At 38.4% G+C, this 144,179-nt stretch overlaps 1 protein-coding gene and 1 pseudogene across 8 annotated transcripts; one reads left to right on the plus strand and one right to left on the minus strand.

The window, feature by feature from the left end:
- Nucleotides 1-5,460: 5,460 nt before the first annotated feature.
- Nucleotides 5,461-6,410, plus strand: LOC124513766 (tyrosine-protein kinase Fer-like; annotated as a pseudogene).
- On the minus strand, nt 5,961-116,344 carry THOC2 (THO complex subunit 2). 8 transcript variants are annotated; one of them, XM_047081911.1, is made up of 39 exons: nt 116,251-116,342; nt 101,302-101,360; nt 96,199-96,290; nt 93,058-93,109; nt 89,002-89,072; nt 88,010-88,131; nt 87,318-87,451; nt 76,944-77,110; nt 66,116-66,208; nt 63,064-63,219; nt 62,297-62,469; nt 60,873-61,068; nt 49,380-49,421; nt 48,811-48,941; nt 48,612-48,713; nt 40,513-40,597; nt 39,819-39,912; nt 39,321-39,401; nt 37,633-37,729; nt 35,343-35,460; nt 34,674-34,853; nt 33,488-33,652; nt 29,049-29,324; nt 27,882-28,023; nt 27,269-27,426; nt 26,224-26,352; nt 25,715-25,846; nt 25,438-25,622; nt 24,766-24,944; nt 24,396-24,498; nt 23,057-23,487; nt 22,791-22,849; nt 21,083-21,118; nt 16,100-16,237; nt 15,688-15,757; nt 15,448-15,605; nt 13,174-13,250; nt 12,649-12,694; nt 5,961-6,092 (listed from the first exon to the last, which is right to left on the minus strand). In XM_047081911.1, the coding sequence occupies exons 1-38, from the start codon at nt 116,319-116,321 to the stop codon at nt 12,667-12,669; spliced, it is 4,782 nt and encodes a 1,593-aa protein (XP_046937867.1). In that variant the 5' UTR covers nt 116,322-116,342; the 3' UTR covers nt 5,961-6,092; nt 12,649-12,666. The 8 variants fall into 8 exon arrangements, with proteins under 8 accessions (XP_046937867.1, XP_046937862.1, XP_046937866.1 ...); XM_047081906.1 differs by having other exon boundaries at nt 21,083-21,214; nt 40,501-40,597; XM_047081910.1 differs by lacking the exon at nt 5,961-6,092 and having other exon boundaries at nt 12,692-12,720; nt 13,139-13,250; nt 23,057-23,484.
- Nucleotides 116,345-144,179: the final 27,835 nt, after the last annotated feature.

The raw sequence follows: 144,179 nt of genomic DNA on the forward strand, positions 1-144,179 counted from the left end.
CCCCCACTCCCTCAAACCTTTTAAGTAAATGAATAAATAAATAAATACAACAAAATCTGTATGCAACTGGCATGAATTAGCATCTCTTACGCAGCTCCTCTTTTTTATTTTCAACTCTAGACCCAATAAAATCTCTTTGGTCCCGACAGTGTCTCTAGAGATGTTACTTCAATTTAAAACAAATTAAACATTTAAACCATACTTCTGAAAAGTGGTAAGATAGAATATGAAGTGGCTGTAATATCATAAACTCCGTTCTACCTAAAAGGTAGCCTTAGAGATCAGTATTCATAAAAAAAAAAAAAAAAAAAAAATCAAAGGCCAGGCACGGCTTTTAAACTAAGGAGATCTTGTTTACGTTTCTTGTATCATGGAAACCAAACAATGGTCACATGAGTTTTCTGATCTTTGCAAACATGCTTATAAAAAGTAAGGCCATCACAAATCCCTGTTTAGAAAACCTGTCCTGAATATTTGAAAATGTTTTCCTGGACTGAACCAAATCATCAGAGACCTGGGTGCCTGGACCACGTATTTTGGGGTCATTGTAGAAATATCCTTACTAGAATGAGTTGAGGTGTTGGCCATCAGCTAACATTCAGGGCCCTTACAAGATATATCCCCTTGTTTTGTTTACCGAAGACCGCGCGTGCTCTTCATGAGAATGCGAAGGAGAAGTCTCAGGCTTCATTGTCAGAAAACGTTCTTCTCCATGACTGGTGTTTTATTTAATGGACACTGTAATTCTTGTAACTGACACATCACCTTCTGTGTGTGGCCTTCCAGGTTTCTCAGAACTGATTCAGGCCTAGGTGTACATGACATTTTGGGGTGTTAGCTTCATTTTAGGTATTCACCTCACCCAGAAATCAAATTTTCTCCTTTACTTTTTAAATACTGGACTGTTTTTTTTTTCATAAATCATTTCCAGAACATGGTGGGGTAGAAATAAAACAATTACACAATTGTTGGAAAAAAATAAGGCTGCTAGGATTTCCACCCATATTTGGCTAAGTTGCTTCCAGGAAATAGAGAATGGCCCTACACCATGGGCCTGTGACTTTCCAACAATAAATTGTTAATCACTTATACATTGTTTGACAAGGCAAGGGAAGATATTCCAACTTTTGCACCTACTGTTTAAGACGAGGTGGATGGAGGACTGTCTTCCAACTTCCCACCCACTCGAGAGAGACAGGTTCAGGGTTATCTGTATGTGTTTATGTAGTTGAGAGTTCTTTGGATCAAGACCCAGAAAAACAGACTTGCCACCTTAAAATCCATCTTTTTGAGAACCGAGTGAAAGCTATAGACCAAGAAAAATGCACATACCATAAACTTGCACTCAATTTCTGGAGGGGGCAGGGTCCACAGATCTCCTCCAGGTCCATTTATGAGCCTAAAGGTACAAACTCCCTTCTAAAAGATGGCAAGATTAGGGGCGCCTGAGTGGCTCAGTCGGTTAAGCGTCCAACTTCGGCTCAGGTCATGATCTCACAGTTCGTGGGCTGGAGCCCTACGTCGGGCTCTGTGCTGACAGCTCAGAGCTTGGAGCCTGCTTCGGATTCCGTTTCTGTCTCTCTCTCTCCCCCCCACTCCCCCGCTCACACTCTCTCTCCTAAAAATAAACATAAAAAAAAATTAAAGAAAAAAAAAAAAAGATGGCAAGCTTAGACACCAGCCACTACAGTTCAGAGCCTAGGTCCTGAGAGGAATCCTGCATGTTACATGATTTTCATTTAAAAGGTTCCAAGATGGGTAGGGGGTTAGGGATTACTCCCACTCATATTACTTAGTAATAAAATATTCATACCGGGGGAACTGCCTCAAAATATCCTGCTTTGCACCTCTTCATTCCACACGGTCCCTCTAAATAGAGAGCAATAAGCCCTGCCTCACCCAGGTTCCTATTTCCTCAGAGGTCCTCCCCCCACCTAACATCAAATATTTCTTTGGCCGCATTGAATAGAATGGAAGGCATGTGAGGGTAAGCAGGCACTTTGTTGTGCTCAAGGCTGTACCTCTACTGCCTAAGAGGCACTGAACTCTTTTTAAAATAAATCTTCTATAGGAGGCTCTATAGCAGGTTTTTGTAAATGAAATTCTACTAGAACTCAGTCGTGTTTATCCATTTACATATCACCTATCATTTGCATATAGCTGCTTCATGCTATAGTGGCACAGCTGAGGAGTTCCAACAGGGTATACATAGCCTGTAGAGTCTCAAGCATTCACTCTGGCCCTTTACATAAATAGTTTGCTGACCTCCAATAGCATTCATTTGGCCCTTGTTTCTCAAGCTACCATAGGTACAGGAGTTACGTCTTAATAGTCCTTTGTACCTAGAACACAGTAGATGCTTAAAAATAGCTATCACTACACAAATACAGATTTCCTACTTCCAACATAAACCATTTTGGCCCAGCTAAATCCAAAGTTAGTATTTTCTACCCTCAATGTATTTCTAGCAAGGATACAACCAAAGCTCACCTGTATTCAATAATATGGGGGATAAGGAGAAGAGATACTGATGCCAAGTACTGATCCAAACTCACAATCCTGTATTTAAAATGTGAATGCAACATAACTGGGAAGCCCCCCTCCTCCCCGGTAGGTTTCAGACCAATGATTTTGAGGTTAACCACAGTTATTTTCTCAATGTCAAAATCATCTTAACAATGTAGAGTTTCTTTTTATGCCAGGCTCATTATGGGTGCTCAACAGTCACTGAATGGATCATTCTCCCATAATTATTGTGGCCATCAATTTTTGCAAATTACAATTACCTGAAAAGGGACATCAAGATTTGTATCCCTTTGCCAATTCTAAAATATGCTCAGCATTTCTCAATCCTTTAAAAAATTATAGCCTTGTCATTCTCTAAAAATTAATTTGCACAGGTATCACTGGTTCCAAAGAAATAGAGTAAATGGATAATTCTAGGCATGGTTTCAGCCCACTGTTTACCCGCCCCGGTGCAGAGGTGAGCAAATAAGATTTTTTCATATTATTAGGTGAGATATCATTTCAAAACACTGTAGACCACAGACTAGGACAGAAATGAAAAGAGAGAGCTGGGAACCCTACTGAATTATCTTTGCTAAGTTATTGTGAATAAGCAACAATATACACAATGATATACAATCATTTGAGAAAACTATTGTTTATTTAGAAAAAAGGTTACACTGGTAGAATTCAGTAGATAAAAAAATTTTCTTTTAAAAATGTCACTGTGAAACTTTTCCAGACGAAAGTTCAGCAATACAAAGCTCCTGTAGCTGTAGAATTAAAACACAATTAAGTTTTTGATTTTTACCCCCCAGATTTGTCTAACATAATTACAAGAAAAAATGGCAAGGGACAAGTGAGTGCTAGTACCTTTTTCTTTTTGAAACAGGTTTTAATGTCATACACGTACTATATAAAATGATTCTTAAGCACTGCATAAGACACTGCTCCCACTTTGTTTTTAGGGACTAATATTAAAAACAGGCCAAAAAATAAATTAAAACTTGAGTTTTAAAATGAGGTAAATTCAAAATGGTTCAATAATTGTTTATTTTCAGTTTCAAGCAATAAAAAGGAAGCATCTCAGATCGAAAAAAAACAAAAACAAAAACAAAAATCAAACAAAAACCAAAACAACTAAACCCAGGCAATATTTATAGTTAGCCTAAAGTGAAATTCTGTACACAAGTAACCTTATTTGCTTGTCGGGAACTGTATGCAGCACATTGTGCTAAAAATATGGAACAGTTAACACTTTCAGCCATTTACTGAAAATAAACATGTAGAAAACTAAGCAACAAGTTAAATACAGTAATGCACAACTCAACAATTTTTAAGTTTTCGGCATGGAGCAATAAAGCAGATAACTAAATAACTTAAGAAGATGCAAATGGGCCCTCTTGATTCATAATTCTTGGCAATCTACTCAGGAAAATAAATTTCTGGTCACAGCTGAACCATTTCATTCCAATCTCACCTGAAAGAAACAAAGTGATTATATTGATAGATAAGGAAGGAAGAAAAGAAGGCAGGCGACAGGGAGAAAGGGAAGGAGGGGAGGAACAGGTGGAAAGGAGGGGGAGAAGGAGGGAAGGAGAGAAAAAGGAAGCAAGAAGGGAAGGAGGAAAGGAAGGAAAGAGGAGGAAAGGAGGAAAACAAGAAGGAAGGAAAGAAGGAAGACTTAAGAAATAAAGAAAAGCCAATGAGCTCTGTCAATAACCAAGGCTTGAATTAAGTCTCTAGATAAGAATGAAATATTTGTGTATTTCTCATTGCCCACTCTCCGAAACCATTAAAGATAGGTACAGTGTGAGGGCTTAAAAAAAAAAACAAAAAAACAAACAAACAAACAAACAAAAAAAAAAACCACTGAACATTCTGTGAGGGAGGGAGGATAAAATGAAATAGAAACAAGTAAAATACTCCACAGGGGCAAGCAACAGCTTGTCAAAAGGAAACAGAACACACGGCAATGAAAAGGAACCGATTTTACATGACCAACAAAAAAAAAGAGAAAAATGACATCACATTTTTCACAAGGACACGATTTTAATAGTGACTTATATTAAGATGCAATGTCTGCTAAATTATAAAAATTGCTTTAAAAATATATTGACTTAATTATACTCATTTCCTTTCCTTTATGTACTGACATTTTCAAATACTGCATATTGAAATAAATTCAAAACATGATCATTACAACATGTGGCAAATAACTTCATATCTGCCTAACATTATTCTCAAATTTTAAACTAATGCTTAAAGCATTAAACTTTATTGACGAAAATACTACATTCACATATTTCATAAAACCAGAGCTAGAAGGGCCTTGGAAAGTAATCACACTTGCATGAAATGCTGACAAATAATTTACACATCATTTCTATACAGCATTCTGTTCACACCATGTATAACCTTGACATTACCAATTATAGTTGTGGATACACTAATGTTGAACTTACAATTTTAATACTTAAAAATCATTGTTCCTGTCCATCACGGATGAATGGATAAACAAAATGTGGTACACATTCATACAATGGAGTATTATTCAGTTATAAAAAGAAATGAAGTTCTGATACATGCTACAACATGAATGAATCTTGAAAACATGATGCTAAGTAAAAGAAGCCAGACACAAAAGGCCACACATCGCATGATTCCATTTTTATGAAATGTCCAAAACAGGCAAATCCATACAGACAGAAAGTACATTAGTTGTTTCCAGGGGCTGGGGGGAGGGGAGAACCAACCGGGAGTGACTACTAACGGGTATGGGGCCTCTTTTGGGGGTGATGGAAATGTTCCAGAATTAGTGGCGATGGCTACAACATAGTGAATATGCTAAAAACCATCTTAAAATGGCAAATTTTAGGTCATATAAATTTTATCTCAATTTTTCAAATTGAAAAAAAAAAAGTGTTGCAATAAAGAGATTATCATGGTATCGGGATGGCCATAACTAGAATAAGAAATGAGGGTCTCAGTCATGATGATGTCACAGTAGGAGAATTACTGGGCAAGGGAACTTTTGCTGACATATATTTAAGGGCACATTAAAGGATAAAACTGCTGTTGCCATTAAAACATGTAAAGATGATCTTTCCTGGGAACTGAAATTAAAATTTTCACAAGATGCCAAAATCCTCAAGCAATATAATCATCCTGATATTGTCAAACTTATAGGAGTTTGCACACAAATACAGCCTATCTATGTCATTAAGGAATTGGTTCCAGGAGGCGACTTCCTCTCCCTTCTGAGAAAGAAGGATGAACTAAAACAGTTAGTGAAATTTTCATTAGATGCTGCTTCTGGATGGCGAATTTCGAGTAAAAATTGTATACACAGGGACCTTGCTGCAAGAAACTGCCTGGAGGTGAAAATAATGTTCTGAAAATCAGTGACTTTGGAATGTCTCGTCAAGAGGATGGTGGTGTGTATTCATCTTCTGACTTAAAGCAGATTCCCATTAAATGGACAGCACCAGAAGCTCTTAATTATGGGAGATATCGTTCTGAGAGTGACGCATGGAGCTTGGGCATCCTCCTCTGGGAGACCTTCAGCTTAGGGGTCTGTCCATACCCTGGAATGACAAATCAGCAAGCACAAGAGCAAGTGGAAAGAAGATACTGGATGTCAGTCTCTCAGCAATGTCCAGAGCGTATTTATAAAACAATGCTGAAGTGCTGGGATTACAAACTTGAAAACCACCCCAAGTTCAGTGAACTTCAGAAAGAACTGCCATCAAGAAGAAAGTCATATAGTGATGAAACAGTGCCAAACTCAGCCTTTAGGACTCTATCTTCCGGCAGAGTAATATTTTCTTCTTATTACCCATGCGTTTATACCACATTACCCAGAACATTCTCCTAAGATTATTTTTTGATTTACTATTTTTTTAAACATGTGCCACTTTAACAATTGTAAACAAGAAAGCACAGACTCTAAATGCAAGAGATAACACAGATCTTTTTCACACTTAGGACGGTGGAGGTTTCTCACAGAGTTTCTACTTCGGGCTTCGGTCCGGTCGTCTGTCCCCCACCCTAGACATCTCTGCTCTATCGGTGCTACAAACTGCACTGGTAATACCATGTTTGCAGAAAGACAAGATTACATCTGTAAACATCACTTTCTACTGGGTATTATCTGGACAGGACATCCTGAGGTTTTTTTCTTTCCTCCCCCCAACACCCCCATTAATAGGCCCTGATGTATTAGTAAGGTTGCAATCTCCCTGATGCTCCAGCATACCCTCCCCTCCTTTGTCAGGGTGTCAGAAAACCATGCATGGAATGCCCTCAAAGAACACCCTCTCAGAGCTGAGGCAGCCAACTTTAAATAATGTTACTTTATAGAGAGTTGTGACAGCAAGAAGCAAGTTTGAAAAGTAGGGTGGTCTGGAGAAAAGTACAGCTAGACTGGTGATCAAAGTAGAGAAGAGAGGCAAACATAAATTCAGCCTTCTTACCAGAGGTATGTCTTTATGCACACGCGCGCGCGCGCACACACACACACACACACACACACACACACACACACTCTCTCTCTCTCTCTCTCTCTCTCTCTCTCTCTAAGATCAGATTCACCAAAAAGGTCCTAAAGAAATGTTTCAATAGTACATAGATTCTTCATAAAAGAGCCCTCTTAATGGCAACAAAAATTTTTTTAGAGAAACTATAAAATATGAGCCCACAAAATAGATTGTTTCTGGTTAAGTGTCTTCACCTCAAAGGAGGCATCTGAGAGTTTAGTTACCTTCATTTTCACGAGTTTCTGAAACGGTCAGGATTTCGTGATCCTACTTCTCTCTCTCCCTCTCCCTCCCTCCCTCCCTCCCTCCATCTCTCTCTCTCTCTCTCTCTCTCTCTCTCACACGCACGCACGTGCACGCAGAAGAAAGGCATGTATGGATGAGGCTGACAGAAAGTCAAATGAACATTTATGAGGAAGAAAGAAGATACAGGAGAAAGACAGCGACAACCATCCTAATGCCACTTTACTCCTTTCATTTGTCCTTACACTGCTACCTAGGAATTCTTATCACAATAAACACACTTCCCAAGATGTTTCATGTAGAGAAATGTAACACAGAATTAAACTGGGATTCTGATGAACTGAATCTTAGCACACCCAGGGGTGCCTCTTAGGATAATGGCACGTGTAAGGGACAGTCACACTCAGAGGTAAATGTGGCATGGGAGCCCTCTTCTAAGTGCTCATGCCTATGTCCCGATAGAAACAGCACAGCACCTAGTCAACATTTGGTCTACCTTAAATGGAAAAAAGGAAAAGAGAAAATTCCTCCTATTCTGCCCAATTGTTTGGTACGTACGAATAGCAGTATAAAGAATGCACACCCATTAAAGAGTATAAGTGATGGTAACGAAGAGAAAAATAGTCGGTGTCTATCATTTCAATCTCCTAACAAACTTTCTAACACATTTAATGATTACTACATACAGACCCAAATAAAAGCATGTAAACCCGCCCTCAAAAAATGTGTTGCAGTATACAAAGAAAACTTCTTTTAAACAGGGTACTATCAAATACTGTAAGTAAAGTGAACCACCTTTTGAGGGCAATAAAAAGTCAATGCTCTTTCTCATCAATCCCAAAGAGGTATACGTAATACTTCCGTCCATAGCTCTCCATGTGAAGTTAACAGAGTATCTGAAACATAGCAGGTAATAAAGAAAAATACCTCGTTGTTTGATTAGAATGAAAGGATGAAGTCACTGCCTTCAACAAGATCAGAATCGAAGGAGGGGGATAAGTAACATACTCGTACATTACACAGGAATCTGTGGCTAGGACTCTAGGCAAACTGACATGCCCACATGTAAGCAATGGGAAACTGAAAAAGAAACTTAACCGCACACTCCCCACTCCAACACATATTACAAGTATCTAGGACTGTGCCTCACCGTGGCAACATGTTCCTAAAATGAGCGATCTCTGAGCACTTAGGAAGTCAATTTCCAAGTATGGACTAAAGAAAAAAGGCTGAGAACAGGAATTGCGAAATCAATGGGTTTACAGAGGCTAATACGTAATGGAAACAAATGAAGTCAACTGGGTGGGGACTGATTGAGGTAAACTATTTAAAAAAAAAAAAAAAAAAGACCCACTCTCTATATAAGGGGCGGGGGAGGTAGCCAGCACCTAGGCAGGTCTAGCAGGACACAATGTTGCCAAATATTCCAATTCTTCGAGAAAAGCGGATATTCGGATTTTGTCAACTCTTCTGATTTTTAAAGGAAATCAATTAAAACAATGTTAAATATTGTGTGAGGCCAAGAAAATACACTAACAAGCCAGATTCTGCCCTGGGGCTAAGAATGTGCAACCCTGGGTTTAAAGGATAAAACAGGTTACAAGGAGGATACTGGAGGTGAGAGAAGAACCGGAGACTGATCGGGCCTGGATGGAGTGGGGGATCACAACTGGAGCGTTAGGACACTACAAATGCAGATGGACAGGGTAGCGCTTCACTGCTCATGTTCTCTGAAATCAAAAATTAAAGTCCAAGAAGACTGAGCTTCTCAGAGTCTGGGAGCAAGCCTCAGCACAGCGTCTGGCTCACAAAGGACTCTTAAAAGTTAGCTAACCTTGACACTCATGAACTGAGGACCACACATATCAAATAAATACTGAGAAGCTAAAGGATTGTTGTAAGAGACAAATTTTAATAGGCAGGAATTCTTAGAGATTAAACCACGGGGAATAGTTAAAGGCAAAGCAGCTAGTAGTGTTCAAAAGACTAAATCAAGGAGATAAGATAAATTTGGACAAAAACGTTAGTAATAACAAGTAACAGAAGATTCAGAGAACAAGGAAAAAGGATTTTACCAATAAAAATTATGAGATAGGAAAAGATTACAGAAGACTTTGGAAGGAATTTAATCTGGGTCACATTTATGTATTTTATTCTCTCTAATCTTATCTCTTATCTCACTTTATTTTTTCTCAAATCAGGGTGATACTTACAAATCAATGTCATTTCCCTATCCATCCTACTCAAAAAAAAAGTCCTAGAAACCAACAATGAATCTTGCAATTAATAACATTAAAAAAAAGAAATTTTTTTTTAACATTTATTTTTGAGAGACAGATCGTGAGCGGGGGAGGGGCAGAGAGAGAGGGAAACACAGAATCCGAAGCAGGCTCCAGACTCTGAGCCTTCAGCACAGAGCCCGACGCTGGGCTCGGACGCTGGGCTCGAACTCGAGATCATGACCTGAGCTGAAATCGGACGCTCAACCGACTGAGCCACCTAGGCGCCCCAACAATTAACAACATCTTTCACAGGGTGCCCGGGGGGGTTCAGCCGGTTAAGCATCCAACTCTTGATTTCAGCTCAGGTCATGATCTCAGGGTTTGTGGGTTTGAGCCCCACACTGGGCTCCGTGCTTGGGATTCTCTCTCTCCCTCTCTCTCTCTGCCCCTCCCCCACTCACACTGTGACTCTGTCTCTCTCCCTCTCCCTCTCTCAAAATAAATAAGTAGACTTTAAAAAATAACATCTCTGAATCATGGAAATGCGACACGTGTCGCAGTTCTCTTTTCTGTAGAACATTAAATAAATAAAAAAGGAAGCAGGGAGCAGGGAGCAGCAGATTTAAAGTAGCCTAAAGGTAAATGGTGCCAATCAGAAATGATGAAACTTCTAAAAGAAAAAGAAGAACAGAAAGACTTGACCAATTCTAGAATGTATCCAAATAGGAAGAGGCATCCAGGGGGGCGCCTGGTTGGCTCAGTTGCAAGACAGTGGGACTCGTGATTTCGGGGTTGTGAGTTCCAGCCCCACGTGAGGTATAAAGATCACTTAAATAAATAAAACTTAAAAAAAAAAAAAAAAAAGAGGCAGCCAGAACAGCCAGAAGAAGGAAAAAATCAACCAGAGCTTCACAAAATTCAGAATCTACCCACGGAGAAAGTATAGGACACAGTTGTCAAGAAGAAATTGAACAGGATGAACATCAAGCCAAATGTATCGTAAAAGGATATCTGAATTGAGAAGCTTTGTTACAAGACCACCGACCTAACATCTAACACCCAAGCCAATCTTTCATGCCTTTGGTCCTGAAAGAGTATAGAGAGAGGTAAAGTACAAATCCATGGCCCATGTGAGTAAGAACTCAAAGAAGTCTGCAGTAAAACTTTCACGTGCCAAAGAATAATATTTAGGTACTGAGTAAAGAGAGAGATGTATAGAATCACGGTGAAAGTGGTCAGTCACAATGGCTGACTCATTCCTAATGAAGATCTAAGTGGCAGGTTTTTTCCTTCTCTTTAATAAGGAGACCAGGTGAGGGGCGCCTGGGTGGCTCAGTCGGTTAAGCGTCCGACTCCGGCTCAGGTCATGATCTCACAGTTCGTGAGTTCGAGCCCCACGTCGGGCTCTGCGCTGACAGCTCGGAGACTGGAGTCTGCTTCAGATTCTGGTCTCCCTCTCTCTCTCTGCCCCTCCCCAACTTGCACTCTGTCTCTGTGTCTGTCTCTTTCTCTCTCAAAAATAAATAAAATATTTTAAAAAAATGAGACCAGGTGAAAGCAAGCAGTTTTAAAAAGCAAGGGGTGCCTGGGTGGCTCAGTCGGTTGAGCGTCCGACTTCGGCTCAGGTCATGATCTCGCAGTTCGTGGGTTCGAGCCCTATGTCAGGCTCTGTGCTTACAGCTCTGAGCCTGGAGCCTGCTTCGGATTCTCTGTCTACCTCTCTCTCTGCCCCTCCCCCACTCGCACTCTCTCTCTCAAAAATAAACATGAAAAAAAAGTTTTTTAAAAAGCAAAACGTCAAAAGAAAGAGTAAAGTGAAGAGTAAACAAAGAAGAAAGATTAAGAGTTTATAGTTCACTAGGGAAAACAGCTAGTTGTTGGGGGAGAGGATGACTTGAACTGAGGAATGGGCAATCTTCCTAAAGATTTTAAAGAAAGTCTATTAAATTCTCAACGTTCTCTCCTAACTCTCATTTACCCCATTCTACTACATAGATAACAAGCAGACAATAACAAAGCTGGAAAGGCACACCACCCATCAGGACATTACCCATCTGGCAAACTCAAGTCCCCACCCTGCGGCCAAAATAAATAGGACAAAACCCATTCCCTAAAACTCATACCCTAATACAGAATGGGTTTTCCTACATTTCTGACTCTTAATTTAACTGTGAACAGCCTTGGTTCTCTCTCTGGTTTCATAAAAGCAGCAGCAAATGTTAGGGGGAGGGTCTAGATAGGAAGCATACATTAGGAAGTGACCGCTAATAGGGAAGCAAGAAAAGGAGCTACCACAAAGTCAAGACCTTCAAATACAGTCATCTCAAGCCATTAAACGTAGAGGGCAAAGCAGCCTACGTATCCCAATAATCCTAAGGCATCACCGAACAACAGCTATTCAGATGATCCGAGTGCTCAAAAAAGACTGTATTAGGTTCTGAACACTCTTTTCACTAAGACAGAGTGAACTACTGTCCACATACCATTTATTTAAGATGGTTAAACACTTTTTAAATCTCATATAAGGCATAATTACCTTGAAAACAAAGTTGCATATTTTAAATTCCAGAACTAAAAGCACAGACGGTATTTTCTGGCCTTGCAAAAACATGGGCTGTGGTAGAAAATGAGGCACAGAAACCTAGAAATTTCTGGATAACACGTACGCATGAAAAGGCAAAAAGGAAAACAGAACACTAAAGGGCAAGGAAACCTAGGCTCTGAATATTGGCTCTGCCAGCGAGGATCTCTGTCAGCCTCTCCAGCTTAACCTCTCAGAGTCTCCATTTCTTCACCTGTAAAGTGCAGATGCCAGCACCACCTACAAGGCTATAGGTACTTAAAAAAGGTAAATAATTATCCAGAGAAGACGGGAATGAGTGCTGAAGAGAAAGCCAGATGTTCTTAAATATATCTTGGTGCGAAGAAAAAAAACAGTGTGGCTAATCAGCAAGCTTAAGATGAAAACAGTTTAAAAATAACTGTGAATCTTATTTTACATCTATACCCAAAGACCTGGTCATTACAGTTAGGTGCAAACTTCTAGTTGTAGCCTGCAAAACGTATCTAGTTTCCTCAGCATGATCAGACCTCATTTTATATCTCTCCCTTTAAACGAAAGGAGGTGAGAGAACACTCACCTTGATTGAAAGTCTTCATTATCTGTGCTTGTCCGAGGACTTATGAGTAGATGACAAATTAAGGGAAAACAACTTTGAAAAAACAAAACAAGAAAGGAATGGTGTCTCAACTTTTAGTGCAATCAATCCTTCAGCTCGCGGTGCTACTCGCCTCTGACTAGCCTGGTAGCCTCAACCTCTACCAGCCCTGCTCATCTGCTTCATCATCTTGCCCTTCTATTCCCCGCGCCCCAGCCCAAAGGACTCTCTGTTCCCTTTCTTCCTCTTGGTGGCAATACAGCCAGAGAGAATCTTGGTGGCGTAAAACAACCTCAGTCACCACAGAAGTTAAAAAGAAAACATACCAAGTCTCCCCCTTCCACATTTCATATACTTGAGAGGGTTAACTGAAGAGACTACTAAAAGGCTAGTTAAGCCCTTCAACTTTATTCAGACCACATACTACAAGGGTACAATTCTAAACATGACCAGTATCAAAGCTTTCCATTACACTGATTAAATATGCCAATAAGATGAAAAGGATATTGTTTCTTCTCTTCCTTTCCTCCTGAACTGTCCCGTTTCTCTTTCTTTTCTATCTTTTCTTTATCATGCCTGGACTCCTATAAGGAATGGTGGAATTAGTTGGGGAAGCGAAAACCAAATATAAAAATCAGCTCAAAATCCCTTTTTATCACCCACCAGTCACATATTTTTCTTCAAAAACTTATTTAATGATGCCAAAAGCACAAGCAACAATAGAAAAAAATTGGACTTTATCAAAAATAAAAACTTTCATGCATCAAAGAACACTATCAAGAAAGTGAAATACAATGTACAGAATGGGAGGAAATATTTTTGCCAGCCATACAGCTCATAAGGGTCTAGTATCCAGACTATATAAAGAAGTCTTACAACTGAGCAACAAAAAGACAATCCAATTTAAAAGTGGCCACAGCATCTGAAGAGATTTCTCCAAAGAAGGTATATGAATGGCCAACAAGCACATGAAAAGACGCTCAATATCATTCGTCATTAAGAAAACGTGAAATCAAAACCATGATGAGATACCACTTCACACCCACTAGGATGGCTAGAATTTTTAAAAAAAATGTAATTAAAAATAAAAATTAAAAAAACAGAAAATAACAAGTCTTGGCAATGACGTAGAGAAACTGGCACCCTCGTACATTGCTGGCAGGAACATAAACTGTCCAGCCACTGTGGAAAATGGTTTGTCAGTTCCTCAAAACGTTAAACATGGCATTACCATAAAACCCAGAAATTCCACTCCTGGGTATACAGACAAGAGACCTGAAAACAGGTCTTCAGACAAACACTTCAGAGCAGCACACAAACATTCATAGCAGCACTATTCACAACAGCCAAAGGGAACAACAAAAAAGTCCATCGACTGACAAATGGATGAACAAATGTGGTATATTCGTACAGTGGAATATTATTTAGCCATAAAAAGAAATGAAGCACCGGTACATGCTACGCCATGGAAGAATCTCAAAAATATTGTGCTAAGTGAAACAGGTCAGACGCAAAAGGCCACATTATTATACAATTCCATTTATATGAAATATCCCAAACTGGTGAGCCCATAGAGAGAGAAAGCAGATTGGTAGTTGGCAGGTGCTAAAAGGAGAGGGAAATTGGGAATGACTGCTCAATGGGCATGGCGTTTCTCTTTGGAGTGATAAACACATTTTGGAACTGGCTACATTGATTGCATAATACCGTAAATATACTCAATACCATTGAATTGTACATTTTAAAATGATTATTTTTATGTTATGTGAATTTTACCTCAACTAAAAAAGTACTTATTTAAAAGGAGAAGCCTCACTTTTAAAGCATATAGAGACTTTAAAACAATCACCCATAATTTTCCAAAACTGCTTTTAAGAACTATGACTACAGGGGCGCCTGGGTGGCTCAGTCGGTTTAAACATCTGACTTCGGCTCAGGTCAAGATCTCACAGTTTGTGAGTTTGAGCCCTCCATCAGGCTCTGTGCTGGCGGTGCAGAGCCTGCTTGGGATTCTCTCCCCCACCCTCACCCCCACCCCGACCCTCCCCAGTTGCGCGCACGTGCACGCTCTCTCTCAAAATAAGCAAACTTTAAAAAAATATTAAACAAAAGATAAAAAAGAACTATGACTATATATAGCATAATAATGCTTTCGAAACACTTTACACCTTAATAATGACTTGCCTACTTTATGGCAGATGCAGAAAATGTATTCTGAATATCATCCATGAGTATCTAAGAGAATGCACACTATACTTAGTTTGAAAATCAAATACGAATCGCTTCTCGGCCTTTTGGCTAAGATCAAGTGAAAATCAAATACGAGTTGCATACACATTAAGTCTATTAGGAGAAAATGTTACAAAAATGTTTAAAAATCACAATTAATAAAGACTTTATGAGAGTGTTACTCATCAGGGAGAATACATGTGACCGTATTTGAACCTCATGAATGTAAAGAAACTAAAATCACTGTTGGTGGAGTGGGGAGGGAAGAAAACAAAAAGGAAAAGCTAAAAGTCAATGAACAGAAGTAGGTGGGAGTGGAATGAAGGAAAAGGAAACTTCACTGATAAACTAATTCTACTCTCCCAGTAATTTGTTTGGGACCGTACTGGCTCGAATTTGCCAGATGAACTGCCCTCCCCCAATGCCTCCTCTTCCCACCCTCAAATAATTAACAAGAGATTATCAGATTACCAAAAAACTCCGTATGTGCTAATATTCAGAGAGTCAAACTTTTAAGAAAAAGCGTTCTGTCCCTTTGTTTTCCCAATTTACCTTTTTGCCACCGGAGGAGATTTTATCCATCTTTTCAGATTTAAACGAATCACCGCCTTTTTCTTTGCCTGAAGATTTTGACTTATTTTTTTCCTTGTCTTTCTCATTTGGATAAGGAGACTCACATGGACTTTCACTTTTGTGTTTTGAAACCCCCACTAAAATTACAAAAGAGAATCATGAAAGCCTTTTCCAATTCAGTTTGATGATTGCTTCAAACGTATTAATAAATCTACCTACTTGTTCCATTTTCCTCTTTTCGCCTCTTGGCTAAGTCCGGTGGCACTTCACGGTCATTGTTTGAATGATCCTAGAACCAAGAAGTGTGAACTACATTGATCAAGAGGTTATGTTTTTGTTTTAAAATATTACTTTTACACAAGGGCACAGCTAACTAGCACCGGAGAGTATTGCCAATAGTGTCCCACACTTGGCAAAATGACATGAGAGACAGGCAGAGCTGGCAGGGATTATTAGGCTGAAGATCCGTATTACCGTAGAAGATTCAAACACACTTTCGGGTGAAAATATCAGTTTAAACACTAAATTAACAGTCTGCCAGGCAAGAAACTAGTACTTCAAAAAAGACAACAAACACACCACCATACAGGATATAAGGGCTTTCCAAACTAGTTTTTAAAAAATTACAAACCCTTTTCCGTTCTTTCCTGTCCTTTTCATCTTTTTTCTCTCTTTCTCTGGATCTTTCCCTCGACTTGTCCAAATCTTTCTTGTCCATTTCTCTCTCCTTACTCTTGGACAGTGGTGGAGGAGTATGATTAAGGTAGAGCTGTTAAATTAAGGCAATATTACTAAAGATTATTAGTTTTCCAGTATCGGCATAACCTGCTTGACTGTTTACTTAATGAAAGACAACTGGTAGTTAGACCCAAAGTCAAAACTGGTCAGCTGTCTGGATTACAAGAGGTGAAATAAAAGAACATGGCACAAATTATGCAAAGACTTCAATTCTTGGCCTTACAAAATTATTCATTTAAACTCAATCAGTTCATTCCTGCCTTAACTGAGACTCATTAGTAAATCTACAAGCGACAGTTCCTTTTATAGCTCTGTTGTGAAGATCTATAACCACTACCTCTACAGGAGTCCGTATGTGAAAGTGTCTGGGCTTTCTCTACTGTTAAGAAAAAAATACAAACCTCCACACAATCATGGAAATTTTAAACAGTTTTGCCATCCACTTAGGAGGCAACCAATGACAGCAAGCAAAAGTATAAAAACCTAGCCAGGACTTGACTAATAAGTCTTTTCTGCCTCTACATGGATACCATGTAAACACTACCCTAAATTATTTTTATAAATGTAAAGGCTGCATACTCCTTACTTCTTAAAGCACTCCAATTTCTACCAAATAATCACAACTGACTGGGAAATTTGTCTTACTGGTTCTAATGGCTCAGAAAACCATTTGGCCAGCTGAGGATGATAAAACAACTCCCAAGACTGAAAAACGATGAATTCTTTCTCTGCCAAAAAGGCCCACAGGCAATAAACAGCCAAAGATCAAAACTACACTACCTAAATAATTAAGAGATAATCTTAATAACTTATGCAAGTTGTAAATATGGAAATCTCGTATAATTCACTAGTATAACCTAGTGAATATGGAAATCTAGAAAACATTAAGGAAGTAATCAGATTCCTATCCTTACAGCATTTTTAACTGTGCTATTAGCTTATGTTCAATTTAAGACATTACAAGTCTTAGGCAGCAGTGTACAAAATATAACTCATTACAATAACTACGCAATCCTAGATATACCTTAGGAATGAAAAGAATAGTGAGTCAAAAGTCAAATAGTTTTACATGAGGAAATCTTTTGGTATTCAAAGGAATACATGAAAAAAAGACAACCATCCATTTGAAAATTAAAGAAACACTTATTTAACACCACCAAATATTTTCAATTCAGTTGGTCAGAAATACTGCCATAGGAATGCAGAAGTAGATTCTTTAAAATGTCAGTGTTTAAAAGTTGATGATCAACTGAAATAGACAAAATGTTTATTAATAACAAAGAGTAAGAGAATGAAAAACAGTCATAAAAGTGCTTGTCCGAAAGGTGCTCTTGCTGGGTTAATGCCCTAAGCAACACTTCAAGATTTTCTAATTGTGAGGTTTATTCATATCTTAAGTTAATATTACGTATGAAACTGATAAGACAAAAGAAATAATATATTCCTGCAATACTCAAAGATTTCTCTAAGGGAAGTATTCATTCTCCTGATAAAAGTAAAAAAAAAAGCGGGGGTGGGGGGGGAAGTGTGATTACAAATAAGTACACACAAGCACACCCATGCACACACACACACCCCCTCCAAAGGAATAAAGTTTTTAATTGTGCCTAATTGAATTCTGTATTGCAGGGAACTGAAAAACCAATACATTCTTAGTTTAGGAACATACCTAACCCTATTCCTTCTTCCTACCCTTCTAAGAATAGTTCTGATCACAATATTCTCTTTTCCACAATAACAGGCAGTCTCTCGTTGCCTGTGGAATAAAATGCATACTCCTTAGCTCAGGTATTTCCAAGCTCTTCGCAATCTTTGCACAATTATATCCTGCTACGGGCAAACTCAATACACTCTATGCTGTGGCTACCAGTGGCTCCCTAACTCCCTGTCCATCCCAGCAGTTCTCTTGACCACAATGGCTGCTCACTTTGATCTTAATCTCTTAAAATCCTACTAACCTTCACAGACAGCTCAAAAGCCATCAGCACTTCAATCATCCCTCAACTCTGCAACTCACTTGGTGGTGATCTCTTGATTATTCTGTATCAACGTTTTTTGTGACAAGTATTCCCTATTAATTTCATGTCACTTATTTTTGCCCATAACAGTTTCCAGTATGGTAGGGGAGCTCATTAATGTGTCTTTTTCACTTTTACATACTTCCTAATGCCTTGTGCACACCAAGTACTCAATACTTGTTTGCCAAACAAAATTAATGATTTGTTAAATTGATCTGCAGATAGCACTGTTGGACTGTGCTTTTGATTTGCTTTTATTCTTGACATTGGGATCAATGGGTCCAAAAAACAATAGGACTGATTTTCACAATCTGTTAACACTGCCACACTGACTTTATTAAGGCTACCGTATATAAAGATGGCCTCGCTTCTAGGCTTCCATTTGATTATAAATCCTTGCTTTAAGATGAACAAAATTAAAACCTGAATTCTGTTTTGAGGATGGTTACTGCTGCCCTCCTAAATTATAGAGAAGCTTGGGTAAAGGAGGATGCTGCTTTTCACACTTTCTTCATCAAATACAGCTGCTAGGATTGCTAGGTGAAAACACAAGTGACCAAACTGGAAGTATGCCAATTGGAAATTGGGGGTGGAAGGTAGACAGACAGAAAAGATTTGGATATTAAGCTAGATTTTTCTCCCTTTAATCCACCTGAAAAGTCAAATCCATGTATTACTTTTACCATGGATTAGAAAGCAAAAATAGAAAGTAACTTAAAAAAAAAAAAAAAAAAAGAGGATCCCAGGGACAAAGCATAACTAAAAAATTAAACTAACACACAGAAACAATTTTATATGTACGGGTGACAACACGAAAGAAAGAGACACACATCGCTCAAATCCTTGAAAAAGGAAAAGCTACCCAGAAACGGTGAGTTTATATAGATGGTCAATTTTAGAGATCAAAGTCCGGTAAAGTTGTTTTTCTAAGACATTCATATGCTACTGTACCTTCCTAGACATATAAGAAAAATGCAACATCAACTACTGTGCAGACCAGTTAACCTTTGAATGCTTTACCAAAGTCCAAAAGCATAAGAGTTCATTTCAAATATTTATTGAACACCTAATCACATCACCAAGTTACCATACCAAACACTAAGGATCTGAAAAGTGGTATGAGTCACCTGATTTTTTATAAGTGCATTCAGATGCCATTTTCAAAAATTTTTGGTTGAATGTGGAATAACTCTACTGAATTTTAAATACCCAGAAAATCACTATCTTTTTCTGAAGGGGGATAGGGAGATTGACTTGTAGTAGTATAATTTTAAAAACAAGGCAAACACATTAACAGAATTAGGAACTCCTTTCAACTACTGTTGAAACGGGTGCTAAGAATCAAGGGACCATACATTTTTGTGTGTGTGTGCCATTTTTTTCATTGTAGTAGGAATACTTGAAGATCATCTTAATTTTAGTCCAAGTTTTGGTATGACTAACAAGTTACACGCCACTAGGAAAGGATCAAGAACTTTTTTAGTCTCTTATTTGTCAAAAAGACACTACCCTCCTGTTCTGTCTACCTCACAGCACTGTTATGAACATGAAATGAGATAACATGTTTATCTCACATGTTTTATTTTCAAAAGGCTTCTGCAAATGTAAGGAACCATCATTTTCATCGTTGATTAGAAAATCCAGTTAACTATCACAGCAGGTTTCAAACTGCTTTAAAGTATGTTTCAGGAAATAAATACTCACAAGGTAACACTGTTAACCAATGAATTTAAAATAGCCGACACCAAGCCACTGATGGTTAAGACTGATATACACAATCCCAAACTGGTTATGAAAACCAACTATATTGCAATACAATTTAGCCAATAAAAAGTTTTACCTTAAAAGCAAGCATTCACAGTACAGCTAATACTCTTTTGATTGATACAGTATACTCTAAAAACAATGCTACAGTTTCAGCACAAAGGCACACTGGCTAACCTGAACTATTAAAAAATGTGTGCTTATTTGCCCAATATCCACAGACATTTCATTATAAAGGTATATATCTAAAAGCAGTTAGTAATGTCAACTGGCTTTGTTTCAAAATTTCGTTTTGTGTTGGCCCACCAGTAAGAAATAATACTTAGCAGGTATTAAGAGGAGGCAAAGTGGAAAATCAAAGTGAAAGAGGGTACAAATATTATAATAAGTAGACAAAATAACATGAACAATGGACAATTCAACTACAATAATGAAATGAACTCTGCAGTAAGATACACAAACTACACATTATTTTTAGTAGAAGAATACTCAAGAAAGTAGAGTAATAGGCAAGAATTAATACTGACATGTAATTACACGCAACCATCAAGTTGAGTATTCCCCTCCAAGAGAATGATTAGTTTACATTAACCATATTTCTTGATATTACGCTACAACTACCAAAAGGGTAGCTCGGCAGAGGCAATATAGAATTTTATGGATTGGAATGGGCTCGGTTTTTAGAACAGTTACATGAATGCATCAAATTTCTCTTCTGGTCTTTTGGGTTGTCCTAAAACGTCAGAAAACAACCTGACAGATTTGTTTTGAGAAATTAAGTAAGCCTACTCCCCAAAACAAACCAACAACCCCTTCCCCAAACCTTAAACGTATTTCCAGATCTTGAAACATAAAAGAATGCATAACACAGCAAGCAGAGAGATATTATGGAAGTGTTGCCACATTACGCGCATTTGGTAACAATCTCATTAAAAAGGACCGTTGTCATCCATTGTTTCAGTTTGTGGTAGTTATTTTTAAAGCTTATTCTACTAGCTTACTGAATTTACTAGAGCGAAGGTATCTACTAAATAAATGAAGTAAAGAATTTTTTTTTGTTTTACTTAGGCATGATGATTTTAAAAGACTCAAACCTTTGCTGAAGACTCCTTGAGTTCGATGAGACTGTCCTGTAGAAAATGAATGGAGATGACAGGTGAGCTGGCATAGTTCTCAGAACCCAGAGGAACTTTGGGAAGTATGGCTGTAACCTGGAAATAAACCAGCTACTTCTTGTGAGGATAAATCTCATGATGTCAATTATAATATGAATATCAACAATAAAAAACAAAAGCAAAACCATGTAATGGAACTGTAATGTTAAAAAAATAACTAAATTATATGTACTCAATGTAATAACAAATAAAAATCTTTATCTGCTCATAATTTAAAAATAAATGTCAATGCCACATTTTTCATAACACTGTACTTAAGTTATAGGTAATGTTAAGTTAAGAGGCTTAAGAAAACAAAACATTTTTTTTCCCTCCATAGAAAGTCTAAAATAGTGGAGGTCACTGTGGAAGAACGTTAGCTTACGTTTTCATAGTTTTTCTTTACTTGGGAGGTTTCAAATTTTACTTTACTTATGACTCTACTATAAATACACGCATTTTTAAACCTAGCCCCAAAAATTCAGTGGCATTATATTAACAAGAAAACAACATGTATTGTCTAAAAGAGTAATCACTTTTTTGCAAAGTGCCTCTGGTGGTGAATCTCATGCCTCCCACAAAAAAAGCACTTAAGAAAAAAGAGAGAGAGAGAAAGAAAGAAGGAAAGAAAGAAAGAAAAGGAAAGAATAAAAGCAAGGAGAAAAGAAAAGGAAAGAATAAAAGAAAGGAGAAAAGAAAAGAAAAGGAGGAAAGAAAGAAGGAAAGAAGGAAAGACAGAAAGACAGAAAGAAAGAAAGAAAGAAAGAGAAAGAAAGAAATCAATTACGGTATTCCACCACAGTGCTCTTGATGAAGAATTAGTTAACTTACAGTTTTAAAAGTTCAACGTACTGCAAATTCAAAGATTCCATGAAATTAGATGACTTTAGAATTAAAATTAAATATGGAGCAAGGAATGGCTACCCTGAGTCTTCAAGAAGGCTACACCCACGATTTTGTGCTGCAGTTGAATGCCTGGGGTTTCTCTTTGCTGGGTGGTAGGATTGGATGCCACATCTGCTTTTATCGTAACGCAAGGTTCAACTTGTTGGGAACCCAATGGGTATAAACAAACCTCCAAGGGAAGATACAACAGAAGCTGCATGCTCACTGAATATACACAACTACAGGAGAACTGATCACCAAGGAGACTTTAAAATGGAACTCCTTTCAAGACTCCTTCTTAGAAGGCACACATCGGTATGATGCTCATCAAGAAGCTTGATGAATTCAGAGGTATCTTGTTTATCCTGTATCATCCAGGAAGTCTTCACTGCTATATATTCTTCAATATTTATGCTGAAAAATAGGCTTCATTCTGCCGAAAAGATTCATTTGCTTGTAGCTACCATTGCGCTCCAAAAATGACTGCTTAAAGCAGTGAGGCACTTCTGGGTAAAATTTCTCTTGCACTTTGAAACACTACAAAATTAGTGCTAGGTCCTTGAAGTTTTAATATTTTTATAATAAAAATACTCAATAGGAAAAAATATCAGTCCACCAATATGTAAAAAATTCATTTTCTAATGCAATATAAAACCTCCAGTGGCTCCAGTGAATACTTGGCACAAGACTTGAAGGAAGTCAGGACACGTATTCCAACCAGGTGAGCCTAACATGGACGCTGCCTTCCTCAGGCTATACTAACCTTTACTGTTGAGGAATGCGATGGAGAAGGGTGGGTATCAATTTTGCGGCGTTTTTGTTCTGTTAGCACAAAAAGAAAAATGGTCACAGTAAGATTTCTACTTTTTTTCCAACCACTTAAGAAAAATCACCAACTTTTAAGGTCATCAAGTATTAGTTCTCCCGAGTAAAGTCCCTAGATAACTTGCCAGAACAAGAAAACAAGAACCAACTATTACACATTAACAAGAACCAGAAGTAAACAAATATAAACAAAGGCAAACTTGCCCCTTTCAGGCTCTGCAACATCTGATCGGGGAACAGGTGACTTCAAGGACCCAGAAACTGGTGTTTTTTCTCCTCCTTTAGCATTTTCCTTTGATTTCATTTCCTTTGCTATATCTCTTTCTCTGGATGGCTCCTTCTCTCTTTCCTTTTCTTGAGTCGATTTTGATTCTATGCTGGGGACAGTGGTTTTGAATTTCTCATCTTTAGCTTTTTCTTCCTTCTTGAATTTTTCTTTCTCTTTGTCAGACTTAGGTGTTCTTTCCTTCGTCTCTCTTGCTTTTTCATCTTTATTTGGCCGCTCTTCCTTCGGTTTTTCTTTACCATCTTTACCAAGTACCCTGGCCTCTGGAGTAGTAGCTGGAGTCTTTTCTTTTTTCTCTTTTTCTTTCTCTTTCCCTTTTTCTTTGTCATTTTCTTTAACAGCTTTGCTGCTTAAGAATAAAAACATGAAATTTTAAGACAGTCAAGAAACACACTCCATGTTATATAAATCATGAAGGGTTTCCTATGGACTTCAAAAATAACAGAACTAAGAGTAGCCCTTTGAAAACTAAGCGACTTTAAGACAAATAAAAAGGAAGTACTTCTTTATCCAATAAATAATAAATGACCAAATTCATGAACAGCATATTAAAAAGAATGATTAAACTGATGGCAGGCCCTTTTCTGTATATGTTCATAACCTCTGAGGATTACAAGGTTAGCCAAAACTTATCCCACAAACCAACCAAGGGTGCTACTATCAGGAACTGGATTACTTGGCTGGATGGATCCCTGGTCTAAATCAGTGTAGGCTTCTTTTATGTTAATTATCCTTACCCAGAATGCCCATAGCAAGTACTCAATCCTAAAAGGTTTTTCTTTTAATTTTTTTTAATGTTTATTTATTGGGGGGGGGGGGTGGGGAGGGAGAGAGCACAAGCGGGGGAAAGGCAGAGCGAGAGAGACACAGAATCCAAAGCAGGCTCCAGGCTCTGAGCTGTCAGCACAGAGCCTGATGCAGGGCTCAAACTCACGAACTACGAGATCATGACCTGAGCTGAAGTCAGACTCTTACAGACTGAGCCACCCAGGCATCCCAATACTAAAATGTTTTTTTTTAACTTCACTACCTACCTTCACCTGCGTAACTCAGCAGGGGAAACAATGTCAGTCTTGGCATTATAGAAAACATATGGAGGATGGTTACGCACATCATCAAATTAGGGGTACTCAAAAAATTCAAAAGTCCAACATAAATGACTTTCATAGTATTCAACTACCACCCTCTTTCATTCATGGCTAATGAGATTAATCATGTAAGAATTCAGAACTGTGACATACAGCACAGCATTCCTACCTGTTAGAGCCACTGTTTCCATTGCTTGAATTCCCTTTTGGTGTGGCACTAGAAGCTTTATTAACAGCTTTCACACCACACTGAGATCTCTCCCTTGATTTATCTGAAAAAAAGGTAAGGTTTTATTTGACAAGTCCCTAATTGTAAATAAAGTACAATTTCATAGCAAAATGATTAGAGATGAATTCTAATTCATTCTTTCTAAAGAAACAAAGGGCTAATTACTTCTTGATAGTCTTGATAGTTACATACTCCTACCTAGGGAATAAAAAATAATACTAAGCCAGCATTTTACTTGTCACGTGATATAAAACACCTTAGTTTGTTCAAACGAAATGTATCACTTATAAACTTCTACAAATAAGCATACCAGTCTCCTCAGTACTGCTTTCGTCCGATTTGGATGCACTTCCTATCGACGAAGAAGAAGGCCCACCACCAGGCCCATTTTGTACACTGGCAACTGCATTCCTCGGAGGGGGGTCTTTGTGATGAAACTCATTTTCAGGTATCATGTATGACTTTCTACTTTTCAACTGCCCAGAGTAGCTGAAAGTCGCACAAAGTGTTTAAATATACAAATACAAATCAAAAAGTACAAACATGGAGTTTAAAAGAATAAAATTAGCAAATGATTCACCCTACTTGGTGCCAGAGAATAAAAAATATTAATTTTCAGTAAGTTCCTGAAGGTCTTTAGAGAGAGCCCCAGATGCTTTCTTAAAAATAAAAATGTAAACTGATCCTCAAACTGTCTTTTTTTCACTATTGAAGATCCAAATATCAACTGATGATAAAATTACATTTCCTCCAAACCAAGACATACTATATATGACTTTTGAAATTATCATCCAGTATAGACCGGAAGCTGATAATCAGAAGTGACAACTCTCACCAGCCTGTGGGAACATGATCGCATAATCTCCCATAATCTCCTGAAGTAAGGCAGAAGATAAACTTCAACACTGTAAAACATTTTAAAGTCTTCAGAATCCTTCTGTCATCTAGTCTCATAAATCACATTAAAGTATAATTGTGTTACCCCATAGCCAATGCATATAGATCTGGCCTCTTCTCTTTTTCTTCTTGGCAGATTTTATGCACTCTTCTTTCCAAAGCCTGACCCAGATTCAAAACTTTTGGGTACCAAGGAAGTATTTTTGTTAGCACAATCAAAATATTCCTGATGTGAGTATATTCGCCTGTTTCAAGGCAATGTACCGATGCCTACAACAAACATTTTAAGACCTATTATTATAAAAATATTAAGTATAAAGAGAAAAAAACCACCTTCAAGAAACACAATTTTTTTTTTTTACCTTGGTTAGTTTGTAATGCCATTTATGCACAACATGTCGAAAGTTTTCATAGTCTAATTGATCAGCTTTATTTCCACCATCAAATCCAGTTGCTCGTAATATAGTAAGGAATCCTGGATAATTTCCACATTCCTTAAAAACAAACAAAACAAAAAAACAAAAAAACAAAAAAACAAAAAAAAACAGGCTGTTAAAGAAAAATTCTGCCCCCAAAATAGCAGGAACTGAAAACTTAAGAGGACTAGTTTAATGATTCCATGCAAAAACAAGATCTGAATGATAGGTAGTTTTCACAGAAATGTTAAGCTTATTTGATAGTATTAATTTGGCATGTCAGTTCGAGATATGGCTTTTTTAAACAGCACTTTTTAATAATGAATGAATTATGCTTAAATTTTAAAAACTGTTTTACAACTCAATCTTAAACTCACAAAACTGAACAACCTAAAGATTACTGCGAGTGGTTGTTATACACACGGGTAAAATGTTAGGGTGTTTATTAGCCATACCTTTTCATATGTGGCGCGATCACTGTGCCACCTGGTCACAGTCTCTAACATGCAGCAAAGAAATCGCCCATATCGACTAGCTTCATTTTCAGTACAGCTTGCAACTGTGTAAATTATATCAGAGAAAACCTACAGGAAAAATGTTTGAAAAATAAAAACAAATCAATGTCAAAATTAGTCCAAAATGTTAAACGGTTGTGTTACAGCAAATCATAATAAACTAAACAGGTTAGTTTATATATCTTCCCCTTTTATATTCACAATTCCAGAAACCTTTAAAGATTTTGGCTTTTGTGAGGAAATGGCACATTCATAAAGCAACAGCAACAACAAACTTTTATTTTAAAAAGCTGATGTACAATGACAGAGGAAAAAACTGTAATTATTATTACAACATAACTTCTTCAACAAAGACTTAGCCATAGATATTACTGGGGTTAAGGGGACAGTAAGCAGAGGCGAGGTTCATAGAAACTAGAAAAAGGCAGCTGACATGCTGTGACATAGGTTACATTTTTAAACCATAAATGCAGTAATTTATTAAGAAAAAAGCCAGATGCAAAATTACATAAATGTGACCATACTGAAAAGCATCCCTGCTTTTATGTGTGTGCAAAGGTGTAAGCCGTTTTGTTGTTTTTTGAGGGGGTAAAGGTTAAGAATGAAGAAGAGAGTTCTACCTATTATTGACAAACATATAAACCCATATTATGAGTTAATAGATTAACTAGGGGTGCTTATTACGTGTCAGGCACTATTCAAAGAGCTTGTGTGTAGCGACTCATTTAATCCTCACAATAATGTTCTGAAGCAAGTACTATTACCCCATTCTACAGTAAGAAAACTGAGGCACAGAGAGGTTAAAAAAAACTTGCCAAAGATCATATAGCTAGAAAGTAGCAGAGCTAGGATTCAAGTTCAGGCACTTGGCTCTTGAGTTCATGCTTTTAACCACACACACAATAAATACCTCTATAGCTTATCATGTTTAGCTATCTTTGTGTGAGACTTTTTTTTTTTAAAGGTTGCAATAAAAGGAACTTACTCGATCATAGCAAAGAAGTGTGGAAAAATTTGGAGTTTTCTGTTGATGTACCAATTCAACAAAACGAGCACAGTAAACAGCATCAATTGCTGAAAAAATACATCGAGGAAATATACACAGCTGTAGAAATTTTGTGATGGTCTCATTTTTGGTAGATTCTAAAAATAAGGGAAGAATATATTAAGTGGTAAACTTCTTCCTCAAGTGCCTCAAGGCCACTAAACATGACAACATATTAATTTTAGTGTAGAGAATGCTATAAAAAACCACAAACTCTATAGTTTGTAACCAAAAGGTCATGCCTGGGATAAGACTTTCATTTTCACTCTGTGGACATTTTTCTATCTATAATTTCTCCAGAAATATGATTTCATCCAGAAAGGTTGAAGGATAAGCTGCCAATATTGTAGTTTATAATTACTTTCACCAGCAAACTAAATCAGTTCCTTCAGCGAACATGTGAGGTCGACTCTGCATTAATGAATCACCCAAGAACAGGATAGTGAACACTGAGTTGAAATACAAACATAATACACTTCAACACCTCTGAAGTCATAGAGGTTTGCTCTTGTAGTTTAGCAGGAGCAGGAATTTAACAAGTCCAACCACTCACTTGCTAAAAGCCAGTTGTCCTTCTCCAGTTTCAGTCTCTGTAGAACTCGCTGTACATGTTCCATCTGTTTCTTTTCTTCTTCAAGAAGCTTGTCCTGAAGGGCAGTACAACGCTCCTTCTCCTTTTTCTTTTTATTTGGAGGCTACAATGTAGAAGTTAGATACTTTTCTAACTAGAGGAACATTACCTCCCTCTCTTTGAATTAAAAAATTCAAAAAGAGATAAATGCTGACACTTCATATTCATTACTTCACAGGGGTATCGAGGAGTCCACCTGAGTGTGCTTTCACCACCATTCACCAAATCCAAACTCTCGTCTTCCCATCAAAACAGGCTACCTTTCCAGCACTGGTACTTCTAGTCTGCGGCATGGAGTCATCTTTGACTCTTCCTTCTTCACTCCAGCATCCCAAATGCTTATAAAGTCTCGTGCATTCCCACTACCTCAGTACTTCACAATGAATTGCCCAAAATGCCACCTACCTGGTCTCCAGCCTAACACCAGCCCCTTCCCCCTAACAAATGCATCCTTCATACCACTGTCAAGAGTGCTTTTTCTAAAGTACCATTTTTACCATTATCACTTCCCTGCTGAGGAATCTAATACAGCCCTCCTTTTTATTAGTCTTCTTTCCTAACTTCCACTGCTCTACATAATCTGGCCCCATCCTAACCATTCAAATTGATCACTAAGCCCATTCACTAGAATAAAAGTGGTCTCTTTAAACCTTAAATTACTTCACACCTTTGCTGGAGCTCTCAAGTGGCCAATCTGCCTCCCTATTTCCAAACCTAATCCATCTTCAAAGCCTACCCAGCTTAAGACTCACCTCTTTCACAAAGCCTTCTGCTAAAGAGTTCTCCTTTTGGGAACTCCTACTGCTCTTGTAATTGGGAGTCACACAGATCATTTTAAGTTGCTAACATAGTCTTCGGTTAAAAAAAAAAAAAAAAGCAAACTCATAATACCTTTTGTGTGATCATAACCTCCATGTATTCACCAAGCCCCTGCCCCTTCCCACTGAGAGGTCACCACTAACTCACTTAGAAAATATTATATAGCAGTAAGTTCGTAGCTTTAAGGAACTGGAGTTAATACAAAGTATGGGTAATGTTGAATTAATACCATGAAATTATTGTACCTGAGCTACTAGAACAAAAACCTACCATTTCCTGATTGTCATCAATTGCTTTCATCTGGACTTTAAGTTTATTGACTTCCCGTTCATAGCTGGTGTGTGGAACTGCAAGGTCATACATTGTCAATGACCAGAATGTGGCATAGAATTGAGGGCTGATGTCATCCCAGACTTTGGAAACATGTAAGGAGACCACTGCTTCATGGACAGGAGCCATCACCATTTCACACGATGTAATGTACTTGTGAACTTTATGTTGCTGTTTACTTCCTTTTTCTGATTTTTTAAGTTCATCATACTTTGACTGGAGATAAAATGTAAAAACAAACACAACACAATTTATAGCATTGACTTTCAAGTATAAAAACCTATGTTCCCTTCTCAAGAATCAGAAGATGACCAGTCAAAACATTCTGATTTCTTACCAACATTTATTTTAAGATAAATCATCCCTGGAAGCTGTTCCAATCTTGTGTGCTCACTAGGAGCTTTTCAGCAGATTCTTATTAAACCTGACCTGTTAAGTAAGTAGCGTATGTGTGCCCACTCCACCATCCATGATCACCCACCCTACTCTCTCTTACTACTATATCAAAGACTGAACATGTAGGTTTTCCATTCCTGCTTTTAAGATCTTCAAGGGAACCAAGTAAATGGTCCTAACACCAGTAAAGAGGCAGAATGGAACTAGTAATAGCTAACCAGCACAGAATGTTTTATCACTACACATAGCCCCTACTGGCCGTTACAATTTGTCAATTAAGAATCTCGATCAACATTAAGAAAGAGTATGAGAAAGTTACTATAAGACTGCCAAGTAGGGTGCCTAAGTGTTCAGGTTTGGCAGTGAACGAGGGGATTCCCAGGATGCAAGAGTACCGTGCCAAAACTGGCAGTCCCAAGCAAACCAGGACGAGCTGGTCGCCTTGCTGGTAAGCTAAATAAGACTTTCTATGAAGGGATATGGTAGATTAGAGTTTAAAGCATGTGGGAACTGGCTCTGCAGCTTTTTTTAGGCCTGACTGGTTTATCCTAATTTTGGAGGAAGGTCAGAGGAAGGCCATACTCTTAACGGTAGGAGGAAAAGAAGCCGTTAGTACAACGGGAGGAACTACATATCAGTTCATAGGGTATAATACCAAAGGTCAAAAAAATAATAATAAGAAGAAGAATACAAAGTGTTGTTACTACTGTCTCCTATCCTTCGGTCTCTTTAGGATGAAAATTTTGTTGGGATGAGGCATCATCCCTGAAGATGAACCTAAAAGGAGATCTAAAACTCACTTCTTCTTTATGTTAAATAAAGAAGCATTTAAATCATCACAGTTTGTGCTGAACAGGGAACCCAGAACCAGAAGGTCAGACATCAAAGGCTCCACTTCCAGGGCTGGACTGTGGATGGTAAGAGGCTCGGCTCCTTACAGTCCCGCTGTCTTCCTTCCGGAGTGCCTCTCTACCCCAGGCTAACCGGACGGAAGACATACCAAGTACTTGGTTCCAGAGGGTAACTTAAGCAGCATCTTACAATTATGAGAATTACAATCAGAGAATCTTACAATTATTCTATAGGTGGAAGATTTACCTCCTGTTACCCCATTTTAGAGAACTACACAGGTGACAAAATTACAAAGAATATTACTTTTGAGAGAGAAGTCTCAATTACATCATAGACCCGAGAGAATAGCCAGGATAAGGAAGGGTCTTTCACCTCTGAGGTCAGGTCCTGTTGATGGTAACTAATATGAACCTATGTGAGGCGGAATGACATCTGCTGAGGTTCTAACAAAACGTAGGATAATCAGTGCTAAAACTATCTGTACAAGATAGCTTGGCTACCTGATTTGGGCAAGATCTAGAACATGAACTGGGGGAAAGCCTTTCTTTCATAACTGTGTTGCAAGGTGCGTCTCAACAATTAAAACTGAAAATTAAGTTATAGGCATGAGGGGGCAATGATGTGGTATGACAGCCCCCGTCTCCCCAGTCGTCTGGTTCTGAATATCACTACTATTGCTAGGCACCCACCTAGTCCCTATCTAGTTAAAAAGAAAAAAAAAAAAAAAGGCTTGATGAGAAAAGACAGCTGTACTTCATATTTAACTAGGATGAAGATTTCCTCATCTGAAGTCAGTATAACTCCCTCTTCAAGCTTACACCTTCAGTCAAATAAAGAGGCATAACAGCTCTACATCTCAAGTCACTTGGGGCACTAAATCCATGACTAGAACTGATATCCACAGTTATTGCTATACTTCTAACGACTGTTCAAAAAGCTCCTGTTGGCCCAGTAACCTGAACAGTGTTTGGTCGGCTAAATCACTCCCGTGAGGGCCCAATGGTAGTCCATTTACGGAAGGGACCCGGCAGTCCCCCAACATTCACACCCTCTCCTCGAAGTTTCTTCAAGAGAGGTCCTCACCCAAGAAGCAAAAGCAAGGCTCCTCTAGGGAAATCTGGATGTCCATCTAGCGCAACCAAGGTTTCCAAAGAACTCCCTTTCCAATGTGGTCTGTCAGTAACAGACTTATCCCTGACTTGTCTGTATAGTCACCTCTACGTGGCCCTTTGTTTTCTTCTGCAACCCTGACGGGGAAATGACATTTCTCAGTTTAGAATTTGTATCTCTTAAATGACAAAGACCTAATATTTTACACAGGCTACAGAAGAGGTAGCTATTGGTAGGAATGACCTGCTCCATTTTCTGACCTGGAAAAGTTCAGCCAACCTCAGGCAACCAGGTGTTCCTGTTTGCTAGGGTTCAATATCGCTGATTAGTGTGTTCACTTCTCAGTATAGCACAGGGCAGGTCAGAATTCCTGAGATGAAGCAATTCTCCCACCTCAGTCCTTCAAGAAATCAGGTCCCCTGGTGCATAGCTGAGACTGACCTACTGAGGGATGGGGCGACAACACAAGACACAACTATGCAAAAAGAGCATACAATTTCCTGGATTGAGAGATTCTAAAGGGAAAAAAGAGGCCTAATCCTACCCCTTGTCCCCCTTTCCCTTCAGAGAAGATAGCAGAAATAGCAACAGTATTGTTGCATAATGCTGAAAGTGATAATTAAATCAATTAACAGTTGTTAGAGGGAAGTGTGACACTACACCAGTTGATATGTAAACACTAACAGCTGATGGTTGATTAAATGATCAATTAGACCCCAAATTTCTCAGCGTCTTTTCTCCACACCTATACTACACAATTCTGTGTTTCTACTGGGAACAAAGAAGGATCCTAGTTTAAAAGAAAGGACAGAGATCTTCCCCAAAATCTGGAGTGAAAAGCCTTACCCAGTACAGACAACAACAAATAAACAGAAGGGCCAGAATTCAAGCCTACGCAAAGATGAAGAATACACTGGGGCTCCAGTCAGAGTGGAGAAGTACCACGGTTTCCAAACAGAGGGCTGACCATGGTCCGAAGGGAAAGGAAAAGCCCATTCCCCTTCCAGGTCACTGCTTTGCAGGCAAGAGTCCAGGTGGCAGAGAGAGAAAAGGAGGGAGGGCAGTGTCCTCTTCCCCCAACATCCTTACAGTCGCTAGTGGGATACTCTGCTTGGGAAGGCTCTGGCTTGCTTTTGTCGTTTTTTCTTTTTAGGCGTCTCATTTAGGGGGGAGAGAAAGAAAACAAGAACCATGAATGTCCCTTTTGAGAAGTTACACAACACAGACTACAAGAGTTTTTAGAGTGTTTGGGGTGGTTAAGTCTTTCTGTTAGTCTCTTTATTTCTCTCAAGGCAGTACGAACAGCAAGTCAACTATCTGACGGGGATATTGTCAACTGAAGAAATAGTACCCTCTGTATTCCGTGGGAGTATTCCGCAGAATGACATTACCATATCTTCCTGCATCAGAATCAACCAGTGCTTATTAAAAAACAAAAACAAAACAAATTCCCAGGTACTATGCAAGTCACTAAATTAGAATCTGGGGACACAGGACGAGTTTCTAGGATGCTTCATTGGTGACGCTCATCTACACTAATGTTTGAGCACTATAGTTAGCTCTAAAGAGCCCATACGACATCAACCTGGACAACTGGGGGTACAGTAACAGTAAAATTATAGCACCAGTGAGACTTACATTTAGAGGGAGCATTGTCATCGTACACCTCTCAGAGATGAACGTTAACAAAAGAATAATTCTCCAACGGGCACCCGAGTGGCTCAGTTGGGTTGAGCATCTGACTCTTGGATTTGGCTCAGGTCATAATCTCATGGTTTATAGGATCGAGCCCAGCACTGGGCTCTGTGCTGACAGTGTGGAGCCTGTTTGGGATTTTCTCTCACCTCTCTCTCTGCCCCTCCCCGCTTTGTACTCAGTCTCTGTCTCTCTCAAAAGAAATAAACTTAAAAAAATGTCTCCAAGAGACATGTAATCTAGATCTATTTCAAACTAAAACACATTTATAGTTAAGAACTACTTTGGAATCATTCTTGAATGGCAGCAAAGACACTTACACTTACCGAAATGTGGTGTGCATACATTGGCCTAGACAGGAAAAATGCTGCATCATGGGGTGTATGAAATTCGTTACAGAGCACATCAATTGAAGGCACTCGCTTTATATAATCTTCTGTGCTTAGATTAGATGCTAAAAACCCACCAAACTGTACCAGGGTATCATGACACTAAATTTAAAAAATAAGACAAAAAACACAAATGTGCTACCACTTTACAAAACCGACATAAACATTTTCCAAAATGATTACAATAGGTCATTTTAACAATATTTTGATTAACAATAAAGAATTCAAATTTTACAACTTAGAAGAACTTTAAAGACCATCTATAAACATCATCATGTAATCATATTACCACAAAAGATACCAAGGCCCTGAAAAGTTCATCAACCTAAGGCTTTAATGTTCAACCAGGTCTCAAGTTCCAAGCTATTATTTCGTCACTTTTAGTAGAATATACTTCCCCTACATCACATAAAACAACAGTTTTACGTATACAGAATTTCCTTGCCCTTAAAAGAGGAAAACTTCATTTATAAAATATATGTGATCTCTTTTTTCCCTTGTAATACAGTTGGTGGTAAACACATCTTGTAGGCTAATCACAGGTTTTGGTGCCTAATATTTACAGAAATATTTTATAAACATCACATCTACTTTGTTCTGACAGAATTTCCAGATTTCCAGAGATCAGGAAAAGATATGAGAGCAAATAACTCGAAGTTAACTACTTAAATTGAAAATCTTATACATATGATTACGTTTCCTAGAGCCTTCTCTTAAATACCATAATTTGCACAGAAATACCCCCTAGTTCAAAAATGCCTATTTTACATTAGAGCTGTTTCACACTCATATGATGTGCAAATGACATTTTAAAAATTATATCGCATTCTGGGGCGTCTGGGTGGCTCAGTCAGTTATGCATCTGACTCTTGATTTTGGCTCAGGTCATGATCTCACAGTTCCCGAGACTGAGCCCTGCGTTGGGCTCTGTGCTGACAGCACAGAGCCTGCTTAGGGTTCTCTCTCCCTCTCTCTTTGCCTCTCCCCTGCGCATGCTCTCTCTCAAAATAAACATTTAAAAACAAAAAATAAATAAATAAATGAAAATTATACCACATTCCATATTTTCCACTATCAGGATGAAAAAGAAATCCACACAAGCACAAAAGCCACTTTAACTTGCCTGATCATAGAGTTTTCCCACAAGTTTCAAATGTTTCTCTCCACCTTCCTGGAAGATTACCCCATTCCTCTGCTGAGCCATAAGCAAACAGAGAGGAAGAGCAAGATCATGGTCCAATAGTGCATCTTTTAATCTCTGGGAGGATTTTTTAGTGTTTCTGATCTGGCCAAAATAACCACCCTGCACAAGAGAAGACATAAATTTACCAGCGCATAGTACATAACACATGCTATCTGATTTGAAAAAGACACAGAAGAGGATCAGTTACAATCCTGAAGATTAAAAACTTATTCTACATTCCTTTCCTCTCTTCACAAATTTATTTTAGTGACACAATTGCTGATTACAGTCACTAGTTTCAAGATTCAACAACAGAGTGATGATGTTCAGATTAACACCAGTTAGGATATCAAGGACCACAGAACACTTGGTATTTACTTCCCTTACAGATGCACTGCTGTCTTTTATACTTTGTTTCAGCTGTTTGAAAGGGCTTAAATAACTAGTATATCACAGTTTTCAAAAGGGAGATGAGGACAGCCATGAGAGGAGGGTTATGCATGGCTTTGACATTTGGCTTCATGTACTTACGTGTTGTTTGGATTCGTTAGTATGAGCATGCATCTATTTTGAACTTAAAAAGTCCATAAAAAAACTAGCAACTCTCACCTCCGCTTTTAGTTGCTCTCCACCAGTCATGGCCTCTAGTTGCTCCATCGTCATTTCCTCTGTTATTTCTATTCCTGCCATTTTTTGTACCACTTCTTTCAATATAAGCAGGTCAAAACTATTTAGAAAAAATAAGAAACAGTCTAGAGTTGAAACTTCAAACATAAAAGTTACAATATATTATAATTAACATGCTGAGAATCCCTAAATTGCTTGTATGTAAATATGGAGCGGAAAGGGGCTAATGTGGTTTTTAAGGAAAAACTGCATTCTGGAACTATACTGAACAATATTTGAGACATGTAATATATTTACTTTAACATTTTCTTGGGAATAATTTCAAACGTACAGACAGTACGTAAAGATAAAAAATAGTACAAAGCACTGCCATATACCCTTTACCCTGACTTCACCTATTAACATTTGGACTCCTGTTCTCTTTATCGTTTGTGTTTTCTCTCCCTCCCTCTACACACACACACACACACAATTTTTTCAAACCATTTGAGAGTAACTTATTTAGTAAGTAACATCACTTTTAAGGGCACATTTTACCCCTAAAATTCCTAAGAATGTATTTCCAAGAATATAATTATTCTCTTACATAACCACAGCATAGTTATCAACTTTAGTAAATCTAACACTGATTCAATACTTTAATCTATAGTTCATCTTTTATTTTTTATCACTTGGCCCAAAAGCCCTTCATAGCATTTTTAAATGTTTTTTATTTATTTTTTAATTCAAGTATAATTAACATACAGTTTATGTCAGTTTTACTCATACAGTGATTCAACAGTGCTATACATTACTCAGTGCTCATCATGGTAAGTGTACTCTTAATCCCCTTCACTTCTTCACAGCATTTTTTTATCCTCCAGTACAAGGTGGCCAATATATATATTTGATGGTATAGAGCCATCTCTCTAAACAATCACACACACTTGGAAGGAATGGAGGGAGTGAGGGATAGGAGAAAGAAAAAAAAGGAAGGGAACGAAGTTCCAAGTTGCAGTGTATGAGCCTAAGATGACAGCCTTAAAAACATTTGTTATTGTGCCAATAGTTACTCATTTTAATTCTCAAAGCTTAGGACTATCAATGGAAATAACAACATATGACTTTCAAGATCCTCTTTAATTAGTTAAGTAATGAAGATTAAGTGGAAACCTTCTTTTCTACAAAACAAATACAGACGTGTTCCCAAATGTAAAGCTAGACATACGCAAGACACAAGTTAAAAATAGATAAAAGGCAGTGTTTGAAGATTCTTATTGAGTGCTTACTCTCTCAACTTGTCTTGCCTTCCCTAAACATAGGTTTTGAAAACAAGAGAGCCCTCCATGCAAATTAGTATGCAACAAGTACCAACGAAATATTTTAATTTTTCTTTAAACTATCTTTTAATTAAAAACTATATTCACAGTACAGAAAACTGAGCTATAGACTTAAAAATAACATTACATTCTCCTGGCCCATAGACACAGAAGAGTAAAATGTATAGGAATGGTGGACAGATGCGCAGAGTGCGATGTGCTGATAAAATCCTAAAATCTAATTATTTTTTTCAGTGTTCTCTAATCCAAAATAAGAATCTGTCAAGAATTACTTAGGTAATACTTGTGTGGAAGAGCAGATAGCTTTAAAACTTTTGTTTGCTTTCTACCAGAAAGTTTTCAGGAACAATTTCCAGTTCTTCGAGTCTAGTCCGTCTACTGCTGAGGAGGTTTAAGATACACACTAATTCCAACTCTAAGCAGTGATATGGGTCCAGAATAAAACAATAAAATTCAGTATTTATAAAGAAAAGAGAACGTTATCCAAAAGGTATGCAAGCTGTACGTAATCTCTGAAGTCCATATTTTTTTAAAAAATTGTTTCAAAAATACTATATACACCCTCAAAATAAACATGTTCCTACCATATGCTTAATGTAAAGTTCAATTACTGTCCAGCAGCATAATCAATAATGTAATATGTCTTGTCATAAGAAGATTTACAATATACCATATTAACTAACCACTTATTCAAGAGCCTAATAGGTAGTCAAAATGAATTGTCTTTTTAATGAATTATATATATGGCCAAATATTACATTTGTGTAAAAAAGTATTTATGTATGAAATTACAATTTCTTTTAATTAAAGAATTCCATATATATAAGTGAGCAACTATTCTACTTAAGCCTACAACCAACAGTTTTTCAGGATAATAGCAATCTCAATATCCCAATACCACCAGAAGTACTCTAATTACTGAATTTCATTTACATATAATTTGCTATGAATACCTTTTGCCTGCCTTTAGCTGATTAGCCACATATTGAAGAAGACCAGCAAGATCAATTGGATATTTACGAAAAACTGCACCACAGAAACTAGCCAGACCTATATGAAATAAAAAAATAGGGCTTTTAAAAAACAGTTCATAAAACAAAAAACAAAAACAAAAACAAAAAAAAAAACACAATATTAAGCGCCATTTCTCAACTAACTCAATCTCTAAAACAAAATGAGCTAGGAATACTTGTATTGCTGATGCCATTGAATGGAGTTTTAGAATTAATAACAGCTAATATTTCTTGAGCATACATATGTGAAGCACTGTACTAAGTACTTTAATGTTAATTATCTCATTTAATTTTTGCAATAATCATCTCAGGTTGTTATCAACCGATCAATAAGGAACATGTCACATAGTTGGTATGAGGTAGCACAATGATTCAAACCTATATGACCTGATTCCAGAGCCTGTTGGGCCACAACAATTAATCAGGCCACAACAAAATCTTGCAGATCACTCAGTAAATTTGAATGATCAACAAAACACCTGCCTCTCAAATGTTTGAGTCACACACAAAAAATCTCTTTTTATCTAGAAACATGCTACTAGTTGTGGAGAGGCAAGCAAACAGGTAAAGCATTGCCAGACCAAGAAGCAAACAAACGACCAATTTTTACCAATAGTCCTTATCACATCATGAGTAAGGAGAAAACCCCAGTCAAGACAAGAAGAGGAGATCCCAGTAAAAATCAAGTGATCTGTAGCCTTTTCAACAATTATTTGCTGAGCATCTAAAGGATAATGGACAAAACACAAGTCCTGCCCTCAAGGAGCTTACAGTCTAATGAGGGATACAGAAAAGTGAACTGACATAACTATGATGAATAAAAGGTTCCATGGGAATACAGAAACAGAGCACCTAATTCTGACCTTTGGGTAGGAACATTAATAGGGAAAGCCTTCTGAAGAAAAGTGACCTCTAAGCTGAAATCTAATGAATAAGTAGAAGACGTGGTGGAGGAAATGAGGCTGCAACATGGAAGGGTATTCCAAGTAGAGGCAATAACACGTGCAAAAAAGGCCATGGAAAGTACAAGTTCAGTATTAATGGAACCTAGAACATTGGGGAGGGGCAAAAGATGAGGCTAATACACTGAGTAAGGACTTGATTCCAAAAGAACTTACTTACATGACTTAATCCAGATTTCAGACTTTAAAGGGCAATGGGGAGCTACTACAAGATTCAGCTATCAAATGTGATAGGTTGAAAGAAAAGGGAACTCACTGCTAGAAATCAAAAGCATAAGAAATTAAAAAAAAAAAAGTAGTGTTTTTTGTTAACAAACAAGTTTTTGTTCTTTTAAGATGACTGAAACGTCAGGATAGAGAGAAAAGACAATAGTTCCTTTAAGATTAATTCCACTGAAATAATAGAAGGGAATTTTCATCTCCCCAGTAATGCTTGCACAAATTCTATCATAGCCAATACTGGACTCTTGAGTTGGAAAATGAATAAGTACTATATGAACTTCCTTACGCAGCCAAAGACTTGGACATCCAGCTTGAGAACAAGCCAAGTGGCTAAGTATTCTCAGCACCTCTTGACAAACAGGCTCTTAGCATGGGTAATAGAATATATAACATGGCAATTGCAACAGATGGAAATTTCATCCTTGGAAAAATAAAAATACTTACTCTGAAGCCAGCTTGAGATGGTTGTGTCGTCATGTTTCATTCTCTCCTTTTCCGGATTAGCTAAAGCTTCAATGATACAATCTTTCATACATTAAGGAAAAATTTTAGGTCACTACAATCTCTAATAAAGACCCTTAAAACAACAAAATACCACATCTTGGAAAACAATTGTTAGCTTCAAGTTATTATAAATCATTGAAAATTACACTCCATGTAGTACCAACTTTTCTTCTTTAGCCACTTTTCCATCTTTCAGCAAGCAAGACAGATTTCACCTGTATCACGATGTTTAGTAAACATAACATTGTTCTCTCCCTATATACAACATAGACACGTATACACAAACTCCTGGCTGGCCAACCTTCAGATCAGCCACCTGAATCAACCTCATATGGCTACTAATGGAACTTACAATGAAAAAAAACAGTGAAACTAAAATGTTCACCATTAAGGTCTATGAAATGTGAAATCTATGTGTTAGTTCACTTGAAAGGATACAGGCCAAAACATCATAATTCAATGAAGTCAGGTATTTCAATGAATCTACTACAGGTGTTATTAAGTTATCATACTTCTGTATTTGTGATAAGATCTGGAAGATAAGAGCAAAGAATAGATGGCATTGACTCATCAAAAGAGGCGTTCTGTGCTAAATTATGGCTATATTTTTTAAGAAACCATGCTTAAAATTAAAGTAGCTTCTATTTTGTATTTATATAAGATCTATTCTGTTTCTTTAGAAAATATTTTCATAAGCTACATTTTCCAATTAGGAAATAATTCCAGGAATAACTTGAATTTCGGAATGATAAATGCCAAATGTCTTTTAGAAATCTCTTTCTAAATATGAAAGTGCTATGCTTGAATGAAATGCTATTCAAATGTTTCTAACAACTAAAATCATATATAATGCATCTCTTTATTAATATTTCTCTAAATCAACATATGGTAAATAAGACAGTATTAGATTATTTATAACAGTAGCATTGTTATATATTACCAAAAAATTAGATCAATGTGTTAAATATATTCTATGCTGTTTTGGTTTTAGATTATATGATGTCTCATTTGCTAAAGATTTTTTCCCCTAAAACTACTATTTTTAAAACTTCATCATTCCATTTCCACTTGTCCTGATTTAAAGATAACAAAAAGAAATATCCCTTAAAGCAATATTAACCTCAAAACATACATAATCAAACAAAATGGTTGGATTGCTGTGGCTCAATTTCCCAATTTGTCTTCCAGAAGGCTTCACATTTTCCTTGGTTAGACGCCTACAAGAGGAGAAAAAGGTGGCACGGATCATCTTAATTAAGTCATTTCCCTCACAATGTTGACAGCTTTGTTGTATCATAAAAACAAAAACAAAAGAAAAAACAGGTATTTCCCAAGTATCTAAAATGGATCTATGTAAACAACCAAATTCTTCATATACTTTACTGTAGGCCTTAGGCTATTTTGATTAGGCATTCTACCAAAGGATATTAAGATTTTATATTGATGCTTAACATTTGTAATATACACATTTCCATTTTACAGTAAGTCTAATAAGCAAAAACTCCTAATGTACTCTACAAGCACATAAAACTCTTGTAGCAAATCAGAATTATTTTAGATTTAGATGGGCTCATTTATCAGCTTAGGGATTAAAATACAAAATTTAGTGTAATGCAATGAAATACCTCATACCATCTGTCTCAGTTACCCTAATAGAGTAATAGCTAATGCCACATTCCTTGATATAGGAAGTTCTCTGGTTTTCATGTAAATAATTTTTGAAAGGAAACCATTTCTGAAAAATCAATTCTACTCCTTTTCTTCCTCTTTAATTCTTCCTCTGCTCAGTATTCTTTTACTAACATTCTGGAAAACTTACATCTATGAAATGCTTACAGCTCAAAATTATTACACAGCATCTTAAATTCTTCTGACATTACATAATACATCTACAAACTTAAAGGGGCACCTGGTGGCTCAGTGGTTAGGCAGCTGACTCTTGATTTCGGCTCAGGTCATGATCTCACGGTCCTGGGATCAAGCCCCATGTTGGGCCGTGTGCTGAGTGTGAAGCCTGCTTTGGATTCTCTCTCTCCTCTCTCTCTCTCTCTCTCTCTCTCTCTCTCTCTCTCTCTGCCCCCTCCCCTGTTTGTGCTCTCTCTCCTTTCTCTCTCTCAAAATAAATAAATAAACTTTAAAAACAAATCTAGGAACTTAAAAAGCTGACAACTGAAAGCTTTCTAGAATGAAAATACAGTATGATGAAGCAAATAATGAATTCAGTTGATAGTTCAAAGAATGGAACAATTCTGGAAGTAACAAACTTAATTAAGAAGTTTCTTATGACAAAACTGACCCATCAATCAAAATTATTTCATCATCAACTGCTTCCCTTTCCCATTCTCCATGGCCCAGTTTCCCTTTTCCCCCACAGAAGAGAGATCTGTCAAGTTTTAAACTTTGGCTATACTCTGCTCCACCTTCAAACTTACTACCACCTGTCCTTACTTCTGAGCCTACTATTTCAAGTGGTCATCCTACTGCCAAAGCAAACCCTTCTTCTCTATACTTTTTATCCCATTCCCTTCTGCCTCCACCCTGGAGAGAAAAAAAATAAAAATAAAAATAAAAATAAAAATAAAAATAAAAGGAATAGATTCTTGATTTTGTCTCCCCCTCAAGCTACCACGCATGGCGTCTGGCATATGGAACACAATCAGTGAGCATTTGTGGAATGAATTACTGAATGCCTTACAGCAAATTCATTTTTTAAACAGTAATCAAAATTTGTGAAATTCTGCAAGTAATAAATTAATATATTCCCTTCCCAACATACAAACTTCAATCAATACCAAAATCATATTGTTCAAGCCCGGTGAAATAGTTACAACTAACAAATACAACAAAAACCCAAGTACATTAAAAATTCTACACATATCCTTCTGTGATAAATATTTTTATTAATTAATTCATTCTTATTAATGTCTTCTATGACAGGCAAAGAGCTAAGCACTAGGAATACAAAGATGAATAATAGCTCCTGCTCTCAAGCTTAGTCCAGCTGGGGAGACAGAGTCAACCTATTTTTTACATTTTACATTCTCTAACAAGTACAGCAAATTACAGAACAGTACTAATTATATGCTATCAATAGTACAAAAAGGGAGAACAGTATCTTTGTATTCACCTGTATACACATAAAAATATCTGGAAGAATAAATGAGAAAGTAAACAGTGGCTCCTTTTTTCCTTTAGGAGGACTGAGTGGATGGGGGGTAGGGTGTGAGACTTCTTACTATCTACCTTTTTGTGTTTATTGAAATTTAAACAATGTGCATGTATAAACTATTCAGAAGATTAGATAATTATATAAAAGGCAAATAATCCTAGCAATGTATCTCAGTGGTATGATAGCATCACATGCGTATGGGACAATGGTGGTGCAAATAAAGAACAGTCGATTGTGCTTGGCAGTATGTGCTACGGAAGGCTTCGTGAGATGGTTAACACTGGAGCCCACCCTCCAAGGATGAGGTCACCAGTTAGGGAGGAAAAAGAGGTAAGGGAAAACCTGTACCAACAAAAGAAACGAAAAACATATGCAAAGATAAAGAGGACCACAGCACACTGAGGGAAACTTAACTGGACTCAGTATGGTTGGAGGTAGAATTGGCAGGGAAAGAGGTTGGCAATGGGGAGGGACAGATCACAAAAGATGTCTCACATCACCACACCATAAAGGTTGACACATCGTAATCTGCAGGCAATGGTTAGTCACCAAGGGATCTTGAAGAAACAATAAATACAAGGCACCATAATACTCCAGATAAAAGAAATGAGTTATAGTGGCAGTACAGAGTGGAAGAGACAGATTCAAGAGATTTGGTAAGATCTAATATACAGTTGACCCTTGAACAACATGGAGATTAGGGGCAATAACCCCCAACTGTTGAAAATCTGTGTATAATTTTTAACTCCCCCAAACCTTAACTACGAATAATAGCCTACTGTTGACCAGAAGCCTTACCAATATAACATAAAGAGCCGATTAACACATATTCTGTGTATTACACACTGTATTCTTACAATAAACTAAAGAAAACGCTATTAAGAAAATCGTAAGGGAAACAATTACAGTACTGTATTGTATTTATCAATACTGTTAAGTTTACATCATCTATTTACAAGGTGAACAGTCTGTCAGTACCTACATCAGTATTATCTTATATGATATAAAACACTGTAGATGTAGGTACTAACACTAGACATCAAAAATGAAAAGATAATGTGGAAAAGAAATTCATATTCATTCACAGGTATAATGATTCATACACTGATAATGAAACAGCAGCAATATGATTGGTTTTATGACAGCCTAGTATAATCGATACAATTGCTTCATGGTAGCCTAGCCTATAGACTAATGAATGAATCGTTATAAAATTTTAATGGCATATAGCATTACACTCATATTCATAATACAGTATTGGAAACACTGTTACATTTATTTAGAAAACCACTTACCTGTGATGATAGGCTGATAAGCAGTTTGTCCAATTACAAGAGAAAGGCATACTACAGTAATGACAATTCTTTGAAAGCAAAGTTGTAAACCAGTAAGAAAACGAACACATTATTAATGTTGTTAAATATCATTCACCGAATGCCTACGTAAGGACAGCCTATCCACTTCCATACAAGTCTTGCACACAATGTCCTACATGACGAGGACAGAAAAACATCTCTTCTAGTTCTTCCCACAGGGTTAGATTTTCATACAGAGACACACACAAACACAACAGGTAAGTTTCTTAACTGTATCACAGGATGATTATTAGTGGAAATGGATCATCATGAAGTCTTCATTCTCGCTGCCTTCGCACTGAGTAGGCCGAAGAGGAGGAGTAAGAGGAATGGTTGCCGCTCTTGCTGTCTCAGGGATGGCAGGGTGGAAGAGGCGGAGGAGGTGGAAGGGAGGCAGCTGAGGCAGGCACACTCAGTGTTACTTTATGGAAGTACATGGTAATTTGCCTGACTTTTTTGCTTTTCCACTTTAAAAATGTTTCAATGTGATACCCATTCTTCTCCCACTATTTGCTTTAGGTTCAGTGCCCATATCATAGAAGGGTCCATGTCATAAGAGAAGTCAGAAGCAGTCTTGAATAATCAGAACCTTCTGCCAGACTGTCTAAGGTCAATCTGTTTTCTGTCACTGCTTCTTCTACATCTTTTTCTTCATCTTGCATTCATTCAGAAGCACTCACCTCCATCAAGTCATCTGCTATGTGGTGTCTAATAGCTCTTGAATTTCTGAAAAATCCAGATCTTGAAACCATTTACTCCCAACCTTTTTTGCCATATCCACAATCTCTTTCATGATTTCCTTGACTGGTTCTGTCATAAATCCTGTGAAGTCATATACAACATCTGGACACAGTTCCCCCCCTCCCCCATCAGAATTCATTATTTTGGACTTGATAGCTTTTACAGCTTTTCTGCAACAATCATGGCATCTTCAATGGTGTAATTAATTCTTCCAGAATTTCATAATGTTCTATTGGGGTTCTCTTTCATAGTGTTCACAATCCTTTCCATAAAGTACTGTGTGTAATGAGTCTTAAAGGCCCTTATGACCCCCTGATTTAGAGGCTGAACTAGAGACACTGTGTTTGAGGGCAAGTAGACCATTTTGGCACCTCTGGTGTTGAATTCATGGGGTTCTGGGTGGCCAAGGGCACTGTCCAATATTAAAAGACCTTTAAATTTTTTTATTATTATTTATTTTTGAGAGAGAGAGAGAATGAGAGAGAGAGAGAGAGAGAGAGAGAACGAGAACTAACAGGGGAGGGGCAGAGAGAGAGGGAGACACAGAATCTGAAGCAGGCCCCAGGCTCTGCACTGACAGCAGAGAGCCGGATGCAGGGCTTGAAACCATGAACTATGAGATCATGACCCAAGCCGAAGTCAGACGCCCAACCAACTGAGCCATCCAGGCACCCCTGTTAAAAGAACTTTAAAAGTCAGTCTTACTGCAAGGTATTTCCCAACTTCTGGGACAAAGCCCTGATCAATTGAATCAACTGAACCAGTTGATCTGAATCAATTGATTGATTCAACCAATCAACTGAAAAGATTGGATTGATTCAATCCAGAAAAAGAGGCTGTTGTCCAGGCCTTCTTGTTGTACAACCAAAAGACTGGCACTTGATGTTTATCTTTTCCCTTCGAGGCTCAAGTGCTAGCAGCTTTATAGATAAGGGCACTCTAGATCATAAACCTAACTGCATTTGCACAAAACAGTAGAGTTAGCCTATCACTTCCTGCCTTGAATCCTGGTACTTGCGCCTCTTCCTTAAGGTCTTTTGTGGCTTTATTTTCCAGAATAGGGTAACTTTTGTCTGCATTAAAAACCTGTTCAGGGGTCGCCTGGGTGGTTCAGTCAGTTAAGCATCCAACTTCAGCTCAGGTCATGATCTCGTGGTTTGTGAGTTCAAGCCCCGCATTGGGCTCTGTGTTGACAGTTCAGAGCCTGGAGCCTACTTTGGATTCTGTGTCTCCCTCTATCTCTGCCTCTCCCTTGCTCATGCTCGCTCGCTCTCTCTCAAAGATAAACAAACATTAAAAAGTTAAAAAAAAAAAAACCTGTTTAGGCAGATATCCCTTCTCCATGATTTTTTTTTTTTTTTAGTTTAACTTTATTTATTTTTTGAGAGAGAACTAGAGAGCAAATGGGGAAGGGGCAGAGGGAAAGGGAGGATCCACGCTGTCAGCACAGAGCCCCATGTGGGGCTCAAACTCACGGACAATGATATCATGACCTGAGCCGAAGTCAAGAGTCAGATGCTTAACTGACTGAGCCACCCAGGTGTCCCTCAGTGATTTTCTTAAAGGCGTCTGGGAACTTATCTACTTTCTGCCTCTTGGTCAGCAGAAACCACTTCTCCTGTTATCTTGACATTTTTTTAAGCCAAACATCTCTAAAATTATCAAACCATCCTTTGCTGGCAATAAATTCTCCAGCTTCAGATCCTTCACTTTCCTATATCACAAAATGACTTGGCATTTTCTCAAATATTAGAGTCTATACATATTTCTTCCTTATGGTAATCCTGCACCCATAAAAACAGCTGCATTTTCAATACAAGATCAAAAAATATTTCACAAAAAGTACAAATTTTTCACATCTGCTCATATAGCTGTAGCAATGGCTTCATGAATTACCCCCCCCCCACCCCGCCGCACCTTTTTTTTTAAACAACGATCCTTAGGGGTGCCTGGGTGGCTCAGTCAGTTAAGCATTTGACTTCGGCTCAGTCATGATCTCATAGTTTGTGGGTTCGAGCCCCACATCGGGCCCTGTGCTGACAGCTCAGAGTCTGGAGCCTGCTTCAGATTCTGTGTCTCCCTCTCTGTCTGCCCCTCCCCTGCTCCTCACACTCGGTCTCTCCCTCTCTCTCTTTCTCTCTCTCTCAGAAATGAATAAACATTTAAAAAAAATTTTTTTAAACAGTCCTTAGGCTGGATTCATTTATCTTGAAATGGCGGGTACCTGAGCCACAGACCTCAATCTATGGTACACATTAAGCAATTTTTTCTTGTAATGTCATGACTCTGCTCCACTTGGGAGCACTTCTGGCAGCACTAGAGGCAATTCATATGGGTCCCAGGCTGTTATGTAAGGGTTATGATATTGCAATAAGCACGAAAAATACATAAGAACCATGAGACATCACTTTTTATGGCAATAACGCAATTTACTGGAGAGAGAAACTGCTCAGAAATGATTAGCACCACACAGTGTTTTAAGCGGGTACTCACAACACTTGAGCTCACTGCATAGCAACAGGAGGTGGCTACGAAATTATTACAATGGTACACTAGGTACTATAGTTAGTTTTATGCAGTTATGACTTAATACTAAATCTTTACATTCGTTTACATGTCTCTTAACTACAAATGGCACCATGTATGGTCTGTTAAGTATACATATAAGTTTTGATAAATTTTAACTTTTTATAATAGATTTGTGTATATTCTATGGTAGCAAATGATAAAAGACTAGTATCTACTAGTCATATTTTATGCATTAAAGACATACCTTTTTCTTAACTTTTTCAATATTTCTACGTTATGTGATTTGTAAGTTGTTCCAAATCTCCAAAAAATTTTCCAATATATTTACTGAAAAAACAATCCACATATAAGTGAACCTGCATAGTTCAAACCGATGTTGTTCAAGGGTCAACTGTATTATTAAATAATCCCTATAAAGCATATAGTGCAGGGCCTCACACACAAATATTAATGGCTCCATAAACATTAGCTTAGCTGCTGTTGTTAAGCTAGAAACTCTACTTGGGGAAATCTTAAGACTGAACTCTTTTGGAAGGACCAATTCTAGTATCTCCTTCCATGCCTTCCCCAACTTTCCAAGGGTGAAATAATTCACTCTCTTCTCTATCTTCTCAAAGAACATTATACATACTATATAACAGCAACTATTAGATCTGATTGTGATTGTGCACACACTTGTTTCCCCAGCAGACTGTAGCCAGGGACGATATCACTGGGCACAAACACTATCATTGCATACTGTTGGATCTAGTTAAACTAGAGAGTGAACTATTTTAAATCAGAATAACCATACCACTGCACAAACATAAAAGAAACGACAATCAATAGCCTTGCTGAAAACACTTGCAATATAGCAGTGTATTTAGTATACAAACCAACTCTAATCTGAAGTATATGATGTTGATGATTAAATTTCAGTTTACCAAGGTAAAATAACATCACTCTTATGTTTTTAATGACATGAAAATAAAGCACCCAAATGAAAAAAATAAAAACTTTCAAAAGTTGACTCAAGGAGATAGTTCTGCATAATTCCATTAGATCTTCCAAAAAAGAAAAATCTTCATTATAGTAACTTCTGGCAGAGGAAATTTCAAGAACTTTGATCACCTTGTACAAGTCATTAAATGTCTTACGCAAATTGGGCAAAAGCCATAGTAAGCTGTCCTTTAAAAAAAGACTCATCATTAAAGAGGATTATTGGATTTTACAGCTATGCAAACATGACAACTATAAAAACTTAGTAGTCAAAATGAGCTAAAAAAAAAACACAAAAACTGATAGTTATTCTATCTGCAGTATATCATAAACTATGCCATTAGCACATACTCCTGGGCTTCCTCAGAATTGAGACTCAGACATAAGTTGGTTAAAAGAAAGTAAATTAGACTCAGATATACATTAGATTAATATGAAGAAAAATAAATTAAAACTTACTTCATGATATATTTGGCTCTGTCTATTGTTTGGGCCTTAACTTTTACTAAAAGTGGGTGACTATTATAAGTTTCATTCTTCCACTGGCCATACAGACGATACCTTAAAAAACAATGAAATGAAGAATTAGGAAAAGTTAAACACTCAGAGGCTAATGCACTAGAATAGTAGTGAAAAATATAAAAATTTATATATTTACCTATGCTGATAGGGAAATGTTTTAAACATTCCCCATAGTTCCTCAGACATACAAGCATTGCAGTCCATCAAAGAAAGAGATGGAAGTAGTACCTGGTCAGTAATGCTAAGTAAACAGCTAAGGATAACTTCCTACGAAGAAGGGAGGAAAAATTATTTCAGTAAAAGGTCCATATTAATCCCCCCCAAAAGAAAAAACAAGTTTATGCCAGCCTTGGAAAAACTTTCATTCCTTCCTCTCATAAAACACACCTAATTCCCCACACTATCACTGTCCTTTTCACAATGGATATTTGTGTTTCTCCATCTAAGAAAGCAATGAGGTGAGGTAAGGAAAGGGGCAGCAAGAGAAGGAGGGACTCATTAATCCCTCTTCCCTTCTCAACATGGTAATCTTCCAAAACAGGAACTGTCAATCTTAAACGATAACTGTATGATATTCCAAAAGCTCTATCCAGCATGTAGAGTACAAAATATTCACATAGGTGATTAAAGTCTGACCACAGTAAAATTTACAGTATGCTATACATAGACAAATATCAGACACATTGGATTTTTCTTGTCTCTTACCGTTTTCTCTTTATCTTCTTGTTTGCTTCCATCAGACTGAAACTAAAATTAAAAATAACTATAAATAAAATGCAAAAAGGTTAAGATTATGATGTCACAATTTAGCTTCTAATGTGAAAAAATTAACTTGTACATGATTGTGAATTATTTCCTTACTTTTTAAACAAATGTAGATTTTAAATATAGCCAGCGTTACCAATTAACATTTAAAAATTTCACCTATATTTCTAACTTCCAAATTATTTTGTAACATTCATGAATTTTAAATGTCAATTTCATAGCCAATTCTTTTCTCAACCTCATTATCAAAAACCAAAGCATCCTAAAACTGATCTAAGTATTTATTGTAAGATTGTATCCAGCACAACTCAGTTTATAATGCATTTGCATTTTTCCATCCAGAAGTTCTGGTTTTCTGCTACAGAATTAGTAAAATCTAAGACTAAAACATTAACAACAACAAAAAATTTAACCCAAAGCAATTTAAACTATGTTTCAATTCACCATTACTTAAACTCTCAATGAGAAATAAGCCCAAAATATTAATAACAAAGACAAAACCATTGCCTAAGTTGGACAGAATGAAAAAACCTGGGTCATTTTGTATCAATGATTTGCAGGTGGACCACTGAAGTGTCATGTTTGATGCTGATGCTGTCCATTCATTCAAAACGAAATAGTGAGTAATACCTGTGTGTGTATAAGCAGCTGGACAGTTGGGAGGACCATGCAAAGGCCAAAAGGACAACTGAAGCACTGATAATCAAGGACAATCTAGATTTCTGGGAAGGATTTAACTCAATACCAAGTGAGGGAAGAGGAAAAGCTAACAGGCAGCTAACAAGCTTATTATTTTCTTGGCAGAAACGGGTGTTTTGTGCATCTACGTTTTCATACTTGAGTAATTTAATGGGTATCACTACAGAGAAGCCTAACTTCTGTGCAACATTTTCACTTAAGACTAATTCCAGGAGACTGCCATGTCACCTTGAAGGGAAAACATACACAATCCTTTTTTTTAATCAACAGTTTAAAAAGATATGGTTCCCTTTCACAGAAACAAATGTTAAGTCAATGTATTTCCTGGTCAGCAAATAAGGATCAGGTTATGAAGGAGTGGCCTGACAGAAAACAAAGTAATAGCTGCTTAGGTTTTGTTGGTGGACTGGGGGTGGGTAATTCTGGTGGCATATTAGGTGTATAGTGGGAGGCAGAAATAAGGGTATGTCATAACTGGAAGAACTAGGTGGGGATAAAAGCTACTCCTTTTCTAGTATACTATGATTCTAATAAAGCTACATGTAGTTTCCTCCATAGAAATAAAAAATTTTCTTACAGTATTACTAAACTGTCCTAATTCCCTTACTATTTAAATTTCTAATGTCTATGTCAATTCTGTAGATTGCATAACCAGGAAAATTTGACAAAGACAAAAAAAAATGGAAAGCACAATGTAACTATCGAGAAGAGCACTGAGAAAGATTTCTATCAAAGGCTAACTACAACAAAGATGAACAAAAAAAAAATCAAAAGGTACATGCAAGTAAAAGTAATTTCCTTTTGTTTGGTAAGAATGTAAACACACATTAGACTCCCCTGATGCTTTTTCTTTTAGTTTAATTTGCTGTTTAATTCAGTGTAAATAAAAACTCTCCATTCCCACAGTACAACACTAGAGTTTTATTGAATGGCCAGCCCAGGAAGAAATGGGAGGAAGAAAGGGGGGGTGGACAGAAGACATCCACTTCATTCATTCATTTACTATGAGCCAGACACCAGGAATTCAAAGATGAACAGAGTTCCTATCTTTGAGAAACTGACAAAGACAGTTCCTATCTTTGACAATCTCTTGAAGATCAAAAGTAAGGCTTGCCAATGTACTATTAGGAGCTGAATTTTTAAGTCTGAATAAAATCAAGCACTCATAATTATGCCGAGACAAACTATCAGCTATAAATGGCCCCAAGCAGGTTCCATTCTTGCCCTATGAAGAGGGAGCAGATGACAGGACTGCATAACAAAACTGGGCACAAAAAGAATGTAGGTCCACCAAGAGGGGGCTTCTGGAGAGTAAAGAAAGAAAGCTTGGGAAAACATTGTAGATTTAATTAGATAAATTACTTTTATTACTAACGACCTGTTTTTAGTACCTCTAACCTGTGAATATTTGAAATGCTACTTTAGACTATATTTAAGGAGGAAAAAAGTAAAATACTGAAGATTGTGACTAGATTTCAACCTGAAGCTACATCTAAGTAAATTATGACCCTATTTTCACCTTCCTTATTTTTCTCATTCTTATTAACTACCATTTATTGAGTACTATGTGCCATACACTAGGCTAAGAACTTCACATTTGTGTCTTAAAACTATCGGGAAAATCATTTTGCTAGAAAGGATCCAAATAAGACCCATGAAAATAACTTAGAAATAGGAAAATATAACCTATAGGTTAAAAGTTACAGGAACACGGGTTTACTGAGCCTGGAGAAGAGAGAACTGAATTGCCTTTCAATGTTTTGGTTCAGAGCTTTGTTTTTATTTTTTGATCAGAAACTCTTAAATCGTTATAAAATGCTTAGAAATAATCAGTAATATTGATACTACATAATTTCTGAAAACAGAGATACTAAAGGAAAAACTTCTATCTTCCAACACACTTCATTTTTAATCAATCTAAATCTGTACTAAGACTGCAAATCTGTACCAAAGAATTAATAATATGGTCACCTATACACAGAATGACCACATGTGCTCGTTCTTTTTACCCCAGCATAAGTAACGGCACAACCTTTCTATCCCGTGTGTCCTGGTTTAAACAATAAAGCACATGGTCGCCCTACCTACCACATGCGTAGCATTCAAACTGCAGTAAATGGACTTGTGGGAGTGGTTTAAACATGAAAATATAGCAAACAAAATGCTAAATAGCTATACTTGGTTCCATAAAATTTGCCCCCAAAAGTAATTACTTTGGCTAAAATGCTGATTATGACATGAAACTGTGCTGTTTTACACAAGCATAGTTCTAACAAGCTATGTGTAAAAATGGGTATTTTCAGTGCACTTAATGAATATGAGTATGTGATTTATTTAAATGAATTCTCTTTATAAATGGAGTTCATAACAGAAGTCTTTTGTAAAACAAAAAATTGCCTTGTAAATCTATCTTTAGGGAAAATTAAGGTTTTCATATTGAATTTATTTAAAGGAATATGCCCCCATGTTTTAGTTTCTATTTCCCCAAAAGCAGACTCTATTCAAAGTGCTGCCATAGTTTATTTGGGAAGTAATCCTAGGAACTCCCAGTGGGAAACTATTCCTGTGGTTTAATGGGAGCTTAATCCCACTGGGGACTTAGAGGGTCTGTGTAGAAATACATCTTAGGATTATCCCATCTCAAGGCATGATACTTATACACCAATTCCTATCATTTCACTGGTTGAGAGCTAGGGAGAGGAAATGAGGTGAGTTAGTTCTCCAGCAATTCTAGGACACCATTTTCTATACTGCTTACACAGGCTCCCAGGGCCAGAAAAGCCCTCATACAAAAGACCTGCAGGTGTCAGCAGTTGAAAATTGGGCTGGTATACACCAAAATGTTAAGGACCTGGCGTAAGAGCCAAAGGATTACAGACAGAATCAAATGGCATCCGCAGAGACAAATGGCCAAACCTCTAAGAGATGAGAGTTTTTCACAAATGTTTTTTATGTTTATACACTTTGAATTTTTTTTCTGAAACTAAACACTGAAGTTCAATTTCAGAAAACAGTCTTTGAGAGGAGGCACGGGGGTTGTTGACTCAATTGCTTACAATGTGCATTTGATACACACTAAAAATTCCATCTTCAGGGCGCCTGGGTGGCACAGTCGGTTAAGCGTCCGACTTCAGCCAGGTCACGATCTCGCGGTCCGTGAGTTCGAGCCCCGCGTCGGGCTCTGGGCTGATGGCTCAGAGCCTGGAGCCTGTTTCCGATTCTGTGTGTCTCCCTCTCTCTCTGCCCCTCCCCCGTTCATGCTCTGTCTCTCTCTGTCCCAAAAATAAATAAATAAATAAAACGTTTAAAAAAAAAATTCCATCTTCTTTCTCGTATAAAATATACTGTTAAAATTATACTGTTTGTACATAGTCTACATTTGCCTATTAATAGACTTAATATCTGCCTAGCCTTGTATGTTTATATGTCTCTCGTAAGTAAAAAGCACAGCTAATGGCAAAAATTAAGACCTTATTTGTAATTTATTACCTTAAGTATGATTCTACATCTTGATTAGAACTGTCACATTAAGATACCCAGTAATAGTGAAGGTGACCTTAGTTCAAACCAATTAGTACATGTGACAATATAAGGACAAATATAAACATCCTAACAGTTCTTCCTTGCTCAGCCTCATTAAATAGCAAGGATGTTGTAGATTCAATTTGGTCTCCCAAATGCAGAGTTCATTTGCTTTATATAAGGCTTATAACAGCAAAAGTACACAGAAGAGCTTAACAGACGGTGCCAACGATAGCAGTGTCTCTTCGACAGTAAGAATTATAATGCAAGGTTCTGTCTTAAAAATATTTGTTTAAATATTTTATTTTTTAAGTAATCTCTACACCCAACGTGGGGCTTGAACTCATCACCCCAAGATCAACAGTTGCATGTTCTACCAACTGAGCCAGCCAGGCACCCCTGTCTTAAAAATATCCTTACAATATTTGTATCCACTTAAAGTTGGAAACTGACATGTCCATATACCCTTGACTACTCCACTCCCAAAACCCCAGCAATAAAAATTTCATTTGATGAAAATTTCTGTTACTAATTTATAAATTTCCACAATGGGGGTGGGGGGGTGACATCTGATTACCACCACAATGTAAAGAAGCCAAAGGCATTCCTATATAAAATCAAATCTGCTCTTGTGGGAAATGACGTTGGTACTTTAAAGTAGTACCTATTATTTAAAGATGGAAATAAGGTATATTAACACTGTATTTTTTTATATTTTCTTATTTATTTTGAGAGAGAGGGGAAGGGAGAGAGAAAGAGAGCATGCATGAACACAGGGGAGGGGCACAGAGAGAAAGAGAGAGAGAATCCCAAGCAGGCTCCGTGCTGTCAGCCCAGAGCCCAATGGAACCTGACGTGGGGCTCAATCCCACGAACTGTGAGATCATGACCTGAGCCAAAATCAAGATTCAGATGCTTAGCCAACTGAGTCACCCAGTATATTACCACTTTAAAACAAATCATCAAAAGCTAGTGTAGTGACAACTTATAAAAGTAAGTTACAACTTTACTATGTTCTAAGGAATTCATGACAACATTTTTTAACTCTAAATTTGAATACTTAATTAACGTCAGTATCTAATTAGTGTTTAGATCTCATTTGATTCTCATTGCAACCCCAGGAATAGATACGGCAAATTATTACCACTCATCTTTGGCTTTAAAAAAATGACCAGTTTAAGGTCACATAACTAACAAGTAGCTAACAGATCATTCTGATGAAACCTGTTAACATAACAGTCAATGCGTAATGCCTTAATTAATTTGTTTGGGGGACAGCCCTAAATAAAGATACTTTGTGGGCAAGTTAGGTTCTAAAGTCAATACGTACAACGAAAACTACATATACTTACAATTACCCTTAAAATCTCTTAAATTATCTGTAATGTACACAGACACATTATCTTTCATTCAAGTCCAACACAAGACTGTTTTTCCTCTGTAGTGTTAGAAGAAATCACTACAAAATGAACATGGGATGGGAAGATGAAATCACGTGAACATGAAATGAAGTAATTGGCTTGTATTTAGGGGCCATGTCACATGAAAACCCATTACTTTAAAAAATAGATTCCCACTGAATGTGGCAAGAGACCTGAGCAACTGAACCAAACAGAGAGAAAACAAAAATTCTCCAATTCACCCTTACTCCTAGATATACACACCGAGTATTTTGATGGAACAAGTCTGGCCACATTCGCATGATGAAGTACAAGTATGGTATAATTCCACTGTACTTGTACCTTCATCCAAAAGGAATATTAATTTTGGGCTCTAACCTACACTGCCAGGGTAGATCTTCAATTTTGAGAAGCAAAACAAAAAACATCAACACAAAATTCTAAAGTAACTAGTTCCTAGAGTTTTGGAATCAATGGTCTAAGGTAGATTCTGTTCCTAGAAACCCAAATTTTTATTATTAAAAATTTCAAGTTTACATAAAAGTTGAATGGATAGCACACTATCAATAAACACCTATATGCCTACTTTGTAGACTGCCCCCCCTTTTTTTGACTGACCACAAAAAAAATAGCAGACATGACATCGCATCTCAAAATAATTCAGTATGCATCTCCTAAAAAGGACATTCTTCCACGTACCACAGTATCATTACCCAGCTATTCCTAATATCATCTAATGCCCAGTCTAAGAATATTCTGACCCTCTCTGACTCTAGGTTTCTCTAAACTTCATCTGTGAATCAATTTAAAGCACTTCGGCTTTTACCAAAGGCCAACATAAGAAACAATGTATAAAGAGCCTGGCCAGACAAATGAATCAAGATGACAGAGTGAAGCATAAACACAGAATTTCTCTCCCCTAATCCCTAATGCAATGAACAAGGTATGTCTTGGTTTTTTTTTTTTTTAAGTTTATTTATTTATTTTGAGGGAGAGAGAAAGAGAACACAAGCAGGGAAGGGGCAGAGAGAGGGAGAAATAGAATCCCAAGCAGGCTCTGCGCTGTCAGTGCAAAAGCCTGACACAGAGCTCAAACTGACAAACTGTGATATTGAGACCTGAGCTGAGATCAAGAAGAGTTAGACAGTTAACCAACTGAGGCACCCAGTTTTCACTGGGTAAAAGTATTCACCACCAACCAAGCAAGAAAAGGGGAAACTATGCTATTAACTTCAAGGGAACACACACACACACACACACACACACACACACACACACACACACACACAAATTCTGGTAGTAGACACAGTGTGTGTGGTATGGCTCCTGCCCTTAACCCAATCCCAGAAGCAGTACAGACCAAGGAAGGTAAGTCAACAAAATCCTTCAGGCAATAAGACATGTAAGGTAAGTGAGTAGACTGAGGGAAAACTCTTGTGAATACAAGCCCAGCAGGACTCCAGCAAAGGAAGAACCAGCTGCTAAAGCCCGCCATCTTTCAAAGGAACTGTGCTGAGCTGGCTGAGGGAGTCAAAGCCCAAAGGAGTTGGATACTCACTTGGGCTGGGCATGCCTAGTACAGGATAGGTAAGAGGATCTCAGAAGAGAAAGCAGAGGTACTCTAAACGAGGGTTATACTCAGCCTCACCAAGCTCATCCGCTCTCCTATCATAGGCTAGAGAAAACACTGAAAGGAGAACCCAGTACTCAGACTGTAGCTTGGCGGGGGAGAGGACTGGTCATAAATAAGGCAGGAAAGGTAAGAGGATTCACTCTCACTATATCAGAAAGAAGTTCTGAACACAGCTATACATATTAAGATGAAACAAAATGCTGTAGCTACAATGGAAACATGAATAGCACCCCCCCCCACACACACACACCCCCGTCAAAGAAAGCAAAGTTTGGAGATGAGATACACAGACTGACATGAACATAGAGATTTCAGAGATAAACAAAATAACAAAATACCACTAACAAAGATCTGATTTAAAATAGCAAGGAATTTCAAGAACTAGAAAATTTAGATAACCTACCATTTCTTTAATTTCAGACACAGTGTATTTGTATAGGCAGGAGAGTGTGGAGATTTTGAGCTTGGCCTCTGAATCCAGATTGCCTGGATTGAGATCTCAGCCCTGCCCCATGTTAATAATTAAGTGACCTAGGATAATTTACTTAACCTAAAGCATAAAGGGTATAGGGCCTGGCACAGAATAAGAGCTCAATATTAGCTATCAATGTCATAAACAACTTAATCCATTAGCATCAGCTGGATGCAAAAAAAAAAGCACCAAGGGACTCTACTGTCAAAACACATTGAAATATGTCAGGTGAGCCACATTAAAGCTATGCTCTGCAATTAAAGAAAATTAAAGATAGCAAAATGTGTCTGTCCATTCATACAGAAATCTTCTTTAGGGCTACCCCCTCTTTTAAAGCTGAAATAACTTGTTAGAAATGCAAATTCTCTTCAGTAGGTTCCACCCAAGACCTACTGCATCAGAAATTCTGAGGATGCGGGGCGCCTGGGTGGCGCAGTCGGTTAAGCGTCCGACTTCAGCCAGGTCACGATCTCGCGGTCCGGGAGTTCGAGCCCCGCGTCAGGCTCTGGGCTGATGGCTCAGAGCCTGGAGCCTGTTTCCGATTCTGTGTCTCCCTCTCTCTCTGCCCCTCCCCCGTTCATGCTCTGTCTCTCTCTGTCCCAAAAATAAATAAACGTTGAAAAAAAAAATTTTTTTAAAAAAAGAAATTCTGAGGATGGGACCCAACAATGTGTTTTAAGATGACTTCCAGGTGATTCTAATATATGCTAAAGTTTGAAGATCATTGTACTAGATGGTCCTAATGTGATGTACCTCAAATTTAAGAAATACACAGAGATAAATTATTACAAATAACTGTAGGCTAGAAGACTATTCCGCTAAATGACAGCTGGTAAAAGTATACAACCTATATTTTTAAAATATGCATTATTCATATATACAAGCAACCCTCAAGCTTATAAATAAGAGAACTGTTAAAGAAGTTTACTTGGAACCAAGGTCGCATCTGCCCTCTAGGAACAATCTCGTAAACCTTAGTTAAATTCTTAGCTAGGCAACAAAAGCCTTTTAAACTTGAAAACACAGGACAAATGATTTGTTATAGTGAAATATTTTTATGGGTAAAAATAAACCAAAATTCTAACTCAGATCATTGGAAAGATTCACTTTCCCTACCACAACCTTAGCAATGAGAGAAGACAGATTTCTTCCCACACTGTGATCAAAATAAACATTTTTCCTCTTCCTTTCTGCCCTTCTACCTCTGCAAAAATAGAGACTGGAGTTAAGGGCAGGCACCAGGCACAACTGTGACAGAACAGAAGTACAGGAGAGCTGCAGTGGAGATGGCAGAGGGGAAGGATGACCACTCTAGCACCTGCACATCTTGGTAACAACATTGTATACATTTATGCATATGTCTGTCTACTATAAACTTCCACAAGTCAGTTGTTTGGTCTCCTGCTCACAGGTTTATAATACTTGTAGCCAAAGAAAGAATTTCAGAACAAGAGATCTGAACATTAAGATGTTCAGTTAAAGAGAATAGCATTAGTGGGTGAAGGTAAGATGAGAAAGAGGCTGTTGACAGAGTCTCAAAGTGTCTCCCCACCAAGATGCATATTAACAACAAAGGAGAAAGAATAATTGTACACTAGAGAAACCTGGTAGCCCATCACCTTAACCAAGTGATCGATACTAACATCAGCAGTAACGGGACAAATTGACCTCATATGCTTCCCAATATGAGGCATTAGGAAAGACAGGACCCTTTTGTTTTTCTGAACAGGCACTAGTTAACATAACTCATCCCTTTCAGACTATAAGGATTAAGATAATGAAACATCATTATACTTCCTTTTTATACATGTTATACAATAAATGATTTGTATAGTAATAAACTACTTAGCAGATTGCTTTAGTACCTTTACACACTGTATAACTGTGAGCATTAAAAAAAAAAAAAATCTACCAGCTAAGCAGTAAAAGCCAAATCAAGTATTTCAGGTGTCAAGGGATTAATATACAACAGCTGATAAATTTTGTATACAGTTACTGTTGTCAAAAATTAAAATTAGATGCAATCACCAAACACTGGAGAAAACTGTATTTGTGCTTGTAACAATTTGCAAATCCTTTTGATAGCCTTGTTTTACAATTGAAAATAAATTATGTATTCTTTTCTGCTTCAAGATTTTAAGTTAGGCAAAGATCTCTTAGAACACAAAGAGGAAACCATAAAAGAAAAGTACTACTAAATTAGAATTAATCAAAATTTAAAATTTTGCTCTTCCAAAGACATTCAACATAATGAAAAGGCAAATCAAAGAAATAATAAAAGACAACCCAATTAAAAATGGGTAAGAGATCTGAATAGACAATTTGATATATGATGATTACAAATGGCAAATAAGAACATGAAAAGATGCTCAACATTTCCAATCATCAGGGAAACAAATTAAAAGCACAACAGTACCACCACACACCCATTAAAATGACTAAAATTTAAGAGTGACAATAACAAGTACTGATGAGGATGTGGAGCCATTGGATGTCATATACAGGAATGCAAAATGATACAGACATGTTGGAACAGTTTGGCAAAAAGTTAAACATACACTTACCCATATGGCCCAGCAATCCCATTCCTGGGGAAACAAGAACATACGCCCCCCCCCAAAAAAAAGACTTGTACAGGAATATTCATAGCAGCTTTATTTACAATAGCCCCCAACTAGAAACAACCCAAATGCCCACCAACTGGTGAATGCATAAACTCTGGTATGTCTGTATAATACTGCTCAGCAATAAAGCTACTGCCACGTGCAACAACTTGCACGAATCTCAAAAGCATTCAGTGAAAGAAACCAGACAGAAAAGAGTACATTCTATACAATTCCATCTATATGAAGCTCTAGAAAAAGCAAAACTATAGTGACAGAAAGCTTATCAGTAGTTGCCAGGAACCAGTAACAAAGGGACAGAATTGAAGGCAAAGGGGCAAGAGGGAACTTTCTGGGGTGATGAAAATATTCTCTGTGATTGTGGTAGTGGACACACAACTGTGTTCATTTGTCAACACTCATCAAATTGTACACTTCCAATTGGTGAAGTAAATTGTATGTAAATTATAACTCAAAGCTGATTTTAAAATTTAAAAATAGCAAAAATGGTTACCCTTAGGGTACTGACTAGAAGGGAGTACAAAGGAAACTCTGGAGTACTGGTATTGTTCTATTTTTTCATCCGGGTTGGGGATACCTGGCTGTTTGGTTTGGGAAAAAAGTCATTGAGGTGTACAATTATGACTTGTGTTATGTTCTGTACATTTTATTTCAACACAAAGTTTACTAGAAAAGAATGGCTCCTCAACAGTCTGACTTCATACAAATAATGACAATGATTCAAAACTGCAGCCAAGAAAATAAATCAGAAGAAAAGGGGATTCAAAAAGCAATCACTTGTCCAAAGTATATTTTCCTATGCGGGGGACTTGACTAATATTCTACCTAGATTAACGCGCGCACGCGCGCGCGCGCGTGTGTGTGTGTGTGTGTGTGTGTGTGTGCGCGCGCGCGCGCGTGCGCGCATGTGTGTGTGGTTAGGACACAATGGACTTTTCCCCAAACCTTACTCAAAATACACTTTTGTTAAATTAAGTTCACTTTCTTTTTATTCCTAGTGATACACATAACACAAATATACGCAGAACACCTTCACTCCAAAATTCAGTTTTCTGCTTGGAAGAAAAAAAAATCTTAACTAACCTCTTTCATAAATGACTTGCCTATGCGCACCACTTTTGCAAATAAAATGGGGTCGTGAGAAAGGTGAGGACCAAGGTAACAGAACATATTGAAGACATCTCTCCTCAAATCTTCAAAGCTCTCTGCTTGTTTTGGTGCTCTCTTATTTTGCAAAGCATTAACAGGTGAGCCTTTAGCACCTTTAGGAACGCCAACTCTATAAAAAGAAGCAAAATTTATATGTATACTATGTAATACCCCACTTTAAGTTACCAGTAAGTAAAGCTTTTCTTGCTCAAATTTGCTTTCTATATATCACTTGTGCCTAACTTCATTAATACAGATAATTTATCGGGTAGAAAAAGACAAAACAATACTCATTTGGAAAAAGCCAGAGCTCAGAGAATGTTTCCAATGAACTGCATAAGGAAATCAGAGAAACGCAGATTTCAAGTAACATTTAACATACACTGTATGAATTTGTTCTTAGTTAAACTTGGCCAGTATCAGGAATTTGGATATGGGAATGGGGAACAAGGGATGGACCTCAGAGACACTGGAAGATAAAACAGGAAAATATGGATATAACAACAGTGGTTCAAGTAAATAAACATTTCTCAGTCTGGGTTCCCCTACTTAGACTAAGTATGAGGTGGGTGGTGGCAGGGAAGGTGAGCAGCATAATGAAAGAAGGTGTCACACTAAAAAGGACAGCATGCCCAGAGTTCTCACCTGCTGAGCAGGTGTCCCGCTGTGGAGTCACAGGGGTCACTCTTTGAGAAGAAGCCTTCAAGGTCCACAGCCCCAGTGGCACTGAAGGCAGCAGCCGGCAGCTACGCACGAGTCACAAGACTGGGGCCTTGGACGCAGGCTCTGATCTGTGGGGCTGAAGCCAGAGCTGCTGCCAGTACTGCTCCTAAGTAACCTGCAAGCAGGCTGAGGGCTAGAGGACGGGTGGATGGACACAGTAACTAGGGATGATGAGAAAGGCTGCACTAGCAATTTTCAGAACAGCAGCCTATATGCCAGGAGAGGTAAGGCAAGCAGAGAGGCAATGTCCTCACTCAGAGCCACTCAACCCAGGACAGAGGGAAATTACACTAAGTAAAAACCTTAGGAATTCTCTGCCCACCCCCAAGAGAGGAGGAAAAGTCAAGAACAGAAGAATGGTGTTTTCACTCTCAATGGAGCACACCCAACCTAGACATCTAAGCTACAATTTTTAGACTGCATTGCAGCACGCATTCTGCACCACCTGGTCTAGACATTAGGAGACAAGTCACTGATTAATACGTATAAGATTGATACGCTCTGAATGGTTCTTACCTTCTAATAAAACATACAGAATTACTTGCTTGTTTGAGGAGACAAGATAAACATGCAGATTTTTTTGTAGTCCTAAGCTATTTCTACCTCAATGATTAGAAAAGCATATAGTAACATACCTTCGGTAGAGAGGCTCTATAGTTATGTGAATGAGCTTGCAAATAGCAAGGGCTATTAGCTTATGTGAAGCTGCATAGTACGGAGGCATCTGATCCATAATGTTCTGTGCATGCTGCCAATCACCAATCTTCAACAAGGCTTCCAACAAACCAAGTTTTTGGTTGTCAGGCGGCTAAAAATGAACAATTATAGTGAAGATCCTCAGAATACAGGCACCAATAAATCTCAGCATTTTTTAATTTAAAAAACTGAGCTAAACACGACAATACTGTATGTCAACAACGGCTGCCACCATGGAAAACGCAGTATTTTCCTGAAAGTAAAATCAAAGTTTTTTTTAGCTATTGAAAAAAACAACAGGATTTGCTCTTTGATTTAGCAGACCCAGCATGAGAGTTTATAGACCTGGAATTAAATCAAGTTCTATTTAATGCTTTATTGTGCCACAGGGAACTAGAATTCATTCATATTTGAGAATCCCCTTAGGACTTGAGAGACATTAATACACAGAGCACAAATATAGTCATATATTTTACTTAGAATACACTTTGAAATTTGTATAAGAAAAACATAGCGGCCTCTTTTGGAAAGACGCCAATAAGATTAAAACTAAAACCACCTTTGCAAATTAGTATTCCAAAAACCAGATTTCACTACATTTAAAGTTAATAAATTATTCTCCCATAAGTTGATGAACTATTACAAGTTAAATTTCAAATTCTAAATCCAGAAGACAATGTTAATCTTATAAAAATGAACTATATACCTTCTCTACTTTCTCCTCTTCTTTTTCCTTTTCTTTCTCTCGCTCGTCGATTTTTTCAGAAGACAATACAACCATCGTAAGTTTTCTAACAATTTGCTTAGCTTCTACAATTTCTCGTTTGTGTTCATCCATAATGCAATTATCAGCTGGAAGAAGCTAAAAATGGTTCATTAATGTTTCATAAAATAGCTAATACTGTTTGCACATATAAAAAGCAAACACTATCTTCCCTGAATTGATAAAACTGTAAATAAGGCCTAGCCTATTAATGGCCATGGTTTGCTTTCAAAATAAGCTTCTCTCAATTATTTTCTTATAATCTAACAAAGTTAAGTACCTGAATTTTGTACACCTTTTAAAATCAAGTAGCAGTTCAAAGTTCTTTTGTCTTCTTTCTGTTAGAGGTCCTAAATTAATACAATAATACAACAGTGATGCTTACCATTCAATTTATTAACGTACCCAAGGAAATGTATGCCTGTTCCATGAAAAATATCAGAGTTCCCCTTTAAAGGCCAAACTCCATATTTAAAAAGTACTTCATAAGGATCCAATTTGGGAGAGGTTAGCTACTGAATTATATGAAGGGGTAAATTTATTTCCTCTAGATGAAAAATCTCAAGTAGAAAAATTATGAACAACTTGACATCTCACTTTTCATTTCCTAATACCTATTATTTGACTTAAGTCACAAACTAGTTTCTAGTTTATTACAAAAGAGAAAGCAGCATGTGTACAGTCAACTCTCCATTATGAAAAAGGATCACGTTATCTCTAGTACAGCCATCTTGTACACGTGGAAGATGGTTAATGTAGATATTTCATAAAATAGATAAAAAACCCAGACACAGAAAAATACAGCCAACAAATCGTTATTTACTAGTTTCTTCTAAGCACTCAGTGTTCCTGCCCTCAGAAATGCATAATATATTTCAGTAACTAAGTCTAATGTGAAGTAAATAATCAGTAAACAATGAAAAGAAACATAGTGAAAGATTAAGCTACATATTGCAGACTTCATCCCCATTAGTCAAAAATGGGAGAAAAGTCACTAAGGACTGATGCAAGAAGGTAAGCAAGACTTTTTCTCATTCTTTCTGCTCTCCACTGGCCATCAAACCCATTTTTATTGCTTTACTTATGTACCTGCTGTAGGTCCTCATCTTTTACCTAGATTAATACAACTGTCTCTAAAAATATCCCATTATAATGAACTGTAAGTTTCTTTTTCTTCAACATTTTATTTTTTTAAGCAATCTCTACACCCAATGTGGGGCTCAAACTCACAACCCCGAGATCAAGAGTCACATGCTCTACTGACTGAGCCAGCCAGGCACCCCTGCTAAGTTTCTTACAGTACTCTAAATTTCTAGTTTTGTGTATTTTGAGAATATGCAATTAAGTGCATACAAAGTTACAACTGTTTTATCTTCCTAGAGAACACAACTTTATTAATTATGAAGTGACTATCTCTTTTTGCCAAAAAGTTTATTTTGTCTGTAACAGCAATAATTTCCCTGGTATATTTTTCCCACCCTTCTACTTTCAACCTTTATCTGTCCTTAGGTTTTAGAAGTCTCGTGAAAAATAAACAATAAACTGGTTTTTAACCCCATCTCAAAATCTTTGACACCTTAACAGGAACACTTAGGCCACTTGCATTTATTGTCAAACTCAAACATTTCAGTAATAAATCTATCACCATCTATCATATTTCCATTTGTCCTACCAGTCTATACTTGCCTATAGACTCATACCTGTCTTTGAATTCCCCTTTTACTGACAAATTTTCCATGTTCTCAGTTTGTACATCACTTTTCTACTTTAAATCTTGAAGGGCTCTATACTCCCAACAAGAAAAATTCCGAACTCCTTACTATGGCTCTTAAAAGGCCCTGGAAAGTGTAGCCCCAACCTACTCTTCTCCATCTTCATCCACCTCCCCATAAACTACCTGAGGCTCCAAGTACTCGGAGCTTCCTGATGTTCCCCTAAGATAATAATGAAGCCCTTCAATACTCCTGCCTTTATATTCAGTTAATTCTACCTACAAAGCTTCCCGCCTTTAAAGCCAGGCCAACACCGTGTCATCTACCAACATCCCAGTTCAACGTCACTAGTCTGGAAAAGCCTTCCAAAATGCCCCCAAACAGACATGGTTACTATCTATACTGAGCCCCCACAGCACTTTGTGAGTACCTCCAATATAGTAGTTACTATATAATGCAAAATGTCTTCTCCATTGCTAGACTATGACTGCTTCCAAGGTAGACTAAGTTTTAGTCTGTAACTATAGTACATGACAGACAAGGAAGTCAGAAAATGATTTCAAAGACAATGACGATGTTGTCAGCTTTGGACAGAGTTAAGTCCATAGATATCCTACTATACAACCAAATAAACAGGAATTTCTATACTACAAACCTAGTTTTTTCAAATTGACAGGCTAAACTGTTGCTAAACTGAAGGTCATCAATCACATTAACATACACACCCTTCCAGATCCTGGGTCCAGCAACAGAAGCACAATACCAGTCATTTATTACCATTAAAAACATTAAAAACATAAGAAAACCATTTTAAATGGTTTTGATGGTTTTTAAATGGTTTTAAATGGCAATTACCGTTTGTTTGTTTTTTAAATATACAGTTCCCCATTCATCTTGAATGCCTACAATTAACATTTTGGGAAGAAGGAAAAAGTATCTTAGGTAATCCCATATTTCTGACAATTTGTGTATAACAGAAAAGTCTAAAACCACATTGATTAGGACTTGGCTCCCTCTCAATGAGATACACCTTGCTGACATTAACAGCTTTAATTTCATAGCCAACCTCAAACTCTGTGACAAAAGGTACTTAATTTCCACAGTTTGTCAAAGAATTACATTCATTCACTTCATAAAGTAAACACAAAGCAATAATGCATTAGGGCTTCCAAAATTAGAACCGGAGAGCCTAGGACCAATCTTGAAGTACTATATGGCTGCCTACTCCTCTTCCCACCCCTGGGATAGACAGCCAAATATCCTTAGCAGCCCACTTGACTTACATGTACATAAAGATCATCTAAATCAATAAGATTAAATTGTAGAAGGACTGCTGCAACTCTGTATAAAGATGAAGGAGTCTCTCCATTTGGTTCCTTGAAAAAAAAAAAGTTTCTATTTAGTGCATAAAGTACAACTAAAATCATATTCTTTACCTACCAATAACTAAGAACAATTACATCAAATAACTCTAGATCAACAATAAGCTTCACTGCTCTTCCTGATCATACATAACATCTGAACTGAGGACAAAGATAATTAGGTAAACAGCCCTTTTCATCTTCTGATGAACACAAAGAAAGGTTTCAAAAATGGACACACTTCACAGTACATGCTAATATTTTTTTAAAATCTGAAAATTAAAGAGAATAAGTGATATTTTACCCTGCATAATAATTACTTTTGGTTTCAGTTTTTATGTGTGTTTTCTTAACTCACTTTTCCAAGTAGTTCTCAGTGGAGATGCAGACAAACAAGAATGACAAATTTGGAAGTGCCAAACTATCTGTGTCTGCTTTATACTTTTCTCCCCCTTCTTTTATTTCTGCGGTTTTGTGCTAAGTGTATCTGCTTGTCAATTGATTTCCCCTTCCAAACAGGTCTCTATACTTATTACACATGGATAAAGCAACATTTTAAAATACAGAATGGTCAATTCCAACCAAGCCGGCCCTGTGGACCCTACACAGAAACAAAAAGACTTTCTCCGAATTTTTAAACTGCTCAGGGTCAGATGAATGGAAGACTGAAGCCAGGACAACTGGCAATTACTAAACGGCAAAATGCAAATAAAAAGCAAACAGTGACAATACATTATGTTCTGCTTCTACTCAGCGCTGAAAACAAGTTCTTTGTGAGGCTCCCCACAATTGCGATAGGTGTTATGGACATAACAAAGGAAGCTAACCAAACTAATGGATATCATATAAAGAAGTCTTTGTTAATGGATAGCGTATAAAGAAGTCTTTGTTCACTCTATTTGTTAAGACAGGTACATCTTCAACTTAACAAGTTTAATTCTAAATACATAAATGATTATTTAGTATCAAAACATTTTCCCATAAAAACAAATGGTCAGGGATTCAGAGCAAACCCACAAAAGCTTATTATCTGACTTGGATCCACCAGGAACACTCTCATTATTCCCATTATCTCTGTTTTAATGAGCTCACAAGAAGCCCCTGACTCCCAGGCCAAACATCAACTCCCATACTCTAATCCTCATATTGCTCTGCACAATCCCTGTCCTGTCCTAACCCACCATTCTGCATTCTTGAAAAACTTCCATGGAATCCTCTGGAATTCATAATCCATCCTCAGCAAAACCCCCTATATATCCTGAACCTCTCCTCTGTTCCCTTCACCTTCTTGCTCGAGCAGACCCTAGCACTCTACAGGAACACTACTCTCACTGTAACCCAGTCAAGTGGTGGCTATTTTCCCCAGACCCTCACACTACTAGGCCTACAGGTGGGGTATGAGTCATCTTTGCTCTTTTATAGTTGTTTTCAGAGTATTTATTCTCCCTCCACCCTCCCCTAAAGCCCACTCAGCTCTGAACTTCCAGTCATTCTCCCTCACTACTGCTGTGATCTAGTCTCATTCCAGTGTGGTCAAAGAAAATATTTTGTATGATTTCAATGTTTTATATTTACTGAGAAGTGTTTTGTGGTCTACGCTAGGGTCTATCCTGGAGAAAGTCCCGAGTAAACTAGAGAAGAATATGTAATCTGTTGTTGCTAGGTAGTTTTCTGTGTGTGTCTGTTAAGTCTAATTGGTTTATAGTGGCTGTTCAAGTCCTGTTTCCTTTTGTCTAGGTGTTCTATGCATTAATGAGAGGGGGTATGGAAATCTCTAACAATTATTGTAGAACTATTTCTCCCTTCAATTCTGTTAGTGTATGCTTCATGTATTTTGAGGCTCTATTTGGTGCACATGTGTTTATAACTGTTTTATCTTCTTAATGGGTTGACCCTTTTATCAATATATAATGTCCTTTGCTGTCTACGGTAAAAATTTTTGTCTATCTTGCCCGATATTAGAATTGCCACCCCAGCTCTCTCCTGGATACTATTTACATAGGATATCTATTTTCATACTTCCACTTTGAACACATTTCTATCTTTGATCTAAAAGTGAGTCTTACGATAAGCATATAGCTGAATGTTTTATACATTCTGCCAAACTGCCTTTTAATTACAAATTTTAATCCATTTACTAAATTTTAATCCATTTACATTTAAAGTAATTACTGACAAGGAAGGACTTCTGCCATTTTGCTATTTGTTTTCTACATATATCATTTTTTGTTCCTCATTTCTTCCATTACTGCCTTCTTTTGTGTTTGATTTTTTTCTCTGTAGTGTACTTTTTTGATTCCCTTCTTTCCTTTGTTTTTTAGTTATTTTCCTAGTGGATACTGCAATTAATATTTTAAACTTCTAACAATGTACTTTGAACTAATACCAACTCAGCTTAAATAGTATACAAAAACTCTGTACCTATACATCTCAATCCTTCCCCCTTTTATATTGTTATATTATGTTCCAATTAGATTTATAATTGTTTTTATTCCTTTGTCTTTTAAATCATATGAGAAAAAAGGAGGAGCTACAAACCAAAAACTACAATAATATTGGTAATTTTGGCTTTTTTGTTTACCTATGTAGTTACCTTTACCAATATTCTTTATTTCTTCATATAGCTTCAAATTACTGTCTAGTATCCTTACATTTCAGCCTGAAGGACTCTCCTTATCATTTCTTGTAGGGCAGGTGTACTAGTGACTAACTCCCCCAGCTTTTGTTTATCTTAGAATGTCATAATCTCTCATTTCTGAAGGGTAGTTTTGCTGGATACAGAACTCTTTACTGACAGTTTTGTTCTTTCAGCACTTTATGCCACCCACTTGTATGCAAGGGGTCATATCTGTTTTGCTGCTTTCAAAATTATCTTTGTCTTTCAACAATCTGAGCATAATGTGTCTTGGTGTGGATCTCTTTGAGTTGATCCTGCTCAGTGTTTGTGGAGCTTCTTCAATGTGTAGATTCACATCTTTCATCACATTTGGGAAATTTTCAACCATTATTTATTCAAACATGCTTTCTGTCCCTTTTCTCTCTGCTTCTGGGACTCCAATACACATAATGGTACTGGATGGTGTCTTCTAGTCTCTTAGACTGTTCATTTTTCTTCGTTCTTTTCTCTTTCTGCTCCTCATACCGGATAACCTCAATTGGCTCATCAAGTTGGCTTGTTGTTTCTTCAGCCGTCTCAAACCTGCTGTTGTACCTCTCTAGTGAATTTTTCATTTCAGTTATCTTACTTTTTTACTCCAGAATTTGTTTGGTTCCTTTTTTATAATTTCTATTTCTTTACTGATATTCTGTCTGGTTTCCTTTAGCTCTTGGCCTATGGTTTCCTATAGATCATAAACATATTTAGGACTGATGATTTAAATTATTTATCTAGTAATTCCATCTCCTGGGCTTGCTCAGGGATAGTTTCTGTTTATTTTTTTCCTTGTGAATGAGCCATACTTTATTTCACTGCATACCTCGTTATCTCTTTTTGAAAACTGGATATTTTGACTATTATGTGACAACTCTGAAAATCAAATTATGCCCCATCTCTGGGGTTTGTTGATGCTTAATGTGGGTTACTGTTGTTTTCTTATTTAGTGACGACTTATAAAGTCTATATTATTGTCGTGTGTGGCCACTGAAATCTGTTGTTAGCTTAGTGGTCAGCTACTGTTTTGAGTTTTCTTAAGGGCCTGAAGCCCGGAAAAAAAGAAAAAAGAAAGAGAAAAAACACTCTCCCAGTCTTTGCATACTGGCTCTGTGTTCGGGCATGTCTCAACACTTGGGCAAGCCATTTACAATTCCTAGTCTTCACTTCCTGCTTGCACAGAGCCTGAATGCCAGCCAGAAGAAAAAGCCTAGGATCTTTTCAGCCCTTTTCTAATTACTTATCCAGTTCTGGACATAAGCATGGCCTTCTGTTCCAATTCCCTGGCACATGCTATCTCCTTATCCAACTTCTTTCTTCCCAGGCTTTCAGTCTCTCTATTGCTTCTCTCACTGCTGTCTCTTGTTCCAGGCCGCAAAAGCTAGTAGCTGTGCCTTCAAATCCTTTCGGCAAAAGCCACCCCAGCTCTGGAGATGTTCCTAGTCAAGCCAAACAAAACAGGCCCTTACACCAGTCCTTCAGAGAAAAGCCAGAGAGGTCGCAACTCACAATTTTTTGTGTCCTCTGGCATTACCAATCTACGCTAGGAGTGCAGGCTTCTATCTTCATGGCCATCATTGAGGGACAGTAGGCAGGCAATTTATAACATAACAGTGCTCTCTTAGCCCAAAGCAGCAGCTTCTTTCTTCACTAAGCCTTTCTTCAGTTGCTGTAAGTTATTTTTACTAAATTCCAGAATTCTGTTAAAAGTTTATTGACAATTTTTGCCAGTTCATTAGTTGCTTTTATTGAGGGACAGAGCTCTGCTGTTTTCAGTCAGGTCCTACTGTTGCCATCTATGTACTCGTGGGTCACAGCCCTTCACTTAGCAATGATCTTATAGCTTCTAATTCACTGTCACTCTGTCTGACTCTATTCCTTTAATTTTTTAGAGGTTTTCACATATATGTAAATGATACTTCCATCATGCTGGCCTCTTGGCACCCTGAGCTCCTCTCTTTCAAAGATCTTCTCCTATTCCCCATCTCAGCCATTCACTCCATATCCTAAACTTTAATATTACCAATAACTACAACCCCTCTCAAAATGTCAATTTCACATATCCACCCTCAAATGGATCCTTAATGCTGCCGGACAATCATACTCTATTTCTCTCATCCATTCACTTTCCTACCCTCCTATATAAACTGTTTTCTACATTCTCTCCTAACCTTCAATACCTCCTCTCTCACCCTTTCATTTGATGACCTTGTTTTCAATTTCAGCAAGAAAACTGGAACAATCGTTAAAATTTCTACAAACTTCCACCATCACATCTATCCACCTACCAACAGCTGTACCTACATGTGCTGCCTTTCCAACCGTTATTCTAGATGAACTCTCTATGCTCCCATTTAAAGTCAATCCATCCATTTATACCATAAACTCTTCTCTCTATCCTACTCAAGAACATTACTCCAATAATTCTGTCCTCTCTCTCCTATATCACCAGTTTTCCTCCTTTCTACTCAATCATTCCCATTAGCATAAAAATATGTTCTCTCCCCCATCTCCAAAACATCTTCTCTCTTGAGCTCACTTCCTCTTCCAGCTACCTTTGTGCCTCTCTGTAACAACTCCTTATAGAGTTGTCTATTCTCACTATCTCCAATTCCACTCTCCCTATTCTTTAACACCACCCCAACTTTACCAAAATGGCTAGCTTTGCCCTCCCTGATGATAAATCCAATGACCAAATTTTAGTCATTTAAGATGAGGCATTTAACAGAGGTCATTGTTCCTTCTTCCACTTAGCTTCCAATATGCTACATTCTCTTTGTTTTCCTCTTATCTTGTACATTCCTTCTATATCTCCTTTGCTGATTGCCCCTCTTTTCCTAGGCCCTTTAACATTGGAGTGCCAAGGCTGGGCCCTGGGTTCTCTTCTTGTGTTCCTATACCCAACTCTTGATGATTTCATCTAGTATCACAACTTTAAATATCATCTACATGCTTTTCACACCTACATTTCTATTTCTAATGCAGTCCTCTCTCCTGAATACCAGATTTATACATCCAGTTATTTACTCAACATCTCACTTGGATATCTAAGACATCTCAAATTTTACATATGCAAAACTCAATTCCTGATTCCTACCCCCAATACGCCAAACCCATTCCACCCGAAATTTACTCTACCTCAGTTGATGATGACACCATCCTTTTTACTGCTCAGTCCAAAAAAAAGTTGGAAATAGCCTTAACTCTACTTTAGGACATTGTGTATCTAATCAATCAACAAATACTACTGGCTCTACCCTTCAAAATATATTCAGAAGCTCATTAACTTCCAACTATTACCATAACCATATTGCTTCTTTGAAAACCTAAGTCAAACCACACATGTACACAGTGTCTTTTGTCTCTCTTATCTTTCTCTCTCTCACATACACACATACCACTCATGTCACCATTAGAGGCGGCCACTACAGAAACTCTTTACTCTGAAAGCTAGTAATTAATGGGGCATGGGGGTGGAGAATGAAGCATTTGTCCTGCCTTTCCAGTAGAACTGTATTTCAGGACAACAAGCAAGCCAAGTTGAGAAGGAACAATTCTTCTTTACAGACGAATAATAGCTAATAAATGTAGAAGACACAGTAACATTAGTAAGTCAGTAATTTGGAACCCCTAAGAAAATAACTGATTCAGGAAAAGATCATCCATGTATTCTAAGCCACTTAATGTAAGGTTAATGAAAAACTGGATATTCACATGGTGCCAAAGTATCAACCTACAGATAACTTCCTATTAACGTGAGGGGAAATGTCATTGTTGAATAAAGGAATTAGACTGTCATCAACTTATCGGAACATTAAAAATCAGGCAGGTATGAGACGTTATGGTATGAAACATACAACACAACCTATGAAGCCTTTTGCCATTAAATATTTTACCTGAACACAGTCAAGCTCTTAGACCTAACTCTAAGTACACAAGACAAACAAGGAATAAAGAACAAATTAAACCAACCATGGAAAAGCAATCAGATAGATCTAATGCTTGGAAGACTAACGGGGTCTTCCACGGTAATGGTCCCAACAAGTTAATGCCATTAAAGGAAGGAAGGTGGGTGGGGGGGACACACTAGTCTAGATTAAAAGAGACTGAAGAATCCTAACAATCAAATACAATGCATGGCCTCTGATTGGATCATTGTTTGAACAAAACAGTTGTAAAATTATTTGGGAGACAATATGGGAAATCTGGATATGGTCTGAGTTTATTATATAGTAACAGTCTAGTTAGATATGAAACTGGTATCACGGTTATATAGAAAAAGTCTTTACTTTTAAAAAGTACAAATTCACGTATTTAGGAGTAAACGTTCATGGTATCTGTAATATGAATTATTTCCAAAAAAAGTATAACAACATGTTAATAAACTTACTTCTAGGTGATGGGATTATGGGTATTCATTACACTATTCACTCTTTTCTATATGTTTGAAATGTTCATAATAAAGTGAAAACATAAAAGAGAAACAAAATGAAAAAATTAAGTCAGGTCACATCACTCTCCTACTCAAAATCTTCTAAGAGCTTCACAGCATCAAAGTCAAAACCCTTGTGGCACTAGCCCTATGTGATGTGGTCTCTCATCTTTGACCTCATCTCCTACCACACTCCCACTCAATCAGTCGGATCCAGCCACACTGGTCTCCTTGCTGTTCTCCAGCACATCAGGCATGCTCACACCTTACGGCCTTTGCACTGGCTGTTCTCTTTCCCTAGAGGCTCTTCCCCAAATATCTGTTTACACCTCCCATCCTTTGTTTCTTTGCTTAAATGTACCTTTTCAATGAGGTACATACTCTCACTCTTCTATGTAAAGTTGCAACCTACCACTCTGGCACTCCCACTCTTCCTTATCCTGCTCTACATTTTTTTTTGGTCCCATCTCACTGATCACCTTCTAACATACCATAGTTTACCTTGAACATAAGCGTCATGAAGGCAAGAATTTCTATTTGTTTCCAAATGTAGTCCCAGCACCCAGAACATTATTGCCTGGCACATAAAAAGTGCTAGATCAATATTTCTTTTTTTTAAGATTTTATTTTTTTTAAGTAATATCTATACCCAACGTGGGGCTCAAACTCACAACCCCAAGATCAAGAGTCTCATGCTCCACCGAATGAACCAGCCCCGTTGATTAACATTTCTTAAGTGAGTGAATTTAGGTTATAATAGTACCTAACCATGACACCACTATTACTACTATTGCCATGTTCTGAATCCAGAAATCAAGGGCCTTGATATGGGTGAGAGTCATCATCTCCTTCCTCTTTCCTGTGGCAAGACAACTCCAGCCAAGTTTATCTTTTGGTACCCTCACACTTTCTAGGACACCTTTCTTTCTGACCTTTACGCTGATCTTCACGCTATCCTTAAGCCCTCTATTACAGCCATCCCTGTTATGGGAATCAAGCACATATGCCTGCCAAATTTTCCAAAATGTGCTCTAAAACTGCTTACATCCCCTACCATCCTTCCAAGTCAAAACATCCAGTATAGCTGATCCCAGGCTGGAACTAGAATAAAATCACTCTCACAGACTTCACAGCAGATAATAATTAGCTCTGTCTAGAAGTCCTAGCATTAAGGGGGGAGGGGGGGGAGGGGGGAGGGGGGAGGGGGGGAGGGTGGGGAAGAAGCCTATTAATCCAAATAATTCCCAACTGGTTGAAAATACAGGTTGTGGGCAAGGGGAGTAAACATTTTCAGGCAGTGAAAGGAAGAGGGGAGGACGGGGTCAGGCAAGGGACCAATACACAAGGGTGACCATATATACCAATTCCCAGGGTTACATCCCCTAAGCAGTTCTTCATTTTCATGGCTGTCCTTACTTTACCTCCCAGACCACAATTTATCTAATATCTTTGACATTTCTTCCTCTATCCTCAGTGGTCCTTAAGACTGCAGATTTGCACAACAAGATAGCTCAGGCAACAGAAACAAAAGAATGGTGTTACACAGAGCCAATACAAGGGTTACTCTTTCCAATAATAGGTTACTTCTAAATCAAATGTCTCCTGATTAGGTATTTCTTATATCAGAAAATCTATTTTAAAAAAAAGATTATTCCAACACTGTCAACCCCAATATTTTAATTCAGCTGAAAAGTGTTATCGTTATGAGGAACATTTTCATATAAAGATCTTTAAATTCTAAAACTCACATTCAACTAATAATACTTGATGTTATGCAGTAGGTCATATTATTCACTGTAGTATGTTCTGAAACCTACAGTCTCCTAAGCCCTAACCTATGTTCTAATTAATTATGCCCAAGTTAAATTTTAGCTACCCTATCGCTTCAGCAGTTGGCTTCATGTTCTCAAACCCAAAGCAATCACAGCATATCTTAAGATGTGATGAATACTTCAACTTCTCTTTCCCTGTACTAAGAGTGGACTCCTTGGTTGCTGGTAGGAACAGGAAAAGCTGCCATCACTAGTTTTTGGAAAACGTGAAATACTCCAGCCTAGAAACCCTGCCATGTGTCTTGTTTGGTATCAAAATGTTACATGAAGTTCTGATCTGATTTCTCTTCTGGAGCGTCCCAGAGAATAGAAAATGCAAGATAAGCAGAGGCATTAAGTGGTGTTATCTTTTGAGAATCCTAAAAGAAATGTGAATTTGACCTCCAGACGACAGGAATAGATACTCTTTACCAGAGTATCATCATTGCCTAGCAAAGCAACAGCACATCATAAACACCCCATAAATGAGTATTTCTTGACTGAATATCATAGGCAGGTAGACAAATTAGCAAAGCTATACCAAAAGGACAATAAAGGCCTTATTGTGTTAAAATCTTCCATGCTATCGTGAGCACTAGCTTACTAAAAACACAGATCACTCATTTACAATTAGTGAGCATTTATTGTAGGCTAAGCAGTCAATTAATCCAGAGAAATTAGTAAAAGAAAGACCCTGCCCTAAATGGCTCACAGTCTGGCAAAGGACACAGATATAGTTTATGCTAATATAACCTGCTAAGTGCTAGAAATCTGTGTCAAGTTTTAGGAGAAGAGATTAAGAAGTAACTAATTCCGCATGGGTGAAGTGCCAGACAAGACTTTACAGAGCAAGTAGCACTTGATCGTAAAGAATAAATAGGAGTCCTCAAGATGAAGAAAAGACAGGTGAGATGGATAAGAATAGTTTTCTAGTTATAAGGAACTGCATGTAAATAAGGGTCTATACATAGCAACATCTATACCTAAGTTCAGGAAATGGCTAGTAATTTAATATGACTAGAATATCAGATTTGAGGGGGGGAAAAACACTAAAGATAAGGCTGGAAAGATAGAATAGGGCCAGATTGCGAAGAGCCTTTTCTGCCACATTTAGAAGTTTGAATTTTATCCTACAGACAAAGGTTTTTGAGCAGTGTATCAATTCAATCTCTTTTAGAACGTAACAGTAGTAATAACATGAAAGAAAGACTTAAAGAGAAGTAATCAGAGGCACAGACTTGCTAGATAACTATTACAGTGGTTTAGGTGAAAAATGATGTAAAACATGCATTAAAAAATTCCCATGGTCATTGTCAATACAACAGAATTCTAAACCCTTGACAATCTAAAGTGTGCCTACCTTTCCAACTTTACTTCCTGTTTCTTCTTTTCTCTCCCTGCATATTACAATCCAGCCACATCAGACTATGTATCATTTCTTCAATCTGTCATATACGTTCATACTGCCACATCTTCACTCACACTATTTGTTACTTCTGAACAGACAACTTCAACAAACTCCTATTCATCTTTCAAGGACCAGGTTTAAAAAGGGTTATATCTATAAAGTCTTCTCTGGTTCCATCTCCCCCAAAGCAAAAATTTATCATGCTTTCCTCTAGGCTTTCACATCACACCAATCATACTACTAATATAGTACTTAGCACAAGGCATTGTTAGTTATCCATTTATCTACCACCTCTGCTAGAATGGCTGAGCTAAAACCAATTTACAAATGTTAAGTTGCAAATATAAAACCATGAGATTAATCTCTCTCTCTATATATATATACATATATCTGTGTACACACGCACACACACACACGCACACGCACACACACACACACATTTTTTTTACCTGGTAAAACTTGAATTTGAACCCAAGAATATGACACAGTGTTTGCGGTTCACACATACTCATGTAAGATTCTAATAAAGATATAAAGAAGTCATCATGTTCTGGCCTGCATTCAAACACTTCTAAAATGACATCCAAAACTCTATTGGGATCCAGATTAAAGCATCCTGCAACAGATGAGATATACACAAATTCAAAAGTGATTATACATCATTTCTAATAAAGCCATTAGCTTTCAGGGACAACTTACATAAAAAGACAAAATGTTTTTAAGAACAACTTCTTTTATAAGTTTGCTTCCCCTGCACCAGAGGAAAATCTTTATAATTTTTAAGGTGATCAAGTCCACTGCCCACATTTTACAGATGAGAAATAGGACTTGCCCAGGATTACAAAGTGGGTTAATAAAAGAACCGGGGCTGGAGCCCAGGACCTGTGACACTAAGTAAACTTTCTTCTATACCACACTGTCTCAGTTCTTGATTACTCAGGCTAGTGAAAAAGATCCACATTTTTAATTCTCAGGATAATATGACAATCAACGTATTTACAAGTTAGGCAACTAAAGGTTTTTCTTTAATGTTTTATGCAGAAGCACCTGGAATGTTGGTAAATAGTTAAAAGCTCAGGTTCATAAATGTAGAATATCATTTTTAGAATCATTTCTTAGTTCATCTTACATATACAACAAAACTACAAAATATAACTGTACCACTGATTTATATCTGTGGTTTCTGGCAGCATTCTAAAGAGAAAACAGGTATACTACTGATACTGAAGACATGAGAGAATACCAAGGGGTTGGGGACATAACAAAAGAGTATAGATAACACAAGCAAAGAGAGGACGAAAACAGACAATGTAGGTAGCCAAGGAAAGCAAAACAAGCACTGAATACATGCCGATGGCTACTTATCCTTGCTAATCTCTTAGGGTAAGCTAACAAGGGCCGATGGACACAGATTTAAAAGACATTCCTATCAGCCACCCCATTCTTTTTTTTTTTTAATTTTTAATGTTTATTTATTTTTGAGACAGAGACAGAGCTTGAGCGGGGGAGGGGCAGAGAGAGGGGGAGACCAGAATCTGAAGCAGGCTCCGGGCTCCGAGCTGTCAGCGCAGAGCCCGACGCAGTGCTCGAACTCACAGACCTCGAGATCATGACCTGAGCCGAAGTCGGACACCCAACCAACTGAACCACCCAGGCGCCCCTCAGCCATCCTATTCTTGATACATTATTAATTTCACTTGCATTCGGCTTCACTTGTTACCAAAATTACATTATAGTGCAGTCATATCATATGTGTACTTAATTTATGAGAATGCAAACATTTACACACAACAAAAAAGAGACAAATAAATTTAAAAAAATTTTTTTTTAACATTTATTGAGAGACAGAGAGAGAAGAGCACGAGCGGGGAAGGGGCAGAGACAGAGACAGACAAGACAGAATCCGAAGCAGGCTCCAGGCTCCGAGATGTCAGCACAGAGCCTGATGCCAGGCTCTAACCCACAAACTGTGAGATCATGACCTGAGCCGAAGTCGGATGCTCAACCGACTGAGCTACCCAGGTGCCCCAAAGAGACAAATAAATTTAAACAATACAGCAGATTATACCCACCATTCCTCTCAATAAAATGAATGCCTATGACCCAGAGTGAGCATGAGATATCAATCTGTTCTTCCCTCAATGTATATCAATTCCCACAGGCCTTGTACATCAAGCTGAATGGAATTCTAGAATTTTAAATTACATGTTTCATTAGACGTAGCTCCTAAATGCAAGCTAGCCACTTCATTGGGGCAAGCAAATAAATACTGATTTCTTCTAATGCTGGAGGAAGGAAAAAAAACAACTGTTGAACTTGGAAATGTTAGTTCTGAACACAGTGTGTTATACATGAGTTAAGAGATTTTTTCAAAGAAAATTCTTATATAACCTATTTTATAAGAGAGTTTGAGTTACTTCTATTAACTCCACACTTATCTTTAATACTATAAAACTAATATATGATTCATAGCATCTTAGCAATCACTTATGAAACCAAACTCTCCAAATATAAAAAGTGTTTCATTTTATTGTTTGCTTGTTTTTTTATAAAATCCAAAGAAAACATATTCTTCTATTTCTCATACTAAGGGGAAAAAAGACTAACAAAGGATCATGTCTTACTGAAAAGAGCTCCAGATTCTCATAAATTCTCCAAAGAAATATTTACCTGAAGGTCTGAAAAGAAAACTTCTAAATATTTTTGCCTCTCCCTATACCCCCAAAAGGTATGGCTTACGAATGTAAAAGTGACTCCAAAATACCAAATGGAATTTTTTTTTTTATAATTTGAGAGAGAGAGAGATAGCAAGAGCGAGCATTTGGAGAAGAGGGGCAGAGCAAGAGAGGTAGAGAATCTTAAGCAGGCTCTATGCTCAGCATGGAGCCCAACACAAGGCTTGATCCCACGACCCTGGTATCATGACCCAAGCCGAAATCAAGAGTCAGACACTCAACCTACTGAACCACCCAGGCACCTAGCAAATGGAATTTTTAAAAGCAGCTGGTGGAAATATAAAATGTAAAATGGTACACCTACTTTGTAAAACTACCAGGTCCCTCAAAAGTTAAACTGGTAACTACCCTATGACCCAGCCATCTCATTCCTAGGTATATACCCAAGAGAAATAAATGTCTATGATCATACAAAGACTGTACACAAGAACTGATAGCAGCTTTATTTGTAATAGTACACTCTCAAGTGTATCAACATATAAATGGACAAACTGTAGTTCAGTATAACTGTAGTATGTAAGGGGGAATAATTACTTAGCAATAATAAGAACTAATAATACAAGCAACAACATGGATGAATCACAAAATAATTATGCTGCATAAAATAAGCCAGACCAAAAAAGAATACTCACTGTATGATTCCATTTATAAAAGAATTCTAGAAAACGCAAACTAATCTACAGTGACAGAAAACAGATCAGTGGTTACCTGGAGAAGAGGAAACACAGTGAAGGAGGATGAAATACAAAGGTGCAAGACAAAATTGGGGGGTGGGGGGGCAGGAGGTGGCAGAAATGTGCATTATCTAGATTGCAGTGATGTTTTCATAGATGTATACATACATTATAACTCAAATTGTATGCCTGAAATATGCAGTTTATTTATGTCAAATATGCCTGAATAGAGCTGAAAAAAAAAATGCCTCCAACCTGCTCTAACACTGACAATAAAGATTATGAAAGCAAGACCTAGCAAATTCTCCAGCTTTATAACTGCTCTTAACTTACTAAATATAAAATCCAATCACTAAATAAAAATACTCTATCAGAGATAAAAAAAGATATATTAAATATAATTTTGATAAAATTGTGGGTTTATAATTACCTCTTAAGCTACATACACAAAACCTGTGAGATAAGGACTAGAACAGCAACATGTTACATAGAAATGTTTTGTTTCATTAACATTGCAAAAGTTGAGACCTTCAGCATGCTAGTGTGAACCACCCTGTCTTTTTTAACAGTATTACTGCATCAAGGCTATTCTATCAGTGACCTGCACTGTGAGCTACCAATTTCTTTCTAGGTGCAATTTAAGGTAGTAATCTAAAAGAAAAGCTATGTACTTCTATTTATAACAGATATCAACCTTTGCATCTTTCACAAAAGAAAAACTGGTTTTTGAGTTTTCTATTAAGTGTCTCAGGTGTCATAAGTTAGTCCAACCAATTAGAATGACTTGCTCCATAAGATGTTACAAGTAACCAAACCCAGGATTTAGAAAATGATTTTTAAAGCCTTAAAGATTTGCTAAGTAACAGTTAAGCTATTTCATATAGAATAAGATTCTAGTAATAATCAGTAAGCTTAGAATGTCCAAAATAATTTTTTTTTCTAATGGCAGCTGTGGTAGAACATAGGCACTCTTGTGCTCAACCATCTTAGAAAGGCTTTTTTGTCTAGCCCAAGCATCAACAGTCATGTGTTCTTGAAAGAGAGCAGAAGCCTAGCTCCCTACCTCGATCACGAGCTACATTAGGGATATATACACACATATAATGCCTTTATGGCTTTCAAGGAACAAACGGAACCATACTGGAAAGGAGCAAGTAGAAAAATAAGTGACAGATCTGGAATGTACTCATTCCTTCATTTAAATAAACATTAAATAACTACCTGCTATGTGCCAGGTGCTTGTGATATGGAGATCAATAAAAGGCCTAAAAGAGTTCACACCTTTTGGATGACAGGCCTTTGAAGCAATGCACTGAAAAGTAACTCAAGTTTCCCCCGAAAGATAGACAAGATGACTAGTATATTAGAGCAAGTGATTGCAACTAGAGTAAAAAAAAAATATTGATTAAACTGACAATGCCTGTTTTAGCAGTGGGCCAAATTGAGATTACTGACAGAAAAAAAAAAAAAATCCCAAGGTAATATTGTAAACAAGACTGGGAGAGATGTCCAGCCTGTACATTTCAGACAAGAAGACAGAAAGATATCTTCAATCATCATGTTCTGAACAGAAACGACCTTATGAGACAGAGAAAAACCATGCTGTGAACAGAAGGACATGATCTGGCATCTATAATGACTTCAGAAACAGGCCAGGTCTGAATGCTTGTGCCCCACCTCCCAAATTCATATGTGGAAATTGTAATCCCCAATATGACGGTATTTGGGAGATGAGGTCTTTGAGAGGTGATTAGGTCATGAGAGCAGAGCTCTCATGAATGAGAGTAATGCCCTTAAAAAAGAGAAGTCCCCTACCTCTTGTACCATGTGAGGATGCAGCAAGAAGTCAGTAGTCTGCAACCTGGAGGAGGCCTTCACCAAGAACCCAACCATGCTGGCACCCTGATCTTGGATTTCCAGCCTCCAGAGCTGGGAGAAATACATTTTTGTTGTTCAGAAGCCACCCAGTCTGTGGTAATTTGTTATAGCAGTCCAAACGGACTAAAACAAGCTAATAAAAACCTATGCTGGACTATTTCTAAGAAGTAGTAGTATTTGCAAAAAACTGCACATCTGAAGGAAAGAACCAGAGAACCAAGATGCAGAGAAACGTACCTAACAAAAGTATAATTGTAAGAAAAAAAAAAGTATGTTTAAAAAAAAAAACAGTATGTTTGAGAACAGCAACTGCCGTCTTCTTTGTCACAGTGGAAAAAACAACTTCTTTGTAATTAGTATAATAGTAAAAAAACTTCAATAAAGCAAAAACATAGGTAAAGGAAGCAGTCAACTGGCTTCCCTTTCAAAGGGACACAGAGAGCTGACACAAAGATAAGATGCCTCTAGGCTGAATGGCCCTTATATCCAGATTGGTCCAATCAAACACTTGTAGTTGGTCCAATACAATTATTTTATTGGTCCAATAAAATACTAAGTACGTATATACTTAGTACACTAAAGTACACTCAAGAAAAATTAGTCAAAGGGGTTAAATGTCTCACAATTGCCCAAGAATCATTTGGCCTGGAGTCTTACTTGGTTTTTAATGGCCCTCTGGTCACTTGCCAAGTAACCAAGAGGACTTGTGGGACTGAAGGTGCAGAGGCCCCCACCCCAGGCTTCCCCACCCCCAGCAAAATCTACAGCCTTGGACACAAGACAACAAACGAAGGTCCCAAGGCTTGGTGAAGAGGGTTCTGCTTTTGGGTGAGAAGGAAAGGGTTAGAGTCTAGGCCAAACAGATCCTGGACCACTAAACCCAAAATCGGGAAGAACCATTTGCACTCCCTAAAACTAAACTCCAGTTAGCCTGCCCCAAAACTAATTTTTAGCCAGAACTCTTGATTTAGAGCAGAAATCAGCATACTGCGGCCCGTGGGTCAAATACAGTCGGTCTCTATAAATAAAGTTGTACTAGAACACATTTATTTACATATTGTCTATGGCTGCTTTCACACTACAATAGCAGAGTTGAATAGTTGTAACAGAGTTGAACAGGGCAACATATGGCCCACAAAGCAAGCAAATATTTACTATTTTACCTTTTATAGAAGTTTGCTGACCCCTAATTTAGAAGAAAGAAAAAGAGTACCCAGCTATTACTTTTATTTAAAGGGCATTCAGAAAAGTAGAGTGCCTATAGTTTGGTTCAACAAAGGAGTCCATCTCTGATATCTTTCTTTGAATTTCTATAAGATTTTTTAAAAATATTTTTATATTTATTTTGAGAGAGAGCAAGCAGGGGAGAGGTGGAGAGAGGGAATCCCAAGCAGGCTCTGCACCATCAGCACAGAGCTCGATGTGGGGCTTGAACCCACGAACTTTGAGATCATGACCTGAGCCAAAACCAACAGTCAGACGCTTAATGGACTGAGCCACCCAGGTCACCTCTAAAAGATGCTTTTTGCCATCTGGATGCAGGGTTCATTTGTGTGGGGTCTATGACTTGGTAGCTGAAGAGCCTACTAATTGCTATCCATTCCATTTCATAAGTTTTTAAAATTTAGTGTCAGACTTGAGATCACAACCATCAGGTGGACTCAATGATTCTGCTTCTTTGCTTACTCATGAAGTAAACAGCCACTGTCTCACAGGATATAAAACACTGTTTATTTTGTTTAGGATATACACATTTTAATGTGCCAGAATCTTTTAGGGAACAAATGACTAGGTTTTAATTAAAGTATGATAAATAAGGAGTTCTTCTGATCAGACCAAGTGTCCTGAAATTTAAGCGCATTTAAATGCATACCTCTCAAACTAGGCATCAGTTCTGCCAATGGTTAGTGAAGGAAATCAGACCTGAGATAGTTTTGTAAGAGGTGTTATGTCCAGATTGCTCCTATAGAGAAATCAATGGGAATAAACAAGGGAAAACTCATCCAAAGATGCCATGAAAAATAAGATACTGTGTCAGTGAACAGCTTTGGCCAGATGAGACAAGGCCTGCGTGGAGTCTGCATTGAGGGGAAATCCAATAAATTTTTAACACTGAAAGAATACTCATTGGAACTGGAGTCTTAACCTCAATTTTCACGTCGATGAAAAACTCCTTTCTCAGACAATGGGGAGGAGGATGGACTCAGCTACCCAGAGAGAAACCCTGAGTCAGGGAGTTGAGTTTACTAAAATTCTCCATGTCAAAGAAGAGAGGTGAAGAAATCACTGTAAACTCTATGAGAAAGAGAGAAAGATGCACGTATTTTTCAGCAAGTATTTATTTGGCACCTACACACTAGGCACTGAGGTTAGAGATACTAACCAAACAAGACCACTGCTTTCGTGGAGCTTGCACTCCCATGGGGGTAGAAAATAAAATTCATGTCATATTATATGGTGATAGTGCTCAGAAGGAAAACTAGTAAATGAAAGGGAGTGTTGAGGGAGGTGGCCAGGGAAGGCGATACTGAGGAGGTAACATGTGAGTGCTTCTGGTCTAATGTGCTTGGGGGTACAGCTGATAGACCAGAATACGGGTTTAGCCCAAGAAATCAAATTGTTTATATTCATGGAAAATCCATATATATCGTGAGCTTGTAGTTGTGACTACCACATTGTTCTTCAGAGACAGTAACATAACCTATTCCGTATGAGAGCAAAGTTCAAGATAAGACAGTAGTGTTTATTTTCCCAGTTAGATATAAGCATACCTTCAAGAAAATCCTTCTGTGAAATGTTCCTAAAATAGGACTAAAAAGGTATAAACCCACAAGGACAAAACTTAAAAGAAACAAGGATAGACAAGAATGTCAACAGGGGCACCTGGAAGACTCCGTCAGTCAGGAGTCTAGGTGTCCAATTCTTGATTTGGGCCCAGATCATGATCTAACGGTTGTTAAGACCACTCCTGAGATCCATGCCCAGCATGGAACCTGCTTAAGATTCTCTCTCTCCTTCTCCCTCTGCCCCCTCCCCGATGTGCACACTTGGGCAGGCGTGGTCTCCCTCTCTCTCAAAAAAAAAAAAAGTCAACAACAGATAAAATACAAACAACTGAGGAGCTTACATAGCACAATGAAAAATTTTTAAGTTTATTTATTTGAGAGAGATAACCGGAGGTGGGGGGGGAGTTAGGGGGCAGAGGCTCTGAAGCAGGCTCTGTGCTAACAGAGACCCTGAAGTGGGGCTCGAACGCATGAACCTCAAGATCATGACCTGAGCCAAAGTCAAGACACTTAACTGACTGAACTACCTAGGCGCCCCATAGCACAAAAATTTTTATGTGAGAAATATCATCTTAAAAGAGTCCATGGCAAGATGTAAGGAAAGACAAACCTAATGGAGAGCAATACTGCCAAGCATCTGAAACTAGATCAAAATGCTACAAAAAAAATGTAGAGCCTATCCTGAAAAGAATAGAAAGGAAACCCTGTAGGAGGATTTTTAAAAGTGGTCACTGCCACACAGATCAGCAAGAGCCCTGCAGGCATGGGCTACCAGTCTTGGTGGTAAATTAACAGGAGAAAGTAGCAAAGAGAGTAAATCAGCTGCCAGAACTAGACTCACTTCAAAGGGGGTAGCGGAATGTGTGAAATATGTGATAGGCATTAAGGAGTGCACTTGTGATGAGCACTGGGTGTTGGACAGAAGTGTTGTATATTTACGTCTGAAACTAATATTACACTGTATGTTAACTAAAGGGTAAATTTAAAATAAAAGCTCCTGGGGCGCCTGGGTGGCTCAGCTGGTTGAGCATCCGACTCTTGATTTCGGCTCAGGTCACGATCTCACAGTCCGTGAGTTCAAGCCCGGTGTTGGGCTTGGCGCTATGCACAGCCTGCTTGGGATTCTCTCTCTCCCCCTCTCTCTGCCCCTTCCTTGCTCTCTCTCAAAATAAATAAACATTTTAATGTAAATAAATAAAATAGGGGCGCCTGGGTGGCTCAGTCGGTTGAGCATCCGACTTCGGCTTAGGTCATGATCTCACAGTTCATGGGTTCAAGCCCCACATCAGGCTCTGTGCTGACAGCTCGGAGCCTGGAGCCTGCTTCAGATACTGTATCTCCCTCTCTTTCTAGCCCTCTCCCACTCACACTCTGTCTCTCTCTCTCTCTCAAAAATTAATAAATGTTAAAAAAAATTTTAATAAATAAATAAAATAAAAACTTCTTACATGCTATACCTGCTGATCACCAAAAGCCTAAGCTAAAAACAAAGATAACTATAGTAAATCTAGCTTTGTCTGGGACCCTACATATAGAATGGAGGAAGGGGATAAGGATTGGGACACTTCCTCTCTCTTAGTCATACATGAATTTCAAAAGCAAAGAAAAAACTGAGAAGTCGAGCATAAACATCCCTTAAAATATAATCAGTGAAGCAGGGAACAGGGCTTCTCCAACAGGTCTCAAAATCTAAGACATCTAGGTGCTGTGAAATCTTCCTTAAGATAGCACACACCTAAAAAATAAGCAAAAACTCTTTCCATTCAGAAAAATAAGGATTACCCTACTTTTCTACCATTCACTCCTCCTTTCTATAGAAGCCAATGATTTCCTCCACTCAATGCAAATAAAAAGAGTAATGCTAAAGAAATTCTCTATTTAAAAGGTAGGGAGAATAACACTTCCCTATCTTTTACAACACCTGCTGCACTTAGCAGGCTGTTGTAAAGACAAAATAAGGTTTGTATCAAAGTCCCTCATAAAGATATTTTTTAAATCAAGTTCAAAAGAACTAAATATCTCCGTGTTTCAAGAGTTCAATAAAGATTTTATTAAAGTTTCACATTTGCTTATTTTTTGCCTATAAAAGTACTGAAAAATACTTAAAAATTAAAGCTAGAAATACTAGAGAGAGCAGAAACTAATACCAACACAGAGGTAACTGTCACAAAAAGATTTCTCATAAACACCATCCCAAATTTTTTTTAAGTAGGCTTCATGTCCAGCACAGAGCCCACCACGGCACTTAAACTCACGACCCTGAGATTGAGACCCGAGCTGAGAACGAGTCAGGCGCTAGGGATGCCTGGGTGGCTCAGGTGGTTAAGCGTTGGACTCTTGATATCAGCTCAAGTCAGGATCTCACGGTTCATGAGTTCAAGCCCCAAGTTGGGCTCTGCACTGTCAGGGCAGAGCCTGCTTGGGATTCTCTCTCCCTCTCTCCCTGTCCCCCACCCCAGCATACATGCATGCACGCGTGTGCACTCTCAAAATACTCAAAATAAATAAACTTTAAAAAAATTCTTCAATTAAGAAAAAACAGATGCTTAACCAACTGAGCCACCCAGGCACCCCAATATCATCCCAAATTTTGTTAGTATTGATAAAATCTTAAAAGTACAAGCTAGACACTTCTCTCTTAATTAAAAAAAAGAAACCTATAGGGAACACACTCACTTTCTCTTTATGGATATTCTCCAACAGTTAAAAAAAACTTAGTAACACATACTGTATATAGATATTTGTCTTACCTATTAAAGATTTGATATTTTCTAAGATTAAATCACTAGTAATATTTCCAGATAAATCTTGCCCCAATTCAGCAATCAGCTTGGCATAACCTTCATTCTCTTCTCTTAACAAATTGAATTTTTGCTGCTTATAACTGAAATTAGATAAACATCATAAGGGGGATAAAATTAATTCAATTAAAAATTACTGTATTCTTCTCATTGAATTTTCTTATCTCTCTTATTTACAACAATCGTAAGAATGGTTGTTCAAAGTTTACTTCTTCATGTAGCTTTTAAAATAAAAATTAACAGTGGCTCACAAGAGACACCCCAATGTTAATCACACAGGGAAAACCAGTAACACAAAGAAAGAATACTGCTAATCTCAAGGAACAATAACATACCACTATTTCCATCACTAAGATGTACTAGAGTGTATCCATAGTTGTAAATTATCTTATTGATAATAATAAAAGCACTATTATTTTAACTTCTAATATGGAGAAAAATTAACATTGGTTTCATACAGATAAAGTTCACTGCTGACTCAATAATCATAGGCTATTTTTAAAAGGGAAAAAACACAATACATGCTAACAGCAACAAAAAAAATCTTCAAACTGCCTTTTAGAAACTTCTAGTATTCAAAATGAGAACTAAGAAAACATACTCAGATACTTGATCTGCAACATAAAGATACATGTACTTACAAGAGCTTTGTCTTGATTTTAACTGACTTTTGATTGAACTGCTGTGATTGTTTAATAAGCCCTAATGATTCCAATGTTTCTGGATCCAGGCGTTCCTTTAGAACTGTGTCTGAAACTAAATACTGTATTAAAAAATATTAAAGGCCATTTATTCCTTAGCATTCCAATGCATATGCAATCTTAATGTATTCAAAATAATTTTTCCCAAACAATATTAAAAATCACATTAAACATATATCAACAACTTTTAATTTATAAAAAAAAATCTTGGAACTTCAATTTAACAAAAAGGATGACTCCCCAAATACTGAAATATGTGACATATAGCTCTTTTAAAAACTCACTAAAAAATTACATGCGTGCTGTACACAGCCTACAAGTAAGAACTACAGATGAAATTCTGATTAAAGTTGAGTCTGTCAACTGAATTTTTCTTTAAGATTAATATAGCACTTCAGCCTTCTTTAGTTTCTACTGTTTAAGTCAAATTCTAGTACAGCAAAGACAAGGACACTCTTCCAGGTCTGAGTAATAGCATTTCTCCTCGGTTCTAAATTTATGAACACAAAATGGTTTACTAGACAATGATTATGACAAGTTCTTGAATTTATTATTTTTAAACTACCTCCATTCTTTTTCTCCTTGCCTAATAAAGAGTTTATGAAAAACTGTTCAGTTTAAAAGCTGTCCACATCATTGCTACTCACTTGATAGATGCTTACCTTTTTCCTTATTTAGAACTTTCTAGGTCATGAATATGACCAAAAGTTTAAAATATACAGATTGTTTAAGTGCTATGAAGCATCCATATTTCATAGAAATAATCAGCATGTCTAATTTTACAAAGCATTCGATTTCAAAATCCAAATCTCACCTTATAATGAATGAATAGCCAAGTGAGTGTCACTATCTTCCTCCATTAACATGATTAACTATGATTACAATTGTTCAACGTAAAAATCTAGAAAGGAAAGTATTTTTTTATAACTTACCAAACATGCTAATACCAATTGTGTAAAATAGTCTCTCTTGCTTTTTTCTTCTAAACAATTTGTCTCAATATCTATAATGATGGAAGAAAAAAAGACAAAAGTTTGATTTTTCTAGACTCTCTACAGCACTATAATAGGATACTTATTTTCTTTAAAACTAATTTTTAAACCCCTCTTTCTGAGTTTGGAAAAAAATGTGTAAATATAGTAAGCATGAGCTGTCCTTCATATGCATATGAATGCTTAGGATTAATTTCTCCTCATGCTGGAGACTGACCCTGGGACCAATGGCATACCCATAAAACGGTAAGTTGATTACACAGGAACTACATGCTATGGCACTAGAAGCAACAAAACTTCGAAAAATTAATGTTCTCAAAAATGGAAATATTCAAGCAAATTTTAAATGACCACACATCAGAGATACTAAAGAACGATTGTTCCTTAGGTGGAAAGTTGGACTGGGTGAGAACAAAGATCCCTTCTAACACTAAAGATCCTCTTACTTGTGAAGATCAAACCCTTGACTCTGGCCACCTTGGTACCATGTACCACATTCTAACCAAGCTACCTGGCCATCAACTCTATGAAGAGACAGTATTAAAAGAATATTTTTAACATCTTATTTTGAATTACAATTCTGGTCAGCAAATAAAAATTTATTCATGATTTTTATTTTCTTCCTACTGAAATATTTAAAAACTGAGACCCGAGTTTCAGTAAATTATTCAGAAAATTTGTCAATTTTATGATGTAGGAAATAAAACAATTAGCTTTTAATGCCAAGCATCAAAAAAAAAAAAAAATTCAAGGAGGATTGACAGGATTACAAGGTTGATCTCAGGATTATTGCTTTAACTCAACTCATAACTTAGAAGAGGCACCAATTTTAGAGATGCAATAAAATTGTCTTCTAAGGGTTCTACAGTTCTATCCAGATGTCCTACCACTGCTTTGCTTCAGTTTACTTTCTATTGCCATCACTGAGAATCAAAAGAGAAAGGAATTTATCATCAAACATATCCATTTTCCTGGCCCTTCTCCCCTTTCCCTTCTTCGACAATGCCATTTCCCAATATCCTGGCCACTGTAGCTAAGCACATGGTTAGCTCAAGTGTATTAAGAGAATTTCAGGGTGTAATTTATACAATGTAACTGTAATACAATCTCATCCTCTCAATAAGACTTTTAATCCATGTGGATCTCATCAATCCCTTCCAGGGACTCCTAGCTGCTTCCCTGTTGTCTGGTCTTCTGGTCCCTCCTCAACCTAGAACTTCAAGAATATTAATCTTGAGGGGTCAGGACTAAACTGGACCCATTCTTTTAACCAACATCTATCTACCAAGGCCCAAAAGTCCCTAAGATCTATCCGAAAAGTCCCTAAGATCAGAGCACCTGGGTAGCAGGTTCATTCTCTTCAAGCCAAGTCTGCTCTCCTCTTAGCTACGTGACCTGATCAAAATACCTCTGCTGATCCACCTCAACAATCAACACAGGACTCTATTATCACAAGTATGTATGCCTTCCCTGTTTTCTTTATTCTTTTTGTCCTAACTTATGAAACTATTCTAATAAATTTATTCATTATCTTTGACTCATCAACCTTGAGTCAGTACTTGGTAAATTCTCTTTAATTTCCCCTATGATTTTACTAAAAAGCCCTCAGCCATTTTCAACTCTAGGCCCCAGGATCACCAACCACCCAATCCAGCTTAGAGATCCCATCAGTGCATCAAGTTACTTCAGACTTCCCCTTCCAGGTTAATATAGCTCTCAGGTTCCCTCATCCTTACATAATTAGTCTTTTAAAGAAGTTGCTATCTTAACCAGGAAAGTACAGCACTGATTTCTCTTATAACTGTTAAAATATTAGAAAGATAAAATGATGTAGTAAAAAGATTATGGTCTCTGGAATCAAAAACACCCAAGTTCAAACTCTGGCTAAATAAAAGGCCTTGAAAAATCCCTTCTCTGAGCTTCAATTTTCTGATCTGTAAACCTACCTTACAGAAGTTGCTGTGAGGATTAAAATAAAATTAAATGCGTAACATAATACTTAGAACATAAAAGGTGCTCCAAAAATGGCATCTACGTTATTACCGTTATCACTATCTTACAGGTAGCTTCCATTCTTACTCCTATTCCCCTAGTTTGGTCTAGGGTCATCCTTGGATCTTTTTTTTTCTGCTAAGGGTAGGGATGGGTGAGTGAGGGAACAGCTGAGTGAAATTCTCTAAGTTTGCCATTCTAATCTTGCTTGTAAAAATTGATAGGCTAGGGGCACCTGGGTGGCTCAGTTGGTTAAGCGTCCAACTTCGGCTCAGGTCATGATCTCACGGTTCGTGGGTTCGAGCCCCATGTCGGGCTCTGTGCTGACAGCTCAGATTCTGTGCTGACAGCTCAGACAGTTCAGATTCTGTGTCTCCCTCTCTCTCTGCTCCTCCCCGACTCAGGTTCTATTTCTCTGTCTCTCAAAACTAAATAAACACTAAAAAAAAAAAAAAAAAAATTGATAGGCTAAAAGAAATTTCCCAAGAGAAACCAAACAATCCTCATAAATTTATGTTATCAGTAAAAAGCAATGACTTGTAACAATAATTCATATTACTAAATAACTATGAAAGGAAAATATATCCTAATAGAATAAACCGATAAAGAAATTATTAGAACTTACTAGTAAGCTAACCTATGATCACCCAAAGAAAGACATAAAATATACTCCTGACACTATCAAGGAACAACAGCTTCCACAAAATGTTACCTACAAATCACTTTCAGTCCTACAAATTTATAGTAAAAAGCATTTTTTTAATTTTTTAAACTTGTCTCATGCTGTATTTATATGTAACATAATGTAATACCTTTACTGCCTGCTTTAAAAATTCAGCTTAAGAGGTTTTTTTGTTGTCACTGGCATAAATCAATTCAATAGACAATATGAACATATACTTTATGATCCAAACCAGGACAGTTTTAAGACTGAAATAAGGCACTATTAATTATGCCATGGAAAACAAGACAAAGTGGGACATATGGTCACCCTATCAGTGGTTTGCTCTTTTCATTTATCACTCACAGTCCACATACATTTTGACCTGTTCCTGACATTACTGTTGTTATGAAATCTTAAATATCCTGAAGGATCAAGCACCAGGCATTTAGATTTGTTGAGATCAAATTCCCAGATTCTCAGTAAGACATTTAAGTAACCTATCTATTCTAGGAATTAAGATTAATGAGCTAAATTAATTCACTCCAGCTTGACAAACTCTCCGAGGATATCTTATTTTAAAGTGAATACTATCATGTCTGCTAAAGGTTTCTATTAGATCAAAGTTCTAGAAAGCATAATACTGATGGAGAAAACTGTGCTCAAAGTTATTTTAATTCAAATCTAAAATTAGAGAAATAAACTTATAATATATATTATTTTTTAAATTCATGCTTCCCATGGAGAGACACTACCTTTTGTTCTAAGTCAAAGAAATATTTCTTTTCCATCTTGCATAAATTCTTATTTATTCTGGAGAGAGAAATTGCTATTTCCAAAGCTGGTTTCTCATCCTCAAAACAAAAGTACTTTTAATTACTTTGGCTCTTCTTGCTCTTTCTAAAATTAAGAAGAATCAAGAGAGTATATATAATAGCAAAGTAAATATCTCTTGAGTGTCCTAAGTTTGGGATTCTCACATTCATTGATAACCTGAAGTGAAGAAGATTAATCCTGTGGTTACTAAAATATGAATAATTCAGACTAAATGAACTTCAGAAAACTTTCTTTACTTGAAATGACTTAATTTAGCTCAATTTTATATAAACATACATTCCAAAAAACTCCCAACTATTTGAATTATAAACTAAAACCATCTAAAGTTAGTTTATAAACAGTGATTATACTCACATTTGACTTACAACACCACATTGTCTATAAAAGTAAAATAATACAATCTAGATTTGTAGAAACATTTGTTTGAAAGAAAGCATTTTATTTAACACAGTATATTAATTTACCAAACAGCACTTTTACAGGTGAAATAAAGGCTTAATACCTACCTAATATGCAGAATACATCAGCAAGAATGGAGGGCATATCCTCACGAAATTCCTAATTATAAAAATATAATTATTCACAGTAAATACATGAATAGCATACCAGCAAGTATGGCTTCAGAACAACACTCTTCAGTAAAACTTAAAACCTAACAAAACCCCAACACCACTATGGTGACAAATAATAAAATTCTTCAAGTTTCATAATACAGAGAAAACAGAAAGAGGGAGACAACACTTGGAAAAAAAATGTTTAAATGTCTACAGTGTAATAACTTCATAAAAAACAGAAACCTAAGCAAGCACTTCAGGAAATATTAAAGAGCACAAATGAGTGACATTTTTCCAAAGAAATTCATGTTAGAAACCACTGGAATTTGGAGTACCTTATACCTACCTAAAACAAGACTGTTAAAAATGGTACATTTTTCATCTACAACTTTAAACGTTGTGCTCATGCCTGAATTAACACTGATCTAAGCGAAAGTCCTAGTAGTATCAGAACAGAAATCTAAAAAATACAAAAACAATTACAAGCTGTCGTTCCAGAACTCAAGATTTTCTGAAGATGAAAATAATACCAAAAATCTATCTTTATTTTCTTTATGCACTGATGTTTGTAGCCTTTGAAAAAACCCAAAATTCTCCCCTCATTTCTGGATGAAAATTTCAACATTTATTCTAGATTTGTCTCCTGACTTTAGTAAGGATCATAGTTCAATCATTGCAATTAGTTTGCTAGCACTACAGCAACCCTTAAACTAGCCTTTTTCAGATACCAAAGGAAAAAAATATGATTCTAACAAAAAAACTGGCAGCTGTAAGAGACACGCAAGATATGCCTCCATGGCTAAGAAGATATGGGGCAGTGAGATACAAGACTATGAGAAAGCCATGGCAAAGATCCAGCTGCAAAAGTATATAGAAGGACTCAAAGGAAAGGGGAAGCTAAGTAAGAACAAAATACATATTAAATCTATTTCAGGGCACCTGGGTGGCTCAGTGGGTTGGGCGTCCGACTTTGGCTCAGGTCATGATCTCACGATTTGTGAGTTTGAGCCCTGTGTCGGGCTCTGTGCTGACAGCTCAGAGCCTGGAGCCTGCTTCGGATTCTGTGTCTCCTTCTCTCTCTGCCCCGCCCATGCTGACACTCTGTTTCTGTCTCTCTCTCTCCCTCTACCAAAAATAAACATCAAAAAAACTTTTTTTAATCCATTTGAACTATTCATTTTCAAAAAATGGGAAAAAGTATTAGAATCAAATCCATAAATACACTAAACTCTATACCAGTGGCCAATTTACAGAAGTAAATAACCTTAATTGCATACCAGACTTCAGTCTCAAAAGTTTAAGGGCTATGAACTTTCACTAAGTCTACTTGAATGCAAGTACTCAGGCTACTTAAAGACCAGAAATGAGGGAGCCAGACCAGAGTGTTCAACATGGAATATTAGTTGTTGAAGATACAGACTACTCCAATAGGAATTAATACTGCTGTAGTCAAATAGATACAGCTTAGGGATAAAAGAGAAACTCATACTGGGCCTCTACTGTATGTAGGTGGAAAAAATCCCACAGCTAAACATAGAAGTTCCTTAAGACTATCCTTGAAAAGCACAAAAAGCATACAAAGGAGATTACCTATCTTAACAGCAAAAGGCTACAGAAGCTTAAAACAACACAGGGGAAATTCATACTGGTATCAAGAAGCTCCAGGTCTTACCTCACTGGAACTTATTATGAAAGCTCTTCTCAACTGGGTAAGTAATTATTTATACAAGGTTAAAACCAAGCCTAATAATAACAGAATAATACACTGCACTTAAGTGAAGAAACTTAACTACTGGTTTACAATAATTAACACCCTTAACAATTTGAAAGCTCATCATACAATTCAAATACCAAACACCCATGAAAAGTATCTGGTCTGAATCTAACTTAAATTCTCTAATAAATGAAAGAGTGAAATAATAATCACGTTAAAAAGGTTAGAAAAAAAATCTAGTTATTCATATTTTCTAACACAGCAAACACATGAAAATTGGCATCAAGTGAGCATTAGTTAGAACTACGTAGGGGCGCCTGGGTGGCTCAGTCGGTTGAGCGTCCGACTCCGGCTCAGGTCATGATCTCGCAGTCTGTGAGTTCGAGCCCCGCGTCGGGCTCTGTGCCACCAGCTCAGGCCTGGAGCATGTTTCAGATTCTGTGTCTCCCTCTCTCTCTGACCCTCCCCCATTCATACTCTGTCTCTATCTCAAAAAAATTAATAAACATTAAGAAAAAAAAAAAAGAACTATGCAACCTCAATGTAAAATAATTTAGGGGTGCCCGGGTGGCTCAGTAACCGACTCTTGATTTCAGCTCAGGTCACAATCTTCCAGTCGTGAGATCAAGCCCCTCATCAGCTCCAAGCTGGGCATGAAGCCTGCTTAAGATATTCCTCCCTCTCTCTCTCTCTCTCTCTCTCTCTCCTCCCTCCCCCTCCCACCCCTCCCCACATTCGATCTGTCTCTCTCTAAAAATAATTTTAATCCTCAAGTTTTAAAAATATATTTAATATCTAAACATAACCACAAACAAAAGAAAATGCTTTGCTATGCTATATTGGGAGAAAAATATTCTAGCCAAATTATTTTTATAGTAGCATTTTTAATTAGGTATACCTTGATTTCATTATAATGCAGGATTTTTTTTTTTTTGCCCTCCCAGCTAACCTAACATTTTCTGCTGTACTCGCAACGAGACAAAAAGATTAAAGTATCTTTAGTTCCGCCTAGCAACAACGGCTTACCAATACTGCCTTAAAACATTACTATAATTTTGAATAAAATGAAACGCAAGTTTTACACTTTAGAGATCTTTGTATCAAAAGCAAAATACGTGGGGCGCCTGGGTGGCTCAGTCAGTTAAGCGTCCGACTTTGGCTCAGGTCATCATCTCACAGTCCGTGAGTTCCAGCCCCACGTCGGGCTCTATGCTGACAGCTCAGAGCCTGGAGCCTGCTTTAGATTCTGTGTCCCTCTCTCGTTCTGCCCTTCCCCCGCTCGTGCTCTGTCTCCCAAGAATAAACATTAAAAAAAAAATTTTTTTTAAAACAAATATGTAATAATTATTAAAATAGAAAACATATGTATATATACTTACACTAATGTCATTAAGAACATTAGATGCCTGTTCATGCTTTAGATTTCCTTTAATGACATGGTATGATAACTCATAAAGAGCTTGCTGGAAATCTGTTGAACATAAAAGAAGGAATGTGAGAACACAATCTCTCGAACATAAAAGACCCTCTGAGGGAAGACTTCTATATTTCCTACTTCTCAAAATTATAAGTATCAATAATGATGAGAAAATACACTTTTGATGCTTTTCTCTAGCATGTTTTTTTCCTTTTACTTTCACAAAAACACAATACTAAAAGTAGAAAAAAGTTAACCTGGACTCCACTACAGTAACTACTGCTTTAAACATTTCCTTCCCATCTTTTCCTACATGTCTACATATTTTACATATTTGCATCCACAGTGCACATCATGTGGTATTCTGATTTCCCCATAAACACTTTTTAAAGTATTTTCTCATGCTACCAAAGTCTCCAAAATTATTTTTAAGGACAGCATTGAACTCCAGCAAGTGGATATAAACTAAATTAACCATTTATTTCACCAGCAAATTTCACAGATTTTTCTAAATATATTCAGATTATAGGCAATTCAATCTCAGGGCAACAGGTAAAGAATAATAGTTAATATAAAATTAAGTTCTATCCATATCCTACTGTCAGAGAAATTTCTATCCAAATCTAGATCTTTTCTCCTCTATTTTCATCAGAATTCAAACTTAAATAATTACATATGTACATACATAAAATGGCAGTCTAACGAGAACTGTCAACCACAAGTAGTCTCATTTGCTATTACCATAGCCTCCTTTCCTGGAGGAGGAATTTGGGGGTCAGGGGGAGTTAGTGGTCAGGTGAATACCTCTTTCTAACCATATTTTTCTTTAGTCCTATACACTGAAAACTTTACCTCCTTTCTCCCATTCAAAGTAGAAAAACAGGGGCATCTGGATGGCTCAGTCGGTTAAGCATCCGACTTTTGGTTTCACCTCAGGTCATGATCTCCCGGTCTGTGGGTTCGAGCCCCGCATCAGGCTCCATGCTGACAGTGTGGAGAATGCTCGGGATTCTCTCCCTCTCCGCCCTCCCCCCGCCCCTCCTGCATGTGCACGCGCACACTCTCTCTCAAAATAAACAAACTTTTTTAAAAAGTAGAAAAACAATTGTATGGTGACAAATGGTAACTATGCTTGTGGTGAGAATAGCATAATGTATAGAGTCAGAGTTGTTGAATGACTATGTTGTACACCTGAAATTAATGTAACTATTATGTGTCAACTACAAAAATTGAAAAAAGTAGAAAAACAAGAAGCTCTAAAAAACAGTTGTAAAGTCAAGTCAATTTATACTCCCCTTTTGAAGGGAATCAAAAATCTTTCAGGGCAAAATAGCAAGTAAACCATCAAATATTTAAAAATCTTCTCCCTTGGTTTTTACTAGTCACAAAAAAGGAAGAGTATAGAAATCAAAACTTATATCGATACCCCTTTAAACAACTTTATTTATTTGCAATTTTATTAATTTATAATTATTTTACAATGAAATCAATTTGTCCATTAAATTATTTGCTAAAGAAATATAGCCAGAGTATCCCAATTCCTTATGAAGAATTCATTATTAAACATGGTCGAGCACCTTTTTCATAAATATGCCTTCATTATACTTATGATAAACTATACAAAAGCCAAAATGCAAAGGAAAAAATTTCTATTTGTTAGTATGGTAGAAATATGAGGTCAATTTCATGCTTTCAATTTCCAATAAAATGCTTTTGTAACAAATAATATTCATTTAAAGTTATCCAGAGGCACTTGGGTATACATGTTGGGTATAGAGATTACTTAAAAATAAAATCTTGGGAGCCTGGATGGCTCAGTAAGTTAAGCATCCGACTTCGGCTCAGGTTATGATCTCACAGTTCGGAGTTCGAGCCCCACGCCAGGCTCTGTGCTGACTGCTCGGACCCTGGAGCCTGCTTTGGATTCTGTATCTCCTGGTCTCTCTGCCCCTCCCCCGCTCGTGTGCACGTGCACTCTCTCTCCAAAATAATAAACATTAAAAAATTTAGTAATAATAAAATAAATAATAAAGTCTTTAAAAAAAAAAAAGGTACAGGCAGGGGCACCCAGTTGGCTCAGCTGGTGGAGCATGCAACTCTTGATCTTGGGGTTGTGAGTTCATGCCCCACGATGGGTGTAGAGATTACTTAAAAATAAAATCTGGGTGGCTCAGTTGGTTAAGTGTCCTACCTAGGCTCAGGTCATGATCTCATAGTTCATGGGTTCAAGCCCCTCATAGGGCTCTGTGCTGACAGCTTGGAGCCTGAAGCCTGGCTTGGGATTCTGTCTCCCTCTCCCTCTGCCCCTCCCCTGCTCACGCTCTGTCTCTCTCAGTCTCTCAAAAATAAATAAATGTTAAGAAAAAAAAATTTTAATAAAAAAATCTTTTAAAAAATTCAAAATAAAAAAAGTTATTCAGATATCTTAAAAAACAAAAAAGCAGTCACTCTTAGAAGGACAAGTTGAGCATCATAAACTAAATTCCCAGAAGAATATGGGTTCATTAGGGGCTGAGGGAATACTAATCTTATTCAGAGAAGGAGATTAGAGAACATATAGCCCAGGTCATTTTGCTGACATCAAGTGACATAAAACAATCACAATGTCATCCACAAAATAGCGAAGACAGTCCTCAATTCACATGTTTTTAAATACCCATTGAAGTGGTTAGGAAAGTCTATCGTATTTTAGCCAGAGAAACAAGAAGCAGTAGTGTAAGATTACCAAGGCTAACCCCACAAAATCCTGTAAATTCTATACTAACGTTGAAAACCATTACATTTACAATGTGGAGGAAAACCTAACAAACATTATTATACACAAAAATAAAGATTTTATCCTAACGCCAACATTTCAGAAAAAGCAGGGTTTTTTTTTTTTTTAAGTTTATTTACTTATTTCTTTAGTATTCTCTGCGCCCAACGTGGGGCTCGAATTCACGACCTGGCGATCAAGAACCACATGCTCTTCCGACTGAGCCAGCCAGGTACCCCTCAGAAAATTAGTTTTAAGGATAGCCAAAAGTAAAGGGGACATCTAGAGATTCTTAGATATTCTCTGTGGGATTTAGAACACTGAAGACGCTAGTTCTTGGTTCTGTCAGGACGATTCATGTTTATCAGCCATCATTACAATATCATTATACTAGGGGGAAGGGACTTACAAAAAGGAGAAGTAGTCTGTGCAAGGGAAACTGCCTCCCTTAAATTCAAAGGAAGGGCAGAAAGGGAAAGGGCTGAGGGAACACCACCCAAACGCAATCCCCCTGACAGATTAAATGAAATTCTGAAGAAATAACATTCAGTTAGTTTCCTGCATAGACTACCAACTGAGGCCTTTAGACCAAAGCCTGATTGGTGGCAGAGACTGGCCAAAGAATGTACATATTGAGGAAGCATGCAAGGGCAGGTGAAAGAGAGCACTGGCAATTCAGCCAATGAGGCCACACTCATAACTGTTTTTGGTTTCATATGTGAATCAGAACAACGGTACAAATTAACAATAATCTGATATTTATTAAAGATCCATACAGTCCCATTTAAAACTGAAGAGTAATCATTCTGTGTTACACTATTTATAGTTTTTCTGAGAATTCTTTCTCTTATTCTACCCACATAAGATTTTAATCATAAACAAGACAGACGTTAACTGAGAAGTTATAAACTTGTTTTAAACATAGGGAAGCCTGGGTGGCTCAGTCGGTTAGGCATCTGACTCTTGATCTTGGCTCGGGTCATGATCTCACAGTTCATGAGTTCGAGCCCCACATTGGGCTCTGTGCTGAGGGCGTGAAACCTGCTTTGGGATTCTGTCTCTCCTTCTCTCTGCCCCTCACCCGCTTGTTCGTTCTCTCTCTCTCTCTCTCTCTGTCTCTCTCAAAATAAATAAACAAACCTAAAAAAAAAATAAGGAAGAAAAAAAGTTAAGTACCCAAGTGCTTTTAGAAAGGAATTTTTTTTTTTTTACTTTCTTACATTTCTGGCAGTCAACTAATTTATTCAAAAGAAAAGGCATTATAGCAACCTCAGAAATCTTTATAAATGATCATGCAACTTTATAAGCAGGATAAATTGGAAAATAAGTGGGGATGTGGGCTAGGAATGTTAAGTGTTAAAATAGGTCTTACCCAAATGACAGGAAAAGCAATGGCTAATTCATTTGTTTAAAAAAATGCTTTCCACTAGCAAAATACAAGCATTCTTTAAAAAATATACACTCATATTAAGATAATATTTAATTTTTGATAAAACAAAAATAAATCTATAAACATGGCTTTTGTCTTTTCACAGACATAATTTATATAACTATAATTAATTTTATTCAATCATTCTTTATTTAAAATAAATTATTGATTACAAATTATTTTTTCCAGATTGAAAAAATGTTACAGGTTCTACCCTCAGTGAAAGCTACATATGAAAATGCTTTAAACTTACTAGACATAACTGCTTTTGTTTTTGCCTCTCCTTTTCTAAATCTAATGCCTGATTTTAAATAAATGTTAAAATAAATTGTAAAATCCTTTAAAATTTACATCCTGTTTAATTAATTTTACCTAATAAATCATACTTGTGATATGCAGTAAACAACTCCTTTGCTTTTAATGTTTTCCATGACAACTGTCTTTAATAAGATCCCTAGATACCACCTAAACATAACCAGCTTTAGTAAAAACACAACCTCAGTTTCTGGAAATTTCCTAGTGCAAACAAGATCAGAATAGTTTTTCCAGGCTAGCTTTTCTCTTCTGTTTATGACTGATAACTAGCCTCTGTAATTTTTAATACAGCTACCAACTGCTGATATTTAGCTAATCATGTCGCAATTATAAAAGCCAACATATGACGATTATGCAGATCAAATAACATCCATACAGAGATATATAGTCTTACCATAACTATAGTTTTAATCCTAACTGTAATATATTCACATAAAAGCTTTATATAATATGAACTATATCTCAAACCTTTTGTTTTTCATTCATAACAATTTAACAGAAAACAGGACATCTATTAATGTTGACCAGACCAAAAATAATAGCTATGATACTTTTAAAAGTCTTACCTCTGTAAGTTGAACTATCATGGCTTTTATTTTCACTGAGGATCCGGCATAAATGCAAACTAGAATAAAATAGAAATAATATGTATTAATTTCCAATCCTAATATAGATGATCCTTATAGAGTATATTATACCAACTAAAAATATTTGGAAACGTATAAGATATGTTTAGATCCATTAGTTTATAATGAGAATAAAACAAACCTAAAAACCCTAATTGGTCAGAACTGGAGGATGCTAGTGAATCAATTCATTATTTTTGAAAAGTGGTAAATAAAAGAATAAAAATCAAGCACTTACTCTGTTTTTCACATATGAACCTGTAGTTGATAAGAAATGTCTCTGTACTGAAGTATTTCAGCTAATGAAGAAGGAATGACAGAACATAACCATTTTAAGATTCCTAATAAATTGAAGGATCTAAGTCAGCATCTATCAAGAACTGTTTACATCACAAGAGACAAACATTATGTGTATCCTGATCCTGATTTTGAAAGAATACACCAAGCCACCTATGAAGTTGTCTTTAAAAAAAAAAAAAAAGCCATGAACCTAAATTCAGACTGTGGAAAACTCTACAGACAATGCCCCAGTCCCTTCAATAAATACACTGCAAGGAAAAATTAAAGATGCTAGGGAATCCTCAAGGTAAAAAAAGGCTTAAGAGATGTATCAATCACAATGTTTGGACCCTATCTCAAACAAGTATTTTTTTAAATTAACATTTCTGAGTCAATTGGAATATTTTACAAAGATCTTATAAATTCTATAAAAAGTTATCTTTAAAAGATAATGCTGAAATATTCACAGATGTAACGGTATTTACTTCAGTAGAATGGGAAAACGGGTGGGGTTTTAGATGAAACAAGACCGGCCAGCAGTTGAGAACTACTGAATCTGATTGATGATTTCATTGGTATTCTACTTTCTCATCTGTTTGAGATTTGTTGTTTCCAATAATAAAGTTTAAAAACAAAAAAACCTGAAAATTGAAAAAATACTTGTATTTTAAAAACCTCTTCATTAGATTAATTTAAATGTTGCAAAGAAGGATAGATACATAGAATACAGTGAAAAGGGATAAGCTTAATTGGAATTCCAGAAAGAGAGAACAAGGGCAAAAGCAGTATTTGAAGAAATAATAGCCAAGAATTCAGTTTTCTAGAACCTAAGTGAAATCCACAACTGGGCATACCATAGTAAAGCTAGAGAAAATCAAAGACAAAATCATTTAAGAACTGGGGGGGGGGGGGGGAACCTATCTTCAGGACTTCTCAACAAGAGCGTGGAAAGATACATCCAAAGTGCTGAAACAAAGTACCTGCCCACCTAAAAATTCTATACTCAAAAAACATAGTTCCAAGAAAAGACAAAATAATGACTGAAGTTCATACAAACAATAACTGAGTTCACGCACTAAAATAAATACTTAAGGACATTTCTTAGGCAGGATAAAATTATTAGAGAGAACTTTAGAGTTACAACAAGAAATGAGGAAAAAGCGGCAGGTACATGGGTAATTCTAAATGAATATTAACTGATAGTTAATAATAGGGTCCTGTGATATTTAAACATGTGCAGTATTAAATATCTAGATAAATGGAAAAATAATATTGAAATCCCTCAAAAGTAATGTGAGTTTATCCCAAATACACAAAGTTGGTTCAAATTAATTCACCACATCAAACTGACTTTTAAAAATCATGAGTTAACAGATGCATAAAAGACACTTGGCAAAATTCAACATTCATTCACTAGGTTTTTTTAAACTGTATTTATTCATGGCAGGGGGGGGGAGAGAAAGAGGGGGGAGAGAAAGAGAGGGGAGAGAGAGAGAATCCCAAGCAGGCTCCAAGTTGTGAACAAGGAGGAGCCTGACGACACGGGGCTCAATCCCACAAATGGTGAGATCACAACCTGAGCTGAAATCAAGAATCGGACAATTAAACAACAGAGCCACCCAGGTGCCCCACGCTAGTTTTTTAAAAAGATTCAAAAATAGGGATAGAAGGGAACAGTTATAATTTGGTAACACAGCAGCTCTCAGTGTGGTTCACGAATCCCTAATCCCCAAGACACTTACTAGAGTTCTGCAAGGTCAAAACCATATTCATAATAACACTAAGACATCATTTCCCCTCTTTGCGGTATTAACATTTGCACTAACGGTTCAAAATAAAAGGAAGGAAAGACTGCTGGCACCTTAGCACGTATCAAAGGCACTTGCATCAAATTGCCTCACTGATTCTTCGTGATCAAGAGATCAAAGGAAAGCATAAAGCCAGTCCCATGTAAGATGTCACTAAACTGTTTCATTTTATTTTTCATGACCATTCACAAAACAAGAGCTGGTTTCATTTCACTTAAAAAGGTACTTAATTGGAGTGGCATCAGCAAGATGGCAGAACAGGAAGCCCCAGGCCTTCCTTCCTCCCAGAGAGGATAAAAATTACAGAAACACCAACTCAACAACAATATACATGCCAAGTCCCTTTATGAGAAATTCAGAAACCACTTAAGAGGCTCCAGGTGAGCACTAAAACAACTGCATCAAAGCCAGCAATAAAATTCATGTCACCCTTTCACCATTGTCCCTCCTCCTGGCACAGCACCACACAACTGGAAAAAAAAACTCCCAGCTCCCGAATTCTCCCTGGGGAGGGAAAGAGAAGACTGGACTTTACATCTAACATTCTGACTTGGGGTGGGGGCTGCTGCCAGAGAGACTAGTTTCTTTCCGTAACATCAGAAGCACAGAAGGACCTGGCGTACTCTAGGTGCCCGAGACCTGCTGACAACAAAAAACAGCTGGGTGGTGAGCTGCAGATCCAGAGAATCCACAGTACAGCAAACAGAAACCAATACAGCTCAGCAACCTCTCCCTCAGGGGACAAAGAGAAGACTGGAGCATGTGCCCAACGTTCCAGCTTTTGGGTGGACTGCCTGAAGGACTTCTGTTTAGCCTGACCTAGGGCACTTGACAGTACCCAACATACTCTAGCCGCCTGGGGGCCACTAAAAACAAAAAAGAGCTGGATGGTATGCTGCTACTGCACAGGACAACAGATGGACACCAAAGGAGTCCAAGCAAATGAGTACAAGCTTCTGGAAAAAACTGGAAAATACCTTTAATATGGAATCTATACACATAAGTCCAAAAGACATATCCACAGAGAAGGTCTGAGAAGCCCCCAGATGATCCAATAGCCAGGATGCTTGGTTAAGGCCTTTCCCTGTACTGTGCCAATCCATAAACACTGGAAGAAAAGAGTGTTTTTTCAAATACAGTCATACAAGCACAAAATTAAAAGGATGTAAAGAAACAGGGAAAATGGCCCAATAAAAGGTCCAAAAACTGACCCTGAAGAATTAGAGGTGTATGAGTTACCTGATGAAGAATTTAAAATAACTATCATAAAGATGCTCAATGAGTTCAGGAAAATGATGCATGAATAAAATGAGATCTTCAACAAAAGGATACAAAATATTTAAAAAGAACCAAACAAAAAGATCAGTGGCTGCCAGGGGTTGCGGACAGCCAGAGATGAACAGGCAGACACAGGATATTTAGGGCAGTAGAAATACCCTGATACCCTAATGGAGGACACATGTCATTATACATTTATACAAACCCTTAGAATGTACAACACCAAGAGTGAAGCCAAAGGTAAACTATGAACTTTGGGTGATTGTGATGTGTTGATATAAATGCATCAATTGTAACAAAGGTACCACTCCGGTGGAGAATGTTGAAAATAAGGCAGATAGCTATGCACGTGGGGACAAGGGGTAAATGGGAAATTTCTGTACCTTCCTCACATTTTTTCTGTAAATCTAAAATTGCTGCAAAAAAATTAATTCTTAAAAAAAATAAAACATAAGGTGCCTGGGTGGTTCAGTTGGTTGAGCGTCCGACTTCGGCTCAGGTCATGATCTCACAGTTCACGGGTTCGAGCCCCACATCAGGCTCCGTGCTGACCGCTTGCTCAGAGCCTGGAGCCTGCTTCGGATTCTATGTCTCCTTCTCTCTCTGCCCCTCTCCCGCTCACGCTTTGTCTCACTGTTTCTCAAAAATAAATAAATGTAAAAAATAAAATAAGTATTAGGGAGGATGTAGAAAAACTAGAACCCTTGTGCATTGTTGCTGGGAATGTAAAATGGTACAGCCACTATGAGAAATAGTATGGAAGTTCCTCAAAAAATTAAAAATAGAATTATAATCCAGCCATCCCACTTCTGGGTATTTATTCACAAGAACTGAAATCAGGATTTCAAAAAGGTATTTCTGAGGGGCACCTGGCTGGCTCATGGGGTAGAGTGTGCAACTCTTGATCTTAGAGTCCTGAGTTCAAGCCCCAAGTTGAACGTGGAGCCTACTTAAAAAAAAGAAAAAAAAAAAAAAAAAAGAGGTATTGCACTCCCATGTTCACTGCAGCATTATTCACAATAGCCAAAAAGTAGAAATAACCTACATGTACATCAACAGATGAACATATAAAGAAAATGTGGCATATACATACAAATGAATATTATTCAGCTGTAAGAAGGAATTCCTGTCATATATTGCAACATACATGAGCCTTGAGGACAGTATGCAAAGTGAAATAAGTCAGTCACAGAAGCATAAATATTGCACAATTCCACTTATATGAGATGTATCTAAGGGAATCAAACTCACAGAAGCAAAAAATACAATTTCAGTGTTTGCCAGGGACTACAGGAAAGACAAATGGGGAGTTGCTATTCAATGGGTATAAAACTTCAGTTACACAAGACGAAAAAGATCCAGAGATATGTTGTACAACATTGTGCTTATCCTTAACAATACGGTACTGTTACTTAAAAATGTGTTAAGGCTATTCTTGTTATGTGTTTTTATCTACAATAAAAAAATGTGCTTGATGAAGCAGTAAAACATATTAATGAAATCCTGAGCCTAAGAGCAAGTCTTTTTTTAAGAACATGTATTTTAAATTTTTTTTTCAACGTTTATTTATTTTTGGGACAGAGAGAGACAGAGCATGAACGGGGGAGGGGCAGAGAGAGAGGGAGACACAGAATCGGAAACAGGCTCCAGGCTCTGAGGCATCAGCCCAGAGCCCGACGCGGGGCTCGAACTCACAGACTGCGAGATCGTGACCTGGCTGAAGTCAGACGCTTAACCGACTGCGCCACCCAGGCGCCCCAAGAACATGTATTTTAATATTCTATGTGAAAAATGGAAAGTACACACAAAGCATTTCTGACACACACCAAAATACTACGGTTGCCTCCAGGAAAATCACTTAAGCAATTATTTAAATTGTGAGCTGATTTCTCATAGAACGCCATCTTTACTTGAAAGAACAACTCAAACCATGGTTATTCAGACTTGGGTCTTTGGCAGGCATTTTCTCAAAAATAAACCAACTGAGCCAGTTACTTCAAGGAAAACAACTGAGAGAATTTGTTGTTGCCAATGATAAAATGTAAGGTTTCAAATAAAAATTTGAATTCTGAAAACTTAGAGCTGCCACCACAGACTTGACTAGTTCCCAATTCATAAATCTTTCCTGATTATCTCAGTGATGATACTAAAGAACATGTTTTCTTATTTAATACAATGTATTGTGTTAGTATTTGGAAGAGCTGCATCATTCAGTGAACCAGTATTTTCCAACTGATCAATGCATGATGTTGCAAAATAATGCATGGGTAAAAGATTCCAAGTAAAAGAGAGACAAATGCACTTTAATTTAACAAAGTACAAAAAGTTCACTGATGCAGTTTTGGATTTGGCATTACAACAAATCATTAAGAAACTACCACTTGACAAATTTTGACATGATATCAAAGAAGAATATTTACAATTACCTGAAAAGACTATTAAAATTCTCCTCCTTCTGCCAACTACTTATCTGTGTGAGGCTGGATTTTCTTCATACATATCATCCACAACAATATAATGCAAACCTTACTTTACAGCACACATAAAAATCAACTCCAGTTAGGTAAGGCTTAAAAATGAAAAGCAAAAGGGGCACCTGGGTGGCTCAGTCAGTGAAGCATCTGACTTCAGCTCAGGTTATGATCTCACAGTTCTTGGGTTCAAGCCCCTCGTCAGGCTGTGACAGCTCAAAGCTTGGAGCCTGCTTTAGATTCTGTGTCTCCCTCTCTCTCTTCCCCTCCCCTGCTCTCTCTCTCAAAACTAAATAAAAAACTTTTAAAAATGAAAAGCAAAATAGTAGGTTTCCAGAAAATCATAGGATAAGTTCATTTGCCTTGGAATGAGGAAAGAGTGCTTAAACACAAAAAACTACTTAATCATAAAGCAAATGATCAATAAATTTGACATTAAAATGAGTAACTTCTGTTCATCAAAAAGTACCATTCTAAGAATGGAAATACAAGCCAGAGTAACAAAAGATATCTGCCACACATACAGTATAACCACAAAGGGCACAAATACATACTATATAAACTCTTACAAATCAATGAAAGAAATGCAAACAACCCAATAGAAAAATGGGGGGGGGCGGAATATAGAGAGGCCTTTCACAAGAAATCAAAAATCCAAATGGCCAATAATATATAAAAAGATGCCCATGAAAATACAAGCACCAATAAACTACATACACATACATATCATATTGACAAAAAATTTTAAGTCTGACAATATTAAATGTTAGCCAGGATGTGAAGCAATGTGAACTCTCATACAGCTGTTGGGAGTATATTTTGAAACAGATTCACAGTTTATAGCAGAGCTGCAGTTTGTCACAATCTAGAACCCAGTGATTCTACACTTCAGTATACATCCCACAAAAATACATGCTTGTGTACACCAAGATACCTATATAACAATGTTTCCATTGGCACTGTTGGTAATAGCTGAAAATTCAAAACAGCAAAACTGTTTATCAGTGCACAAGAGAAACTGTGGTAGAGTTATGCAATCTTGTAACTATGAAAATCAAAGAATAACAAATACAAAAACATGAATGCATACTAAAGGCATAAGGTTGAGCAAAAGCAGCCAGATACAAGAAAACACACCCTCTATGATTCCATTTATAAGTAATTCAAGGCACAGGGGCACCTGAATGGCTCAGTTGCCATTCTTGATCTCACCAACTCTTGATCTCACCTCAGGTCATGATCTCACAGTTCATGAGTTCCAGCCCTGCACTGGGCTCTGTGCTGATGGCGTGTGTGGAGCCTGCTTGGGATTGTGTCTCTCCTCTCTGCCCCTCCCCTGACTGTGTGCGCGCTCTCTCTCACTCTCTCTTTCAAAATTTAATAAACTTTAAAAATTTTTCAAGAACAAACTTAAGCTCACTGGGTAGTAACACTGTAAATAAGGGGCGCCTGGGTGGCTCAGTCAGTTAAGCGTCCGACTTTGGCTCAGGTCAAGATCTCGTGGTTCAGGAGTTCAAGCCTCACATTCTGTGCTGACAACTCAAGAGCCTGGAGCCTGCTTCGAATTCTGTGTCTCCCTTTCTCCCTGACCCTCTCCCACTTGTTCTCTCTCTCTCTCTCTCTCTCTCTCTCTCTCAAAAATAAACAAACATTAAAAAAAAAAACTAAAGACAAGGAAGAGAAAAATCATAAATGTCAGGAAAATGGTTACCATGGAAAGGTAAAAAGTGTGCAATCTGGAAGGGCAGTTATGTTGTCTTGACCTAGGTGAGAGTTACATGGGTGTGCATCTTACACTGATTCTTTAAGCTCTACATTTAAGTTTTATGCACTTTTCAATATTTTTTTAATTGCACAATTTAGAAAAAGAAATCTTACTACAAGTTGCACAAGGCTCTAACAAAAAAGAAAACCCATGAATGCACGTTTTTTACTTTTAGGTCCAGCAATACTTTTGCCATAATCAATAAAACAAATAATTTTTAAGACTTAGAAAATATGCCTCTATATCACACCTAAAGTGAAATATGTCACATCACAATCACCCACAGAGTGGGTGATCATCTACTTTGCAGATTATCTATGCTGGTGCAGCTCACCATTCTGTGTCTTTTTATTATTTCAATACTCCATCATCATGATGAGCAGAGTAAAGTAGTTTAAAGTCAATAAACTTTTCCTAACAACAATTCAGTTGTAGGTCACAAAACCATCTTCAAAATCAAAGAATAAAAAGGCCTTGCCAATGGAGGATAATTATGAGATGAAATCTGCATAGTTTGAAAATCTCATTTAGTTATTAGTTTTTAACCAACTCCTATTTTAAAAAAATGAAAACAAAGAAAAATTTGCAGAGAGCACATTATAAATGGTAAAATAAACTAATTTAAGTTTTACCACAAGTACTTTCAACTACTTCCCTGGAAAACTAAACAGGCCTTCCAATGTGTTGAGAACAGTGGTTAAGCTTTTAATTTCTCAAAATGTTACACCTACCACAAGCTTATCTGAAATATAAAGCAAAATCAATCTTCCTTCCAATACGCAACACAGAAATATCTGCTTCAGACAAGCATGAGAAATGTAACCTAAAAATGTCTACCATGTAGCTTTTATGTTAAGAATAAATATATAAGAAAGTGTATCAAGATCGCTTCAATACTGGGGCAGCTGGGTGGCTCAGTCGGTTGCATGTTCAACTCTTGATTTTGGTTCAGGTCACCATCCCCCAGCGCATGAGATCAAGCCCTGCATTGAGCTGTGTGTGTCAGGCTCTGTGCTAACAGTGTAGAGCCTGCTTGGGATTCTCTCTCCCTCTCTTCTCTCTCTCTGCCCCTCCCTCTCTTTCTCTCTCTCCCCATCTCTCTCTCTCTCTCTCAAAATAAACATGTAAAAAAAACCAGATCACTTCAATATTTGCTATAAAGTATTAAAACAGTTCCTTGTGATTCTAACTGTCCCCAAAGGTTCAATTCCCTTTAGAAAGTAGTAGTAGGAAACTGCCTTTTGACAGAAGAATGTAATGGAATCAAGTAACTCATCTTTCCCTTTGTACCCAGGCTACTAAAAAGCAAGGTCAAATATTCCTTTTTTCTTAATTTTTTTAATGTTTATCATATTTGAGAGAGACAGAGCATGAGCAGGGGAGGGGCAGAGAGAGAGAGAGAGGGTGACCCAGAATCTGAAGCAGGGTCCAGGCTCTGAGATGTTGGCACAGAGCCCGATGCAGACTCCAACTCATGAGCCCTGAGATCATAACCTGAGCCGAAGTTGGATGCTTAACCGACTGAGTCACCCAGGCGCCCCCAAATATTCCTTCTTATGGTGAATGTATTTGCTTATTCACATTTTCAGTAGCTTCATTTTCCATTTGTTTTACTAAGCTTAATGCATATATCTTTCACAATAATCCTTCCAGTGGGAAGGGGGGAATGTCAGTGTTCCCACTTCATCCCACTTAATCCAATGGTACAGCCAATGTTAGACAATTTTAAGAAATACCGTAATTGAAATATAATTCCATCTTGCCAGTCACAAGGCCACATATTCATTAGGATTCAGGTGACAATGTCATCGTGAAGTATTAACTGGCATCTCAAAGATTTACCCAAATTGTGTAAGGAATCACTAATGGTTTATTAGGGTAAGGCAATTCATTTGCATAAGATACTTTTATTTCCCTAGTATAAAACAGTTCTTCCTTAGTTGTAGGAGGAAACTAAACCAGTTGCTAAGAATGTTCCCCCAATCAGAAGATTTGTCCATATTCTTCTCCCTAAGTAATTCACGAATAGAAGATCATCAAGTACATATCCTGAAAGACACAATTCTGTTTCTAAATGCTGCATGTCTTACCGCACCTGTTAATCAGTTTTTATATTATAAATTGTAAGGGGAGAACTCCCTAAATTATAAAGGGAGAAAAAAACAAAACTACCTCTAACAGTTACCCACTTAATGTGTATTCTTTTTAATATTTATTTTTGAGAGAGACAGAGTGCAAAGTGAGAAGGGGCAAAGAGAAAGGAGACACAGAATCTGAAGGAGGCTCCAGGCTCTGAGCTGTCAGCACAGATCCTGACGCGGGACTCAAACCCACCAACCATGAGATCGTGACCTGAGCCGAAGCCAGACGCGTAGCCAACTGAGCCACCCAGGTGCCTCTAATGTGGCTTTAAAAATAATCAAATATTAGGGACCCCTGGGTGGCTCAGCCGGTTAAACATCCAATTTCGGCTCAGGTCATGACCTGATGGTTCCTGGGTTTGAGCCCTACCCGCATCAGGCTCTGTGCTGACATTTCAGAGCCTGGAGCCTGCTTCAGATGCTGTCTGTCTGTCTGTCTGTCTGTTGCTCTCTCTCTCTCTGCCCCTCCCCCACTCACACTGTCTCTCTCAAACATTAAAAAAAATAATAATCAAATATTCTTCCTCAGTCCAAATGATTATTTGATTTCCCTAAAAACCTCCAAATACTTGAGTTCACCAGTTTTTCCACTTTTAAAACAACTTGGTACTATTGTGGAGATGCTGTCTCAGGTCCTTGAGAACAAAGACAGAATCTACTTTCTGTCAAAGAAACTTAAACTGAATGTCTTAGGTTCTTCCAAGGACTCAAGTATTTTGTGAATACTTGAGTATTTAGCTTTCCACCTCACTTGATCCCGCTTTTCAATAAAAAAGGAAAGAGCACAAGCCTGAGCTACTTGAGATGTTATGGTCAACATCTCAAAGGTGGCTTCACACTGATGTTGATCTGTGCTTCAATTAATTCTTAAAAGCAAAACAATAAAAAAGGCTCAATTTGGTGAAGCAAAGTACTACCTCTACTACCATTACCAGAATAGAAATATAACCCACAAAAATGAATACTGGGCATGCAGTTTTATCTTGAATCGTGCATTTATGAAAATGAAAATATTCACTTGGGAGGAAAGGGAACAGGAAATGTTTAAAAAAGAACAAAGGTTCCTGCACACAAGTACATTAAATAGCACTCTCTCTACCTTAATATTTAAGCGCTGGAGAATAATTTTTCTAACAAAGAAAGCAATAGCCTAGAAAAATCTCCTGATGTTTGCTACATTTTTTTGAAAAATGCATTTCTCTTACCAGGAAAATGGACCAAGACTTCTTCTTAACTTGTGAATACAGATCAAAATGAGAAAATAAACGCCAATGAAAACTAAAATACGAAGAAAGGGTTTCAGATAAAACTTCAGCTGAATTTAGAGCATCTTTTGAAGAAAAAAAAAGACCCAACTACCAAGACAAATCTCTTAGAATGATTATTTGCCATAACCGCCCCCCCCCACACACACACCCCTCCAAAAAATTCAGGTCGGACATTTAATGAACATCCACATGCACTCAGAGAAGTTCTGGAAGGTATAAAATCATTTAGTAGCAGAAGAATAAGAATGGCAATCACAACACCTGGCAATTAAATTTTAAAAGTTTATTATAATTACCAATGATTAATAAGGTAATATCTAACAAAAATTCTAATATATAAATTTTTAAAAAGAAAAATAATGAAGATCTTCAAACAAACAGATAATATTCAACAAATAAAAATATTTCTAAACTAGACCAAGTATGGACATAAGGCTAACATCTTCAGATTAAGACCCTGGAACATAAATCCTCCAGTAAGGTTGCTTGTGACACAAAAGAATGCTGAGTTCACTGTGTTAATGATTTCTACTAAAACCAGAATTCACCACTGGATCTACCAGTACATCCAAGTTTGTTAGCATAATCACGCAAGTCCTATGCTAACGTAAAGTTGTCAAGAAACTAATTTCAAAATTAAAGTGATTAAATATGTATCTTTCACGTGTGGCAGAATTCGAAAGTTTACATTTAGATGTGAAACTTGTAACAATAGCTCTAAGTGTTACTAAGAAAGACAACATATCTTTTGGTAGTCCTAAGAGTTCTATAATTTATCATCAAAAACATCAGTATCTCTCAAAACAATAGGTTAGCTAGGTGTGTGATGGACCATTCAGACAAGCAAAATAGTTTTTCTTTCCCAGGATTACCTAACAAAGCTTATTCTTCAAAGCCAACACTCTCCATCTTAATACAGTTGCTTTTCATGAGGCACAATTAAGAAACTGCCCTCTCTGCAAGTTACTAAATGCCCCATACTCTCATGCATTGCTTTAGCACTATGTTCCTGAAGTTGACTACAACTCCCAAAATACACTGGTAGGAAGTGAGAGACAAGAAATGAACCACCTCATGAAATATACCATGCATTTTTCTTAAAAAGGTAGTTTTCAGTCAAGTTAAAGCTCATCTGCTAATTTGCCTCATAAAAAAACTAAAAACCCACCCAAGACATTATCTTAAATACTGGTCATATTCTAAAAGCCAAATCTCTAAAAGGATTCACTAATAATTTGTTGGCACACTACCTTCATTTTTAACAGTACCAGTTGCTGGTTTATATTTAAGAGGCTCTGTTTTCAGACAAAGGAAAGGATTTGGGGTAATATATTTACAACACCATTCATTCTAATAAGATGAAAATGCTAGGTACAAACACTCCAAAGTCAGACTGTACACAACAAAGTTTTCAAAGAAGGGAAAGAGGTCAGATAAATGAAGCCCAAGTACTGGGTGGTGATGTATTTGCCTACTTAAAATATTTCATTTTGCCACACAACTAACAACTTTACACTCTTCATATAACAGAATACAATTATAAAACTGACTATACTGATTTGAATTTACTACAAACTACACTCCTCAAAGCACGGAATAACTACATACAAATAAGCCCTAACAACAGTTTTGAAAAAGCTCTTCAGGAACAATACAGGGAGCATGGATCATGCAAATATACATAAAGTGAAAACAAAATGTCATTTTGACAAGGTATTTCAATCTCCTACATCATTGTTTTTCTCCAACCACTGCCAGTAAGAAGCCAAGCAGAATTTCACCTTCTATCCCTAATACCACTCATTCTAAGGTGAAATAAAACTGTCAAAAACAGCTGGAAGGAGGAAGCTGAGCAATCTATAAAGATGACAGACCCTAAATAACTAAACAAAATAGTGAACTGATTTATCAGTTTGGGGAGATTATCCTAATCTAATACAGATGAAAATAATGGTTTGGTTAGGTAAATTCCCATCCTGCCTTCCCTACACACAAGGGACTTAATAGCTATTTGTTAAACAGCATGTACAAGAATCTGGAACATGTTCCTAACAGTTACAAATGAATGTTTATCAAATAGACTTTTCACTTTATAAACCAATAAGCACTCCAAGCAAACGCCAGGAAGGTGAGGGGGTGAGGGGGTGAGGGGGAGAGGGGGAGAGGGGGAGAGGAGTAGGGAGGCGGGCACGGGGCGGGGGCTGGCGCGGGAGGGTTGAACCAAAATAAATATGAAACATAGTTCCCTCTTCAAGGGTCTCTCAATTCGTTAGAGTACAAGAGTACACAGGAGAAAGTCAAAGACCAATTAACTGCTAACCTGAGTGGTACAGACTTTAAGAGCAAGAGCTGTCCAGAGAAGTTTAAATATCTAAAGATTAGAATAATATTACTTTTAATAGCTATCACTTGAGCACTTACTATAAGCCAAGTGCTTTAGAGGCATTATTTAGTCTTCACAACAATCCTTTGAGTAGAGTACTTATTAATCCCAATTTACTCAAGGGGAAACGGTCAAAGTGGTTAAGGAACTTACCCAAGGTCACTCAGCTAGTTAAGTGGCTAAGACCGCCGCTTACCCAGGAAATACAATTCTAGAGCTCACACTGCTAAGACTTCATAAAGCACTGCGAGTGCGCGCGGAGCGGGGGGTGAGGTGGGGAGGCCATACAGGCTGGCAATATTACACGCTCAAGATCGGGGAACGCGTTCCCCGATTTCGTTCGAAGTAACGAAGTTCCAAAGATTCGTTATCTTATGCACGAGCAACACGAGCAACCGTAAACTAACTAACGGGGGGGGGGGGGAGGGGAAGACCGCAAAAATGGCCAAAGAGAGTTAATCTCATACAATGTTGAGCTTTAGCTAATAACGCGATTCAGAGAAAGAAATTAGAAATAAGTTACTTGTTTTTGAATCTGGGGTTTATTTTGCTGCTTAAACGATTTCTTTTTTTTTTTTTTTTCCCGAGAGAGCGCAAACTGAAATTTTGGGCGAGGAAACCGCGGGTATGGCAAATTACTGTTTTCTGTATTACCGGGGGAAAAAAAAAAAAACAAGTTTTATGACTAAAGGAAACGCGTTATTCCAGGTACTCGAGAACCTTGGAGAGTTGCCAAAATTAGTTGCAGTCCCAGGACAAAATGGGGCTTAGGAAACATTTAATGACGAAAGTTGAATCAGACCCGAAATAGCTCTAAAGTGAAAAGACGGAGCAAAGAAATGCCGGTAGGTCTTCGGGGAAAGCGGTAATCCCAGCTACACTTCTCCCACGGCCAGCCGCGCCGCGCGAGGCCGGGACGATCCGAAAGACCGCTCCCCAGGAGGACGAGAGGTGCCAAGCGGGGCTCTTCGCGACGCCCCGGGCATCGCGGCGGCGGGCGGAGAGGAGGGGAAGGAGTCGGGACGGTTCGCCCTCCTCGGACTTCGGGCAGAGGAGGCGCCGGGCTCCAAACTGCGGAGTCGAACGGGTGCAGAGTGAAGAAATGGGACAGAGAGACAAAAAGTCCGAACCCCCCGGCGCGGCCCCGTAAAAAAGAAAGGAGCCAAGTGAGCTCAAGCGAAGAGGGGGACAAAAAGAGACGGAGCTGGAGCGCGGGGACCCGCAGGGGCGAAACGGGAGTTCTGGTAAGAGACTAAAGGAGGACAGACTACAGCGGGCAACGGGGATTTCGGGGAGGCCAGGGAAGGTAGGAGGTCGGCGGCGGTGACCAGCACCTCTCCTCCCCGAGTTCGAAACTCCTAGCCAACCCTCCACACCCGCCGCCCGGATGGGGGAGGGGGCACATCTTCCCCCCCCAACCTCTCCCCACTTGGGAGAGCACGACTGACGCCCGGGCCCGGCCCGGCCGTGCGCCCGCCTCCAGCCCGGACACTCACAATTCGCCTCTCCCTGATTTCTCCCAGTTCTTTATCCACTCTACGGGAACCACCACAGTTGCGGCCGCCATCTTCCCCTCACTAGTAGCAGAGGCCCGGATGTGTAGCACGCGAGCGAGGGGTCAAAGGGGAGCACCGCCCACGGGGAATGCCGGGAGCTGCGAGTTCGGTTTTCGATTTCCCGCCCCACTTTCCTCCCCACCCGCGGAAACCCGAGGCCCTGCCTCCAACCGGGTGGCTGAGACCCGTGGGTCCCTTTGCAGAGTGACTACGCCGACCGCGCCGCCTACAACCCTTGCCCTGTTGCCCTGGCATCCCTTTAGAACAGGAAAAAGTGCCATCCTCGGGCCGACTCAGCTTCTCTTCTTCCGTGATACCTACTCCAGGCCACTAATTCAAGCATGTCTTTTTCAAGCACCTAATATGTGCTAGGCACTGGGGGTAGAGAAGCAATAAGCCACTGTGCCTACCCTCAGCGAGCTCACAGTCTGTGGGAAAGACGAGCATAAGCAGATCAGCTACAATACACCCTACCAACTGCTGAGAAAAAAGAAATTAATCAGAGAAGAAGCAGCCATTTACTATGTGCTAGGCATTATGCTAATACAAGGAAGACAAGCTAGCGAGGAAGAGAGAAATTGACCCTTGGAAACCCTTGCTGACACCCTCTGTAATCGGCTTCTGTCACTCTAACCTTACACAAGACTAGGGGGCGCAAGTACCGTAAGAAACAACTTGTTTACATTACACCGTCTCAAAAGTATCTCCCGACTAAATACTATTTCAAAGGCGAAATAAAAACTTTACTGTGGGAAAACATGGCGGACTCCGTCCTAACTATGACGAAAATCAGCACGCCCAGAAATGGGCATCATGTGCCTCCTGATAAGGTGCTAAGAAAAACACTAACCAATTTTGTAGCGTTCATCACGCCAAAATTCGCATACCCTGAATTTAGTCATGAGGGAGCATCAAACAAACCCATCTTGAGGGACAGTCTACAAAATCACTGGCTTGCTTGCACTCTTCAAAATCGTCAAAGTCACTAAAGACAAAGAGACATATTGAGAAACTCCTCCGGATTAATAGAAACAACAGACAGGACAACTGATCCCCAGCCAGAAAAAGAACATTTTTGTTTTGCTAAAAAGGGCATTATTGGGACAATTGACAAAATTTGAATATCTATAGACTAAGTAATAATATTATATCAATGTAAATTGCATGATTTTAATACTTGTACTACGGTTAACGTGGAAGTCCTTGTTTAAGAAAATACTCCGTGGAGGGGCGCCTGGGTGGCGCAGTCGGTTAAGCGTCCGACTTCAGCCAGGTCACGATCTCGCGGTCCGGGAGTTCGAGCCCCGCGTCAGGCTCTGGGCTCCTGGAGCCTGTTTCCGATTCTGTGTCTCCCTCTCTCTCTGCCCCTCCCCCGTTCATGCTCTGTCTCTCTCTGTCCCAAAAGAAAATACTCCGTGGAGTATTTGGAGATAATGGGGCATTACCTTGCAACTTACGCTAAGATGTTTCAGAAGAAAACTGTAGGATGATTAAGCAAATGTAAAATGTTAACATTTTAGGAGTCTGTGTGAAGGACAGGCAGGGATCGTTCCATTTGTGCAACTTTTCAAAATAAAAAGGTTGTAATGATACGTGTTTGGCAGAAATTTTAGAAAATAGAGACAACCAAAGGAAGAAATCCTACCACACATGTATTAAGGTACGAACTTTAAACTAGTATCTTCTAAATTTGGCAAGTTTCGCCAAATAGACCATGTTTATTTGTGTTGAAAGGCTGTTCAGGGGATAGGCTGTATTCAGAAGTTCTGGGAAAATACTACGTTGTTCGTGATTGTTTTTCATCAGCTATGTCTAGTCTCCTAATGTCCTGTCTGATTTCGAAATCCTAAAGCCACTCATTAGAAAACATACACCGTTCTGTTTCAAGGACATCTGTTCATAAAAACCCTTTGCCCTTTCAAGGAGGTTCAGAGATATGAGTGCCCGTTGATCTTTTCATTTTTCATTATTATGGAATATTTTTAAAGTGCACAGAAAGGCATAGTGAATCTTTGTTGTACTGTCATCCTCCCTTAAAAAAATGTAAAATCATTATTACAGGATGGCTTCGGTGATACAAGGCACACTATCCTGCTGCTTATGTATACTTCACTCTATCATCTATAGCAGTGGGCACTATCCACATGTGAGTCCAGGTAACTCTTTGCAGAGGACAGGGAGGATCCTGTGCATTGTAGATTATTTACCAACATCCTCCCCGGCCTCGACCCGCTAGATGTCAGTAGAACCTCCCTCCCTCCCCCCCCCCACCCCCACTCCCCACACACCAGTTGTTAAAACAATATCTCCAGACATTGCAAAATGTCTCCTGCGGTACAAAATAACCCCCTGTTGAGAGCCACTGACAACATTCTGCTGTATCGTGGTTTACCTTGCCACTTTATCGCAGTGATTTCTCCTTCCAAACGCTGAACTGTGTGCAGTATGTGTACCATTCAGTATGCCACAAATATGATATGACCTGACTGCAGTGATGCCCTTTGAGCCTTGATTTTCCCTTCTCCCAGAGTCTGCAGAACTAATTTTCCATGTTATGATGACTCCTTTAGGGATTCCTCAGAGCCAGTTGGCTGTTTGTGCCATAAGATTGCAAAGCTATCATATCCTTTGCATCTTTGTTGTTGGCTTGCCTGTTCTTTGCTATCAGTATCTGGTATTGTCTCAGCAGCTGAGAGTACTGTTCACTGGGGATGTCACCGGCTCCTGGGTACCGATGGACTAGGCAGGGACCGAGGTCTGTGGTGAAGGCTAGGGATTAGGTAGTTTCAATGTTGACAGTCTGATGCATGGAGTGATAGGTTAATTTTAGGTCATTGTAAGGTAAACCAAAACAAGACAAAATAAATAAAATAATGGAAGAATGAATGCAAAAACTGTAGCCTTTGTGGAATTGTCCCCTAGAATGCTGTGTACCAGTATTGGATTTCTATTAACTGAAGACTTAATTATGTTAAATATGCATATTAAAATATCTAGGATAGCCACTAACATAGGATATACCTTCCAAACTACCAGAGGGGGGAAAATTGAAAGAGAGAAAGAGAAAAAAAATCAATCAATCCCCAAAAAAGGCAAGAAAGGAGAAAAAACATTTTGGAAAAGTGGGACAAAGAGAATAGAGGAAGATGGTAGGTTTAAACTTAAATATATCAATAACTGCATAAAATGTAAATGAACCAAATGCTCTAGTTAAAAGTAAAGATTATCAGTCTGCATTTAAAGAAGTCTAGCTATTTTTACGAGACACCCCTAAAACACAGGTACACAGTAAATTTGAAAGTAAAAACGATGGAAAAAATACACCAGGCAAATACTATGATCAACAAAAATTAAGCTGTTACAGCTAGATTAATATCACACAAAATAGACTCCAGGGGAGAATAATTACTAGATTTAAAGGTTATAAGGGGTGCTTGGCTGGCTCAGTCAGTAGAGCATATGTCTCTTGATCTTGGGCTTGAGGTTCAAGCCCCAGGTTGAGTGTAGAGATTACTTAAAAATAAAATCTTTTAAAAATGCTGAAAAATAATAAAGACGTTTACAATATATTGATAAAAATTTCAATTCAACAGAAAAAAATGAAATAATCCTAATCTTGAATGAACTCAACAGCTTTGAATATATGAAACAAAAATTAACAGAACTACAAGGAGAAATAGACAAATCCACCACCAGAGTGAGTCTTTAATTTATCTCTCTCATAAATTCATAGATGAAGCAGACAAAAACTCAGGAAAGATGCAGAAAATTTAAATATCAAATAAGTTTGTTCTAGTAGATACGCAGAAAACACTGTACCTAGCAACTAGAAAATAAACATTCTTGGGGCACCTGGGTGGCTCAGTTGGTTAAGCATCCAAATTCGGCTCAGGTCATGATCTCGCAGTTTGTGGGTTCGAGCCCTGTGTCAGGCTCTGTGCTGACAGCTCAGAGCCTGGAGCCTGCTTCTGTTTCTGTGTCTCCCTCTCTCTCTGCCCCTCCCCTGCTTGCACTCTGTCTCTGTCTCTCTCTCTCAAAAATAGATAAACATTTTTAAAAATTTTTTTAAAAGAAACATTCTTTACAAGAACATGTGAATGAGCCACCATGTACAGATTGTTCACTGATCAAAAGCACCTAGCCAAGGGGACAAGTGGGGGTCAAAACCCATCCCATGCTCCACTTGCCGAACCACATGCTCAGGTGTGGTGCTACATCCATCTGGAAGAAAGAGCATATTTTCCTAATTCACACAAAAGCAATATGTCATCTAGTGGTGGTCCAGTGCATGGAACATTTGTGAAAGTTAATCATACACTAGGTTAAAAAATATGTCAACACATTTCAAAGAAATCAGTCTCATACATTTCACATTTTGTGACCACACTGCAATTAAATTGAAAACCAATAACAAGAAAGAAGATAAAGAAAACATCTATGTTTGGAAATTTAAAAACATACTTGAAATCACATGTCAAACAAATCATACTAAAAATTAGAAAATACTTAACAACAATAATGAAAACATTACATATCAAAAATAATAGGGGCACCTGACTGGCTCAGTACAGCAAGTGACTCTTGATCTCAGGGTCATGAGTTCAAGCCCCACGTTGGGCATAGAGCCTACTTAAAAAGAAACAAAGAAACAAAGAAACAAAGAAAGAAACAAAGAAACAAAGAAAGAGACAAAGAAAGAAACAAAGAAAGAAACAAAGAAAGGGAAAGAAACTAATTTAAAAATGATGGTTTGCAGCCAAAGTGGTATTTAGAAAGAAATTTATGTCATTAAACCTTCGTATGAAGCAAGGCTGGAAATTAAAAAGCTAAGCATCCAATTTAAGAGTTACAAAAACAAAAACAAAACAAAACAAAAAGAAGTTACAAAAACAATAACAGAGTAAATGAAAGCAGAAATAAAGACATTTTAAAATAACAAATGTTAATAAAAAAAAGAAAATTGCCAATACAAAAAGATCAATAAAACCAAAAATTGGCTGGTTGAAAAGTCTAATAAAACTAATAAACCTTGGGGCGCCTGGGTGGCTCAGTCGGTTAAGCGTCTGACTTCAGCTCAGGTCACGATCTCGCAGTCTGTGAGTTCGAGCCCCGCGTCGGGCTCTGGGCTGACAGCTCAGAGCCTGGAGCCTGCTTCCAATTCTGTGTCTCCCTCTCTCTCTGCCCCTCCCCCATTCATGCTCTGTCTCTCTCTGTCTCAAAAATAAATAAACGTTTAAAAAAAAAACTGATAAACCTCTGTAAAGACTAATTACAAAAACAGGAGAAGATATATACACACACACACACGCAAAAAAAAAACTGATAAACCTCTGTAAAGACTAATTACAAAAACAGGAGAAGATATATATACACACACACACACACACAAATATTAGGAATTATACACACACACACACACACACAAATATTAGGAATTGTATCAGTTGGGTTTATGACAAGAAACAACATACTCAAAGTGGATAATTAAGGACAGCTTTTTTTTTTTTTTAAGATTTTATGTTTACGTAAACTCTACACCCAACATGGGGCTTGAACTTAAAACCCGAGATCAAGAGTCGCATGTTCCACCAACTGATCCAGCCAGGCGCCCCTGAAGACAGTTTAATGAAGGAACCACGCACAAGGATGTGAGCAGGATTAAGGGAAATCCACAATGGATAGTGAAGCACCTCCCGGCTAGCAACACGGGAAGACATTAGCACCCCCAAATCTAAAGGGGCAAGGAGAGGGAATGGTTACCAAAACCTAAGGAAATAAGGAAAAATAAAATAAAATAATAAGGAAAGGAACATTCAACAGGAACTGTGGCCTTCTGCAGAGGAATCATTGCCAAGTCACATCCCTTTATGGAGGGAATGTGGGGAATAAATTCCCTGACCTTTCTCTCCTCCCACCACTCGATCTCCTATTGATACCTCCCATTGGCCGATAGCTACTAAAAGCTGTAATGTGGGGGAGCCTGGCAAATGCAATTAATATGGGTCAGGGGAGAGAGCAGGTTGGAGAAGGGTATAAAGTGAATCTTGAAAGGGAAAACAGAATTCCCAGCATTGACCATTCCTTTTGCCCCTCCACACCACTCTTGCCCTTTGTCCAGATGAAAAACCCATGCCCTCAAATGGGATGTACAAATTCCTATCAGCTACTGTACCATTGCAGGGGGATGACAATTCATTCATACTCCCACATGAAATCTAAAATATTAATGACCACTGGTACTTTTGATATAAAGTGGAAGGGAAAGGGGGCTCTAAACATAAACATAGTTGTTATAGTCCCTGCTTCTGTAGCTGGAAGGAGGCACTAAGTTGATAATCGTTGCTTCAGTTTTTCTGCCACCCACTCCACGTTTCCCTTACCTTCCATCAGCATCTCAGTAGCACAGGATACGTTCCCTGGTGGAGTGGCCTAAACCTTCATCCCCACAGGATCTGAGTCCTTATAATCTTACCTTGACCGGATTACCAGTTTTCGTTGACTGGTACTATTGAGCAAGGGAGTGATAAGAGTCACCCAGCGAAGTCCATGGGTGCTAGACATAGTCTTCCTTGCTACTGTATAGTAACAATCTAATCTGCCTTTGGTGATCATGATGGACCACCCTGGTCTATACAATGAACCCGTTGTCTGCCTGTTAGTTAAACAGCATGAAGAACACAAAATGGCCAGAAGGCAGTGTCAGTTTCCAAAACATCAGAATCCTCAGGCATCCTCTGGTGGAAGCATCTCTTCCTCCGGCATTAGAACCTCTTAACCCACTGAGTCCAAGATGTAGGGATGGGAAGTAAATATTTCTTCAGGGAGAGGGGTCAATCCCACCTCCACCTATCGAATCCTGGACCCATACATTCTGGCTACAAAGGAGATGATATGATATATTGGCCTCTGGTTTAAAGTATATACTAGGCTCTGTAGGACAGCCCCCAAACTTGCAGGCTATGGCACCATAACTGAGCCTTCCACAGGAAATTTCACCATTCTGGCTTTGTCAAGCCAGGTATTCCTAGGTGATGAAACATATGATAAGACGAATGAATTCCATGGTGATGAGCCCATCGCCACACTTCCTTCAAGCTAAGCTGAGTTCCTTTGTTGGAAGCAATGTTGGGTGGGATACCATGGTGATGAATCAGGCATTCTGTGAGTCCACATGGTGGTGCTGGCAAAAGCTCTGCAAGAATGAAAAGCAAATTCATATTCAGAATGTGTATCTATTCCTGTGAAGACAGTCGGTGCCTCCTCCGTGATGGAAGGGGTTCAGTGTAACCAATCTGCCAACAGATGACTATCTGGTCCCCCCAGGGAATGGTGCCATGCTGGTGCCTCAGCGTCTGGTCTCTGCTGATAAGCAGATTACCAATTCAAAGTGATAGTAGACAGATCAGCTTCAGGGAGGGAAGACCCCATATATACACCCCACCCCAGCTGCCACAGCCATTTTGTGCGTGGGTCTACTGAGCAAGCGCTATGGTAGCCGGAGAGGCTAAAATCAACAGAATAGGTTATCTTAGCCACCTGATTACTGAGAGCCTCTTCCATGGTGGATGTCCTCTGGAGGCAATTATATGAAACACAAATCTCTTCACACTCTGGCCCATTTTAATAGGCCCGTGCATATACATTTTTCTTAGGCCTCCTTATCACCAAATTCCTATCTAGTTCTTTCCACATTCTTCACCATCCAGTCAACATGTTAGACTCTGCCCCTGAATCAGTCTACATCAATATATTAGGCCGTTTCTTCTTCCACCAAAGAAGACAATCAGACGTACTACTTGGGAGGATTTTCTGTCTTTAGGGACCATCCCTGAGTGGGTCTGCCAGCCACCTATGACTCACTTCTACCAGTTGCCAGCCTACCACGAAGACCCATCTATAAAGCCATACGCCTACATTTTCTCGCTCTGTTAAATGGTTATAGAGAACTCTTCTTGAGGCCATAGGTATGATGGAAAGGCAGTCAGGTAGTAGGAGCAAGTACCATGTGAGCCTGAGCCATTTCTTCATTCACTTTTACCTTCCCGATTTTCTGAGACCTGATTTCAAACACAGTTCCCATCGAACAGTGGAATGCTGCTGCACATGGCCACTTGATGACTGAGTGGATTAGACAATACCCATTTCATAATGGCCAGTTCAAGTCACATAGTCTCCTGTGTCCCATGGTCAGTAATTCAGTCACTATCAGGGCCTGGTAGCAATAGAGGCATTGCCTTTCAAAGGGAGAGTCACTGTCAATTAAGGAGAGCATGGCCTTACTTCAACGCCCTAAGAGTCTGTGCCAGGAGGCTTCTATTGAGGCTTCACAGAACATCTGTACCACAGACTCATATTTGTTGCTGAGGCTTTTCTTGCTTCAGATCCCGCTCAAAACTGGCAGCCTTACAGGTAAGTCAGTAAATGGGTTAGAGCAGCACGGCCAAACATGGTACGTGTTGCCTCCTAAATCCAGAGGGGTCCATCAAGTATTGGTTTCTTTCTTTGTGGTGGGTGGTGCAAGGAAAAACAACTTATCTCTTACTTTAGAAGAGATACTCTGACATTCCCCAGATCACTGGACCCCTAGAAAGGTCATCCACGTAGCAGGCCCCTGAACTTTCACAGGGCTTATTTCCTATCCTCTGGTCGTAAGGCATCTAGAACACTTGATTCTTCTTGCCCCTCAGATTCATTAGCATAATGCCACAAATGTAATGGATCGGTATTATGCCTGTGGAATAAAAAGACAACTTCCTTCTGGACTAGATTATGACAGAAAACAGCATGATTGGAGATAGCCCTGAGATAAGAGAGTGAGTGCAAACTATTTCTGATTATCTCTGCTGATGATAGTTGCTGGGTCAGTAGGTGCCAGAGGCTGGGTTGATTTGATCCAGTAAAGACACCACATTAAGAAACATGGTTTCATTGGGGTCGCAACCCGATTAATTTAACAATAATTCACAAGTATTCTCCGAAACTTATATGCCTTTTCCCACAGGCCAAACAGGCAAGTTATACAGGGGCATGTGGTTGGAGTCATCAGTTTCATTGTTCAAGTCTTTGGTGGTGGCTTCTATCTCTTCAGTTGCCTCAGGAATTTGGTGTTGCTTTGGTTTACTTTCTTGGCAGTACAGGTGAAAGGAGAGAGGCATATAGTTTCAGGGGATAGTACTTCACCTTTCCTATAATAAGAGCCCTCCCTCCATGGATCATGAGTCAGAAAAATAACGTGTGGTGATTTGGCCAAGATGGGTCCAAGTTCCCACTGAAATGAACTCAGACCAAGACCTAATCTATCACCTGACTCCATAAGTCCCCACTCTGGACGTGAACCACAATGGCATACTGTGGTTCCAGTAATTAGCATCAATTCAGAGCCAGAATCTTATAGACCTCAGAAGGTTCTGGATATTTTTTTTTTTACCCTGGTCATGGCCTCCTAGTAAATGACTACAGGCCCCAGTCTGAGGAAAACTTGGAAGGAGATTTGCAGTATACATCTGTGATAGATTACAGTAAGGTCCCTTCTCAAAGAGATCTCTCCTCACCTTAATGAAGAGCTCCAGATATGTGGACTGGCTTAGTAGATCAGGGAACAGAGTAAGAGTTCAAGAGTCTGCAACATTTTTGCCCACCAGACTTAGAATTTTTCTGCTTCTCTATATCACGTCTATTTCATTCCCAGAAAATTCCATAATCACTCACTGCAACAGACGGAAGTCAAAACACTCTATCATTGTGTTTTATGAGAGTTGCACCCACTTTAGTTCTGACAGTTAAGTGCCATCACCGAGACTCTACCCTTTAAGACCCCACTATTCTTATTGAAATCAGGGTGTCCAGTTCCACTGAAGCATCTCCTACTATCATCTCTGGCCTACAGAAGATATTCCATAAAGCTTTTCAGTAATACTGGTGCTCCCCTCACCGATATATTTCTTAATGCCTTAGTGAAGAGTGTCCTCCCAGTAGAGTGACCAACTGACCCGAATTTTCTTGGTACTGCCACAGTTTTAAAACTGAAAATCCCGCAACCCAGGAAACTCTACTGCAGTCTATGAGTATAGTTAAGAAGTAGGCACTGAGTAGATTGCACATCATAGATCCACTTCAGGGATCTATGGGCCTACAGGCTACACTGAAATCCAATGATTCTTATTGGAGCAGAGGCAATGAATTGTTGTGGGGGTTGGTCCTGAGGAGAATCAGTATTTCTTGTGAAGCAAACACCCCAATGGAAGTCACCAAGTGGTTTTTATGCAGAGGAAGGGCTGGTACCATTAGACAAAGGATGTATGATTGCTTCTACTGGCAAGGAAAGTTCAGGGAAATGTGGAGGCAAAATTTTTCTCAACCTCTTCTGTTTATGCCCAAATATTTCCACCCAATGTGTTAAGGTTCTATTCTTTCCCCAGGAGTGCCCTTCGGTTAACCTAAGAGTTCTAACAAGGCCATATGTTTAATTGATGCTGTACCTCTGCAACATTTATAATCAGCCCCTGAGCATGATCTTCAGGCATATCTCTCCTACAGTTCCAGGAGAATAAAGACTACTTGAATGGTGACATTGAGGCTCTTTGATTTTCCACTATGATCTGTGTTGTGCATTCAAGGCTTTCCATTTGTCCTCTTTTCTGTGTAAGCTCTCTACGGTCATCAGAAGCAGTTAGCCCTAGCCACATCCTTTGCAATCATCGCTGTCACCATAGGGACTAAGTGCTCTAGCCACTTGATTTCCCAAAGCTTTGCCCTCCACTTGTATTCCATTTCAAGCCACCATCACTGATAATTTGAGTAATCATCATTCAGCGCATGCCACGCATTACAAGTGTCTCATTTTCCCCTAGAAAAGAGGTTGTCACAGATTGCATTCTTTAGGAAGCCAAAGCTGAAATTGAGTTAGGATGCAAAGCATTTACTGGAGAGCGAAACCTGTGAAGCAAATGAGGAGGCGGTAGCCCTGGGCAGAGGCAGTACAGGCAGGCAAAACAAACCCAAATCCAAAGTATGTATCAATCCCATTGAAGACAACTCACTGTCCCTTCCAAGGTGGAAGGGGTCTGAGGTAATCCAGACCATAAGGTGGCTGGCTAGCGTCCCTTTAGTCGCTGGCACTGTATACGGGACCCACCACTGGTCTCCCCTGTTGGCTTCTTGGGCACTCAGCAGGGGTAGTAGCTAACTCAGCCTTGGGGAGGGGAAGCCCATGCCCCTGGGCCCATGCATTGCTTCCCTCCCTGCTCGCGTAACCACCTATTCCGGGGCCCATTGCACAAGTATTGTGGTGGCCAAGGAGAAGTTTGGCTTCTGGTTGGTTTTGAATCTACTCTGAAATGGATGTTCTTTGGTGAATATTAACGTGAGACGAAGATATGCACACTTTGAGCCAACCCCAGGGGCCCATCTTCATATCTCTTTGCCAGACACCCTTGTCACTGGTATTTCAGCATTGTTCTTTCTATGCCTCCAGTGAGACAAGATACTTGCCAGTCTTCAGGATTCACCGTGCGTTCGTATATCAGGACTTCATATCCCTCCGTACAAAATGAATGACTGAGGGTACTGCCCATTGGAATGACTTCCCTTCAGCAGATAGGGAAGGGGCAAAAGAAATGGGCAAGCACTTCACAGAAGAGGCCAAATGAATGTAACCGGAGAAATGCAAAATAATAGCATACTACGTACACATTATGCCACCAGATTGCTGACAATTCAAATTTCAGTGTCCATATATGAAGTTTTATTGGCACACAGCCGTGCTCATTCATTTCCATATTGTCCATGGCTGCTTTCCCACTACACTGGCAGAGTTGCACAGTTGCATCAGACTGTGTGGCCCACAAAGCCAAAAGTGCTTACTGTCATCCCCTTTTCTAGACAGTCAAGTTAAAGAAAAATTTAAGTTAAATTAAGGTAAGTTAAACACAGCATTTCAATGTTTCTATCTTATTCAGAACATTCTTAGGAGCAGCATAGAGGAAAGAATAAGGAAGAGTTAGCCTCTTTCTATTTGGAAAAGATCCCTAGGAAAAAGAGCCAGGGAGTGCTGCCTAAAAAACAACAGCAAAGGGGCGCCTGTGTGGCTCGGTCATTGAGCGTCTGACTTCGGCTCAGGTCATGATCTCCCAGTTCGTGGGTTCGAGCCCCGCATCTGGCTCTGTGCAGACAGCTCAGAGCCTGGAGCTTGCTTCGGATTCTGTGTCTCCTTCTCTCTCTGTTCCTCCCATGTTCGCGCTCTCTCTCTCTCACTCTCTCTCTCTCAAAAATAAATAAAGCTTAAAAAAATTATAAAAAAAAACAACAACAACAGCAAAGTCAGTGGTTCTCAGACTTGAGTGGGTATTGGAATCACCTGGAAGGCTTGTTAACAACAGACTGCTGGGCCTTACTCCCAGGGTTTTTGACTCGGTAGGTCTGGGGTGACACTTGCGAATTTGCCTTCCTAACAAGTTCCCAGGTGATGCTGATGTTACTGGTCTGGAGACCACACTTTGAGAACTGCTGGGTGGCTCAGTCAGTTAAGTGTCCAACTCTTGATTTCGGCTTGGGTCACAATCTTATGGTTTGTGAGATGGAGCCCCGCAGTGGGCTCTGCGCTGACAGCGGGGAGCCTGCTTGGGATTCTCTCTCTCTCTCTCTCTCTCTGTCTCTCTCTCTCTCTCTCAAAATAAATAAACTTAAAAAAAAAGTGATTCTTAAACTGAGGCACTTCGGCAACCTGCATCAGAATCGCCTAGATCCTTGGCCTCATGGCACTTATGTTCAAGTGGAGAAGCAATATAATAAACCATTAAACAAGGAGCGCCTGACTGTAGAGCATGTGACTCTTGATCTGGGGGTTGTGACTTCGAGCCCCATGTTGGGGGTAGAGATTACCTAAATAAATAAACTTAAACAAATAAACAATTAAACAAATAGATACATAATGTCATATAAAATAAAGTGGATCAAGGGAATGGAGAGTGGTATAGGGCATGCTATTTAAGACAGGGTGGTGAAGTCAGGCCCTCTCTAAGAAGGTGACATTGGACAGAGACTTAATGAAAGGGGAGAGCAAGCTGTTAATATGTTAACATAAATGTTAATTAATATCAATATGTTAATATGTGAGGGAGGAGTATTCCAGACAGAAAGAACAATCAGTGCAAAGACCATGAGACAGGAATGTGCTTAGTGTGTGTTCCCAGAACAATTCAAAGCCAAGAATTAGACTCTTTGTTCTTTCTGGTTCCTTGTGTTGTTCCCTCCCCAGGGCAATAAGGTTCGTTTATTCTCTATCACACAAATAGGGTCATATGAGACATGCTGTTCTGCAACTTGCATTTTCCCCCGGTGATAAATAACGAACATTCTTTCATGTCACCGCATTTAAGATCGGTGTCATCATTTATAAAGGCTGAATATCTCTTTGTAAACATGGAGCAGGGGTTTACTTTTTAAAAAGTCAGTTATTTGTATAACCAGTTTCCTACAGACGAACAGATTGCTTCCAGTTCCTGGCTATGACCCAGAAAATGCTACAGTATACTTTTGTGTGTGTGTGTGTGTGTGTGTGTGTGTGTGTGTATCTATGAACTTGTTCATGCATTCCTTTATGCACCAAAAATTTACTGAGCTGCTACTATATGTTAGATATGGCATTATATTCTGAAAATATAATGGTGAGCCAAACAGATATGGTTCTTGCTCTCGTGGAAATAGGATCTATGAGGGGGAGAAAATCATACAAGAAATATGTAATTACAAACTTTGATAAGTGCTAGTATGGCCGACACCGTTGCTCAGCTAACCCACCTCCCACTCTCGAGACTCCTTCTAGCTGGAATTTTGGGCAATGAGACAAAAGTGGATTGTGGTAGGCAAATCATGTTCCCCTCGATCATATCCTAATCCCCAGAGCCTATGCATATGATAGGTTACATGGCAAAAATTCAGGTTGCAGATGGAATTCAGCTTACTAATCAGTTGACCTTAGAAGAGGGCTTATCCGGTTGGGCCCAATGTGATTACAAGGATCCTTAAATGTGGCACGGAGGGCTAAAAAGTCAGAGAAGGTGTGATAACCAAAGCAGAGTGGCAGTGATACGATGGCTGGCCGTGAAGTCAGAAGGGGGCCACCAGTCAAGGAATACAGACACCGTCTGGCAGGTGGAAAAGGCAGGGAAACTGATGCTCTCTTAGAGCCTCTGGAAGGAATGCAACCCTATCAACACTGTGGGTTAGCCTAGCAAAACCCACTTCAGACTTCTGACACCCAGAACTGGAAGATAATAAGTTTGTGTTGTTTTAAGACTCTACATTGGGGCGCCTGGGTGGCTCAGTTGGTTAAGCATCCCACTTCAGCTCAGGTCATGATCTCACGGTTCGTGGGTTCGAGCCCCGCGTCGGGCTCTGTGCCGACAGCTCGGAGCCTGGAGCCTGCTTCGGATTCTGCGTCTCCCTCTCTCTCTGCCCCTCCCCCACTCACGCTCTGTCTCTCTCTGTCTCAAAAATAAATAAAAACATTAAAAAAATTTTTTAAAACAACAACAAAAAAAGACTCTACATTTATGGAGATTTGTTATGGCAGGCATAGGAAACTAATGCGTGGGTTCTACGGGAAAATTTTTGCTGTCCTGACACAAGTCAGTCCCTTCCTCTCCTTCCCTAGTCTTGCCTTGAATGGGAAGCTGTAAAGGTCATCTAGTGACACTGAGGGAAAGGCCAAGAGAACTGCAAAGCCATCAGCCCCGATATTGTTGAACTGCTGAACAAATGCCAGCAGCCCCTGACTTCCAGCCTTCTAGCTCTGTGAGGGAAAAAAAACCCCACAGACCCACACTTTTCAGCCCTTGTATTTATTCAGTTACATGCAGACAAAGCGTCTCTGAGTGATAAGTCAGTATAAGCAACTATGAGAGAATATCCCAGAGACCTAACTCGCTCATGACATGTAGACACAGTGGACTTTCTGTCCACCATCCCATTCCCAGTGTGTCCAGCACTGGTGGGCTGTACCACCCACTTCAAAGTCTAAAGGAGGAAACCTTTCATCTCCCTGCCCCTTGGCAGCCAGTACACAGGGCCCGCGCTCTCCTCGACCAGAAAAAGGACACAGTGTGTATAAAGAAAAGGTTCACATCCTGTGTCGATGCTTCTCCCAATATCCCCTAGGCACTCATTGTTTCTGTTTCAGTGACTTCTTACTGTGAGCACCTGCGACTGTGCCCGAGGACTTTTTGGCCACAGAGTGTGCTTAGCCAGAAGTGGCAAGGAGTTAAGGTCCATAGGAGCAGACGCATCAGTGATGAGCATGAATATAGGAAAAATATCCCAGCTTCCTTGTTTCCCAGGTGGAAAACCCGAGGCATGTTCTATTTTGTCTTCCTGAGGTCCCAATAGAATCAACTCCCGGCTTCCCACAGCGCTGACCTGCTCATAAACAGACCTTGTATTGTTTTCCATGTCTTCCCTATCTCACTTCCCCACTTCCCCTTGTGGATTCCTGGGGTTGCCTTCCAAATAAACCACTTGCTCTCAACAATTTATCGGAGGGTCTGTTTCATCCAAAGTAAGACAGTACCAGAAGTGGTCTTTTGAAGTGGACCTTCAGGATGGGATTCTTGAATTGGATTACCTGTACAGCATATGAATACAAAGACCTCATTACTCCCGGTAAGTAGAGTGGTGGCAGTCCCTGGCATGTTGTAGAATTACAATTGATGAGACTTTCACCTATGCTGGATTGGGATAGGACACAAATGGAAGGAAATGCACTGGTTCATGCAATAGCGCCAGCCCTTGAAAGATGAAAACTGAGAATCAAGGAGTTGGTTTGCTGTTATTGATGGCCTTAGAAACGCTAAAGAAAGCAGATGACAGGTTTGGTCAGCCAATCACTAAGTCAAGGAACAGTATGGAAGCAGAAGGCCTTCGTGGGAACTTTGATCTCTTCCAGACCCAGATTTGATTGTGAGGGCAGTAAAGTTACACAGGAGGAGGATGCTTGTCTTTCTCAAGATCTGCCCCCACTTCCGCATATTTCTTCTAGAGACAGAGAGCTAGGGACAATTCTTAGTATGGCCCAAGCAGGGAAATACCATTTCTAGTAGGAGATAAAAGAGATTATTCACTGAACAGTTGTAGGACTTGATGAATATACACTTGCTGGAATTGAGACAATAAACCCGGGAATGGATCTTGAGGGTCCTGAACCGGGGAAGAATATAACACTGGATATGGAAGAGTGTATTGATATTGGAACACTCTCCCATGACTCAGGATTTCACATCCTGGCAAGGACACACAGAGTCAGTCCTAGTATGCTGCTGGAATGGCTCCTTGAAACTTGGAAAAAACAAAGCCTATATAGTAAATGAAGTGGAGTTGTTGGAATTGCCTTGACAGAGTACTGAGAGAAGAGGCAAAAAGCTCAGAGGGATGGGCAAACTAGAGTGGCTTTCTTACGTAAGACCAGAAAACACACTAGTTGATGGTGTCCCCTGGAAGGGCCCAGAGGACACTTTTTTTATTAAGACAACAAGGAATGTGTTACTGGCATTATTGAAAAGCTCCATGGCGGTTGTCTTCTACGGGTCGGGGTTCATGATAGGGGAGACTGTTATGTAAGATGGTGACACATCTAGGTGTCAAAGGGGATGATAGGATTCTAGAAGAGCAGACACCAAGTGTCAGCAGTTAACTGTCACAGTCAAGGTAAGTGTAGTAACCACTATAGACACCAAGTCTGGAATGGCAAAGATGGGGCTTTGACCTGTAGGGGTCGGTAGAGATGGCTAATAAACGATGGCATTCCTGGGAACAATATATACGGCAAGCTGTACCAGTTAACTAAGAGTGCCCTAACAAAATACAGGACTTAGTAGCTTAAACAAGAGAAATTTATTTCCTCACAGTTCTAGAAGCTAGAAGTCCAAGATCAAATTGTTGGCAGAGTCAGGTTCTTCTGAGGCCTCTCTCCTTGCCTTGCAGACGACTGCCTTCTCGCTGAGTCTTCACGTGGTTGCCCCTCAGTCTGTTTGTTGTCTGTGTCCTAATTTCTTCTTCTTATAAGGACACTAGTCATTTTGGATTAAGGCCCACCCAAATGACCTCATTCTACCTTAATTACCTTTTTAAAGGTCCTATATCCAAATATATTACATTCTAAGACACTGAGGGTTAGGACTTCAACATGTGAATTTTGGGGGAACACAATTCAGCTCCTAACAGAACCCAGCAAGGGTACTGCTTATAAAACTAAAACTAAAACTAAGAATAAACAAATCAAGAATACCTGAGCAGTAGACTACTGTCAGTTGCTGCAGTGGAAAAATCATGATCCTTTAGTTTCCATCCCTGAGCAGGTTCCCAGACCCAGGACTGATCAAGTGAAGAAAGGCCAAGTCCCCTTGAGGAAGGACCCTGCAATGCCACAGCAAATATATACAGTTATGATTCCAGCTACTCTGCATCAACAGGACCTAGGCCATTTATCTGTGTGACTGGGGGAGGGGGGAAGAATACCCATATTTGGGGGAGCTGATGTCAGGGAACCTAAGGCACCATCATGGGGTCCTTTGTTAGAGTGGGATGTATGGAGACTTGGTAGGAAATAGAGCCCTGGCCCAAGTCTCACAGTGAATCCAATGGATCCACACCATTGGATCCATGGTCATTTCTCTGGTCCTTAAGTGTATTATTGGAAGAAACATATTCAGCAGTTAGAAGAACCCTCAAATTGTGCCCTCACATGACAAGGAAAAGCCATCATGATAGAAATGGCTAAGTGAAACCTTCTGAAACTCCATCAACCCAGCCAAAATAAGAAGTGATGCCATACCCCGATGGGACTGGCAGGGAATATTGCCAGCTTCCTCACGTCCTGCCCAGGTGACACAACCTTGAAGTGTGTTCCACAGTCACCTAGAAATCCCCAGTAGGACTGAGACCCAATTGCCCCCAGCCATGCCTGCTCACTAAAGCACCTTGCATGGGTTTCCTTCCTTCCCTGCCTTACTTTTCTATCTCCTTCCTAGGATCACCTCCCAAATAGACTAGTTGCACTCAAACCCTTACATCAGTGTCTAACAGTGGGAAAACCCAACCTAACACATCTCCTCTCTGGCCTCTGTTCACACTAAAAGATACACATATACAGGGTTTTTGTTGCCACTGTTTTTGGTTGTACCACCCCCACCCCAAAATCATGCCAGATACACTATTCTGTAATAATCTTTTTTTTCATGTTATGAGGCTTTACGGAAATTCTTCCAGGCCAATAAATTGTATATCTAATTCATATTTTAATAGCTGTGTCAGATTCTATAATATGGATATCCATTCCCCTACCGCTAAACATTCAGGGAGTTTTCAGATTTGCCTCTACATTATAACAATGCTGCCATAAGCATTCTTTAGTGTATAACCTAATGAATCAGTGCTTTTATTTATAGAGACTGTGAAATTAAGGATTGCAAAATTAAAATGTATGTGTATTTTCACTTATAAAAATTTACCTTCAGGGGCACCTGGCTGGCTCAGTTGGAAGAGCATGCAACTCTTGATGTGGAGGTCGTGAGTTCAAGCCCCGTGTTGGGTGTAGAAATTACTAAAAATAAAATAAACTCAAAAAATTTTCTTAAAAAAAAAAATCTACCTTCAGATGTCTCTCCAAAAGGGTTACCTTGACTTACTTCTTACCAGCAAAGTTGATAGTGATATTTTCCCCAGTCCTTGATGGCATACGATGTTGTTAATCCTTTAACTTTTAAATCTTTTGTTTTTAAGATATTATTTTTAAGTAATCTTTACACCTAACATGGGGCTCAAACTTACAATCTTGAGAACAAGGGTCACATGTTCTACAACCAAACCAGCCAGGTGCCCCCTTTAACTTTTAAATCTTAATGATGAAAACAGTATCTCATTTTACTATAATTATTTCCATCACCATTAGGGAGGTTGAACATCTTTTCATTCACTGGCCATTTAGATTTTCTCTTCATGAGTTGTTTATTCATATCTTTTGCCCATTTTTTTCCTTTTTTTTTTAAAGGTTTATTCATAAAAATTCTAGCTTTTCAAATGCAGGAGCTGTAAGACGGTCTCGGTCATTTTTAATACCTAAGCCCAGTACAGGACCTTGTAATTGGAGGTATTTAGTAAGTGTTTTTGAATAAATATTTTTATTTGTTTTTTTTAAATGTTTATTTATTTGAGAGACAGAGAGTGCGAGCATGAGCAGGGGAGGGGAAGAAAGAGAGGGAGAGCAGGGATCCCAAGCAAGCTCCGCACCCAGCACAGAGCCTGATGCAGGGCTGGATCTCACAACCTTGAAATCAACCTGACTGGAAACCAAGAGTTAGGCGCCCAACTGACTGAGCCACCCAGGCACCCCGCCCATTTTTTTTTTTCAATTAGGCTTTTACCTCCTAGAAACTCTTTGTGTACGAGGAATATCATCCCTATATGTATTATATATGTTGCAAATATATATCATATAGCATGTGTCATTTGACTTTGTTTATATTGTTTGGGAACATAAAAATTTTGTTTAATCTAAATAGTCAATCGTATGTAAATTTTTTAATGGCTTCTGGATTTTGTGCTTCATTTGGAAAGGTTTCCCTGACATCCAAAAATGTTCTCCTAGACCTCAATAAAAGTTCTCCAAATTTTCTTCAAATATTTTGTATTTTTTCAAATATTTTGTATTTCTTTAATAAAATTGTTCATCCAACATTTCAGAGAAGTAAGGTGAGAGGAAGCTAGTATGATTTATGTGGTAACAGAGTGGAGTTAGATATCAGTATGAATTCATGTTTAGCTTAATCTAGATATGGATAACTACATAAGGAATATTTAGAAATACGTATATATGTATTCTGGTTACCCACAAACAAACATCTCCTTGCTCTGTCAGCTGAGAGGACCTAGAAGCAATGACACCTCAGCAGCAATGAGCATGCCTAACACCCCGAGTTTGGTTTCTGATAGCATTCTTCAAGAAAAGGCCCAGAGACTCCCTGGAGAAATGGCTGATTCTAAAACCAGGGTAGAAAATGTACAAGATGAGCCTGCAACAACTTGTAGTGGCCCCAAAGCAAGAAAAGTGTTTCCAAAAAATCCACAATGATGAAGGTGTGTCAAAGGGACACAGGAGCCAAACTGAAAGCACTCCTGATAGCCAAAGCTGGAACAATTAAACAACAACCAAAAAATGATGACACATGTACCATCTATATTAATGTAAGATGTTAATAAAAGAAACTGGATGTGAGGTATATAGAAACGCTATGCTATCTTTGCTATCTTTCTCTATATCTAAAATTGCCTTAAAATCATTTTATTTAAAAAATTGTTCATTCATCTAGATTATATTTTTCATACGGTACGATACAGGGGCACGGCTCTGTTTTCTGTGGATAGCCAATTGTGCTGACATTGATTCTTCAAACAATTGAATTAAAGTACCACTTTTGTTATCTATTAATTTACTATGTATATTTGGATCTTGTTTCTGGGCAATTATATTTCATTAAGTTTCATTAATATATAATATAATATAGATTTCACTAATATATATAATATAATAAATTATATTTCACTAACATGGTATCACTGTATCACACTGTTGTTGTTTTTTTTCAAGTAGGCTTCATGTGCAGTGCAGAGCCCAATGCAGGGCTTGAACTCATGGCCCTGAGATCAAGACCTGAGCTGAGATCAAGAGTCAGACGCTGAACAAACTGAGCCACCCTGGTGCCCCACCACATTGTTTTGATCATGGTGATTTTATGATACTTTTAGTATCTCCTAAAATATACTTGCAACTAATCTCACAAAAGACCAATTTCCATAACATACAAAGAGTCACAATAAAATCAATAAGAAAATGAGCAACCACCTAGTCGAATGATGGGCAAAGAATATGAGCATACAGTTCATAAATCGTAACTATAAATGGCCCTTAAACATATGAAAACATGTTCAAACTTCATCATAGTTAGAAAAATGTAAAATGAAACGACACTTCACAGAAGAGCAAAGACCAAAAAAAATTTTTTAACGTTTATTTTTGAGAAAGAGAGAGAGGCAGAGAGGAGAACAGAGCATCCGTAGCAGGCTCTGCACTGACAGCACAGAGAGCTCTGCACTCTCTGCACAGAGAGCAGAGAGTTGGGGGCAGGGGGGGGGGGCCCAAACCCACAAACAGCGAGATCATGACCTGAGCTGAAGTCGGACACTTAAGTGACTGAACCACCCAGGTGCCCCAATATGTACAAGCATTTAAAATGCACATGCTGCAGGGCACCTGGGTGGCTCATTCAGTTGAGCATCTGACTCTAGATTTTTCTTTCTTTTTCTTTCTTTCTTTCTTTCTTTCTTTCTTTCTTTCTTTCTTTCTTTCTTTCCTTTTTTTCTTTGTCAAATTGGCTTACAGACAACACCCAGTGCTCTTGATTTCCACTCACGTCATGATCCCAGAGTCATGGGATAGAGCCCTGCGTCAGGCTAAAATGAAACTCTGTATACACAAAGGAACAAGAAGCGAGCTCTCTATGTACATCTCAAAAGTTACATTGATAAGACAAAGCAATATGAAGAACAATGTGAATATTGTGTTAAAAAATGATTCAAATGTCTCTGAAAGTACCTGGGAGAAACTGGTGACCTAAATTGCCAACGCAAAAGATAACTGACTGGCTGGGGGAGGGGTGGGGGAGGGGTAAAGAGAGCTGCATGCCTGTTGGTAACTTTTGAACTAGAACCGTATGAACATTTAACTCATTTAAAAGAATAAAATATTAATTTTTATGATTAATGAAATAATATGAGACTTTTCTAAGAGCCCTATTTGAACTGCATTATATTTGTCCTTCAGGGAAGATAACTGTTCTTATAATATTATGTCTTTCCATTTCTTCATACCTTTTTTTTTTTTTAAGTAATCTCTCCACCCAACGTGGGACTCGAACTCACCACCCTGAAATCAAAAGTCACAGGCTCTGCCAACTGAGCCAGCCAGGCACCCCTCTTCAGATCTTACTTTATGTTCATCATATAAATTCTGTACAGTTCCTCTTCCACTCATTCCCAAGTATTTTACATTTTTGTCAGTGTTGTGAATAGAATATTTTCCCTTTACTATGTTTAGCTGGTTATTGATAACAAAGAAATATTATTAGTTTTTGCCTATTTTCATATAGTTAACCACCTTACCAAAAACTTGAATTACTTCTGGTAGTTCTTGCAAAACTAGAATCTGGTAACTTTCTACAAATATAATTTTTTGCACATTCTTTCTAATGTAAATTCCTATCATTTTAGTTGGGGTAAAAGCTGAACACACCTGATGGGGAGAGAGAGACAGAGAGAGAGAGAGAGAAATATAGTGTAAATGACATCGAAGTTTATTTCTTTTTTTTAATTAAAAAAAATTTTTTTTAAGTTTATTTATTTTTGTGAGAGAGAGGAAGAGATACAGAGCGTGAGCAGGGGAGGAGGAGAGAGAGAAGGAGACACAGATTTCGAGCCAGGCTCCAGGCTCTGAACCATCAGCACATAGCCCAACTCGGGGCTTGAACTCACAAACTGCGAGATCATAACCTGAGCAGGGCTTGAACTCATGAACTGCGAGATCATAACCTGAGCGAAGTCAGACGCTTAACCGATTGAGCCACCCAGGCGCCCCAATCGAAGTTTATTTCTTTCATACACAGTCCAGGCTGGTGGAACAAATAACCCTGCTCCTCCAGGCTATTCAGTGACCCATGTTCCTTTCATCTCATTGCCCTACCATCTAGTGGAGTGTTGTACTCATCTGCATGATTGAGGCTGAGCTATGGTTACATCTACATCCCAGCCCATGAGGAACAAGGTGGGAGAAAAGTCTAGGATAAACAATTTCTACATTGACCTCATCACATCTGTGCATATTCCACTGGTGCAAACACAGTCATATGGCTGCACTTAGCTTCAGGAGAACCTGGGCAATAGAGTCTCTCTGCCATGTCCTTAGCTAAAACTATATTTCCAAGGAAGAAGATAATAGAATTTTGAAGACAAAACTATATTCCTAAGAAAGAAGGGGAGAACAGAAGTTTGACGACCACTATTAGTAAGCTACACATATTACTCCATTGTCTTGTCTTATTGGATTAGAACATCCAAAAACAATGTTGAATAATAGTGGTGACAGCATCCTTCTCTCATTCATGATTTTTATGCAAATGATTTTACTGTTTTCTCATTTAGTATAATGCTTGCTGTTGAGTTTTGGTAAGCCATGTTCATCATATTTAAATGCTTTACTTAAAATTTCTATTTTACTTGAAATATTTATTAAGAATGGCTGCTGAATTTTTAAATGCCTTTTTCGTTTCTATTAACATAACACTACGGGTTTCCTCTTTTAATTTTTTCATGTCATAAATTATGTTGATAGACTTCCTAATGTTGAATCATTTTTTGCTACACTGCTTGATTCCGTTTATTAATATTTTGTTTGGGCTTTGTGTGTATTTTGTACAAATATTTTAATATCCTATAACCATATGTAAGGATATAGTAGCTTTGCAAAATGAATTTGGGATCTCTCCATCTTTTTCTGTGCTCTGAGAACTGGTGCCAGTCTCTGAACTGTTTGTTACTGACCCATGATGGGATAAGTGCAGAAATGGAGAGCGGTTACAAACGTTTATAATAATTTGGCATCGTTATGACACCCAAGCAGTGATTGCTGGATTCATCAAAGAATACTGCATTCCGCTTTTGTAATTACTTTCTTGTCCCTATGCTAAATTGGTTTTCATTACATTTAATGAAACGTAATTTATTTCCGATGAATCTTAAATTTTAAAAATTGTGCTTGTACTTCGCCTATTGCTCTAATATTCTTATTAAATTTCACAAAAGCAGATCTCCACAAATGTAAATGTTTTAAAAACGGGTCCTGCACCACAGATGTTTTGAAAAACATTAATCTAGAAGGGAGCAACTGACATCAAAATTATTTGTTATTTAAAGGTTATCGAGAACTTGGCTATGAAACCAACTGAACCCGCTGACTTTCAATGCCCGTCCACAGTTACTGCTCTCTTCCGGTTTTCTACTTCTTGGGTCAATTTCAGTAGTTTATAGTTTGCCAGGAAATCCATCATTCTTTCTGTTGCACGCGAGATTCTGTTGCACACATTTGTTGCACACGAGATTCTCTTTCAAGTCTTTTAACATATATCTGTTTTTATCTACATTGTCATTACTAGCATTTTACCTCCTCTTCCTTTTCTTCCTTCCTTAGTCTAGCTAGCCTAGAGTTTATCTACGTTACTTGTCCTTTACGAACACTCGGGCTTTGGGGAGCGGGCGGGCGGGCCCAGCCCCGGGTCAGGCGGGAGGCGCGCGGGCGCGGAGTCCGGGGACCCGGTCACTCGGAGCAGAGGCGACAGGGCGGCGGGAGCGGCTCCGGGGACATCGGCTCCGCCGCGCGGAAGTGGCAACTCCCGGGTTTTCCGGGCTTAGGGTAGCGGCCGCCGGCCCCATCTTCCGGCGTCGCGGCCCCGGATGCTATCGCCTCCTCCTTTGTCGCCGCCTCCGCCCCCTCCCCCCTCTCCCGCTCTCCCCACCCCGCCCCTCCCCCGCCCCGCGCCGGGCTCGTGGCGCCAGGTCCCTCCTGGAGCGGCTCCAGCCGCACAGCCGCCGCCGCTCGGGCTCGTCCTCCGGCAGCTGATGTCCAGCCGGGTGCTCGGGCGGTACGCAGTGGCACACAGCCACAGGATGTCAGCCGAACGCACACCTCGAAGGTTGGCTTCACAGGTCGGTCCGCGAGAGGACTGGCTGGAGCCAGTCGCGGTGCAGGATAACTTACCGCGGGTTTTGTTGTTTTGTTGCTGCCCCTGCTTCTGACCTTCCCGTCGTGTTCCCCTCTCTCGACGTGCACTTTCCGGTGTGCATAGACGCCGGATGTCTTCATATTCCCTCCCCATTAATCAAAAGATTACGGAGAGTTGACGATGCACACAGTAATTAATGACACCCATCGGCCTTTATACAGTTAAAGCCACAGCAAGCCATAAGGATGGGCTTACCAATATTCCTGTGCTGGTTGAAACTCCCGAGTGAGTCAAAGGAACAGGAATTCAAACTGTGTGTTAATTATACTGGAATTTAAAATATAAATATATATTTTTTTAAGAACAGGAATTCAGGAAACGTCACAGTAAATATCCGTTGCAGCACTGTACAATAGAAATACGACTCAAGTGGCAGATGTGAGCTACACGTGTGATTTTTAACTTTATTTATTTTAGTCGTCTCGGCATCCAACTTGGGGCTTGGAACTCGGGACTCTGAGATCAAGAGTCTCACGCCCTTCCCACTGAGCCAGCCAGGCACCCCTACACGTGTGTTTTTAAATACTAGTGGCTATGTTAAAAAAAAAAAAGCTGAAAGAAATAGGTCAAATAAACCTTAATATATTCTCTTAATATATCCAAAATATATCAGTATTCATCAGTATGAAAATTATGAGATATTTCAAATTTCTTCTTTTTCATAGCACTTCTTCGACATCTTGCATGTGTTTACACTTCCAGCACATTTTCAATGGGATTACCAACATTTTGGGTGCTCAGTACCCACGTGTGGCTAGTGATCAGTATACTGGACAGTGCAGTTTCTTCCATTTCTGACATTGAGGTCATATGTTCTGCATACTTGCTGGGCTAAATCTCCCGAGCTAATTAATGGATCTTTTCGCTATCTAGAATCTAATCTAGATAAAATATGTAGGAGTACTACAAAACAATGGGACCCCATATATTTTAGCAATTCCTTAAAGAAATTCCATAATACAGTGTGTGGAATACATCCCATCGGCTCTTTTTGATGTTATGGAGCTCCAGAAAATTGGAATGGCTCTGAGTTTTTCCTGTTTGAATTATGCCAGTCAAGCCAGTGTAGAAACTGGCAGGAAATCTCAGTGAGTGGGGCAGCTGGGGCAATCTGGGTCCCCCAAATCTCTGAATCTTCAGGGGTCCAGTGCAGGTTCACATACCCTGTCCAAGGTCCCAGCCCAGCCCTTCCCAAGATACTCTTCCTGATCTTGGGGGAAACTAACCTTAAACCGATACAGTGTTCCTCTCTTGCTTTCTAGCAGGAGTAGCCTTATCTTAATTTCAAGTATTCAAAAATGGAATTGGAGGGTACTGTGCTAAGAAAAATAAGTCAGAGAAAGACAGATAGATGATTTCAACTCATATGTGGAATTTGAGAAACTCAACAGATGAACATAGGGGAAGGGAAGGAAAGATAAGATAAAAATGGAGAGTGAGGCAAACCATAAGAAACCCTTAAATACAGAGAACAAACTGAGGGTTGCTGGAGGGGTGGTGGGTGGGGGATGGGTTAAATGGGTGAAGGGCATTGAGGAGGGCACTTGTTGAAATGAGTACTGGGTGTCATGTGTAAGAGATGAATCACTGGATTCTACTCCTGAAACCAAGACTATATTGTATGTTAACTAACTTTAAAATACATTTAGGGGCGCCTGGGTGGGCTCAGTCGGTTAAGCGACTGACTTCAGCTCAGGTCATGATCTCACGGTCCGTGAGTTCGAGCCCCGTGCCGCCTCTGTGCTGACAGCTCAGAGCCTGGAGCCTGTTTCGGATTCTGTGTCTCCCTCTCTCTCTGACCCTCCCCTGTTCATGCTCTGTCTCTCTGTCTCAAAAATAAATAAACGAAAAAAAAAATTTTTTTAGGGGCGCCTGGGTGGCTCAGTTGGTTGAGCGTCCAACTTCGGCTCAGGTCACGATCTCGCGGTCCGTGAGTTCGAGCCCCGCGTCGGGCTCCGGGCTGATGGCTCAGAGCCTGGAGCCTGCTTCTGATTCTGTGTCTCCCTCTCTCTCTGCCCCTCCCCCGTCCATGCTCTGTCTCAAAAATAAATAAATGTTAAAAAAAATTTTTTTTAATAAAATACATTTAAAAAATAATAATAAATAAAATAACCTTAAAAAAAAGAAATTCTATCTTGATCACAAATAATTGTAGAGAGCTACTAGTTGAATACATACCTAAGATATTTGAAACAACCCAAATTTTGATCTGGCAGTCCTGACACACAATGCCAATCAACAAAAAAAAAAAAGATGGACCTTGATCTCCATCTAAAAATGTAAATTTTTAAAAAATAAACACACGAGAATTGATAAAACATGTTTTTTTTAATGGCTTTCTTGTTTACAGGGCAGTGGAAGCCTGGCATTGAAAGTTTGATTTAAATGGGGCACCTGGGTGCCTCAGTCAGTTGAATGTCTAACTTCAGCTCCTGTCTGATCTCACCGCTTGTGGGTTCGAGCCCCGCGTCGGGCTCTGTACTGATGGCTCCGAGCCTGGAGCCTGCTTCGGATTCTGTGTCTCCCTCTCTCTCTGCTCCTCCCCCACTCACGCTCTGTCTCTGTCTCTCAAAAATAAATAAAAGTTTAAAAAAATTTAAAAAAAAAGAAAGTTTGATTTAAAAAGATGAGGGATTTAGAGGCCCTACTGCAGAAGGCGGGTATTTGAATGCTACTTCTTTTTACCTGATAGCATTGAACATATCCTAAATGTCCACTCTCTGCAGATTTCTGCACATAAATTCCACTTGCAGAACAATTTTGTAGCTCATGCACACGCGCAAAAATGGTGGAAACTTTAATAAATTCAACTCATTTGTTTAAAGCCAACATTTCATTTTATCGAGCCTTTATTAACTTTTTTATACCACTTTTTATGGGTTTTGTGGCTGAAAGGCACCAGTCAGACCCCACTTCAAGAAAGGACTACGGGCGCCTGGATGGCTCAGTCCGTTAGGCGGCCGACTTCAGCTCAGGTGGTGATCTTGTGGT

Source organism: Lynx rufus, unplaced genomic scaffold (genome assembly GCF_022079265.1).
Source record: "Lynx rufus isolate CCGP_SWC_20201006 ecotype Redwood Valley unplaced genomic scaffold, mLynRuf1.p SCAF_19, whole genome shotgun sequence".
Taxonomy (NCBI): domain Eukaryota; kingdom Metazoa; phylum Chordata; class Mammalia; order Carnivora; family Felidae; genus Lynx; species Lynx rufus.

Excerpts from the sequence above, each read along its gene's own strand:
- THOC2 (XM_047081904.1), bottom strand. The coding sequence starts at position 116,321 with ATGGCGGCCGCAACTGTGGTGGTTCCCGTAGAGTGGATAAAGAACTGG. Across the intron at positions 101,361-116,250 it reads AAATCAGGGAGAGGCGAATT|TTTGCATTTATGCCGGATCC; the intron begins GTGAGTGTCCGG and ends ATTTTATTCTAG. Across the intron at positions 88,132-89,001 it reads AATTGGTATTAGCATGTTTG|TATTTAGTTTCAGACACAGT; the intron begins GTAAGTTATAAA and ends TTTTTAATACAG.